Source organism: Syngnathus typhle, linkage group LG4, assembly GCF_033458585.1.
Source record: "Syngnathus typhle isolate RoL2023-S1 ecotype Sweden linkage group LG4, RoL_Styp_1.0, whole genome shotgun sequence".
Taxonomy (NCBI): domain Eukaryota; kingdom Metazoa; phylum Chordata; class Actinopteri; order Syngnathiformes; family Syngnathidae; genus Syngnathus; species Syngnathus typhle.
In genome coordinates this window covers 5,359,707-5,503,885 of record NC_083741.1, presented here as the reverse complement: position 1 = coordinate 5,503,885, position 144,179 = coordinate 5,359,707, and the positions used below count along the sequence as shown (strand labels likewise).

At 45.1% G+C, this 144,179-nt stretch overlaps 1 protein-coding gene across 4 annotated transcripts; it reads left to right on the top strand.

Annotated features, from left to right (window-relative positions):
• The first annotated feature begins 31,946 nt into the window (after positions 1-31,946).
• Positions 31,947-139,126, top strand: ccdc102a (coiled-coil domain containing 102A). 4 transcript variants are annotated; one of them, XR_009714099.1, is made up of 10 exons: positions 31,947-32,073; positions 48,305-48,754; positions 53,483-53,854; positions 68,179-68,426; positions 78,175-78,283; positions 86,481-86,597; positions 109,289-109,498; positions 115,688-115,858; positions 127,397-127,797; positions 127,869-128,748. XR_009714099.1 is itself a non-coding variant. In XM_061275703.1 (10 exons), the coding sequence occupies exons 2-10, from the start codon at positions 48,404-48,406 to the stop codon at positions 135,287-135,289; spliced, it is 1,818 nt and encodes a 605-aa protein (XP_061131687.1). In that variant the 5' UTR covers positions 31,947-32,073; positions 48,305-48,403; the 3' UTR covers positions 135,290-139,126. The 4 variants fall into 4 exon arrangements, 3 of the variants coding, with proteins under 3 accessions (XP_061131687.1, XP_061131689.1, XP_061131688.1); XM_061275703.1 differs by lacking the exons at positions 127,397-127,797; positions 127,869-128,748 and adding exons at positions 129,320-129,423; positions 135,154-139,126; XM_061275705.1 differs by lacking the exons at positions 115,688-115,858; positions 127,397-127,797; positions 127,869-128,748 and adding exons at positions 129,320-129,423; positions 135,154-139,126.
• The last annotated feature ends 5,053 nt before the right edge of the window (positions 139,127-144,179 follow it).

Here is a 144,179-nt window from a genome sequence, read left to right as displayed (position 1 = left end):
CCCCCGGGGCCTTGCCACCGAGGAGTTTTTTAACTACCCCAGTGACTTCGACCCCAGAGATTGGAGAGTCCGCCTCAGAGTCCCCAGGCCCTGCTCCCATAATGGAAGGCGTGTAGGTGGAATTGAGGAGGTCTTCGAAGTATTGTCCCCACCGACACACGACGTCCCGAGTCGAGGTCAGCAGCACGCCATCTCCACTGTAAACAGTGTTGACGTTGCACTGCTTCCCCCTCCTGAGACGCCGGATGGTGGACCAGAATTTCCTCGAAGCCGTCCGGAAGTCATTCTCCATGGCCTCGCCAAACTCCTCCCACGCCCGGGTTTTTGCCTCAGCAACCGCAGAAGCCGCGTTCCGCTTGGCCATCCGGTACCTGTCAGCTGCCTCCGGAGTCCCGCAGGCCAAAACGGCCCGATAGGACTCCTTCTTCGGCTTGACGGCATCCCTTACCGCCGGTGTCCACCAGCGGGTTCGGGGATTGCCACCACGACAGGAACCAATGACCTTACAGCCACAGCTCCGGTCAGCCGCCTCAACAATGGAGGCGAGGAACAAGGTCCACTCGGACTCAATGTCCCCCGCCTCCCCCGGGACGTGGGAAAAGCTCTGCCGGAGGTGGGAGTTGAAGCTCTTCCTGACAGGGGATTCCGCCAGACGTTCCCAGCAGACCCTCACAGAGCGTTTGGGTCTGCCAGGTCGGACCGGCATCTTCCCCCACCATCATAGCCAACCCACCACCAGGTGGTGATCAGTTGACAGCTCCGCCCCTCTCTTCGCCCGAGTTTCCAAAACATGCGGCCGCAAATCCGATGACACGACTACAAAGTCGATCATCGAACTGCGGCCTAGGGTGTCCTGGTGCCAAGTGCACACATGGACACCCTTATGTTTGAACATGGTGTTCATTATAGAAAATCCGTGTCGAGCACAGAAGTCCAACAATAGAACACTGCTCGGGTTCAGATCGGGGGGGCCGTTCCTCCCAATCACGCCCTTCCAGGTCTCACTGTCATTGCCCACGTGAGCATTGAAGTCACCCAGTAGAACGATGGAGTCCCCAGAAGGAGCGCTCTCCAGCACTTCCTCCAGGGACTCCAAGAAGGGTGGGTACTCTGAGCTGCCGTTTGGTGCTTAGACACAAACGACAGTCAGGACCCGTCCCCCCACCCGAAGGCGGAGGGAGGCTACCCTCTCGTTCACCGGGGTGAACCCCAATGTGCAAGCGCCCAGCCGGGGGGCAATAAGTATACCCACACCTCTTCGACGCCTCTCACCGTGGGCAACTCCAGAGCGGAAGAGAGGGCTTGTACCGGAACCCAAACTGTGCGTGGAGGCAAGTCCGACTATATCTAGTCGGAACTTTTCTGCCTCGCACACCAGCTCGGGCTCCTTTCCAGCCAGAGGTGATATTCCATGACCCGAGAGCCAGCTTCTGCAGCCGGGGATCAGACCGCCAAGGTCCCTGCCTTTGGCCGTCGCCCAGCTCGCACTGCACCCGACCGCTTTGGCCCCTCCCACAGGTGGTGAGCCCATGGGAAGGGGGACCCACGTTTCCTTTTCGGGTTGTGCCCGGCCGGGCGCCATGGGCGAAGGCCCGGCCACCAGACGCTTGCCTTCGAGCCCCGCCTCCAGGCCTGGCTCCAGAGGGGGACCCCGGTGACCCGCGTCCGGGCGAGGGAAAACGAGATCCATATATTTTGTTCGTCATAAGGGGCTCGTGTTCGCCGTGCTTTGTTTGGCCCCTCACCTAGGACCCGTTTGCCATGGGTGACCCTACCAGGGGCATGAAGCCCCAGACAACATGGCTCCTAGGATCATAGGGGCACCCAAACCCCTCCACCAAGATAAGGTGACGACTCACGGAGGGGCATAAGCAGCAGTGTCCATGAAAAAGATGTCGCTTGGATGGCAGCATATGCTGCTCCAAAATTTGTATGTAATCTGTACTTTTCGGCATTTATGTTGCCTTCACAGAAATGTAAGTCACCCATGCCATGGGAACTAATGCACCCCGGAGGACACGACGTCTAGCGTTTCCAAAAACAATTTGAAAAGTGGACTCATCCGACCACAAGACACTTTTCCATTGTGAATCAGTCCATTTTACACGAGCTCGGGCCCAGAGAACCCGGCGGCATTTCTGGATGTTGTTCATAAACGGCTTTTGCTTTGCATGGTAGAGTTTTAACTCGCACTTACTGATATAGTGACGAACTGTATTTACTGACAGTGGTTTTCGGAAGTTTTTCTGAGCCCATTTGGTGATATCCTTTACACACTCATGTCGTTTTTTTAAGGCAGTGCCATCTGAGGGATCACGGTAATTCAGTCTTGGTTTCCGGCCGTGGCGCTTACGTGCAGTTATTTCAACTATTTTCTCACGCAGTTGTGGAAGAAGTGGTGAACCTCGCCCCATCCTTGCTTGTGAATGACTGAGTATATTTGAGGAGGCTCCTTTTATACCCAATCATGGTACCCACTTGCTCACAATTAGCCTGATCACATGTGGGATGTTCCAAATAGATGTTGGATGAGCTTTTCTCAGCTTTCTCAGTATTTTTTGCCACCTGTCCCAACTTCTACTGGACGTGTTGCAGCCATGAAATTCTAAGTTAATTATTATTTGTCAAAAAACAATTAAGTTTATCAGTTTGGACATTAAATATGTTGTCTTTGTAGTGTATTAAATTGAATATGGGTTGAGAGGGATTTTCAAATCGTTGTATTTTGTTTTTATTTCCATTTTACACAATTCCCCAACTTCACCCGAATCCGGTTTGTAGCTTACAGTGGAGTCTGGCGCCGTGACCCCACACATAGTCAACCACCTGCGGCAGCTGAGGAGAGGCCCTCACATAACGCCTGCAGACCATCAGTGAATGGGGAACATGAGGAAAAGTGTACATTTTACACCATTCCCCAACTTCAAACGAATCTGGTTTGTAAGATTCAAGATTCAAGAGTTGTTTTATTCGCCATGTTTGAGCGTGCCAAACAAGGAATTTGACTTTGGTAAATCACACCCTCTGTTCAACATTTAGGTGACTAACAACACTCAGGACATGTGAAAAATGGCAAATATTCTCAAACATCCCCTGATCTTCAACTCCCATTAGGGCGAGGAAAAACTCAAAATTCCAGCTAGGAGAAATGAGAAACCTTGAGAAGAGACCACAGATGGGAAGGTCCCTTATCCAGGATGACCAGGCTGCAATGGATGCAGAGAGGACACATAGTACAAACAGTGTAGACTGTTAGGGTGGTGCTCACTCTAACTTATTTTGCAAGAACCACACTGGAGACAAGTTAGTCGTTTTAGGCACCTGCAGGTGGAGAGTTCATTCGTCGCTGTAAACACAGCGATGGTCGAATGAGATCTGACTCAGGCCTCATCAGGTGAATATTTATTGAGAGAAACAGACTGGGGTTGAAAGTGGGGGTGTGGGAACACAGGATGGGGTGAAGCCGCTTCCCTGCTGATCAAAGCATAGCAGGGAAGCCTTTTACGACGTTGTGTAAACAAGGCAACTTTGATTGCTTCCTCTGCAGCTATTCAATCAGCTGAAAAGATCTTAGCACTTTGGTCTACTACTTTTGTTAAGACAGGACAAGATAGGTAAATTATTACAGATTACATTCCAACATAATCATACGATGAAGATATTCTGCAAACCCTAACATAGACAAATTCAAAAAAGGTGTGGAGAGCAGGATGTTATTGCACAGTAATGACTCTGAGACTCTAAGAGTGGTGTGAGTTCATCAGAGCAACAGCCTGGGGGAAGAAGCTGTCTGTGTCTGCTGGTTTTGGCGTACCGAGCTCTATAACGCCGTCCGGAGGGGAGTAGTTCAACAGACAGCAACCTGGGTGAGAAGGGTCTGTAGAGATGCTCCTTGCACGTTTACTGGTCCTGGACAGGTACAAGTCTTGGATAGATGGGAGGTTGATTCCAATTATCTTTTCTGCAGTCCTGAAGAAATACAATGACAGCAATAACTTCCAGTGTAGATGAGGTTTTTCCTCAATACTCCAGTCCAAATTTTGTGCGTAACTGAAAAACTTGCGGCCTGATTAAATGCAGGAAGAATTACACGGTCCCTCTGCCTTAGGCGACCAGAATGTCATCAATAACAACAGTTAAAGATAAAAATCGCTCGTGATTGTTCAGCCGTTGGGGGCTTGGCCCGCCCACTGGTGGAGGGTGAGCACAATTCTCACCCCCTTCGCAGCTCTGCCCTGTCCGGGGAGAACTTGGAAATATCTGCTGCGTGGTCGTTGTCTTCAGTGGCTCAGGGTGGACTACCTGGCCACCAAGGGGGAAGAGGATTATTCTGCCTCTGTTTGAACTGGGGGCGGGGACGCTGTCAATGGCGGATCTGGTTCCTTGCAGGAACCCTTCACTGGGGCGCACTGGGACAGATGATACCACGTACCTCCTTTGCCGGCCAGCCGGACGGCATGTGAGATGTGCTCCACCAATTTCTAGGGTCCAGTCCACGCAGGCTCCGTCCCCCTCCTTCTTGGGACCTTCAGCCAGAACGTTGGGGTGATCTGGACCTTGGTCTTTGCTTCCGTATCCGCAGTAGTTTGCTAAGCAAATCCCTATCTGGATCCGCCACCGAAAGAACAGCACCACGTCCGGAAAAACAGCAAAAAACAGCACATTTTCTGCAACCTTTGCATTAGTCATTTGAGATGTTTCTTCTGCGCCTCTCATCACTGTTTTGGTTGCCCTGGTTACAGAGGCGTTGCCACACTAAAGGGAGGGAAGATTGTGTCTGTAGCACAATTAGCTAAGGAATGTAGTGTGGTGTGAATTAGCACTTCATTGGCGGCCCGTGACCCCCGCAGAATCTTCCTCAACCAGCTTCCTCAACCAGCTGTTCTTCTCTCATGGTTGGCTGACTCGTCCTCGAGTGTGATCAGATACAGTTTTTTTCCATGTATAATGCGCCCCCGTGTATAATACGCACCCTAAAAATGGCATGTCAATGCTGGAAAAAAGCCTGTACCCATGTATAATACGCACCCCAATTATTATTTTTTTTAAGTCCCAATGATCGTCACACATGCATCTGGGTGTGGGGAAATTTGTCCTCTGCATTTGACCCATCCCCGTGTGATTTGGATCCATCCCCTGGGGGAGAGGGGAGCAGTGAGCAGCAGCGGCCCCGCGCTCGGGAATAATTTGGTGATCTAACCCCCCAATTGCAACCCTTAATGCTGAGTGCCAAGCAGGGAGGCAATGGGTCCCATTTTTATAGTCTTTTGTATGGTCTTAACTAGGCTGGATGTATTTTTTTTGTTGGCGTTGATTTCTCCGACTGCCCGTAAAGGCACCACCGCGATCAGTTTGGTTCAAATGAAAAGTCCGGACATGTGAAAAAGGCGGCTCTGTATGGAAGAGAAGTTGAAGAGGAATAAAAACACCCTTGGAAAACAAAACTTGCCCCTCGTCGTGACTCGGAGCCGCACCAAATGTTTCGGATTTGTGTAGGGTACATTGTGACAGCAAACGAGCAGGTGATCGAGCAAGCGTCTGATACGAGAGCATTGCGTTCGTATGGAGCGTGTTTGAAGTGAACAGCAGAGACGAAAGGAACAAGGCAAAGTGTCGTGAAATAAAATATTACCTGTAATACGCATTTTGTTATTTGCTGATTGTATTAAACTATCACATTCATTGTCAGTGGAGATTAAAAAACAAACAATATTTGACAATACCACAGGTTTCTGTTCCTGTCTTTGGTAATGTCACCCTGTCTTTTTGTTCCACGTCTTTGTCGGTCAGTCCTGTTGTTGGTTTTGTTAGAGAGTTATGTTAGTTTACCAAGTCTGTGTTTTGAGTTCCTCCAATGAACCCTGGTCCAAGCTGCACTTGGTCGCCCTGCTCCTTTCCACATTCCAAGATTTTCTTCAAAAATTGTTGTACCATGATTTTCTTAAAAAAAAATAATAATAAATAAATTGTACCCATGTATAATACGCACCGCAGATTTTATGACAATAAATTAGTTAAATTTTGCGTATTATACATGGAAAAAAACGGTAACTTGAATTGCCGCTTTCCTGTGGAACAATGCAACTAAACCTAGACTTTATCTCCTTAGTAAATTAACACACAATAATAATAAGTAACTTGTCCTAAAGTTGTCGGATCACAAGTATGAGCACAAATGTTTCCACCAAAAAGGATAAATGTTGCGACATCATCATTCGGAAACACACAGATCTGGGAAAAAGTCTGTAAACTCAAGTGCAAAAATTGCATCATCATCATCGTTATCATCAACATGCTGGCGTTCAGACATTAGGCATACCCGGGCCATCTTGTCTTCCATGGGCGATATTGCTGTAGTGATGAGACGGTTAAACAGAGCACGGAGACATGGAATACAACAACATCCACACATCACACTTGTTGTGCTCTTTCATCCTCGTGTTGAGGGATTGGAAGAAAGATTGCAATCGCCTTCGTCAGGCTCCCATCAGGGGCGGTGTCATTCTGGATGAAGGTGCAGCATTGTTCCCTGAACATTGCGCAGACCCTTCCTTTCCCAGACAACATAACAAGAGCATGTCAGTTCTGGATTGACATTAGAGAAGGCGTGGCTAGCGGTTCGTGCACTGCCTCAAGTCCCACTTGTGTCCGTTTGCCCAATTTCTGAATGTTGCAATGGATGTTATTTATCATGTCAACGTTCTTGTTCATCGTACACCAGCAGCAAATGGAGGACTCCCATCCCGCTGCAATTTGGTCAATTAATTCTTATTAATCAGGAACTCCTCTGGGGACTCTAATTGCATCAATTTCAGATCATCGTCGCCTCTCAAATTTAAAGACATTATGCCACCATTGTGCCACAACGCCTCATCAGCAAACTTGACGCGCTGGGCCTCAGTACCTACCTCTGCAACTGGCTGCTGGACTTCCTCTGTCAGAGGCCACAGGTAGTACGTGTTGGCGACAAAATCTCCGCCAGCATCACGCTGAGCACGGGGGCCCCCCAAGGCTGCGTGCTCAGTCCGCTGCTCTTCACCCTCCTGACGCATGACTGCACTGCAACCTACACGACAACCGTATCGTGAAGTTTGCTGACGACACGACTCTGGTGGGTCTCATCACCAAGGGAGACGAGACTCAATACAGGCTGGAGGTTGACCTTCTGACCACGTGGTGCAGGGACAACAACCTCCTGCTGAACGTCGACAAGACCAAGGAGATTGTTGTGGACTTCCGGAAGGGTCACACCCAACACCTGCCGCTGACCATCGACGGTGCTGTGGTGGAGAGAGTGAGCAGCGCCAAGTTCCTGAGGGTGCACATCAGTGAGGATCTCTCCTGGTCCACCAACACCGCATCACTGGCAAAGAAAGCCCAGCGCCGCCTGTACTTCCTGCGGAATCTCAGGCGAGCGAGCGCTCCTCCGGCCGTCATGACTGCATTTTACCGTGGCACCATTGAGAGCGTCCTCTCCAGCTGTATTGCTGTTTGGGGTGGCGGCTGCACTGACTACAACTTGAAGGCCCTGCAGCGCATAGTGAACACGGCTGGTAAGATTGCTGGTGCTTCGCTCCCCTCCTTGAAGGACATTTACACCTCCCGTCTCACCCGCAAGGCGACCACGATTGTGAGTGATGTGAGTCACCCCGCTCACTCTTTGTTCGAGCTTCTGCCCTCTGGGAAGAGGTACAGAAGCCTGCGCTCCCGCACCACCAGACTCTCAAAGAGCTTCATACTCCAGGCTGTTAGGATCCTGAACTCGCTCCCCCGTTCTGCGTAGCGTCCTGTACTTTTACTGTCTGTACTGTCTGTATGCACACTGGCTCTTATTTGTTGTGTTATCTGTTTATTTATTATTTATTATTACTCTTATTATTTATTGTTTGTGCCTTTTGTTTATGATGTTTTTTACTTTTGCGCTATGCTTGCTGGCTCCGTTTTGCTCCTCTTATCTATTGTGTTATCTGTTTATTTATTATTTATTCATCACTCTTACTATTGATTGTTTAAATTTTTGCCTTCTTGTTCTTATATTGTGTCGCGTACTTGTATGTCCATCGTGTTATGTGTCTCGTCACCGTGGGATAGAGAAAAACGTAATTTCGGTCTCTTTGTGTGTTGTGACATGTGGAGAGATTGACAATAAAGCTGACTTTGACTTTGACTTTTTGTTTTTTCCAGCTTTTTCCCAGATCTTGCCATGTCGTACATATAACATTTTGGTTGACTACATTCTCTAAAAGCAATGGTTTCTTTTCTCCATTTTTTTTCCCCCTCAACGGATATTATATAGAACAGTCTGTCGCACATTTCACAATCGGTAGACGTGACAGATTTCACACAATCTTTTATCAATGGCAACGGTACAACATAAAGAATCGGTCGTAAACCCATACACATGACATTCATTATTTTTTCTGTCTTTGCAGCTTGTTTTGCCATTAGCAATCAATTGTTTCTTTTACCAGTTACTCGTATAGTCACCTAAAACAAACTATCCACATTCATTTTAGAGATATTGATTCCATTCTTTAACATCTACAGCGGTTGTTGACAAAGTATTATTTCTTTACACAACGTTTTTGCCACTGTTAAAGCATTCAGTGTTTATTTTGAAGCCAATTCAATCCATTTTGAGAATGCATCTAATATGACCAGGGGGCCTGAATTTCCCCACCCCTGGGGATCAATAAATATTCAATCAATCAATCAATCAATAACCCTGTGGATTGAGTTTAGCACATGGTAAACAAGCTACAATTATTTTTTTATAAATGTCTTGAATATGAATCAAATTCATATGTTGTATAAAGCTGACTGAACGCCCTTTCATCCCCCCTGTTGAGCCAGGTGTCAACGCCACGTGACAACACCATGGCTCAATACAGCTGCCCATTTGTATCGGTTCATATGTACACGCAGATAATATTGCTGCCCATTTGTATCGGAATTTTTCCTTTCTCAATCCACCAATCGAAAAAAAAAATCAACAAAATAACTGCCGGTGAAGTAATATAATGGTTAATTGTTGTAGTTTTCTTAGCATTTAACTTACTCAAAATCACTCTTTCTTCAAAGTCACTCTACTAATTTTCCATAGTTTCCACAATGATCAACACACAAAAAAACTGCTGGCAAATTAATCAAAATCTTTTCTTTGTTATTAAATTTGAAGAACTCAATCTCTCAGATTCAGCTCGCATATAGAAGTTTGTATAATCTTATAACACAACCAATCAATTAGTTATATTAAATGTAGCATTGCAAGGTCTTAAATTCACAATTTTGATTCTTCCAATTCCTGAAAGCATGTTCTGTCGTTTTGTACTTGACATGCACTAGTGTGGATCAGTTTCTGCTCGCAAACAGATTTCTCTCTTTTCCTCTCATTTTCATCTTTCAAAATCGTTTCTGTTCGGCGGTGCAAATTGGATAGACCACAGTCTAGCAAATTTCTTTACACTAAAAGTTTAGCCAATTTTCATCATTTTAACACACATGCCCGGCTCGCGCGCGCGTAAGATAGATCCCAGCACCATTGATTCGTCACAGGCTGGCCATTTCCTGTGGTCGATCATGAGCTGGTCCCTCCCACGCACACGAGGACAGCACATTCTAATTTTTCATTTATCTTCTAGAAGCAAGTTGCATTTATTTACCACCTGATTTGCAAATTTTAACTGTAGTGTGCACACAATTTGATCTCTGGTCATTTGTCATTGGGCATACAACAGCATTGTCATACTTGTATGGACAGGAGCTCTAATAATAAAAAAAATTTCTAATAATCTGACAATGACATGTTCTGCTGTCATATGGACATCTGTTACTTCTTTCTCTGTATGAGCATGAGGGGTCAAAGTGGAGGAAGCTTGTCATGCTGTAAATGTGACTTTTCCTCTGCCCCGTCCCCCACCCTTTGATCGGTATTGTTTTGCAAAACTACACCTTCTTGCCAAGTGTCCTCGTTTCCCACAGTTCCAACAGTTGTCAGAATCTGATGAGGGTGTTGAACTATATGGCGGCCTGCGACCTTGCTGGCCTCTACCTCTTCCTCCGGCCCGCTGGGACCCATGGAAGAAGACTGTTGTATCTTCATCTAGGTCATCATCATTATCATTGTCTAGATGAAATACATCAGAACTTTTGCCTCTTTTGATCACTTTTTCAGCATGTCTGGCCCATTGCACAGTTGTTGTCACACTTGCAAAATCTATTTCCACCAAATGTTTCCTCACCCAATTGCCTATTTCAGGGCGGAAATTAGTAAGGAGCGCATTTTTAAGCTGTTGCTGATAAGCACTCTCAGCTGCATCATTGAACGGGATGCCACTATGCACCCTGAATTCTTTTTCAAATCTTAACCGAAAATCATCAGTATCTTCCCCAGGCTTCTGTTTAATTCCTGCCAAATGACCATAATTTGCTCGTTTCCGAAATATAGTTTGCACTCTTTGCACAAGATCATTCCATTGTGCTGCATACTCCCCTACCAATTGATTTCCCTCAACGGGATATGGAAAGGGCCCTTGATTATTTCTTCCTGTATAATGTCCCCTAACCTTTGCCCAGTCTTTTCCCAAAGAAGACATTGCAGCTTCTCCTGCTTCATGCCCATTCAGTCTATAGGAATGTATGATTCCAGCCATGTCTTCTGCCCATTTATCTGGGTCTTCAGCAACAGGGGTAACCCCTTCAACTGCTTTTCTTGCGTCTTCCAAAGTCCATGGCCGAAAAACATACGTATGTGGAGGGTGGCTTTCCCCTACAATACGGTTTGGCACCTGTATCCTTGGGCACACATCAACATTGTCCAAATTTTGGGAAAATCTAGCAGCAGTGGTCAAACTTCTCGTTTGTACAGGACTTCTAGTAATGTGACCCTGACTTTTTTTCTGTTATATGGGGGAGGCTGCAGGTCTGTTAAACTTGGATACCGTTTTTTTCCGTGTATAGTGCGCCCCCATGTATAGTACGCACCCCTAAAAATGGCATGCTGATGCTGGAAAAAAGCTTGTACCCATGTATAATACGCACCCAATTTTTATGAATTTTTAAAAAAAAAAAAAATTTTTTTTTTTTTTTTTTTTAAGTCCCAATGATCGTCACACACGCAGGGAGGCAATGGGTCCCATTTTTATAGTCTTTGGTATAGTCTTAACTAGGCTGGATGTAATTTTTTTTGTTGGCGTTGATTTCTCCGACTGCCCGTAAACGCACCACCGCGCTCCGTGCGCACACGGGAAAGAGGCGGCTCTGTATGGGAGAGACGTTGAAGAGGAATAAAAACACCCTTGGAAACCAAAACTTGCCCCTCGTCGTGACTCGGAGCCGCAACAAATGTTTCGGATTTGTGTAGGGTACATTGTGACAGACAGCAAACTAGCAGGTGATCGAGCGAGCGTCTGATACAAGAGCATTGCGGTCGTATGGAGCGTGTTTGAAGTGAACAGCAGAGACAAAAGGAACAAGGCAAAGTGTTGTGAAATAAAATATTACCTGTAATACGGATTTAGGTAGAGAACTGAACTCTCACTCTTTATATAGCTGTCGTGTCTTGCGCATCCGTTCTGCGCATCTGTAATGGCGGCCTCCGTATGATATCCGGTTAGCGTGTGTGTGCGTGTGCGTGTGTGCGAGAGCGAGAGAGAGCGAGAGAGAGAGCGCAAGAGAGAACGCTCAACCGTAGCACGCCGCCGACCGCCCAACTGCACCGCGCTGGTAGCATTATTGTGACAGAGCCGTCGCTGAAATTTAGAAGATATTTTTAAAGTCCTGATGTACTTTCTAAAATTTAAGTGGACCTCAGTGCGCACTGCGCAGGGAGCTTAATTTGGTGCGGTCGCGCAACCGCAGCGCGCCGGGCGCTCACTGTCGCATTGCTTAAAGAGCGCCTTTGTGTTTTAGGATGAACAGCAGAGACCAAAGGAACAAGGCAAAGTGTTGTGAAATAAAATTTTACCTGTAATACGCATTTTGTTATTTTCTGATTGAAACTGCTAATTAAACTGTGAATTGAAACTAATAGGAAGAAAACAACTCTCGCTCTTAATATAGCTGATGTGTCTTGCGCATCCGTTCTGCGCATCTGTAATGGCGGCCTCCGTATGACGTCCGGTCCGCAATGGAGATTAAAAAACAAACAATATTTGACAATAACACACCATCAAGGATTGCACCATCGCATCAAACGATGTGTCGTCAATTATGAATTTTACTAAGTGTGTTGGACAGGATGGCTGAATGCGATGCGCAAGACAACAAACAAGAAGAAAGGTGATTTCAAGTTTTATTTCGGGGGAGATTTGTCATGTCTCGTCCCCAGTTTTGCTATGTGTCTAGGTTGCCATAGTTTCTGTTCGCGTCGCCCCTCTCTTCCTGTGTCACCTCAATCGATGTAACGTGTTTTGTATTTAAGTCCTGTCTGCCCCTCGCTCACCGTTGGATCATTGCATGTGTTACTGTCATTCTGTTCCTGTCTTTGGTAATGTCACCCTGTCTTTTTGTTCCACGACTTTGTCGGTCAGTCCTGTTGTTGGTTTTGTTGTACCATGACTTTCTTTAAAAAAAAAAAAAAAAATTTAAAAAAAAAAATTTAATTTTTTTTTTCTTTGTACCCATGTATAATACGCACCCCAGATTTTAGGACAATAAATTAGGTAAATTTTGCGCACTATACACGGAAAAAAACGGTACAAGTTTTGCACACGAGCGGAAGATCCCTCTTGCTCCTCTTGAGGCTGCACTTCCAGCTGCACTTCCAGCTGCGCCTGCGCACTGTGGCCTCATTGTCTTCCGGCCTGACAAACATAGCAGCCTCATCACTTTTCAACTTTCTATCTTTTGTCTTTTGGATTTGTTCTCTTCTCTCTTGTGAAGCTTTCAACCACAGTCTAGCACAATTCAACTCTCTCTCTTTTCTTTTCTTTTTCAGTCCCTTTGTTTTCCTATCTACACTCTCCTCCAAAACATCAACCACTATCTTCCACACTTCAACTTTCAACTTTCCTTCTACTCCATACTTTTTCTTCCACTTTGGCATGTATTGCATAAAATTAAGAAATTTACTCGGCATGTACTTCTCATCTCCTTCAAGAGCTAGAGATTTACCGGTTTTATTTCCCATCTTAATTTGGTATTTTAGGTTTACACCAAATATTTTTTTTTTTTGAGGATCCTCGATGCAGGTTTAAATTGACCTTCCACCAAATTCTCTTTGCAGTCAATTTATCCTACCAGTCGCACTCTCAACCACACAAACACCAGCGCTTTTTATTTTTTAGGCCTATCCAGGACGGGTGTAAAACCCTACCAAACAGCTTGGAAAAATGGACAAAAAGAAAAGAACATACGCCCTTCTTCAATTAGGAAAAAGAAACTCTGTTTTTTCTTAGCCCGTTCCTTCCACTGGGACTAAAATCCCAGCTGTTTCATAGCTTGGAAAAACCAAAGCCGTATCTCATAGCCCGGACAAACCAAAGCCGTATCTCATAGCTCGGACAAACCAAAGCTGTATCTCATAGCTAGGACAAACCAAAGCTGTATCTCATAGCTAGGACAAACCAAAGCTGTATCTCATAGCTCAGACAAACCAAAGCTGTATCTCATAGCTCGGACAAACCAAAGCCATACCAGCGCTTTCTTTTTATGGGCTTTAACTTACTTGTCCCCTGGTTCGTTGCACTGCCGGATCCCGTCAATCCACCTCTGTCAGACGAAGGCAGACCTAAGATGCTGGCCCAGCGTAGAAATTCTCTTCTTTCTTTTCCAGATCCTCCTAAAGTACGCTGGCTTGTCGACAATGAAGCACGTCCTGTTCCGTCAGCCAGATGACGGGTATGAGGGATCCGGGTCTCGGCACCAAAATGTTAGGGTGGCTCTAACTTATTTTCCAAGAACCACACTGGAGACAAGTCAGTCGTTTTAGGCACCTGCAGGTATAGAGTTCCTTCGTCGCTGTAAGCACAGCGATGGTGGAATGAGATCTGACTCAGGCCTCATCAGGTGGATATTTATTGAGAGAAACAGACTGGGGTTGAAAGTGGGGGTGTGGGAACACAGGATGGGGTGAAGCCGCTTCCCTGCTGATCAAACCATAGGAGGGAAGCCTTTTACGACGTTGTGTAAACAAGGCAACTTTGATTGCTTCCTCTGCAGCTATTCAATCAGCTGAAAAGATCTTAGCACTTTGGTCTACTACTTTTGTTAAGACAGGACAAGTTAGGTAAATTATTACAGGTTACATTCCAACATGATCATACGATGAAGATATTCTGCAAACCCTAACATAGACAAATTCAAAAAAGGTGTGGAGAGCAGGATGTTATTGCACAGTAATAACTCTGAGACTCTAAGTCAAAGTCAAAGTCAGCTTTATTGTCAATCTCTCCACATGTCACAACACACAAAGAGACCGAAATTACGTTTTTCTCTATCCCACGGTGACGAGACACATAACACGATAGACATGCATGTACGCGACACAATATAAAAACAAGAAGGCAAAAATTCTACCAATCAATAGTAAGAGTGATGAATAAATAATAAATAAACAGATAACACAATAAATAACGGAGCCAGCAAGCATAGCGCAAAAGTAAAAAACATCATAAACAAAAAGGCACAAACAATAAATAAGAGTAATAACAAATAATAAATAATAAGAGCCAGTGTGCATTCAGACAGTCCAGACAGTAAAAGTACAGGACGCTACGCAGAACGGGGGAGCGAGTTCAGGATCCTAACAGCCTGGAGCATGAAGCTGTTTGAGAGTCTGGAGGTGCGGGAGCGCAGGCTTCTGTACCTCTTCCCAGAGGGCAGAAGCTCGAACAAAGAGTGAGCGGGGTGACTCGCATCACTCACAATCGTGGTCGCCTTGCGGGTGAGATGGGAGGTGTAAATGTCCTTCAAGGAGGGGAGCGAAGCACCAGCAATCTTACCAGCAGTGTTCACTATGCGCTGCAGGGCCTTCAAGTTGTAGTCAGTGCAGCCGCCACCCCAAACAGCAATACAGCTGGAGAGGACGCTCTCAATGGTGCCGCGGTAAAATGCAGTCATGACAGCCGGAGGAGCGCTCGCTCGCCTAAGTTTCCGCAGGAAGTACAGGCGGCGCTGGGCTTTCTTTGCCAGTGATGCGGTGTTGGCGGACCAGGAGAGATCCTCACTGATGTGCACCCCCAGGAACTTGGCGCTGCTCACTCGCTCCACCACAGCACCGTCGATGGTCAGCGGCAGGTGTTGGGTGTGACCCTTCCGGAAGTCCACAACAATCTCCTTGGTCTTGTCGACGTTCAGCAGGAGGTTGTTGTCCCTGCACCACGTGGTCAGAAGGTCAACCTCCAGCCTGTATTGAGTCTCGTCTCCCTTGGTGATGAGACCCACCAGAGTCGTGTCGTCAGCAAACTTCACGATACGGTTGTCGCTGTAGGTTGTAGTGCAGTCATGCGTCAGGAGGGTGAAGAGCAGCGGACTGAGCACGCAGCCTTGGGGGGCCCCCGTGCTCAGCGTGATGCTGGCGGAGATTTTGTCGCCAACACGTACTACCTGTGGCCTCTGACAGAGGAAGTCCAGTAGCCAGTTGCAGAGGTAGGTACTGAGGCCCAGCGCGTCAAGTTTGCTGATGAGGCGTTGTGGCACAATGGTGTTGAAGGCAGAACTGAAGTCCACAAACAGCAATCTCACATACGAGTCCCTCCTCTCCAGGTGGGTGAGGGCCGAGTGGAGGGCAGAGCAGATGGCATCCTCCGAAGACCGCTTGGCACGGTACGCAAACTGGAAGGGGTCAATGGTGGGCGGGAGAACGGACCGGATGTGCTCCATGACAAGCCGCTCAAAGCACTTCATGATGATGGGCGTAAGTGCCACGGGGCGGTAGTCATTGAAGCAGGACGGAGCGTGTTTCTTCGGCACAGGTACGATGGTGGCAGCTTTGAAACACGACGGGACGATGGCCTGCTGCAGGGAAGTGTTAAAGATGTCCGTGAAGACATCCGTCAGCTCACCAGCGCAGTCCTTCAGCGCCCGACCCGGGATGTTGTCAGGGCCCGCCGCCTTACGGATGTTGATGGCGGCAAGCGCCCTCCTCACGCTGTCGGCGGAGAGGCACAGGGGCAGCTCGTGTGAAGGGGGAGTGGCCTTCAGCGGGCAAGTGCTGTTCTGAGCGTCGAAGCGAGCAAAGAAGCGGTTGAGGTCATTGAGCAGACGGACGTCGCCTTCACAGCTCTGCGGCGCGGGCTTGTAATCCGTGATGGTCTGAATGCCCTGCCAGAGGCTCCGTGCGTCCCCGCTGTCCTTGAAGTGGGCGGTAATTTTGCACGAGAACGCCCTCTTTGCTTCTTTGATGCCCCGGGACAGGTCGGCCCTCGCAGTCCTCAAGCCAGCCTCATCCCCTGCTCTAAAGGCCTTGTCCCTGGCCCTCAGCAGCCTGAAGACAGCCCCTGTCAGCCATGGCTTCCGATTAGCCCGAGTGACGATGGATTTCGAGAGAGTCACATCATCAATACACTTCCTGATGTAGGAGGAAACAGAGTCAGTATACTCCTCAATGTCTGTCCGATCGTCGCAAGTGGCAGCCCTCCTAAACATGTTCCAGTCAGTGATGTGAGTTCATCAGAGCAACAGCCTGGGAGGAGAAGCTGTCTGTGTCTGCTGGTTTTGGCGTACCGAGCTCTATAACGCCGTCCGGAGGGGAGTAGTTCAAACAGACAGCAACCTGGGTGAGAAGGGTCTGTAGAGATGCTCCTTGCACGTTTCCTGGTCCTGGACAGGTACAAGTCTTGGATAGATGGGAGGTTGATTCCAATTATCTTTTCTGCAGTCCTGATGGTCCATTGCAGTCTGTGCTTGTCGTTTGGAGGCCGATCCAAACCAGACAGTGATGGAGGTGCAGAGGACAGACTGGATGATGGCAGTGTAGAAGGTCTTCAGAAGCTCTCGCGGCAGGTTGAACTTCTTGAGCTGTCTCAGGAAGTACAGCCTCTGCTGGGCCTTCTTCCGGACAGAGTCTATGTGGCCGGTCCATTTCAGGTCCCGAGAGATTGTGGTTCCCAGGAACTTGAAAGTGTCTGTGGAGAGAATAGTATTACTGCGGTTAGTGAGGGGTAAAAGTGGTGAAGGGTCACGCCTGAAGTCCACTGTCATCTCCACGGTCTTGAGCGGGTTCAGTTCCAGGTGTTTTTGGCTGCACCAATGGACCAGCCGCTCCACCTCCTGTCTGTACGCAGTCTCATCACCGTCCTAAATCAGTCCGATGAGAGTGGTGTCGTCTGCATAGTTCAGGAGCTTCACAGGAGAGTCACCTGAGGAGAAATCGTTGGTGTAGAGAGGGAAGAGCAGTGGGGAGAGGACGCACCCCTGAGGGGCTCCAGTATTGGTGGTCTGGGTGTCAGATGTGATGCCCCCCAGCCTCACACGCTGTCTCCTGTTGGTCAGGAAGCTGGTGATCCACTGACAGGTGGAGGCAGGCACCGCAAGCTGGATGAGTTTCTGTTGGAGGATGTCAGGAGCGATGGTGTTGAACGCCGAGCTGAAGTCCACGAACAGGATCCTGGCGTACGTTCCTGGGGTGTCCAGGATGTAGTGCAGTCCCATGTTGACCGCATCATCCACGGACCTGTTTGCCCGGTAGGCAAACTGGAGGGGGTCAAGCAGGGGGCCCGTGACATCCTTCAGGTGGTTCAGCACTACCCTCTCGAAAGATTTCATGACCACAGATGTCAGTGCGACAGGTATATAGTCATTCAAAACTTTGATGGCGGGCTTCTTGGCCACTGGAACAATGGTGGAGCTCTTGAAGCACGAGGGCACCTCACACAGCTCCAAAGAACGGTTGAAGATCCGTGCAAAGGTGGGCGCCAGCTGCTCAGCGCAGACTTTCAAGCAGGAAGGTGACATGCCGTCTGGGCCCAGCACTTTTTTTTTCAAAACAAAAGCTAGGCGATTTGTGCTCTTTTCTCTTTCCGACCCCAACCCCCCCACCCACGTTTTAGGGAGGGTGCTCGGTGACGAACAAACCAAAAGTTGGTCTATCTATGGATTCGACATCAACATAGGGGACGAGATTAGATCACCACCCCGCAGGCACGACCCTGATGACTGAGGGCGTCTTCCTGCAGCTCTTCATTTCACTATGGATTATAGATTCTTACTTCTTTTTTGTATTGTTTTATATTGTGTGTTCAATGTTGCCCACTCCGTATTCTCTTATCTGCGGTCACTTCTCAAACACTTTGAAGCCGAGCTGAAAGACAAGCGATTGTCCAAATGCTCAATGAATGCTAGTAGCCCATCAGTACGGAGCATGAAGAGTGGTCAGTACCTGCCTCCAAGGCCAGCATTGACCATCATCTCTCTAAACATAGAAGGACTCTCTTCAACTAAAGAAGAACTTGTTGCAAAACTCTTCAGAGAGCATCAATGTGACATTCTCTGACTAGAAGAAACCCACCGTGGACCTAAACACCACCGGCCTCGTGTGGAAGGAATGACCACCCTCATAGAAAGACCACATGAGAAACACGGAAGCATCATGCTAGCAAAAAATGGGACAATCATCGAATCGACATCAAAAAGCGATGAAAATGACATTGAGGTCCTAACTACTGAGCTAAAAGGAATTACCATCACCTCAGTGTACAAACCACCTCCTAAACCTTTTGCCATGCCAGAACTACCATAATTTGGAAAACCGAAGATTGGGACTGGAGACTTCAACAGTCACAGTACACAATGGGGATACGCTAAAAACAACGAAGATGGAGATGCAGTGGAAACATGGGCTGAAAGCAACCAGCTTAATCTGATCCACGATGCCAAACAGCCAAAGTCCTTCAACAGTGGGCGTTGGAAAGCAAGCTATAACCCTGATATCGTCTTTGTCAGTCACAACATCAGTGGACTGAGCAAGAAGCTGGTGCTGGAGCCACTGCCAAAAACCCAACACCGTCCCATTGGCATTACAGTCAATACTGCAATCACCCCAGCCACAGTTCCATTCAGGAGAAGATTCAACTTTGGGAAGGCGAGGTTTCCAAGAAGACCTGGAAAGTATGATTGCCCATCTCCCAGCGGACCCCAAGAACTATGACATCTTCACCAAGCCCGTGCACCAGACAGCTCCGAAGAACATCCCAAGAGGCTGCCGCACACGATACATACCTGGACTTGATGCTCCAAGCAGCAAACTATATGAGCAATACCAAAAGCTATATTAATCCGGCCCCTTTGCTGAAAGTACCACCGAAGTAGACCTCCCTATCAGAATGTCGCCAACAGAAATGGCAAGATCTACTGGAGACAATTGATATGGCGAAAAACAGCAATAAGGCACGGAGCCCAATCCGAAGAATCAGCAACGATCCGTCAACTCCAACACAGCAACATTACAGTACCACCGCCAACCAAGTTGCACATCAGCTGCAGTTCAATGGGAAATCCACCACCGAACAGCCAAGACCAAAGGTAGAAAGACTTCAGTACTCCCAAACAACTGGACTGACTGAGCCATTCTCCCTTGATGAGCTCAATCTCAGCATCAATGCTCTAAAGCAGGGGTGGGCAAACTTTTTGACTTGCGGGCCAAATTGGGTTCTAAATTTTGACCGGGGCACCGAAACCAGGAGCAGATGGATGTAGTGTTTGTGTGAAGTAATATAAATGACATGTAAAGGTCATTGCATAAAAGGTTTTTACTTTTAGTAGATACTAAAGCATGGATATTAAAAAAGCTTTTTGAAAACAAATGCATTTATTAACAGCATTAAAAAAACATTTCACCAAAAAACTATTATCAGTGATTCTTATTAAATATGACACTGTTATGATGATTAACATTTTCCATCACTTCAGCGCCTGCAGGTCAGATTTATGAAATATGTTTATCTAATGAGGCGAAATCACATCCAACAGCAAACATTCTGACCAAATACAGTACATCACCTTGAAGAATCAGTGAAAGAATACATCTAAATAAAGTAATAAAGAAATCAATAGTATTGTTGGGTTCCCTTTTTTGCTAGTGCATCATAGTCTGGAGTAAAATTTGTTGTGGTAATTCTTAGGATAGAGCCGAGGTGTCGGTCCGTTAACCTAGATCTGTGACGGGCTTTGTTGACGTTCATGTGGCTCAACGTATTCTCACACACGTAGGTCGAGCCAAGTTGTCCACTCTTTTTTAACATTCGGCACTCAGTGTCCACCTTTCTTTTCTTCAGGCCACTCATTTTAACGGAAGGATTCCAGGGGAAGGTTTGTGGGTGGCATTAGCGTAAAACTGAAAACTCAGCGCGCAAATTACGAGAATATTGACGTCACAGCCTACGCTCAAAATTCGGCACTGATAGATGAAATTACGACGTACTACTGAGTACGCACACACACTTGTGAGTGTGCACCGAGCTTTCTGACACGGCTCCCGGGAGTAAATGCACGGGCGGGCGCTTCCCCATCTACTGGGGAAACATAGTAATTGCAGGGAAAATGACCCCTAAAAAAAATTAATAATACAATTTATCCAGGTTTGGCGGGCCGGATTAAACGGGCCGTAGTTTGCCCATGTTTGCTCTAAAGACTGGCAAAGCCATTGGCCTGGACAACATATTCTCGGAAGAGATCAAACACTTTGGACCTCTGACGTGCAAATGGATCCTCGAGCTGATGAAGAACTGCATGCTGACTAGAAAAATCCCAAAGATCAGGAGAAAAACTCAAATTATTGCTCTCCTCAAACCAGGTAAAGATCCAGCACATGCAAAGAGCTTCTGCCCAATCTCCCTGCTATGCCACCCATATAAGCTGTTCGAGCGACTGATCTTCAACAGGCTGGCCCCAGTTGTTGAACCAGCCATCGTCCTCCAAAAAGCTGGATTCCGACCAGGCAAATCTACAAGCCAACTTCTGAATCTCACTCAACATATTGAAGATGGGTTTCAGAAAAGACTGGTAACAGGAGCCGTCTTTGTTGATCTTTCTGCCGCATATGACGCTGTGAACCACCGCCTTCTCCTTCACCACCGCGACAACAAAAGAACGACCTACCCCAAGGTAGTGTGCTGGCTACACTGCTGTATAACATCTACACCATTGACTAGCCAATGGACCAGAACACAGAGCGTTTCATCTACGCAGACGACCTCTGTATAACATCACAAGAGACTACGTTTGAAGCTGTAGAAACAAACCTCACCTCAGCCCTAGATGACCTACTCCTCTACTACACGCAAACCCTACGAAGACTCAAGTCTGCTCATTCCATCTCAGGAACTGGGAAACAAACCGACCTCTTAGCATCGAATGGTCTGGAACACTACTTGAGAACTGCACCAACCCCGTCTACCTTGGTGTAACCCTGGACCGCACCCTCTCCTACAGGGAACATATCAAGAACATCAAACTGAAAGTCAGCTCCCGAAACAACATCCTGCAGAAGCTGGCTAACTCAAAGTGGGGAGCCACAGCACATAAATTAAGATGCACTGCTCTGGCCCTGTGCTATTCCTCTGCGGAGTATGCATGTCCTGTTTGGGAGAGATCAACCCACGCCAAGAAACTGGACTCAGCGTTGAACAACACCTGCCGCTTGATAACTGGTTGCTTAAAGCCTACCAACGTGAACAATCTGCATCTCCTCGCTGGCATCACTCCTCCAGATGTGAGAAGGGAGGTCACCAGCCGAATAGAGAGGACAAAATCTTCCAGCGATGAACGCCACATCCTTCTTGGATGCGAACCTCAGGCCCAACAACTGAAGTCAAGGAGAATCTTCCTCAGCCATGTCGAGCCCCTCACAACATCTCAGGAAGAAACAAGACTCTAGCTATGGACAACAAAACTTGAGAATGACCCCCCTCTCATTGACATGGGAATTCCCCCTTCTGAAGATCTCCCACCCGGCTCAAAAGCACTATGGGTCCGGTGGAAGACACTCAACCGCCTGAGAACAGGAACAGGCAGATCAAAAGCTGCTACGGCCAGATGGGGCTACAAAACCAGCCCAACCCTCTGTGAATGTGGAAAAGAGGACCATACCATGCAGCACTGCCTTGTCTGCCCTCTAGAACCCTTGCAGCTTAAAAGATCTCGCTGAATTCAATGACAACGCAAAAGACTGTGTAAAGACACGGGAAACTGTCATCTGACTAGCACTTCAAAGACAAGAAAAGAAGACTTCTCAAGGTTTCTCATCTTTCCTCAGTTGGTGTTTTGAGGTTTCCCTTGCTTTCCTGGGAGTCAAGATCGGCTGATGTTAAGAACAATTGTCAACTCTGGCCATGTGAAGCTGTTTGAGACATATTTCTGATTAAGGGATATATAAATAAATTTGACTTGACGAAACACTGCTTTTGAATCTATCGTATTTTTCAGGGTACAAGTCGGACCTTTTTTCATAGTTTGGGTGGGGGTGCGATTTATACTCAGGAGTGACTTATATGTGAAATTTGTAACACATTAGAATTCTTTTTTCGTCACATTTCGTCACACACATTCACACCGTCATTACCGTCATTGTGAAGTAGATTCACTTCACATGTTATTTTCAGACTAAACCGGATGAGGTCGCTCTAGGCCTGCTTTGATAAATTCACCATTGGCTGTAACTCATCAACTGAGAAGGGCTTTTTTTTTTTTTGTCACTCACACACATTCACACCGTCATTATCATCATTGTGAAGTAGCGTTTTTTTCCGTGTATAATGCGCAAAGTTTAACTAATTTATTGTCCTAAATTCTGGGGTGCGCATTATACATGGGTACAAATTTTTTTAATTTTTTATTTTATTTTTTTTTAATTTTTTTTTTAAGACAGTCATGGTACAACAAAACCAACAACAGGACTGACCGACAAAGACGTGGAACAAAAAGACAGGGTGACATTACCAAAGACAGGAACAGAAACCAAACAGACATCATGACAGTAACACATGCAATGATCCGACGGTGAGCGAGGGGCAGACAGGACTTACCGTTTTTTTCCGTGTATAGTGCGCCCCCATGTATAGTACGCACCCCTAAAAATGGCATGCTGATGCTGGAAAAAAGCTTGTACCCATGTATAATTATTATTATGAATTTTTAAAAAAAAAAAATTTTTTTTTTTTTTTTTTTTAAGTCCCAATGATCGTCACACACGCAGGGAGGCAATGGGTCCCATTTTTATAGTCTTTGGTATGGTCTTAACTAGGCTGGATGTAATTTTTTTTGTTGGCGTTGATTTCTCCGACTGCCCATAAACGCACCACCGCGCTCCGTGCGCACACGGGAAAGAGGCGGCTCTGTATGGGAGAGACGTTGAAGAGGAATAAAAACACCCTTGGAAACCAAAACTTGCCCCTCTTCGTGACTCGGAGCCGCAACAAATGTTTCGGATTTGTGTAGGGTACATTGTGACAGACAGCAAACTAGCAGGTGATCGAGCGAGCGTCTGATACAAGAGCATTGCGGTCGTATGGAGCGTGTTTGAAGTGAACAGCAGAGACAAAAGGAACAAGGCAAAGTGTTGTGAAATAAAATATTACCTGTAATACGGATTTAGGTAGAGAACTGAACTCTCACTCTTTATATAGCTGACGTGTCTTGCGCATCCGTTCTGCGCATCTGTAATGGCGGCCTCCGTATGATATCCGGTTTGCGTGTGTGCGCGTGTGCGAGAGCGAGAGAGAGCGAGAGAGAGAGCGCGAGAGAGAACGCTCAACCGTAGCACGCCGCCGACCGCCCAACTGCACCGCGCTGGTAGCATTATTGTGACAGAGCCGTCGCTGAAATTTAGAAGATAAAGTCCTGATGTACTTTCTAAAATTTAAGTGGACCTCAGTGCGCACTGCGCAGGGAGCTTAATTTGGTGCGGTCGCGCAACCGCAGCGCGCCGGGGGCTCACTGTCGCATTGCTTAAAGAGCGCCTTTGTGTTTTAGGATGAACAGCAGAGACCAAAGGAACAAGGCAAAGTGTTGTGAAATAAAATTTTACCTGTAATACGCATTTTGTTATTTGCTGATTGAAACTGCTAATTAAACTGTGAATTGAAACTAATAGGAAGAAAACAACTCTCGCTCTTAATATAGCTGATGTGTCTTGCGCATCCGTTCTGCGCATCTGTAATGGCGGCCTCCGTATGACGTCCGGTCCGCAATGGAGATTAAAAAACAAACAATATTTGACAATAACACACCATCAAGGATTGCACCATCGCATCAAACGATGTGTCATCAATTATGAATTTTACTAAGTGTGTTGGACAGGATGGCTGAATGTGATGCGCGATTGACAACAAACAAGAAGAAAGGTGATTTCAAGTTTTATTTCGGGGGAGATTTGTCATGTCTCGTCCCCAGTTTTGCTATGTGTCTAGGTTGCCATAGTTTCTGTTCGCGTCGCCCCTCTCTTCCTGTGTCACCTCAATCGATGTAACGTGTTTTGTATTTAAGTCCTGTCTGCCCCTCGCTCACCGTTGGATCATTGCATGTGTTACTGTCATTCTGTTCCTGTCTTTGGTAATGTCACCCTGTCTTTTTGTTCCACGACTTTGTCGGTCAGTCCTGTTGTTGGTTTTGTTGTACCATGACTTTCTTTAAAAAAAAATTAAATAAATAAAATTTAAAAAAAAAAAAAAAAAATTTTTTTTTTCTTTGTACCCATGTATAATACGCACCCCAGATTTTAGGACAATAAATTAGGTAAATTTTGCGCACTATACACAGAAAAAAACGGTAAGTGGTGTATCTCAACCAGCCTACGTGGGGCTATCATCCAGTTTGGGGTCAATGGGTCACATGACCTGGGAGCTAATGAGCTAAAACGCTCTTATTTACAGTGATATAAATTAATTTTGATAAAAATAAACATTGGAATGAAATTTCAAAAGGTGTATCTCAACCAGGCTGTGTGGGACTATCATCCAACAATGTTTGGGTCAAAAGATCACATAACCTAGGCACTATTGAGCTAAAATGCTAATACTTACAGTAATAAATTCATTAAAAATAATTAAAGCATTTGAATAAAATTCCAAGAGGTGTATCTCAACAATTTGCAATATACAAAAACAGACTTACCTCTACACCACCACCAACACCAGTTGGAATGCACACAAATTGTCATGCACACACAGAGACAACACACACACACAACCATACATTCTCAAACATGAACGAAAATCTATATTGAAGTGTGTTAGTGTTGTGTGCTGTTTGCACAAGGTACAGGTCCACTTTCCTGCCCTTGCTTTTTTTTATTTGGCGTCCGCTCATAGTGTGACAGATTGGACTGAGCAGCCAAGTGTAGAGCGACACAGACTATCAGAATCAGAATCACCTTTATTGGCCAAATTCGTGCATGCCAAACAAGGAATTTGACTCCGGTTGATCCCTGCCGCTGGACAACATTTAAGTGACCAATAACATTTAAGTGGCAAGAACAGGATATTATTGCCCAGTGATGTCTCTGAGACTCTATGAGTGGTGTGAGTTCATCAGAGCGACAGCCTGGGGAAAGAAGCTGTGTCTGTGTCTGCTGGTTTTGGCGTACAGCGCTCTGTAATACCGTCCGGAGGGGAGTAGTTCGAACACACTGTGACCTGGGTGAGAAGGGTCTGTAGACGGTTGGGGAAGGGGAGTTGAAGTGCTGGAGCTCTAGCTGGATCGAGGCGATGATCAGCTCGAGGTGTGGCCGTCGACTGGAATCAACGGCTTTGCGGCGGAACACTCTCCATGCCGTGCTGGGATGCAGATGGGCAGGAGTCGACCTGGTGGAGAGAGCAGCAAAGCAAGTGCGTAGCAGGCCGGGCCCTTGCAATGATCGTGGTCAGGGACAGGCAGAGAGTCAGGACGGGCGGCGATCAGAACGTGATCGTAAATGGGCAGTCGGCCAGGACGGGCGGCAGAGGCAAGGCTAGATGGGTCAGTGACGGAAGTCAGACAGCCAGAGCACAGTGAGGTAGCGAGTGGCATCACGGGGGAGACTGACCATGAAGTAACGGGCTCGCGGGGTTTAAATAGGATGCCTAACAAGCAGCTGGCAGGTGTGGGTGATTGAGTTGATTGGCGTGGCTGTGAGTGCATGGCTACTGGAAAGTTACCGATGGCCAGGCGTCTGACACATATAATGCACTGTTCGTGAAACCACCTTTCAGAGCTGCCACACTGGGGTTGTAAAATGGAACAGGCTCAGACAAAATCTTTATCTAATCTGAAGATGAATGTAAGTGTCAACAGATAATCATTGCTGGTTGTAGCCAGCATAACGTGTGCTACAACGGTAACTATTCTGATTCATCAAAAATTTGTAAATCCACAAATTATACTCTCACAATTGGTAATTGGTGGCCCTTCCAGGTGGTTTCGAAGCATATCACATTGCTTAACTGCTGTCAGGGTCGAACACTGAAAGCAAACCAAAGTCAAGTCAAGTCAAGTCAAGTTTATTTGTATAGCCCCAAATCACAAGCAGTCTCAAAGGGCTTCACATAGACAGAAATTGACAATTATTCTCAAAGCATCCCCTGATCTTAAGCTCCCAAAAGGGCAAGGAAAAACTTAAAAACCCCTAGCAGGGGAAAATGAGAAACCTTGAGAAGGGACCACAGATGGAAGGATCCCCCTTTCAGGATCACCAGGTTGAAATGGATGCAGAGAGGGCACAAATGATACAACATGAAAATCAATTAAATAAAAAGTGGATGTCCATGTCACAGCAGAGGGCTGCCGAAGGAGCCCTCAATTGTCCTGGCAGTGCTCTTCGAGGAGGTTGAGCTGCAGTTCCCCTTTCCTGAATTGGCCCACGAGAATCCAGATAGCCGCTGTCAGCATGGGTGCCACCTAACCACCTCCCCGGCCGGGGAGGGGGGAGGGAGGGGGTGGAGAGGGAGAGAAAACAAACTCCAGCCGAATCGGCCACTACAAGTTAGTTAAAGGCCATGTCATAGAAATGTGTCTTTAAACGTGTCTTAAATGTTTCTACTGAGGTAGCAGTCCTAATATCCATTGGTAGGGCATTCCAAAGCTCTGGAGCCCGAATAGAAAATGCTCTAGAGCCTGCAGACATTTTCTTAGCCCTCGGTGTCGCTAAAAGGGTAGCGTTTTGCGAACGAAGGTTACGAGACGGAACATAAGGAACAACTAGTGTCTGTTATTACAAATATATGAACACTTTATCACCAAATATGATGCTCTCCCATTATGCAGCTCTTCAAAAGATTTACTGTGTGGTGTGCAAGGACTGGAGTCGGAGGCGGAGTGATAAATGACGGTGCCAACGGCAGTTGTTTTAATGACATTTATAACTTGCTTTTCTCAACCACGGGCCGACTCTTTTCCCTTCGAGATCCTAACACACACTCCTCAAACCGGAAACTCCCACACGTATAAACCATCCCACCGGAACTCGGCAACGTGAACTTAGGTTCCGGGTGAATTATGTCAACCCACTACACATGCCCCCCCAGAATTCACCCATAGTGAAAATCCCCGCGCCGGAAAGGAACGACAGCCCGACCACAGCGGGTGTAGGTGGCAGGGGCTGGCAGGGGGTCAAGGGTAGGGGGCGCCGCCGGAAAGACCGCTGGGCTGGACGGTCGCGTTGTCGGTCGGGCAGGGGGGAGTTCGGTCAGGTCGGAGGGGCGAGGCGCTGGGGGGCGTCCGCGGCGTGGGGCCTGCGCCAATTCCAATGTCCGGGAAACATCCACGTGGGCAGGCTTAATCCTATCAACCGAGATAGTCTCAGGCCTACCGCCGATGTCCACGACCATGCTCTTACTCCCGTGCTGCAAGACCTTAAAAGGCCCGTCGTAAGGCGGACGCAACGGCCCGCGGTGGGCGTCGTGGCGGATGAACACAAAACCCGTCGAGCGTAGGTTGGTGGGCACCCGGGAAACAGGGGTGCAGTGCCGTGACGTGGGGACAGGTGCGAATGTCCCGGCAACTTCCAGCAGGGAGGACCGCTGCCCGGCCGCCGACCAAGGCGTCGTGGCGTCTGGAATGAAGTCCCCAGGAACTTAGTACCTGGCCGTAGACGAGCTCAGCAGACGAGGACTGCAAGTCCTCCTTAGGGGCCGTCCTGAGGCCCAGCATGACCCAGGGAAGTCTGTCCACCCAGTTGCCATCCACCAGACTGGCGCGTAGAGCAGCCTTCATGGAGCGGTGGAACCGCTCGCACAGCCCGTTAGCCTGGGGGTGATAAGCGGTGGTGCGGTGCAGCTTGACGCCCAAGCCTCCAGCAACCACATTCCAGATCTCGGAAGTAGACTGTGCACCCCGGTCCGAGGAGAGGTCTGAAGGTGTTCCAAAGCGCGCGGCCCATGTGCCAATAAACGCCCGGGCCACGTCAGCAGCCGAGGTTGAGGAGAGGGGGACGGCCTCAGGCCAACGGGTCGTCCTGTCCACCATGGTGAGGAGGTAGGTGAAACCATGGGAAGGGGGGAGCGGGCCCACAAGGTCGATGTTGACGTGGTCGAACCTCCTCTCGGGGACAGTGAACGGCTCCAACGGGGCCTTGGTATGGCGGTGCACCTTCGCACGCTGACAAGCCACACACGAGTCGACCCAGGCCCGCACGTCCCTCTTCAGCCCTTTCCAGACGAACTTCTGAGCCACCAGCCTCACGGACGCTTTTCTTCCAGGACGGGACAGGCCGTGTATCGCCTCAAAGACAGCCCGCTGCCAGCCGGCAGGGACAAGTGGTCTAGGTTGGCCGGTGGAGAGGTCGCACCACAGCCTGACTCCTGAGTCGCCAACCGCGACCACCTCCAGACGCAGCCCAGTGTCAGAGTCTCTGAGCGACTGGATCCCAGGATCTGAGGCTTGGTCAGCACTCATACTTGAGTAGTCGAGCCCCAGCTGAACCGTGTGGACGACCGCTCTAGAGAGGCAATCGGCGACCACGTTGGACTTGCCGGCGATGTGTCGGATATCTGTGGTGTACTCAGAGATAAATGACAGCTGACGCTGCTGGCGGGCGGACCACGGCTCAGCCACCTTGGACATAGAGAACGTGAGGGGCTTGTGGTCGACGAAAACCGTAAACTCACGGCCTTCCAGGATGGAGCGGAAATGGCGGATCGCCAACCAGACGCCGAGTAGCTCCCTGTCGAATGTGCTGTATTTGCGCTCCCTAGGGACCAGCTGGCGGCTGAAAAAGGCGAGCGGTTGCCAGGCGCCACCAACCCACTGCTCAAATACAGCACCAACTGCGTAGTCAGATGCGTCGGTTGTGAGGGTGACCGGGGCTCCAGGCGACGGGTGGACCAACAAGGTGGCCTGGCACAGCGCAGCCTTAGTATCCTCGAAAGCTTTGATCCTCTCGGGGGTCCAGTCGATGTCCTGGTTGGGGGTCTTACCCTTAAGGGCCTCATACAGTGGGTGCATAATGTGGGCCGCCCGGCGTATGAATCGGTGGTAGAACGTAACCATCCCAAGGAACTCCCGGAGCCCCCGGGCCGAACGTGGGCGGGGAAAAGCGGAGACTGCTTCCACCTTTGTCGGGAGGGGGGTGGCCCCATTACTGCCGATGAGATGCCCAAGAAACTGGATCGACGGCACCCCGAAGACGCACTTCGCCGGGTTAATGATCAGGCCATGCTGGTCGAGCCTTGTGAAAAGGGCCTGCAGGTGTGCCGCATGCTCCTCCTCCGAGGAGCTGGCGACGAGGACATCGTCCAAGTAGACGAAGATGAAAGGCGTGTCCCTAAGCGCAGAGTCCATCAACCGCTGGAAGGACTGGGCCGCGTTTTTCAGGCTGAAGGGCATCCTAAGAAACTCGAAAAGCCCGAAAGGAGTCACCACCGCCGTTTTAGGGATGTCAGCAAGGTGCACCGGGACTTGGTGATAGCCCCGCACTAGGTCCACTTTGGAGAACAGGCGCTTCCCCGCTAGATGTATCGAAAAGTCCTGAACATGGGGGACCGGGTAGCGGTCGGGCGTGGTGGCATCATTGAGGCGGCGGTAGTCGCCACACGGGCGCCAACCACCGTCCGGCTTAGGCACCATGTGGAGTGGGGAGGCCCACGGGCTGTCAGAGCTGCGAACAATACCAAGGCGTTCCATGTTGGCGAACTCGGCCCGAGCAATTGTCAGTCTCTCCGGGTTGAGCCGTCGGGCCCTAGCGTAGATGGGGGGCCCTTTGGTCTCGATGTGGTGCTCGACCCCATGTTTAGCTGTGGTGGCGGCAAAAGTGGGCCGTGTAAGGCTGGGGAACTCTCCGAGGAGTTTCTGGTACATGTCGCCCTCGGAGAGCGAACTGGAGAGACTCACATAACTCCCCTCATCGCGGACACATGCGAAGGAGGAGAAGGTTAACGCGTCCACCAGGCGGCCGTTCTTAACATCCACGAGTAGTCCGTGGGCGCACAAAAAATCTGCGCCAAGCAGGGGGAAGGAGATGTCGGCAGTGACAAAGTCCCATGTGAAACGCTGACCCCCGAAACATACGTCCACAGTCCTTGTGCCATACGTCCTGATGGGGGTGTCGTTGGCGGATGTTAAGGGCGGGCCGTGCAACCCTCCAGCGGCGTCGTCCACTGTCGCCGGCAGGACGCTTCTCTGGGCGCCGGTGTCACAGAGGAATCTGCGACCAGAGAGGGAGTCCTCAACGAACAGCAGCCGGTTCTTTTTGCCTGCGGTCACGGCCACTACTGAGCGCAGGCCTTGGCGTTTCCCGTCGTGTCGAAGTTGCAAGGGGAGCGGCACCTTTTAGCCTTGGCGCCAAAACGTGCATGGAAGTAGCACAAACCTGTGTTGGTGCGGCTGTCAGTTGCAGCGCGTCCTCTGCCAGGGGAAACGCCAGCGCTCGGGGACGTGTAGCTGCGTGTTGGGGCTAGCACACCAGGGGCGAAACGCTGGGTGGCCAAGTAGAAACGGTCCGCTTCCTCCGAAAGAGCACGCGGCTCCGTAATGGTCGTATTTGCGAGGGCCGTTTGGACGTGCGGCGGCATATGTCGCAGAAACAGTTCAATGAAAAGAAAATTCGGCTCTTCCCCACCCAGCAGGTTTAACATCATCTCCATGTGTTCAGAGGGTTTGCTGTCCCCCATGCCTTGAATAGCAAGCAGGCGCCGGGCCCGTTCGGATCGCGACAGTTCAAAAATCCTGAGGAGATAAGCCCTGAGCCCTGCATATTTATCCTGGGCCGGAGGGGAAGTGATGAAACTTACGGCTCTGGCCGCGGTGGAGCTTCCGAGTGCCGAGACAACGTGGTAGTAGCATGTGGCGTCATCCGTAATTCCCCGGAGGGCGAACTGAGCCTCCCCCTGTGCGAACCACGTTGCTGCAGAAGTCTCCCAAAACCCAGGCAGCCTAAGGACGGCGGAATGCGCCATGCCGTCTCGCTCGGTGTTCTGTTCAGTCCCGGAATCCTCAGCGGGACTGATGTCAGGGTCACCAGTGTGGTGTGCAAGGACTGGAGTCGGAGGCGGAGTGATAAATGACGGTGCCAACGGCAGTTGTTTTAATGACATTTATAACTTGCTTCTCTCAACCACGGGCCGACTCTTTTCCCTTCGAGATCCTAACACACACTCCTCAAACCGGAAACTCCCACACGTATAAACCATCCCACCGGAACTCGGCAACGTGAACTTAGGTTCCGGGTGAATTATGTCAACCCACTACAACTGTTTATTTTAATCTTCAACTATTTTTAATGCATTTAACTGCACGATTATGATACCTCATTGAGGATAATATTAAGTAATAAGTTATTTTCTTCTGTTGTGAATTTGAACCGCTACACTACAGCTTCTTGTGAAGTGCCTATGTTTTTATCATTTTAAAAATTAAGTTCTATCAAAAGAGTTCACGAAACAAATTGTAATTCGGACGAACACCTAAGTTGCATCAAAAGAATACACTAGATATTAGGGTTTAAATTAGGAAGAAATATTAACTTTACCGATAGTACTAATGTGCATGGCATGTGTGAACGTGTTTTGACCTAGTGTCGTTGTGGTAGTTAGCCTCCAAAACGGCAGACCTTCTGCGCATACGCGCCTCAGATCGCGCAGTGGTCACATATAGCGTCTTGACAAAGGAAAACAAGCACTCGGATATTTTACCGAAATCAAATACACCCCTCTAGAAGAAAGACTATTGGTACGTTGCTCTATGTATCGTTAGTAGTTTGCATGAGCCCCATTTCTTTCTGACTCACTGGTGTCAAATGACTAAAAGTATCATTCGAACTGTTGGATTTGATCCTCAATTTAGGATGCGCGCTATCCGCGCCTCACGGCAAAAGCCATAGCCAATCACCTGTTATCCAATTCACTCACTGCGTGCTCGTTTTCTTTCTTCAGTTTTAGGAAAAGACTAAGACACCGAAACAAAGTTAGGTTGGTTGAGTTCAATCGCAATTCTTGTTAAGAAAGCTCTGTTTTCAGGATAAATACAACACAGCGCTGGGCCTTTCGTGCGACAATGCTCAAGAGCAGAAAGTCTCCATTGAGATGTGGCAACTTTCAAGGTTCTTTGATCAGTTTATATTCAGTTGCACATGCCGGTGTGGGCCAAGTTTGATAGGTGATGAGTCCAGGAGGGGTGGGGCAAGTTCGCAGGAGAGTTTGATTCCATGGGAGTGGGTGCTGGTTCGGTGAGAGCTGGTTCTGTGGGGGTGGGTGCTGATTATGGGCGATTCGATGTGTGGGGGCTGTTGTTTTCCATCCCGTCTTTTGGCCTTGGTGATCACCCTTGGCCGCTGCAGGTTTTACCTCCAAGTGTCCTTCCTGTAAACATTTTCCTGCATTCTTGCACAAACATCCACTTCACCCACTGTCGCACACCGTCCATTCATCATCCTTCCACTTTTGTCCTTTTGTACGGAATTATGTGAAATTTTGGGTGTGACATCAATTCGTTAATGTTCTTACTCACCACTTACCATGCATTTGTTTGTTTGTTCTTTTGACACTCCATGTACTTGCTTACTTCGTCACATTCTTAGTTTAATCATGCTTCCAACCATATCTTTTCATTGTTAGGCAAAACATTTCCTTCTTTCCAGAACATTCAGTAGTAATCCAAGGCAGGCGTCTAGCATTAGGCAAAACACGATGTCACATCAAGCATTAATCAAAACACAAGCTATACCGTATTGGCCCGAATATAAGACGACCCTGATTATAAAACGACCCTCTCGCTTTCAAGACTCAAGATTGAAAAAAAGACTTTTTGAACATCAAATTAAATTTTTATACAGAAAATAATTAGAGTACATCTGAAACAAATGATTACAACAATATATTTGACAGAAAAGGCATGTTATTTTGCCTCATACAAATCATTCAGTAATTGTCTATCACATCTTAATATCTGAACATTTAAATATGTAAACTAAAGTGCAATCACATTTGTAAATGAATGGCTTCTGGTTTTTGAAATGTAAATAAACAAATCCACTGTGATAAAACAACAAAATTGCAATAACTGCATTGACCATCAAAGTGAAGTCTAACTGTAACTGTAGTCCTGAAACAAATCTGAATAAGGAAAAACATTGCAATAAAATAATGCTTGGGTAGCACGTCCGCCTCACAGTTAGGAGGGTGCGGGTTCGATTCCACCTCCGGCCCTCCCTGTGTGGAGTTTGCATGTTCTCCCCGGGCCCGCGTGGGTTTTCTCCGGGCACTCCGGTTTCCTCCCACATCCCAAAAAAAAACATGCTTGGTAGGCCGATTGAACACTCCAAATTGTCCCTAGGTGTGAGTGCGAGTGCAAATGGTTGTTTGTCTCTGTGTGCCCTGCGATTGGCTGGCAACCGGTTCAGGGTGTCCCCCGCCTACTGCCCGATGACGGCTGGGATAGGCTCCAGCACGCCCGCGACCCCAGTGGGGACTAAGCGGTACAGAAAATGGATGGATGGATGTTTTAAACATGAGAGTAGCTGAGATTTGTCATGTCAGAACATTACTCCTCACAAACATCCCCTGCCTCGCTGTTCTCAGTGCCACTGTCCTCACTCCCATCCTCTGGCTCTGCTGGCTCATCCCATAGCACGTCATCCTCACTGCCGTCCAGGGCAGTTGATATGCAACATTTTTTAAACCCTTGGATGTTGTTCTTTGGGGAAACTGCATCCCATGCGTGGAAGATCCACTCACAGCACAAACGTACCGGAGGCTTCTGAATCTTTCCTTTAGGTGTGAGTGCGTGATCACCAGAAAGAAGCCACTCTGTGTATTTCTTTCGCAGATTGTCTTTGAATGGTTTGTTGACCACAACATCCAACACTTGCAGCTGACTTGTCATTCCCCCCGGAATGATCACCAAGTCACATTTATTTCAAATGCACAGAAATACATATCAGATCATGAAGTAATAAAAAAAACCTTTGTCATTACCACATATGAAAAATGCGTAGTTATGTCTCCTTTATTGATTAGGTGTGTAGGTATAATTATATGCTTAAAATGTTTCTTTTATTGATTTAAAATGGGAATATACTTGTCTGCCTATGTACTTTATTCAATGAGGTTTGAGCATATCTGTTTTTGTAGCTAGGCAGGACTTTTTGTTTTTTGACCCCATTCCTTCAGAACTATCGTTTTTTTAGGACATGATTGCGGTAAGAATAGGTCAATATTCTGTTTAATCGGGCGATCAAGGCATCCCCGGGACTGTCTTTATTTTTATGGTGCTAATTTGTGGATATGATATTTTGCCAATTTGAAGAGGTAACTCGTACTGGTGTTCGACATTTTGATACAGTTTTTTTAAAGCACACGCGTGAGGAAAGAAAACTTTTTGCAAGACTCGAACTCGGGGAGATCATTCGGTTACAGTACACTGCGGTCAAGCCGGCCACCTCTCGAAACCCAGCCGCCGCTAAATTCGTTCATACTTGCCATAAAAAAAGAACTTGGAAATAATTTTACTATAGTATGTATCTGGGCTCTGGACTCGGTCGGATTTTTGCTACGAGTCCGAGTCCGGCCTCATGACCACGAGTCCGAGTCCGGCTGTCCATTTTTTCTATTACCGTTTTTTTCCGTGTATAGTGCGCAAAATTTTACTAATTTATTGTCCTAAAATCCGGGGTGCGCATTATACATGGGTACAAAAAAAAAAAAAAAAAATTTTTTTATTTTTTATTTTTTTTTTTTTTTTAAGTCCCAATGATCGTCACACACGCAGGGAGGCAATGGGTCCCATTTTTATAGTCTTTGGTATGGTCTTAACTAGGCTGGATGTAATTTTTTTTGTTGGCGTTGATTTCTCCGACTGCCCGTAAACGCACCACCGCGCTTCGTGCGCGCACGGGACAGCAAACGAGCAGGTGATCGAGCAAGCGTCTGATACGAGAGCATTGCGGTCGCATGGAGCGTGTTTGAAGTGAACAGCAGAGAAGAAAGGCAAAGTGTTGTGAAATAAAATGCACAGAACGGATGCGCAAGACACGTCAGCTATATAAAGAGCGAGAGTTGTTTTCTTCCTATTAGTTTCAATTCACAGTTTAATTAGCAGTTTCAATCAGCAAATAACAAAATGCGTATTACAGGTAATATTTTATTTCACAACACTTTGCCTTGTTCCTTTGGTCTCTGCTGTTCATCCTAAAACACAAAGGCGCTCTTTAAGCAATGCGACAGTGAGCGCCCGGCGCGCTGCACCAAATTAAGCTCCCTGCGCAGTGCGCACTGAGGTCCACTTAAATTTTAGAAAGTACATCAGGACTTTAAAAATATCTTCTAAATTTCAGCGACGGCTCTGTCACAATAATCGACCAGCCCGGTGCAGTTGGGCGGTCGGCGGCGCGCTACGGTTGAGCGTTCTCTCGCACGCTCTCTCTCTCGCTCTCTCTCGCTCTCGCACACACGCAAACCGGATATCATACGGAGGCCGCCATTACAGATGCGCAGAACGGATGAGCAAGACACGTCAGCTATATAAAGAGCGAGAGTTCAGTTCTCTACCTAAATCCGTATTACAGGTAATATTTTATTTCACAACACTTTGCCTTGTTCCTTTCTTCTCTGCTGTTCACTTCAAACACGCTCCATGCGCACGGAGCGCGGTGGTGCGTTTACGGGCAGTCGGAGAAATCAACGCCAACAAAAAAAATTACATCCAGCCTAGTTAAGACCATACCAAAGACTATAAAAATGGGACCCATTGCCTCCCTGCGTGTGTGACGATCATTGGGACTTAAAAAAAAAAAAAAAATAAATAAATTTTTTTTTAAAGAAAATTCATAAAAATTGGGTGCGTATTATACATGGGTACAAGCTTTTTTCCAGCATCAGCATGCCATTTTTAGGGGTGCGTACTATACATGGGGGCGCACTATACACGGAAAAAAACGGTAATTCATGTGACTGCTTAGTCTTTATTCAAAGTCAAAGTCAAAGTCTGCTTTATTGTCAACGTCTTCACATGCCGAGACATACAAAGAGATCGAAATTACGTTTTCTCTATCCCACGGTGACAAGACATATTACACGATAGACATACAAGTAAACGACGCAATATAAAAAACAAGAAGGCACAAACAATAAATAATAAGAGTAATAATAAATAATAAATAAACAGATAACACAACAAATAAGAGCCAGTGTGCATACAGACAGTAAAAGTACAGGACGCTACGCAGAACGGGGAAGCGAGTTCAGGATCCTAACAGCCTGGAGTATGAAGCTGTTTGAGAGTCTGGTGGTGCGGGAGCGCAGGCTTCTGTACCTCTTCCCAGTGGGCAGAAGCTCGAACAAACAGTGAGCGGGGTGACTCACATCACTCACAATCGTGGTCGCCTTGCGGGTGAGATGGGAGGTGTAAATGTATATGTTTTGCATTTTTACTTCCTGAAACCATGAATGTGATTGCTCTAAGAAACAATGACTTCTTTATCTGTTGTTGAAACATTGTTAATGCTCTCCGATTCTGTAGATCTGAAAAGTATTCTGTGTTGCCAGCTGTGTATACTCAAAATAAATGACAGAGCAAGCCCCTGGTCTCTCCTTGGTTTGGGAGCAGAAAAGTCCAAAATAGCATCTGCACTTTTGGAATAAGAAATTGAAAACCTTATGAAAACCTTTACTTATGAGCCACGTCGACCTTATAAATGATTTAAAAACAAGAAGCCCAAAGTAACCGATGATACGTGGACCTGGCAACCGTGGCTGCACGGACATATGTACCTACAGTTACAACAGTACAAGAGCGGCCCGAGCACAACAGCAATTAGACATGACCTTGTGGAGTGAGGGCTTTTCGCCAGTTTGGACATACACATACACGGTGGCCTGTAAATGCACCCGTATAAAAGAAAGTACCGAAATCCATTGAGGCATATTGTCCCGTGCAGAGCGGACTAAACAGTTCAACATTTTGCTGTGTACCGTGTTACACCACAAATTTTTAAGGTGACATATCATGGTTATAAATCCTTCCTTTCTACATTTTTCTCATTCAGTTGTGGTCTATATAAAGTGGAACAGCAAAGCTTTTGTCTGAATTCCCTGTCATAGCATCACAGTCCCCTCTTTTTCCCATGTTCTGAGGAGCAGCTCAGAGCAAGCCGTTTTGGTCCGGACTCTTTAAATGCAAATGAGATACTTCACACCCCGCTAGCTCCAGGCCGCAAGATGTGTGCCTCTCTTTCCGGTCGGACATATTTGTAGGTGTTCGCAGAAATACAGTTTACTTGCGACACACACTTTTTGGTTATTAAAAAACAATACCGTAATTTTCCATGTATAATACGCCCCCATGCATAATACGCACCCTAAAAATGGCATGTCGATGCTGGAAAAAAGCCTGTACCCATGTATAATACGCACCCAAATTTTGACTCTTAAGTCCGTAAACGTAAAATTATTTCAGAAAAAAGATCATCTTTGGGAACAACCGGATGTTATTCTGCCGGTCAGTATCACTGCGCATGCGCTAGCAAACTCGATAGCGAAGAAATGTTTCGGATTTGTGTAGGGTACATTGTGTCAGCAAACGAGCAGGTGATCGAGCAAGCGTCTGATACGCGAGCATTGTGTTCGTATGGAGCGTGTTTGAAGTGAACAGCAGAGAAGAAAGGAACAAGGCAAAGTGTTGTGAAATAAAATATTACTTGTAATACGCATTTTGTTATTTGCTGATTGAAACTGCTAATTAAACTGTGAATTGAAACTAATAGGTAGAGAACTGAACTCTCGCTCTTTATATAGCTGACGTGTCTTGCGCATCCGTTCTGCGCATACTGTCATGGTGGCCTCCGTATGATAGCCGGTCTGCAATGGAGATTAGAAAACAAACAATATTTGACAATAACACACCATCAAGGATTGCACCATCGCATCAAACGATGTGTCGTCAATTATGAATTTTACTGACTAAGTGTGTTGGGCAGGATGGCTGAATGCGATGCGCGATTGACGTGTCTTGCGCATCCGTTCTGCGCATACTGTCATGGCGGCCTCCGTATGATATCCGGTCTGCGATGGAGATTAAAAAACAAACAATATTTGACAATAACACACCATCAAGGATTGCACCATCGCATCAAACGATGTATTGTCAATTATGAATTTTACTGACTAAGTGTGTCGGGCAGGATGGCTGAATGCGATGCGCGATTGACAACAAGAAGAAAGGTGATTTCAAGTTTTATTTCAAGGGAGATTTTCTTCAAAAATTGTTGTACCCATGCATAATGCGCACCCCAGATTTTAGGACAATAAATTTAAATTTTGCGCATTATGCATGGAAAATCACGGTAATAAAAAGATAATGCTGGCGCGAGTGTTAGTGAGAAGCTAATGAATGACTTTACATATTATTGTGTTCCTCAAAAATAAAACAGCACCTTCGATGCAATTAATTTGATAGAATAACTTAAAATGCATACACAAGAAGTGAAAACATAGTGCACACAGCGCTAAAATCAGCAGAAAGACAAATGCTAATGCTATGAAAACGAGGGCATTATAGACATGCAATAATATGTGAAATACAGTTTATTATGTTTCTGTCATCTCAAATTTATCGCTTTACCATGTCCCTAATTTCCATAGATCGAAGGACCTGGAAAACACTCTCTCTGCAGAGATGCTAGGGCCTAGTATGTCGAGAAAACGATGGGCTATACCAGGGGTGGGCAAACTTTTTGACTCGCGGGCCGAACTGGGTTCTAAATTTGGACCGGAGGGCCGAACCAGGAGCAGATGTACGTAGTGTTTGTGTGAAGTAATATAAGCGACCTGTAAAGGTAAAAAAATAATAATAATTCACTAAAAAACTGCTATCAGTAATTCTCATAAAATACGACACTGTTATTATGAATAACAGTCTCCATCACTTCAGTGCCTGCAGGTCAGATTAATGAAAGATGTTTATCTCATGAGATCACATAAAACGGCAAACATTCTGACCAAATATATCATCTTGAAGAATCGGTGAAAGCATACACCCAAATAAAGTAATCAAAACGGCAATACGGTGAGGGGTATCTGAAAATCAGAGCAGAGTTTTAACTCGCAAACACCTGGTAACAGAGGTGAGGAAACGGGAAACACTTCCTTAAAGTAAGCCTTAAGAACTTTACAGGTTAAGATTAGTCGCAAACAGGTGGTGCATCAGTGTCCTTGAGCATCCAGCATTGTTTGAAAATGAGAATGGTCGCTAGTTTCAATCCCTGCTATGTGTACAAATCATATTCAAAATGCCTCCCCTTCATATTCAGTGGGAACAGTGTTGTTGGTCTCCCTTTTTTGCTAGTGCGTCATAGTCTGGAGTAAAATTTGTTGTGGCAATTCTAAGGAGAGATCCGAGGTGTTGGTCCGTTTACCTCGATCTGTGACGGGTTGATGTTGACGTTCATGTGGCTGAACGTCACGTCGCGTACGTCGAGCCAAATTGGCCACTCTCTTTTAAACACTCGGCACTGTGTCCACCTTGCTTTTCTTTGGGCGACTCGTTTTAATGGAAGGATTCCAGAGGAAGGTTTGTGGGTGGCTTTAGCGCAAAACTGCATCGGAAAGCTCAGCGCGCGAATTCCAAGAATGCTGTTGTCACAGCCCACGCTCTAAATTCGGGACTGATACAAATAGAGCGCGAGTGCGCCATGTCCGTACTACTGAGTACGTACACGCACTTGTGAGTGTGCACCGAGCTTTCTGACACGGGTTCCGGTAGTAAATGCGCAGGCGAGCGCTTCCCCATCTACTGGGGAAACGCGGTCATTGCAGGCAATACGACCAAAAAAAATGTTTAATACAATTTATTCAGGTTTGGCGGGCCGGATTAAACGGTCCCGTGGGCCGGATGTGGCCCGCGGGCCGTAGTTTGCCCACCCCTGGGCTATACCATCCATCCATCCATTTTCTGTACCGCTTAGTCCCCACGGGGGTCGCGGGTGTGCTGGAGCCTATCCCAGCCGTCATCGAGCAGTAGGTGGGGGACACCCTGAACCAATTGCCATCTCAACCCAAATTCAACGTTGATTTAATATCTTTAACTATCTGGGAGTTGGACTTGTAGTACTTGTAGTAGTAGTATTTGTAGTACTTTTAGTAGTAGTACTAGTAGTAGTAGTAGTAGTAGCGCTTGTAGTAGTAATAGTACTTGTAGTAGTAGTAGTACTTGTAGTCATAGTACTTTTAGTATTTGTAGTAGTAGTAGTAGTACTTGTAGTCATAGTACTTTTAGTATTTGTAGTAGTAGTACTTTTAGTAGTAGCAGTAATGTAGTAATTGTAGTATTTGTTGGTACTTGTAGTACTTGCAGTAGTGTAGTTGTAGTAGTAGTAGTGGTACTTTTAATAGTAGTAGTGTTTGTGGTAGTACATGTACTTGCAGTAGTAGGAGTTGTTGTAGTAACCGAATCAAAATGTAACCTTAGGGTACCGTTACACCCATACGCCGGGGAACCTGTGTGGTGAACCACAAAGGCAAGGCATTCATCCTGTATCTTTAAAGGAGGGGACTGGGTATAAATGGATGAAGGATTTAACAGAGATGAAAGACCTGAAAGGGCTTGCTGCTTCCTCTGTAAACAATCTGTTTCATGTGCAGCTTGGACTGCATATTTATTGGACCAGCAGTGTGTTTATATTTTACATTGTCAACTCTGTTTTTCTGTTTGTCTTCCTCTTTTTAAACGTCATGAGCTGTTTGACAACTGACAACTGATTTTCCCCAGAGGGGACAATAAAGTTTTCAATCAATCAATCAATCAATCAATCAATCAATCAATCAATCAATCAATCAATCAATAAAAAGCGACATGAAAAGCTTTTGAACCCTTGTCTTATTTTTTGCATTTCCACAGACTCATTTTGTTTTTTATGGATTCATTTTGAAAACAAATTATTAAAACATGCTAAGGGTCTAGGTCGGGGAGGATATCCTGCCCCAAGTGGAGGTGTTAAAGTGTCTTGCAGTCTTGTTCTCAAGTAAGGGAAGGATGGAGCGGGAGCTCGATAGCAAGATCGACACAGTGTGCAGTAATGCGGACTCTGTATCATTCAGACATAGTGTAGCGAAGGATGAGCTGGAAGGCGAATAATAATAATAATAACAATAGATCGGTTTTATATAGCGCTTTTCTAAACACTCAAAGCCGCTTTACATGCACAGACACGCACACACACACATTCACACACATTCACACACATTCACACACATTCACACACATTCACACACATACACACACATTCATACACACACACACACACACACACACACACACACACACACACACACACACACACACAAGGAGTTAGGGGTTATATGCAGAGTTGAAGAGGTGGGTCTTGAGATGGTGTTTGAAGGAATGCAGGGAGTCAGCATTACGGATGGTCAGGGGGAGAGAGTTCCAGAGAGTGGGGGCAGCAATGGCAAAGGCGCTATCCCCAATGGTCCAGTATTTGGTCGTGGTAAAGGGGGTAAGCAAGTTGGCGTCAGCAGAGCGGAGTCGGCGGGTGGGGTTATAGCGGTGCAGGAGTTCAGATAGGTAGGTGGGGGCAAGGTTGTTTAAGGCCTTATAGGTGGTGACAAGGATCTTGAAATGTATGTGCTGTTTTATGGGGAGGATATCCTGCCCCAAGTGGAGGTGTTAAAGTGTCTTGCAGTCTTGTTCTCAAGTAAGGCAAGGATGGAGCGGCAGCTCGATAGCAAGATCGACACAGTGTGCAGTAATGCGGACTCTGTATCATTCAGACATAGTGTAGCGAAGGATGAGCTGGAAGGCGAAGCTTTCGAATTATTGGTTAATCTATGTACATGCCGACCCTCACATATGGTCACGACTCGCAGCTCGAAAAAACAAGATCCCGCATACAATTGACCGCAGTTTCGTCCTCGGTGTCCGGGCTACCCCTAAGAAATAAGGTGAGAAGTTCAGTCATCATTGTCGAGCTACTGCTCCTTCGGATTAAAAGGAGCCAGATGAGGTGGCCCGGGAATCTTTTTAGAATGTCTTTTGGAAGCCTCCCTGGTAAGGTTTTCCCGGTATGTCCTACTATAACAATAATAATAATAGATCGGTTTTATATAGCGCTTTTCTAAACACTCAAAGCCGCTTTACACGCACAGACACGCACACACACACACACACACACGCACACATTCACACACATTCACACACACACACGCACACACACACACACACACACACACACACACACACACACACACACACACACACACACACACACACACACACACACACAAGGAGTTAGGGGTTATATGCAGAGTTGAAGAGGTGGGTCTTGAGATGGTGTTTGAAGGAATGCAGGGAGTCAGCATTACGGATGGTCAGGGGGAGAGAGTTCCAGAGAGTGGGGGCAGCAATGGCAAAGGCGCTATCCCCAATGGTCTAGTATTTGGTCGTGGTAAAGGGGGTAAGCAAGTTGGCGTCAGCAGAGCGGAGTCGGCGGGTGGGGTTATAGCGGTGCAGGAGTTCAGATAGGTAGGTGGGGGCAAGGTTGTTTAGCGCCTTATAGGTGGTGACAAGGATCTTGAAATGTATGTGCTGTTTTATGGGGAGCCAGTGAAGATGACGGAGGACAGAGGTGATGTGCTGTCTGCTGGGTGAGCGGTTGAGCAGTCGGGCAGCAGAGTTTTGAACATATTGCAGTTTGTGAAGGACAGTTGAGGGGAGGCCGTACAGGATGCTGTTGCAGTAATCCGGTCTGGAGGTAATAAATGCATGAACTAATGTTTCTGCTATTGGGGTGGAAAGAAAGGGACATAGGCGTGCAATATTTTGTAGATGGAAGAAGGATGTTTTGGTGAGGTGGTTGATATGTGGTTTGAAGGAGAGTGTGGGATCCATATAAAGTAGGGGTGTAACGATTCATTGATACACATCGATTAATCGATATAATGCTCTACGATTTATTGGCATCGATGCTAAAGGTAAACATCGATTTATATCGCCGTGTTTGACCTCGGACATTAGACGCGACTTTATTTTGAAATCCAGTTCATTGTTGCTTGCTTCCTCTTTTTCGGGAGCAGTGCGCGCGTGTTGTGTTGTGAGCAGAGCACGCACGTGAAAGGGGAGTCGACAACTAGTACGCAGCTCCTGGAATGGTGCTATGGCTAGTGTCCAAAAAGACGAGGAAATTTGCTCACCTTTAGGCTTCAAGTCATTCGTTTGGAAGCACTTTGGATTCCAAAGAAAAGATGGCTCAACGGACAAGACACGTGCAGTTTGTAAATCCTGCCATGCGGTGATCAAATATTCAGGGACCACAAATCTCGCCGCACATTTAAAGAAAAAACACGACATCAAAGTTCAGTACCTTGTTGATTTTGCGTATGAATTGTTATAAATCAGGATATTGTTCTATATTTTTCATTTAAAAAAAAAAAATCGATCGTAGAGCACTATATCGTGATATATCGTGAATGAATCGCAGCAGGCTTTAAGATATCGGCAAATATCGTATCATAGTTCTTTGTATCAATATGATATCGTATCGTGACAAAACCCGCGATTTACACCCCTAATATAAAGTCCAAGATTTCTGACTAGAGGGGAGGGAGTGACAGAGTGGCCGTCAATGCAGAGTGTGAAGTTGTGGGAGGTGGGGAGGCTGGATTTAGGACCAAAGATGATGAATTCCGTTTTGTTACGGTTTAGTTTGAGAAAGTTTTGAGTTATCCAGCCTTTAATGTCTGTGAGGCAGCGAGTGAGGGTGGAGAGAATGGCAGGGGAGAGGGTTTTGGTAGAGATGTAGAGTTGAGTATCATCAGCGTAACAGTGGAAATTGAAACCATGGCGGCGGATGATGTGACCAATGGGAAGCATGTACAGAGTGAAAAGAATGGGGCCCAGAACTGATCCTTGAGGGACACCGTGTGCAACAGGGGTGGTGTGGGATTTGTGTTGCTCAATGGTGATGTAGTGAAATCTGTCAGACAGGTAGGATTTGAACCAGGAGAGGGCGGTGTTGGTGATGCCCATGGATTCTAGGCGGTTGAGAAGAATGGAATGGTTTACTGTACCGAAGGCAGCACTGAGGTCAAGGAGGAGAAGGATAGTAGGGGTGTAACGATTCATCGATACACATCGATTAATCGATATAATGCTCTACGATTTATTGGCAGCGATGCTAAACGTAAACATCGATTTATATCGCCGTGTTTGACCTCGGACATTGGATGCGACTTCATTTTGAAATCCAGTTCATTGTTGCTTGCTTCCTCTTTCCGGGAGCAGTGCGCGGCGTTGTTGTGTTGTGAGCAGAGCAGGCACGTGAAAGGGGAGTCGACAACTAGTACGCGGCTCCTGGGCTGGTGCTATGGCTAGTGTCCAAAAAGACGAGGAAATTTGCTCCCTTTTAGGCTTCGAGTCATTCGTTTGAAAGCACTTTGGATTCCAGAGAAAAGATGGCTCAACGGACAAGACACGTGCAGTTTGTAAATCCTGCCATGCGGTGATCAAATATTTCGGGAGCACAAATCTCGCCGCACATTTAAAGAAAAAACACGACATCAAAGTTCAGTGTTAAAATAAGCACTTTGTATACTACAATTCTCTTGTAATTTCCTAAATAAAGAGTTTGCAGTACCTTGTTGATTTTGCGTATGAATTGTTATAAATCAGGATATTGTTCTATATTTTTTATTTAAAAAAAAAAAATCGATCGTAGAGCACTATATCGTGATATATCGTGAATGAATCGCAGCAGGCTTTAAGATATCGGCAAATATCGTATCGTAGTTCTTTGTATTGATATGATATCGTATCGTGACAAAACCCGCGATTTACACCCCTAAAGGATAGTCAAGTCTTAAGCTCAGGGGATAGTGAGAAAACCAGAGTCAGAGGAAAGCAGGAGATCGTTAGTGACTTTAACTAGGGCCGTTTCAGTGCTGTGGTGTGTATGGAAACCAGATTGGAATGGTTCATACGGGTTATTTTAAAGGAGGTGGGTCTTGAGTTGAGATGTGACGGCTCTTACCAGTAGTTTTGATAGAAATGTGAGATTAGAGATGGGTCTGTAGTTGTTGGGGTCCTCAGGGTCAAGGCCTGTTTTTTGAGGAGAGGACTGATGGCTGCAAGCTTAAGAGGTGAGGGGACTGTGCCAGAGGTGAGGGAGGAATTGATGTCTATGATGAGTGGGGCAATGGGGGTGAGCCAGTCTTTAACTAGTTGGGATGGCATGGGGTCCAGGGGGGAGTTAGAGGATTTCATGGTGGAGAGTATTTGGGAGAGGTCAGCAGAAGTTATGCGGTAAAAAGTTGATAGCCGGGGGACGGATGATGAAAAGAATGTGGGTTCAGGTTGTGGGGTACTAGAGGGGGCGGATAAGAGCTGGTGGTAGATGTTTTCTATTTTTGAGTTGAAAAATGACAAAAGAGTGTCGCATTTCTCTGGGGTGAATGATGACGAAGTATTGTCGTGAGGTTTGAGGAGTTTGTTTATGGTCGAAAACAGGGAGCGTGGGTTTGAAGAACCAGAGTGGAAGATACTAGAGTAGTAAGATGAGCGGGTTTGTTACGGGCTGATTTGTAGTGATGCATAAGGTCTTTGTAGGCGAGGGCATGGACTGTGAGACCGGTTTTCTTGCATAATCGTTATACCTGTCGAAGTTGTTTCTTACGTTTATGGAGTTCCGGGTTGAACCAGGGTGCGGAGTGAGTAAAGGTGACTGTTTTAATTTTCAAAGGATCCACTGTGTTGAAGAAGGTAGACATAATGTTGTTGTAAGTGTTGACAAGGTCCGTGAGCGTTGGGTTTTCCGGGGGGGGGGGTTGATATGCAGGTGGAGAGAGTGTCTAAGCTGATGGCCTGCGAAAGATGATTGTGCGGTTTTGTTTTGAATCGAGGGTGGGGGTGTCAATGTCAAATAAGATGGCTAGGTAGTCAGATATGGTGAGGTCAAAGCTAGAAATGTTGTGGATGTGGAGGCCAGTGCTGCAGACCAGGTCTAGGGTGTGTCCATGCTTGTGGGTAGGGAAGGTAATGGGTTGAGTGAAGCCGGAGCAGTTGAGTAAATCCAGGAAGTCCATAGAATGTTTACACTCAGCGGAATCAATGTGCAGGTTAAAATCACCAAGAAGCAGAAGGGATGATGAAACAAAGAAAAGTGCAGTGATGAATTCTGAGAGGTCAGATAGGACAGATGGGTTTGGTTTGGGGGGGTAAATAATAACCATAATGAGGGGTTTAAGTCCTGGAAGTTTAAAACCCAGATGTTCGAATGATGGGGCAGAGGGGAGGGACAGAGCGCGGGGTTTGAGGTTTTAATTAAAAATGGCAGTGATGCCATCCCCTCTGCCCTCAATGCGTGGGCTGTCCAAGTAAGAGTATCCTGAAGGGGTGGTTTGATTTAGTGAGAAATAGTCCAGGGGTTTTTGCCATTTTTCATTTAGGCAGAGCAGATCAAGTTTGTTGTCTATGATGAATTCGTTGAGGATAAGGCTTTTATTGTTGAGGGAACGTGTGTTGAAGCGGGCGATTTTCAGGGTCTTTTGTTTTAAAGCCGTTGGGGAGGTGGTTGGGATTGTCAGGAGTTTGAAAAGGTTTGCAGAGGACGTGTTCTGATGACGTGGGTTGGTGTGAGCTGCGGTCAGTCCAAATAGTTGGAATACAGTTTTCAGTATTTGAAGTGTAAATAAATTTTTGGCAAGATCCGCGGTAGATGTAGGGGGGTCGGCGTAGAAGGGCAAGGTCTTGGAGTGCGCTAAACAACTCCCCGGAAGGAGGAAGCGCGGAAACGAGTCAGCGAAGCTCGGCGGGTGTGTAATGGAGTACCATGACGGACGTGGAGAAGTGGCGGACCCTGGAGATGAGTAGAGGCGTTAGCCTCAGCCGAAATGGTGAGACGCACGAGCGGCGACGGCGTTGGCGTTGTCCTCGACGGTGGCGTGCAGGGCAAAGCCCTGCGGGCAGGAAGCCGCAGCAGCGCCGGCCGCCAATGCAGGGCCGCCAAGAAGCCCACCATGTCTAGGTCGCGTTGATGGCTCCCACGCCAAGCCTCACGGCACCAACAAGTCCAGCCAGCACACAGCAGACACAGATCACGCCAAGGTTTTTGAAACTGTAACCTCGGTATTTCGGCAGGTTTGAGATCAAGGTAGAAATCAGTCGGAGTCGAAGTCGGAGCAGCGAGAAGCGGCAGCCAAGTGTGCCCGCGTCCTCACGCATTCTCATTAGCATAAGCTTGTTTGGGATGACACCACAAGGACAACCTAGGAGACACTGGAGAAACAATTTGTCTCCCGGTCTTGGCAACGCCTCAGGATCACCCAGGACGTGGTGGATGAAGTGGCTAGTGAGCGGAAAGGCTTAGTTGCTGCCTCTTCAAACTAACCTCGGATAAGTGGGAGAGAATGAGATGAGATTAATGTAAAATTAAAAATTATTGCAGCTCTGACGATAATATCGGGGATAATAAATAATGCCCACCCCTACCCCTGAACCGATCTGACCACCTGAAATACATCAGGTACCAACATCAATTCTGGCAGAGCCACCCGAACATGGCTGGTGCCACCACCCTTAAAAACCCTAACCCAATAAATGTTGCATTAAAGTCCCAATGATCGTCACACACACATCTGGGTGTGGTGAAATTTGTCCTCTGCATTTAACCCATCCCCGTGTGATTTTAATCCATCCCCTGGGGGAGAGGGGAGCAGTGAGCAGCAGCGGTGCCGCGCTCGGGAATTAGTTGGTGATCTAACCCCCCAATTCCAACCATTAATGCTGAGTGCCAAGCAGGGAGGCAATGGGTCCCATTTTTATAGTCTTTGGTATGACCCGGCCGGGGTTTGAACCCACAACCTTCCAGTCTCAGGGCGGACACTCTACCACTCCGCCACTGAGCTGGTACTTAGAAGTCACTTAACCAATTGTTCCTAAATTGTTGTGTTTTTGTGTTTAGGTTCCTGAGTGACTGAAGAGGTGATGACGTCTTGTTGTATTTCACTATCAAATACAGCCTCTCCCTACCCCTTCTTCCTGTAAACTTAAAACACTGACCATGAACCACTCTCCACATCTGTCTGAGGGAAGCAAGACAACAGTAGGTGATCTACTGTGCAGTCGGCGCATGGATTCAGACAGGGACATTCATTCCCCTGAAAGTGTTGCCCAAACCCCAAGCCCCAATGGAGAAATCCTGAGCTCCAGTACCCCACCGCTGCTTTCACCTGGGCTAGGAGGCCTGGGAGCATTGGCCATCATTGGTGAGGTTCCTGGGGCAGACTGGGAGAGCAGAGAAGAGCTGAGACTCAGAGAGCTCGAGGAAGCCCGAGCCAGAGCAGCTCAGATGGAGAAAACCATGCGGTGGTGGTCAGACTGCACTGCAAACTGGAGAGAAAAATGGAGCAAGGTACATTGACTAAATGCTATTTTATAAACATGCATTTTATAGCCTTATCTAAATGTCTAAATTACAAAGGGTCATTCTGTGTCATTTCATCAGATCCTGTAAAAATTGTAGTACAAAGACAGAAAAAAATATGTTGTCTCTATCATCAATATTTTTCTCACAGTACTCCGAAAAGCCATTTTTAAATAGCAATATATGGAAAACTGCCTTACCTGTCGACTTTAAATTTTCCACAGTCGGTAATAGCTTCTAGACATGGAATGGCAGGTGTGTAGGTCATTGACCAATATACCCTTGTATGGTAGGTACCGTATTTTTCGGACTATGACTCGCTGTGGAGTACAAGTCGCACCGGCCATAAAATGCGTAATGAAGAAAACATATACATATACTGTCGCACCGGAGTACAAGTTGCATTTTTGGGGTAACTTTATTTGATAAAATGCAACACCAATGTTGCATGTTATAGTTATTTGCATAACTGTCAATGTTACGTCAGGCCCGTTCTCAGCTCTTTGTTTGTGTTTATGTCACGTTAGCATACCGTATCGTTTAGCCTGTTGTTGCTCGTTCATGTCTGTTCTTGGTGTTGGATTTTGTCGAATAAATTTCCCCCAAAATGCAATTTATACTCCGGAGCGACTTATATATGTTTTTTTTTTCACTTTATTGTGCATTTTATGGCTAATGCGACGTATAATCCGGAGCGACTTTTAGTCCGAAAAAGACTATTTAACATTGATGTTCCATTTGCACATGAATGTATAAATGTGAGCAAAGGAGGGAGGCAAGGGTTAATAATGATACTCTGTGGTGGAAAGGCTTGGGTCCCACGCATGAGCGTGACCGGAGGTCACGTTCATCCGGTCGAGGACCGGGCAAATGTAACGTTAACAGTGATGCCACTTGGTGGAGTACTGCGGATGACTCATGAGCCTAACCCAGAGGTCACCTCATATGGTTAAGGTTGGAGATGCAGCTGCAGTCTATTCTAGAATCAGTCCTGGGAAACACAGGTATATGACGTAATGGAAAAACTGGTACGTGACAAAGCTGGCGTAGCACCCGCATACGGAGGCCTATAAAGAGGTCATCCTGACAAAGACAGGGCTTCTACCCGCTGCTCGCATCTCGCTCGCTGGGTCGCGTTGCCCCTCAGGGCTTTTTATATGTACTTTTCGAAAAAAAAAAAAAGTTTCTTTATTTTATTTGCATTTTATTAAACCTACAAACCTATTAAACCTACAAATGTGTCAATTTCATTTTGCCAGACCCTGTACTTAGATTACCTGTAATAATGCCTAAACACCCCTGTCTTACGCAGCTGAATGGACTCTTCCATTCAACCCAAGGAGGCATGTGCATGCTCCGACGTGGCTTCCACCTATCGTCAATACACCTGTATTTAGCACTTGTGTTAATGACGCAAAAGACAATGTTTTAAAGAAAAAGCGTGGTACGTATGGATGTATTTTTCACCCGTTGACAAGGGAACAGCATGCTGCAGCTTGTGTGACGCGACAGTGCCTCAGAGTAGCAACACAAGTAATCTTTTTAAATACCTCACATCCTAAAGAAATACCTTGGAACTGTCACGACATCTGTTCCTGCAGAAAGGTTGTTCTCTAAAGCTGGTGAAGTTAGCTAAAACTGGACGTTGAGCTCCGGATGGTTAGTTTGGCACTAGGTGGCAAAATTCCCCTCGAGATTCCTTTACTTCTCCTCATTGTTGTCCCCGATACACCCCACAATGGTGGTTTCATCCGCATCCGCAACACCAACCTCTCAAAGGATTTCATGACCACAGATGTCAGGGCGACGGGTCTGTAATCATTCAGTCCTGTGATGGTGGGCTTCTTGGCCACCAGTACGATGGTGGAGCTTTTGAAGCACAAGGGCACCTCACACAACTCCAGGGAACGCTTGAAAATCCATGTAAAGGTGGGTGTTCAGCAGAGACTTTCAGGCAGGAGGGGGAAACACCGTCTGGTGCCTTCCTGACTTTCTTTCTCCAGAACATCTGACACGCCTCCTCCTCGCGGATCTGAAGTGCGGGCGCGGGTTCCGAAAGAGAGAGAGTAGGTGTTATCGGTGATGGCGGTGTGAACAGGGGGGTTGTGGGGGGAGGTGTGGATGTTAACTGTGATGCAGGAGATCCTATTGTGCGGTTGAACCGTTCAACCCTCCAGTAAAACCTGTTTAGCTGGTTTGCAAGCCTGTGGTTCTCTGGATGGTTTCCTTAAGACGGCCTTCCCACACTGATTAGGGATCAAGGCTGGCAGAGAGGTGTCACTCCAAGCTCTGCCCATAGCTTCTCTTAGCTTTCCTGATCTCTCTGTTCAGTGTGTCCTTGGCCTGCCTGAACAGGTCACGGTCCCCACTCTGTAGGCATGCTCCTTGGCTTTGCGCAGCATCCTGAGGTTTGGTGTAAACCAGGGTTTGTTATTGTCATCTGGGGGGGTCTGGAATCCATCTCGGGCCATGGTAAAGGGGTTGATCGGAAACCAGCTGGTGGGGACAAGGGCTGGGCGGAGGAACTCAATCTGTTCTTCAACAGATTTGATTCCACCTCCCCCCGCCCCTTCACCCCTCTCCTTCCCCGGCCTGTCCCCCCCCCCCCCCTCCGCACCTCAGCCTGTCCCCCCCCCCCTCCGCACCAAAGCTTGCCACATTCAACACTCCAGCCCCCCGCCAGCTCACCAACCCCCTCCCCCCCAAAGACACTCTTCACTCTTCACTCCACCACCCCAGTCTTCCAACACCCCCCTCTCCTTTACAGTTCTTTAGGTGAGGCGTCACCTCAGAAAGATCGAGGCAGGGAAGGCCCCGGGCCCAGACGGCATCTGTCCGAGACTGCTCAGGGACTGTGCGGACCAGCTGTGTGGCGTGGTCATGTCCCTGTTCAACCTGAGCCTGAGCCTGAAGAAAGTTCCAGCCCTGTGGAAGACCTCCTGCGTGGTCCCATCCTGAACTTGCCGCGCCCCAAGGAGCCTAACTACTTCAGGCCTATTGTCTTGACTTCCCACCTGATGAAGACTATGGAGAGGATTATCCTGGGTCACCTGCGTTCACTGGTGGAAGCACAGCTGGACCCCCTGCAGTTTGCTTACCGGCCTGGTGTTGGGGTGGAAGATCCAGTGATTTATTTACTGCACAGATCATTGCTTTACCTAGAGGACATCGGGAGCACTGGGAGGATCATGTTCTTCGATTTCTCCAGCGTTTTTAACACCATCCAGCCGTCACTGCTCAGGGTGACCGACAGGCAGTATGTGAGGTTACATCGCTGTGAGTCTGACGTGGTGCTCTGCAGCACAGGTGCCCCCAGGGTACAGTGCTCTCTCCTTTCCTTTTCACCCTCTTACACTTCAGACTTTATCCACGACACCGCACACTGCCACATCCAGATGTTCTCAGACGACACGGCCATTGTTGGATATGTTTCGGATGGGAACGATCTAGAATACAGGACGGTCATCAAGGACTTTGTCAGCTGGTGTGAGCTCAACCAGCTTCAGCTGAACATCAGCAAGATGAAGGAGATGATTGCAAGCTTCGGGAGGACAGCACCCCACTTCACTCCGGTGAACATCCAGGGATCGGACATTGAGGTAGTGGAGAACTTGCATGCAGTTTCTCACACGTGAGATTAATAAAGTTCCTCTTATCTTATCTTATCTTATCTTAACTACAAATTCCTGGGTGTTCGTCTTAACAACAAACTGGACTGGACTGATCACACCCATGCCCTGTACAACAAGGGCCAGAGTCGCCTCCACCTGCTGAAGAGACTAAATTAGATGGTCAGTAGAGCGAGCTCTGTCCTGAGTTGTCCCCTGGACTCCATTGAGGTTGTGGGTGAGAGGAGGACATTAATTAAGCTGAAATCCATCATGGGCAACACCTCTCACCCCCTCTGTGACATTGTGCGGTCCCTGAGCTGCTCCTTTAGCAGCAGACTATTACACTCACGGTGTAGGAAGGAAAGATTCCACAGGTCCTTTATTCCCACTGCTGTCAGACTCTACAATATGTGTGGTGCAAATTGTGTTTCGTCTCTACCGCTACTAGTGGCACTTGTCTTTGTCCTTGTCTGTTATTTATCCTTTTTTAAATTTGGCACTTGAATTCTTGCACTCTTGTACGCTGCTGTGACAAGTAAATTTCCCCGCTGTGGGATGAATAAAGTTCTATCTATCTATCTATCTATCTATCTATCTATCTATCTATCTATCTATCTATCTATCTATCTATCTATCTATCTATCTATCTATCTATCTATCTATCTATCTATCTATCTATCTATCTATCTATCTATCTATCCATCCATCCATCCATCCATCCATCCATCCATCCATCCATCCATCCATCTATCCATCTATCCATCTATCCATCCATCCTTCCTTCCTTCCTTCCTTCCTTCCTTCCTTCCTTCCTTCCTTCCTTCCTTCCTTCCTTCCTTCCTTCCTTCCTTCCTTCCTTCCTTCCTTCCTTCCTTCCTTCCTTCCTTCCTTCCTTCCTGTCTGTCTGTCTGTCTGTCTGTCTGTCTGTCTGTCTGTCTGTCTGTCTGTCTGTCTGTCTGTCTGTCTGTCTGTCTGTCTGTCTGTCTGTCTTTCTTTTCATGGCACTGTAACCTGGGTCTGCTTTTGTAGTTGAATACAATTGATTAATTTGTGGGCTGAAAATGCACAAAAGATTTAAGGTGATTTGAAAACTGTTTCCTCCAAGGTTCGCGCAGAGCGTAACCGTGCACGTGAGGAAGTTCGCCAGCTGAGACAGAAGCTGGATACTCTGACCAAGGAGCTGAGCAGTGCTCGACGGGAGCGTCAGGAATTTCTATCAGAGAATGAGATGCTACGAAAGGATGGGGTACAGCTTTACAGTGATTTTACACCTCTTCCAGTCATAAGTTGTGCCTCCAACCCTGCACACCACCACTGTATTTTTTCTGCCTCTTTCTGTCCATCCATTGTAACCTCCACATCTTCAACGCAAGTTCATTCTGATTGCAACGTAGATATATTAAGTGAGCAGTTACCTGCATCTCCAGAGCCTGAACCGGTGAGGGATATGAACGCACAGAAAACAGGTCAGCAAAAGGTGAGAATACGCTGTGTATTTTAATATTTTATTTATTTTACATTGTATAAACGACATCAGTATATAGCTCATGACACAATCGCAATTTTATTGAACGTTACATTGAATACATTTGGGTTTTTCTTTGGTAGTTTTTTCAAATGTATTATCATTGTGGTTTATTTTATGAGTTGGATTTCTTTTATTTCCCTCAAGGATCACATTTTAGTTAATCCAAAAGTACGAATATTCGTCCGAGTTACTGACCGCCTCTAAGAAATTAATTCTGAAGGAATCAATTTAATCTTTTCAGGACGCCAATCCCTCTAAAGTCATGCGACGCTCGTGTAGAGTAATCTGTTGAGACACGGTGTCAGAATGACCACGCCCTTTTTGTGGTGGCGGCTATCTTCCTTTGAATTGTTGCACTCGGATCTCGGCCGTGTCTTTGTTAAAACCGCGGTGATTTGTTTATTTACACTAGCGCGCTCCCGCACTAGGTGAGTCTTAAATTAACTATTTTGAACCAGATCCGACACTTCCTGATGTCAAGGATAAAAGCTGTCTTCACTTTAAAAAGAACTGAACGGTTTGCAGTATGACTATGATAGAGAAACAAAAAAGATTTAAAGCTTAAAAGATGCAAATAATCACTACCGTTTTTTTCCATGTATAATGCGCCCCCATGTATAATACGCACCCTAAAAATGGCATGTTGATGCTGGAAAAAAGCCTGTACCCATGTATAATACGCACCCAAACTTTGACTCCTACTTAAGTCCGTGAACATAAAATTATTTCAGGAAAAAGATCATCTTTGGGAACAACCGGATGTTATTCTGCCGGTCAGTATCACTGCGCATGCGCTAGCATACTCAATAGCGAAGAAATGTTTCGGATTTGTGTAGGGTACATTGTGACAGCAAACGAGCAGGTGATCTAGCAAGCGTTTGATACGAGAGCATTGTGTTCGTATGGAGCGTGTTTGAAGTGAACAGCAGAGAAGGGATTTTTTTTTTGTACCCATGTATAATGCGCACCCCAGATTTTAGGACAATGAATTAGTTAAATTTTGCGCATTATACATGGAAAAAAACGGTAATCGAAATTACATGGTTATGAAGTAGAAATTGAATGAATAAGCAAGTAAAAGACTTACAAGTCTCGTTTGTTCAAACAAACAACCATAATTCCACTCACCAATCCCAATAGAGCAAAAATTATTCAGTCTCGTAGTTCTCTCGATTGCAAAACTCTCAAATAGTAAAAAAGGGTAAGAGGTATCAAATGCTGTTTGGTGGAAAAAGTCGAGAGATCACTTCACCTTGGTCCAAAAATCCGAATTCTGTTTAAAAAGATAGTTCGGCCTTGAGGAGGGAGAGGACTACGCCTTAATAATGGCCTCTCCCTTTCTGCTGCACCGAGGTCCTCCCTCCTCGACTATCCCAAAGCTTAAAACTCTACAAAGTCCAATTCGAAGACACTAGAGATTCATTTTAGTAAATTTTGATCTAATCTCAAAAAGAATGAAAAATCTATCTTCGTCTAATCGGCATTCTTGGCCCACAGGCAGCCCGCAGGGGCAAAGCCCTGACGGAGAGAGCGAGCCCTGTTCTCGTTCGGAAGGAACCTTTTATAGGCTGTACGTAGTAGGTTGTACGCCAGCTTGGTCACATACCAGATTTTCTACTAGGTCCTATACCTGTCTTTCTTTCCATGGCTCATTCTAAAATAGACTGCAGCCCCATCCTCGACCGGATGAGGTGACCTCCGGGTCAGGCTCATGCGTGGGATCACAGTCTTCCACTGCCTCCTCTTTGTCTTTGCTTGCATGCATACATTCATGTGTGTACATTAGTGGTGTCCAAACTACGGCCCGCGGGCCAACTGCGGTCCAGTTCAATTGAATGTGGCCCGCACAACAGCTTGAGCACTTCTCAGTTTCCACACTAGATGGAGCCCGCCACACAAAGCGCTTGACGTCTGATTAGCAAGGGTTAGAGAAGCGAACACGCAGTGTTTGATTTGACGTCATCAATGTTAAATACATGTTGGATATTGATTAAACATTGGAACAATAAAACATGTTTTCATAATAGTCAACTTAGCACATAATCGTAACTATGATCATAGGTTCCCCTTATTAGCAGATTAAAATACTCAAGCAGTTTCAAAGTATTTTATAGCAAAACAAAATAATATATAATAATTCAAAATTGTGTGACGCTATGCGTAATTCAGACAGGTCGTGTCCTCCCAATTGATAATTTAATTTATTAGATTTATTAGTTCCCATCAGATTACCCCATTTGTCAAGTCAATCTAACTTTGGCACCATCAAATTTGGAACTGCAATAGAGGTTGACTATATCAACCAGTCACCCTCCCTCTACCAGTTTAACAATAGTTAATTTTGAGGAACTAACTTCGAAGTGTCCCCTACTCGGGGCCCAATAGGTATTCTCACGTCAAGCTTTGTCACCATCTTCTGGTGGGAATTGGAATTCAAATAAATACTATCGTTTGGGCAAAGAAAACAGCATTAGGACCCTCTAAAATGGCATAGACAAAGACAAAGTTGTTTTGTGTGGCTTCCACTCCTCAGACGTAATATACAGGCATTATATGTAGACCCGATTAACCAATCAGAGGACATTGTTTTACGGTGATCGGGGCGGTAAACCAATCAGAGGACTGTACGTAACACGTTGAGTATGTACCTCCGCCGCCATTGATAAATAAATACTATCCTTTGTGCAAAGAAAACGGCATTAGGACCTTCTAAAATGACATAGACAGCAAGACATGCTTACGAAGCACAATTAGAGCTTTCTGGAAAGCTCGTGACAATAACGAGAAGGAACTTCGCCTGTTTAATGGCGAACTTGCCCAACTGTTTCTTTTGGATACAGAAGATGAGGACTTGCACCGATTTGCGTATGAATATCGATTAACAATGATGTGAGTACATAGAGTACATGGTTAAACAGTAGAATAAAGTACAACCGAACTCAATCTTGCTCCCGTGACTTTTTTTAAAAAACATTTTAAGTCATGGCATGCATGCCCCCTATAATGCGGTGCGCCCTATGTGTGGATTATATACAAAATAGACCTCACAATTGCGTTTTAACCCAAAGTGCCTTATGGTGCAGAAAATACGGTACATAAAACTTCTCAGAAGGTAAGACCAATTTTACGTAACTTAATCATTCCCTGGGTGAGCGAGTTTCTTTATTGTGCGAGAAAAAAAGGCTCCTTACGACCCTGTATAGGATGTAACCTTCCCAAATTGTTACCCCCTCCTTCTCATGTCATCCGTGTTTTATCTGTTGTGTGTTTTAAGATCTTCACCAAAGTAGATATTCGCAATGTATACAATTTCAATAGAATTAGGGAGAAGGGATGAATAGAAAACAGTATAATACCCCTTGCGCCACTACAAATATCCAGTCATGCCATTCGACTCACTAATGCTTCTGGGGTTTTGCAAATCATGATTAAAGTTGTGTTGGGAGACTTAGTAGACCAGTTCGTGTATGTTTATCTAGATAACATTCTTATAAATTCATTAGACTTTGCCACGCATCAAATCCATGTTTCCAATGTTCTTCAGAGACTGCTCGAAAACAAACTGCATGTCAAAAGTGAGAAGATTGATTATAATGACAATACCATCTCCTTCCTGGGGTTCGTCAAAGCGCCTGGAAAGAAAGAAAGAAAGAAAGAAAGAAAGAAAGAAAGAAAGAAAGAAAGAAAGAAAGAAAGAAAGAAAGAAAGAAAGAAAGAAAGAAAGAAAGAAAGAAAGGTTTGCAGATGGATCCAGAAAAAACTGTGGCAGTGAATAAATGGCCCACACCCAATACCTGCAAGAAGGTTCAGCTGTTTCTTGGGTTTGCTAACTTCTGCAGGTGCTTCATCTGGGGTTTCAGCGCAAGACCTGCCTTGCTATATGCACTCACCTTTCCTCTGGTGCATTTTAGCTGCTTCCCAGAGACGGAGGCTGCATTCTGGACCCTCGAGCAACGCTTTGTCAAAGCGCCGATCCTCACAATGCTAATCCGAAAGTGTCAAATTGTAGTCAAAGTGGATGCTTCCAATGAGAGGAATGGGGCTGTCCTAGCTCATTGTGCCTAAAAGAATGGAAAGATGCACCCCTGTGCCTTACAGTCATGTCGGCTGTCAAAAGCAGAGCAGAATTACGATTTCAAGAACAGAGAATGTCTTGCGGTCAAACTTTCCGTGGAGGCATAGAGACACTGGCTTGAGGGGCGGAGCATCCATTTGTGGTCTGGACTGACCACAACAACTCGATTACATATGCAAAGCCAAAGGACTCAATCCATACCAGATCAGGTGGGCTCTGTTTTAACTTTTCCATCACAAAACGGGTTCTTGCAACATCAAGCCTGACGTCCGGTTTCATCTCTACGACCCTGAGCTCAACGAGCTGAGGTAACCACCCGGAGGGTAACGGCCAGACTAAGCATCTCTAGCAGGAGCTAGAGACCGCATTCCGGTGCCTACTTTCCCAGAATCTTTTCTCATGGAGTAAACCTCTGGTCTGGGTGGGGTTTTCCACAATTCACAGCCAATTTCTGCCACAGGTTTCACCCTTTGCAAATGTGTGTTTGGCTACGATCCTCCCTTCTTTGTTAATCAGGAGTCAGAAACCTTGGTCCCCTGTCCCATGCTCTGATCCATCTGGACAGCCACCCGGCATGTACTAGAACGAGTGACAGGATGAAGAGAGCTGCGGATAGGAGGAGACCTGCTCCACCAGTCCAGACACAGAAGATTTTCTCCAAAAATCTACACCTGAAAGTCAGAAGTTGGCACCATGGTTTGTGGGCCCGTTTCCCATTTCTGAGCTCATCAGCTGCCTTGGTCTCTTCGTGTACATCCTACAGTCCACCTTAGCCTTGGACGGGTCAGCGGTCGGCAACAGCCGCATTGCATCACATGACTGACGCATTGGGTTGTGCATTACCTCTGCGAGCGGTCTGCAACAAATAACACACACAGAAATTGTTGCTGCACATAGAAAGCCACACATCATGTGGCGCATTGGGTAGCACGTCCGCCTCACAGTTAGGAGGGTGCGGGTTCGATTCCACCTCCGGCCCTCCCTGTGTGGAGTTTGCATGTTCTCCCCCGGCCCGTGTTGGTTTTCTCCGGGCACTCCGGTTTCCTCCCACATCCCCAAAACATGCTTGGTAGGCCGATTGAAGACAAAAAATTGTCCCTAGGTGTGAGTGCGAGTGCAAATGGTTGTTTGTCTCTGTGTGCCCTGCGATTGGCTGGCAACCAGTTCAGGGTGTCCCCCGCCTACTGCCCGATGACGGCTGGGATAGACTCCAGAACGCCCGCGACCCCTGTGGGGACTAAGCGATGGATGGATGTTAGGCAGGATGGCTCAATGCGCTGCGCGATTGACAACAAACAAGAAGAAAGGTGATTTCAAGTTTTATTTCGAGGGAGATTTTCTTCAAAAATTGTTGTACCCATGTATAATACGCACCCAAGGTTTTTATTACAATAAATTAGTTAAATTTCGCGCATTATACATGGAAAAAAACGGTAGTCGCATTTTGGGGGAAATTTATTCGATAAAATCCAAGACCAAGAACAGACATGAATGAGCAACAACAGGCTAAACGATACGGTATGCTAACGTGACATAAACACAAACGAGACGCTGAGAATGGGCCTGATGTAACAATAACAGTTATTCAAATAACTATAACATAAATAACACCTTTATCAAACCATCTGTGTCACTCAAAATCATTAAAGCCATCGATCGAGTTGGTCCTCCTTTATGTAATCAAGTTCGATGTCAGCGGCGCGTTGCAGTTCAAATTTTTCTACAGGCCCATACATAAACTATGAATGAAATAACAATAATATTAACCACAATTTTATCGAATCATCCGTGTCACTCCAAATCAATAAATCCATCAGAATCTTCGTCTTCCGTGTCACTTGAAAAAAAACAGGAAAAAAAAAACCCACAGCTGTTGACGCCGGAAAGACTACGTGTGCCGCGGACGTCAGACTAGCTATATCAAATAAATGTAATATAAACAACAATTTTATCGAACCATCCGTGTCACTCCAAATCAATAATTCATCAGAATCTTCGTCTTCCGTGTCACTTACAAAAAAAAAAAACAACACAGCTGTTGACACCGGAACTACGTGCGCCGCTGACGTCAGACTAGATATATCAAATAAATGTAATATAAACAACAATTCTAACGAACCATCCGTGTCACTCCAACTCATTAAATCCACTGGAATATTCATCCTCTGTGCCAAAAACCCCCAGAAAAAACCCCAGCTGTCGATTCCGGACCTAGGTGCGCTGCTGACGACAGCCTCGTTGTCAGTTGGCAGCTCCAATTATTCCACAGATCTACGTATATAACTATATTGTGGCGTTACCAAAGTACCAGGCAAGATGTGGGTTTGGTAACCGGCTCTTTATTTCACAAATGAGCCAACACACGCAAGCGCCCTGGATCGCTCTTATGTCTAAAATGTTTATTAGCGCGGCGGGAAGATACGACCATAAGAATTTGATAGTTAATATTCGGCAAACATGTAATATTATCTGGAACAGTCACCGTTCCATCAACGAGACCGGTCAGGGTGTAGTGATTGGATTTGTCTACTACCTCAGTAGAAAATGTGTCAATGTATACTGTAGCACTATTCAAACTGTGACACTCTAGTCTACACAAGGAGCTACGTATGTGCATGCTGGGAATCTAGCCTAACGCTAGTTAACTTTAACTTAACAAACTCCAAACCCATCCTAACAGGTGGCCTAGTCACCTGTGACCCGGCCTGCTCTGGTGACCTGTCATGAATGGCTCAAACAGTAATCTTTATTCCTTGACAGAGTGAAGGCGCTTTCACGGTTAGGATGAAGGCCGTCCTTCCTCAGCAGGTCAGGGCGGCCCCAGAAGGAGGACCAGTTATCTATAAAATACAGTCTCTGCTTCTTACAGAAACCATCCATCCATCGATTAAGGGAGACTAATCTACAAAACATCTCATCAGTGCCTCTCCCAGGCAGGGGTCCAGAGACAAATACTCGATGCCGACTCATCTTTCTGGCGAGCTCACAAGTCCTCGCTATGTTTTTCTTTGTGATCTCTGATTGCCTCATCCTAACATCATTGGAGCCAACATGTATCACTATATCCGAGTAGCTAGTGTTGTTGGACCTACGCTGTTGACTAGACCTATTGCGAGCCAACTCCCTAAGATTAGCTTTTATGTCAGGTGCTCTGCCTTCAGGGATACACATTACCGTGGCTGGATTTGTAAGCGTGATGTTTCGGGTAATGGAGTCACCTATGACCAAAGTGCGAGAGCCTGTAGACCAAGATGGCTTGGGACGGCTATGCGTTTTAACTGGCTCATCGCAGTTAGCAAACCGCTTGGGGCTAATGCTAACTGGGCTATCGGGCTGACTACAGCCCGCATCTGTGTCCGCCACATCTACGGTTATCGCACTGTTCTGCTCTCGCTGGCGGATACGTCCCTTTAGCAGAGACAATCTCTCTAAGAGAAAGGTGCAGTTGGTGCACGAAGCCGTACAAACCTCTTGATCCGCAGCCATACTCAGATCCATCCCGTTGACAATGCGCTTCTTTTAACACAGGTTTGGCGCGCTTCCTTGACAGGCGATACTGCTGCTGTTTCGGTCACGTGACTTTCTTAAAGCGATGCACGCACCGACACGGGGCTTCGCTCTATAAGCTCTAAACATGCGCCGACACATCGGTGTTGGGCGACCCATCACTACTGTATAGGACAGGGGTGGGCAAACTACGGCCCACGGGCCACATCCGGCCCACGGGTTACCTGAATAACCCTGAATACCCTGAATAAATTGTATTATTAAACATTATTTTTGGTCATTTTACCTGCAATGACTGCGTTTCCCCAGTAGATGGGGAACCGCTCGCCTGCACATTTACTACTGGAAGCCGTGTCAGAAAGCTCAGTGCACACTCTCAAGTGCGTGTACGTATTCAGTAGTACGGACATGGTGTACTCGCGCTCTATTTGTATCAGTCCCGAATTTAGAGCGTGGGCTGTGACGACAGCATTCTTGTAATTTGCGCGCTGAGCTTTCAGATACAGTTTTACGCTAAAGCCACCCACAAACCTTCCCCTGGAATCCTTCTATTAAAATGAGTCGCCCAAGGAAAAGCAAGGTGGACACAGTGCCGAGTGTTTAAAAAAAGAGTGGCCAATTTGGCTCAACGTACATGACGTGACGTTCAGCCACATGAACATCAACATCAACCCGTCACAGATCGAGGTAAACGGACCACCACCTTGGATCTCTCCTAAGAATTGCCACACCAAATTTTACTCCAGACTATGACGCACTAGCAAAAAAGGGAGACCAACAACACTGTTCCCACTGAAAATGAAGGGGAGGCTCTCAAGTTTGTTGTAAAAAAATGCCTTTTGAATATGATTTGTACACATAGCAGGGATTGAAACTAGCGACCATTCTCATTTTCAAACAATGCAGGATGCTCAAGGACATTGATGCACCACCTGTTTGCGACTAATCTTAACCTGTAAAGTTCTTAAGGCTTACCGTTTTTTTCCGTGTATAATGCGCCCCCATGAATAATACGCACCCTAAAAATGGCATGTTGATGCTGGAAAAAAGCCTGTACCCATGTATAATACGCACCCAATTATTATTATTATTATTTTCCCAATGATCGTCACACACGCAGGGAGGCAATGGGTCCCATTTTTAGTCTTTAGTTTTTAGTCTTTGGTATGGTCTTAACTAGGCTGGATGTATTTTTTTTGTTGGCGTTGATTTCTCCGACTGCCCGTAAAGGCACCACCGCGATCAGTGCGGACATGTGAAAAAGGCGTGCGGACATGTGAAAAAGGCGGCTCTGTATGGGAGAGACGTTGAAGAGGAATAAAAACACCCTTGGAAACCAAAACTTGCCCCTCGTCGTGACTCGGAGCCGCAACAAATGTTTCGGATTTGTGTAGGGTACATTGTGATAGCAAACGAGCAGGTGATCGAGCAAGCGTCTGATACGAGAGCATTGTGTTCGTATGGAGCGTGTTTGAAGTGAACAGCAGAGAAGAAAGGAACAAGGCAAAGTATTGTGAAATAAAATATTACCTGTAATACGCATTTTGTTATTTGCTGATTGAAACTGCTAATTAAACTGTGAATTGAAACTAATAGGGAGAGAACTGAAGTCTTTCTCTTTATATAGCTGACGTGTCTTGCGCATCCGTTCTGCGCATCTGTAATGGCGGCCTCCGTATGATATCCGGTTTGCGATGGAGATTAAAAAACAAACAATATTTGACAATAACACACCATCAAGGATTGCACCATCGCATCAAACCATGTGTCGTCAATTATGAATTTTACTGACTGTTGGGCAGGATGGCTGAATGCGATGCGCGATTGACAACAAACAAGAAGAAAGGTGATTTCAAGCAAGATTTGTCATGTCTCGTCCCCAGTTTTGCTATGTGTCTAGGTTGCCATAGTTTCTGTTCGCACCCCCCCTCCCTTCCTGTGTCACCTCAATCAATGTAACGTGTTTTGTATTTAAGTCCTGTCTGCCCCTCGCTCACCGTCGGATCATTGCATGTGTTACTGTCATGATGTCTGTTTGGTTTCTGTTCCTGTCTTAGGTAATGTCACCCTGTCTTTTTGTTCCACGTCTTTGTCGGTCAGTCCTGTTGTTGGTTTTGTTTTACCATGATTTTCTTAAGAAGAAAAAAAAAAAAATTTTTTACCATGTATAATGCATACCCCAGATTTTAGGACAATAAATTAGTTAAATTTTGCGCATTATACACGGAAAAAAACGGTACTTTAAGGAAGTGTTTCCCGTTTCCTCACTTCTGTTACCAGGTGTTTGTGAGTTAAAACTGCTCTGATTTTCAGATACTCCTCACTGTGTTGCCGTTTTGATTACTTTATTTGGATGTATGCTTTCACCGATTCTTCAAGATGATATATTTGGTCAGAATGTTTGCCGTTTGATGTGATCTCATAAGATAAACATCTTTCATTAATCTGACCTGCAGGCACTGAAGTGATGGAGACTGTTATTCATAATAACAGTGTCATATTTTATGAGAATCACTGATAGCAGTTTTTTTGTGAATTATTATTATTATTTTAATGCTGTTAATAAATGCATTTGTTTTCAAAAAACTTGTTTGGAATATCCATGCTTTACTACCTACTAAAGGCCAAAATCTTTTATGCAATGACCTTTACAGGTCGCTTATATTACTTCACACAAACACTACGTCCATCTGCTCCTGGTTCGGCCCTCCGGTCCAAATTTAGAACCCAGTTCGGCCCGCGAGTCAAAATGTTTGCCCACCCCTGGTATAGGATGTACATGTTTTACATTAATGTTAATTAAAATGGGAATTCATCGTACTTGGAGCTTGGGAAAACATTTACCTAACTTTGAGTTACTTTGAGAAAAAATGTTTTCGCGGTTGAGCAAATAGTACAATTGAATACATTTCAAAACCAAAAATAAACGTCTATTTTCAATAACAATATAAAGTACCGTATTTTCTGCACTATTAGGCGCACCTAAAAACTTACATTTTACTCAAAAAAACACAGTGCGCCTTATAATGCAGAGCGCCTTATATATGGATCAATTGATGAATTTGTTGATCCATACTGGTTCTACACAGTGCTCTGCCAAAATGTTTCAGTACGTTTTAGTACGACTAGTATATAACAAGGTCGCATCGCTTCCCAACATTACGGCAACTGTAGTCAGGGGGCGTCACCGAATAGCTGTTGTACCCGTGAAGCTATTTCATTTCAAAATAGGCTACTCTGTTAATGTTTCGAGTAAATTTACGGATTGATATGGAAGGGAAACATAGGTAAGCAGTACCAATGTGTTAGATCGAACTTTAGTCAGTTCCGATCATTTTATAGGAGATCGTTTGAGAAACGCGATTGTTTACACTTTGCTGAGGCTCATAGGGGTCTGCGAGCTGAGGGTCATGGGAGTTTGCGGGTGGCTAATGCTATAATAATAGCTGCTATACGCATAAGGCTATTTCATGTCATAATAGGCTGCTCTGTTAATGTTTTGAGTAAATTTACGGATTGATATGGAAGGGAAACATAGGTAAGCAGTACCAGTGTTAGTTCGAACTTTAGTCAGTTCTGATCATTTTATAGGAGATTGTTTGAGTAACGCGATTGTTTACAGAGGGCTCATAGGTTATTGGCTAGTGGATGCATACCGCAACCCTAGTCAACCTCAGTTTGTTGCAGTATAGCTTCTATTTTATGCGCCTTTTAATCCGGTGCGCCCTATATATGAAATAATTTCTAAAATAAAAAATTCATTGAGGGTGCGCCTTATAATCTAGTGCGCCTTTTGGTGCGGAAAATACGGTATTCTTTAAATACAATTATATTCATCACCTCAGTGGTATTCATTTTTCACACAGCCACTCACGGAAACAAAATAATAATTAAATTGAACTGCAGGTTAGCAAGAGCTCAGGATTTCAGAATTGCGCGCTGGCACTCATCGGAAATGTGGTCAATGTCAGGCAAATTACTAGCGCCTTTGACAATATGGGCCTTAAAATGGTTTTCGAATTTTTCTATATCTTCAAAAGACAAGCTGCAGATCTCTTATCAAATCCCCCCAAAATTCACTGTCGTCACCAAAGCAAAGTCAGAGGCCAACTCTTGTCAAACTTTATTCAGAGAAATTGGCGTAATCCACATACTCTATTTAAAACTATTGATTCTCCACTTAAACACCATCAAGCTATTTGAACAAGGGCTCTTTACACTCAATCCCTCTGTCCATGTTCCTTGTTCCTTAAAATCCTTTTAAGCTTCCATGATACTTTTAGAGGATGTGGTTTACCAGATGAAGCCATCCTGCTCTCCTTATGACTTTGGTCTTCCTCATTTATTTAAGGAGGTTCTTGAGTATTGTGGAATCAGTTTTGGCTATTATAAAGAGCAGTCTTTTGTCTGATGCAGTCCCACAACATTTTTAATGTGCAACCACTGCTTAAGAAATCTGGCCTTGATCAAGGTGTGCTGTCTATTTTTTGATCCCGGTCCAGGCTGCCTTTTATTTCTAAAATTTTGGAAACAGTGGTACACACAGTTAAAATCTTTCTTGGATGAACACAATGTCACAATACTTTTCCAATCAGGTTTCAGGTTGATGCGTAATACAGAAACAGCCCTGTTACGAGTTTTTAATGATACCCAATCAACCATTTCCTGAACCACTTTATTCCCAGGAGGGTTGAGGGTGTGCTGGATTCTATCCCAGCAGTCTTTGGGCAGTAGGCAGAGGACACCCTGACTCATTGGTTGCCAGCCAATTGCAGAGCACACAAACGAATGATTTACGGACATTTTGGATTGTTCAATTGGCCAACAATGCATGTCTGGAATGTAGGAGGAAACTGGAGTACCCAGAGGAAACTGACGCAGGCATGGGGAGAACATGCAAACTCCACACAGGAAGGCGGACCCGGAATCGAACCCACAACCTCTGCACTGTGAGGCCGATGTGCTAACCTGTGTAAATATTTAGTCGATCGGAATTAATTGAGAATAGTAAAAGTTAAAAAACTAATACAGTGACCAACAGATAGCAGCATTGGGACAACCATATATCATGTAATTTGGAAACTGATGAAGGTGGCTGATTGTACCAAACTTGATCGTTACAAGCATCATGGATTGAGCAAAGCGTTTGTCACATTAATTCTACTGCAAAGGCTAGCTCTAAAATTGAATATTATACCTATTGCACGTGATCTGGTCCAGTATCAGCCGATCAGACTCATCAGTATTACATATTTGCCAACTTTGCCGATTTAGGCGGGAGATTCACGATTTTCAACCCTGTCTTCCGCCTGCCCCCGATCTGTCATTTCTCCTGCTAATCTCCCGATATTACGGTGAACAGTTTACATTGTGGGCAATGTGTCACAACATGGCTCTTCCTTGCTGCGCAGCCACCCGAAGCGTTTCCATCCGTGCGACCTGCTCGCCACGAAGGCTCCCCTCCCCTGCTTGTGTATCCAGCGGCTGGCACAAGCAGGTGGGCTCTACCCAAATGGCTGATATTGGTCTACATCAACGACAGTACTAAAAGTGCTGTTGCAATGAAATGCGTGGGATCGGGTAGCCTCCCGCGAGTGGGTGTATAAAATACGTCAAGACTGTATTGAAACAAACTTAACGATCAGGGCACTCAAAAAGAACATTTAAAATCAAACGAGAATGAAGAAAATAACCGGGAGATGGATGTGACTGTTTAATGTTGCATAAAACTTCTGCTGTCTCATGTTTACTTTATTAGCTAAAATTGAACTGCACATCAGCAGAGAGACAGTTGTGTCTTATCTGTTTACACAGACAGATGTTATGTTCCATTATTAGCCATGCTGCAAGATGACACTTTCTCCTCTCAGCAGAATAATGCATTTGCTGTCAAATACTACAATTGATACCAAACAAAAATTTTCTGTTAGCTTGGTATGTCCAAACTATGAATTTTCAAAAATAATTTCTCTATAGCCTGTTACTGTGTGGTCCACAGACTGGTATCAGGTCTTGGTCTGGTGGTTGCAGACCGGTTAGTAGAGGCCGAAACCCCGTTGAAAAAATTATACCTATTCTTCACAACCCAAAGTTGGCAAGTATGTATAATATAAGGCAAGAAACCGGTTGTCCCTGCGGCCAAGGAAACTGTGGGCCGATACGCTGCTGAAAAGAAATCTACCTATTTTTCATGCTGATTAAAAAGCTCATAGCTGATCCTTGGTGTAATCCCACCTTCTGATGTGAAATGTGCTATAGAAATAAATTTGTATTAGCTGGTGACCAGTTCAGTGTGTGCCCTGCCTACTGCTCGAAGTCAGCTGGCATAAGCTTCAGCACGCCTGCGACTCTTGTAAGTATAAGCGGTTCAGATAATGGATAGATGCATTGCATTGTATTGTATTGTGTTGTGTAAGGACAGAATCCGCCCTCAAAAAATATTTTATTGCTTTTTAATTATTGCTCACAACAATAGTAGAAACCATTTTGAAAATTTCTTGATCAATTTAAACAGGGGTATGCAAAATTATAATATTCACTCCATTCACTGATTCTTTCATAGTTCAGGACTCTGTTGTCAAAAGTAACATTATTGTGACTGAGTATATGGCTGAATTTTTGTGAAATCCTATTTCAAATTAAATTTTGATCAATTTTATTTGGCTTTCTTTGCTGTTGTTTGTACCTGCAGGAAATGGGGCTCCCGCAGTCTCTGCTGCATTTAAGAAGTCCAACAGGCGACAATCAAGGGCCTTGGTACTATCAGAGTACCCATGGTGGCATTAATTCTTGTGGCACACACTCACCTAGTCTGAGTCGGCAAGAACGCAACAGGCATCTGTGGGGAGATATAAGCATCACAGAAGATGAGTTAAGCAAACTCCATGCCTTACAGCTTCGTCTGGACGAGTCACAGAAAATTCTGTCGAAGGAGAGAGAGTATGTCACACACTTCTATATTCTTCAATAACATACACCAAAAATGTGATTCCATATGGAGAAGGAAAAAAAAATAAAACTATGAATAAATAATGAGTGGTTTCAATTTCTATCTTGAACATCTTTAGATGAAACGCCCACAGTTTTAAGAGAAACCGATAACACCTTTCAGAGGTGTTATTTAAAATGTGACTATTATACAAGACCAGAAAATAGGGCCAACTTTGAAAGAAAATTCACAATGGTGGACTTCTTGTTAGATTTAACATATCGCCCCAAGAGACTTTTTTGTAGGTTGTGGTTGGAAATGCCACTAACCTTTTGACTATCTTGCTGAAATCTACAAACCGGGGCTTGTTTGTTAATGCATTCACAATAAACTAATAAAATATAGATGTAGTCCAACATTTTAAAATTCCTTTCAAATTGGGCATAGTTTTCGCCTTTGATAGAGGTCACTTAATAAAGAACTCTTCCGCGAGGTTCCATCAGTTTGTCTTAAAACTGTTGGTACTTCATCTGAAGATAGTCAAGCTAAAAAATATATCCATCTATTCATCCATCCATTATCTGAACCACTTATTCTCAGAAGGGTCGTGTTCGTGCTAGAGCCTATCCCAGCTGCAATTGACCAAAGCTTTCTATATCGTCCAAACCTGATACCACAGCCACACTCTGCTAAAAAACAACAACAACAAAAAGAACTCGTTCAGTTTATTTGCCCGCTTCATCGTCCCGTCAACGGTCCTATACTTTGTGCTGTGGCCTGTTATGGTCCACACACTGTCCCAGACAGCCCTCATGTCATTTTCCTTCAACTTCTGTTCCATTTTTCTCCTGTAGATGTCTTTGGCTACCCTCACACAGTGTTTCACCTCATGCTGTGCTGCCTTCATGGCACATGCTCTTTGCATCATCCAACATTCAACACACAAAACTAAAATTGCTATGTTTAGCAATGTAAAGATTAAGTAACCATCCATCCATCCATCCATCCATCCATCCATCCATCCATCCATCCATCCATCCATCCATCCATCCATCCATCCATCCATCCATCCATCCATCCATCCATCCATCCATCCATCCATCCATCCATCCATCCATCCATCCATCCATCCATCCATCCATCCATTCCACCCAGCCACCCACCCACCCACCCATCCATCCATCCATCCATCCATCCATCCATCCATCCATCCATCTTCTTCCGCTTATCCGGGGTCGGGTTGCGGGGGCAGCAGCTTCAGGAGGGACTCCCAGACTTCCCTCTCCCCAGCCACTTCATCCAGCTCATCCCGGGGCATCCCAAGGCATTCCCAGGCCAGCTGAGAGACACAGTCTCTCCAGCGCGCCCTGGGTCGTCCCCGGGGTCTCCTACCGGTGGGACATGCCCGGAACACCTCCCCACGGAGGCGTCCAGGAGGCATCCTGATGAGATGCCCGAGCCACCTCATGTGGCTCCTCTCAACGTGGAGGAGTAGCGACTCTACTCCGAGTCTCTCCCGGATGACCGAGCTTCTCACCCTATCTCTAAGGGAGAACCCGGACATCCTGCGGAGAAAACTCATTTCGGCCGCTTGTATCCGGGATCTCGTTCTTTCGGTCATGACCCATAGCTCGTGACCATAGGTGAGGGTAGGAGCGTAAATTGACCGGTAAATTGAGAGCGTTGCCTTTTGGCTCAGCTCTCTCTTTACCACGACGGACCGGTCCAGAGTCCGCATTACTGCCGATGCTGCACCGATCCATCCGAGATCACGGCCTGAAGAAGCCAACAGCACCACGTTGTCTGCAAAAAGCAGAGACACGATGCTGAGGTCCCCAAACCGGACCCCCTCAACGCCTCAGCTGCGCCTAGAAATTCTGTCCATAAAAATTATGAACAGAATCGGTGACAAAAGGCAGCCTTGGCGGAGTCCAACCCTCACTGGGAACGAATCCGACTTACTGCCGGAAATGCGGACCAAACTCTGGCATCGGTGATACAGGGACCGAACCGCCCTTATCAGTTGGCTCGGTACCCCGTACTCCCAAAGCACCCCCCACAGAACCTCCCGAGGGACACGGTCGAACGCCTTCTCGAAGTCCACAAAACACATGTACTGGTTGGGCGAACTCCCATGCACCCTCGAGGATCCTGCTGAGGGTGAGGAGCTGGTCCACTGTTCCACGGCCAGGACGAAAGCCACACTGTTCCTCCTGAATTCGAGGTTCGACCTCCAGACGTACCCTCCTCTCCAGCACCCCTGAATAGACCTTACCAGGGAGGCTGAGGAGTGTAATTCCCCTGTAATTGGAACACACCCTCCGGTCCCCCTTCTTAAAGAGGGGAATCACCACTCCAGTCTGCCAATCCAGAGCCACTGTCCCCGATGTCCACGCAATGTTGTAGAGGCATGTCAGCCATGACAGCCCCACAACATCCAGAGCCCTTAAGAACTCCGGGCGGATCTCATCCACCCCCGGGGCCTTGCCACAGACGAGTTTTTTAACTACCTCAGTGACTTTGACCCCAGAGATTGGAGAGTCCGCTTCAGAGTCCACAGGCCCTGCTTCCACAATGGAAGGCGTGTAGGTGGAATTGAGGAGGTCTTCAAAGTATTCTCCCCACCGCGTCCGGGCAAGGGAAAACGAGATCCATTTATGTTGTTCATCATAAGGGGCTAATGTGAGCCGTGCTTTTTCTGGCCCCTCACCTAGGACCCGTTTGCCATGGGTGACTCTACCAGGGGCATGAAGCCCCAGACAACATGGCTCCTAGGATCATAGGGGCACGCAAACCCCTCCACCACGATAAGGTGACGACTCACGGAGGGGTGTATATATTTGTATTTATATATATACAAATATATATATATATATATATATATATATATATATATATATATATATATATATATATATATATATATATATAGTACGTATATATATATATATATATATATATATATATATATATATATATATATATATATATATATATATATATATATATAGTACGTATATATATATATATATATATACACTGCTCAAAAAAATGAAAGGAACAGTTTTTTATCAGGTTATGGCATGAATTCAATTAGACTTTTCTGATAAGGTTTTGGTCAGGTACATGGCAGAGGGGGTTGTTAATCAGTTTCAGCTGCATTGGTATTGATGGAATTAACAACAAGTGCACTATAGGGGCAACAACGAGATGGTCCCCAAAACAGGACTGAGTTTGCAGTTGGAGGCCATTTCAAGTTCCTCCCTCTTGATCTTTTTTAACTGTCTTTCCACAAGTGTTGGCTTTAGCTAGAGTCATTATCACGACTGGGAGCATGAGGTGATTTCTTAACCCTCCTGAAGTTGCGCAGATTGTCCAACTCCTCCAGGATGGCACATCCATGCGTGCTGTTGCAAGAAGATTTGATGTGTCTCCCAGTACAATCTCCAGAGCATGGAGATTCCAGGAGACAGGCAGTTACTCTGGGAGAGCTGGACAGGGCCGTAGACGGTCCTCATTCCATCAGCAGGACCGATATCTGCTGCTTTGTGCTAGGAGGAACAGGTTGAGCACTGCCCGAGCCCTACAGAATGACCTCCAGCAAGCTACTGGTGTGAATGTCTCTGCCCAAACAGTCAGAAACAGATTTCACGAGGGTGGCCTCAGGGCACGACGTCCTGTAGTGTTTCCTGTGCTCATTGCTCAGCACCGTGGAGCTTGATTGGCATTTGCCATAGAACACCAGACTTGGCAAGTCCGCCACTGGCGCCCTGTGCTTTTCACAGATGAGAGCAGGTTTACCCTGAGCACCTGTGATAGACGTGAAAGGGTCTGGAGAAGCCAAGGAGAGCGCTATGCTGCCTGCAACATCATTCAGCATGACCGGTTTGGTGGTGGGTCAGTGATGTTCTGGGGAGGCATTTCCATAGAGGGACGAACAGACCTCTACAGGCTAGAGAACGGCAGTCTGACTGCCATTAGGTATCGGGATGAAATCCTTGCACCCATGGTCAGACCCTACGCTGGTGCAGTAGGTCCTGGGTTCCTCCTGATCCACAGCAATGCTCGGCCTGTTGTGGCAAGAGTATGCAGACAGTATCTGGAGGATAAAGGAATTGACACAATTGAATGGCCCTCACGATCACCTGATCTAAACCCGATAGAATACCTCTGGGACATAATGTTTCGGTCCATCATACGCCGCCAGGATGCTCCTCAGACTTTACGGGAGCTCACTGATGCTCTTAGACCAGGGGTGGGCAAACTACGGCCCGCGGGCCACATCCGGCCCACGGGACCGTTTAATCCGGCCCGCCAACCCTGAACAAATTGTATTATTAAACTTTTTTTTTTTGGTCAATTTGCCTGCAATGACTGCGTTTCCCCAGTAGATGGGGAAGTGCTCGCCTGCGCATTTACTACCGGAAGCCGTGTCAGAAAGCTCGGTGCACACTCACAAGTGCGTGTACGTGTACATGGCGCACTCTCGCTCTATTTGTATCAGTCCCAAATTTAGAGCGTGGGCTGTGACGAAAGCATTCTTGTAATTTGCGCGCTGAGGTTTCAGATGCAGTTTTGCGCTAAAGCCACCCACAAACCTTCCCCTGGAATCCTTCCATTAAAATGAGTCGCCCAAGGAAAAAAGCAAGGTGGACACCGAGCATGCCGAGTGTTTAAAAGAGAGTGGCCAATTTGGCTCGATGTACGCGACGTGACGTTCAGCCACATGAACGTCAACATCAACCCGTCACAGATCGAGGTAAACGGACCAACACCTCAGATCTCTCCTAAGAATTGCCACAACAAATTTTACTCCAGACTATGACGCACTAGCAAAAAATCACTGATAGCAGTTTTTTAGTGAATTATTATTATTTTTTTTAATGCTGTTAATAAATGCATTTGTTTTCAAAAAACTTATTTGGAATATCCATGCTTTACTACCTACTAAAGGCCAAAATCTTTTATGCAATGACCTTTACAGGTCCCTTATATTACTTCACACAAACACTACGTCCATCTGCTCCTGGTTCGGCCCTCCGGTCCAAATTTAGAACCCAGTTCGGCCCGCGGGTCAAAAAGTTTGCCCACCCCTGCCTTAGACAGATCTGGGAGGACATCGCACAAGACACCATCCGTCATCTCATTAGGAGCATGCCGCGACGTTGTCAAGCATGTGGGGGCCACACAAGATATTGAAAATAATTTTGAGTTGCAGAAATTGAATTTAGACAAAAAGGATGAGCCTGCCATATAATTTTTTCACTTTGATTTTTGGGGTATCTGTATTCTGAGCCCTCTGTAGGCTGAAAACTTTTATTTCCATCAAAAGATGTGGCATCCTTTTGTTCCTGAGACATTAAACTGTCCATATCAGTACAGATATCCCCCAAAAAAATTTCATCCTTGAAATCTGATATGTTTTCAAAGTGTTCCTTTAATTTTTATGAGCAGTGTGTATATATACCGTTTTTTTCCATGTATAATACGCCCCCATGTATAATACGCACCCTAAAAATGGCATGTCGGTGCTGGAAAAAAGCCTGTACCCATGTATAATACGCACCCAAATTTTGACTCCTACTTAAGTCCGTAAATGTAAAATTATTTCAGAAAAAATATCATCTTTGGGAACAACCGGATGTTATTCTGCCGGTCAGTATCACTGCGCATACAGTAGCAAACTCGATAGCGAAGAAATACGTGAGACTCTCAACGGGATCACCAATATTTGAGTGATGTTCCAGTTATTTATCACAATTATTTATTATTATAATAATAATATATATAATTATTATTTATTTATTATTCACAATTGTCATTGTTCTTGTTTCCCTCCTTATAATCCTTTTCCAGTAGGCTTGTAGACATCGCTGTCTGCAGCTCTTTCTCTCATCAATTTCCCTGTGAAAACCACAAAGCAAGCAGGCTGAGAAACTGAACGAAGTGATACATCACCGACACAGCACAACCAGTACCACAACCTGTATGGTTGTGGAGATGGATTTTATCCCAGTATATTTTCTTAGGATTAGATTTTTTATACTCAGAATGACTCATTCAAATCAGAAAAGTGAGCTTACCTTTGTACGTTCATCAGTTCACACTGTGGGCCTGCATCTGCCAGATGACTGGTTCAGCTGAGCTTGGCGTACAAATGTAGTATTTGCTGAGCTTTGAGAGTTTTTCTGCTCGCATTTGGCCTTGCAAGCTATCGTACTTGTCTTTGCGGCGGGATTCATAGTGTCACCGCAGATTGTATTCTTTAAATACCGCTGCCGCCTCTTGACATGAGACAGACAGCCTTCTCTTTGCATTGAACAAAAAAATAATCATTTGTCCACTGCAGGTTAAATGCCCTGCATTCTGAATAAATTTTTCTCTGACCTAATCTTTTCGCTATTATTCCGTTCTCTCTTTGAGAGGGGCGGGTTTAAGATTTTTTTCTGGGGGTTGCCAGATAGGGGCACAGATCGCAGAAGGGTGGAACAGAATGTCACGTTATATGCGTGTATGAAATACAATGTATGGCAAAATGATCTGAAACATTTGTAGGTTTAATAAAATGCAAATAAATTAAAGAAAAACAAGTTTTTTTTTCTTTTCGAAAAGTACATATAATGGCATTTTGTTTCGTTTTGTTTCGTTTTATTTTCATTTACCGTATTGTCCCGAATATAAGACGACCCCAATTATAAGACTTATATATTTTATAAGTCTTTTTCAAGACTCAAGTTTGAAAAAACACTTTTTGAACACCAAATCTAAACAGAAAATAATTACATCTGAAACAAATGATTATAACAATATATTCGAGAGAAAAATTTAGAAAAGAAAAAAAAACGTTATTTTGCCTCATTCAAATCATGCAAAAACTGTCTATCACATCTTAATATCTGAACATTTAAATATGTAAACTAAAGTGCAATCACATTTGTAAATGAATGGCTTCTGGTTTTTGAAATGTAAATAAACCAATCTACTGTGATAAAACAACAAAATTGCAATAACTGCATTAACCATGAAAGTGAAGTTTAACTGTAGTCTTGAAACAAATCTGAAAAAGGAAAAACATTGCGATAAAATAATGCAATCTGCTACTGCTATTGTTGGGGAGCCTGAGGACTGTATAGGGGGTTGGCTTGGATGGTTATGCTCTTTTCGCCCCCGGGTGTCGGTCAGAACACAGGAGGGAAGACGTGGTTCAGTTTTGATTGCTTTACTGAATTATTGGAAACAAATAAAGAAAAATAAATAACCATAAATAAAATACACTCAGCAACACACCAAACATAAGTCATCGATCAAGACAACAAGATACATTTGCTGGCGACCGTTAGTCGCCGTGCCGCTGCGTAACGGCTATTCGTACGATGCGAGGAAAACTTAAAGGAGCGCGCCGGACCTGTCAATCAAACGGCGCGCACACGAAGCAAACCGCGATCGGACAAACGGCACAACAGTGGACAGTTGTAACAATGTAATGTATATACTCACTTTGTGTCAAAGACGCGCACAATCACAGCAACATACTCAGTCAATACCAGCAACCTTGAATTTTCCGCTGCGCACATGTGAAAATCGGTATAATGTCTAGACCCCAAATATAAAACGACCCCCACTTTTTCAGTCTTATTTCAATGCAAAAAACATCGTCTTATATTCGGGCCAAAACGGCAGTTTTCGAATAATGTTATTTTGGTCTTACCGCTGCCACATTTTCTGGAGTTCTGGTGGTGCGAGGTCAGTCGGTTGATTTTCGTTTCAATGCTGATCCACTGGCTCTGAAGTTAGTAACCCATTATAAGATCGTGTTTTGATCAGGTACGGGATCATGTCTACGAAGTCTGAAGTGCAAACGGAACGCTCGTTGTGTTGCAGTTAGATTCGTTCTTGTTCACTTACCCTGATGGCTAGGGCCAAGCGAAGGAAGCGCACGCTGTTGGTTCTGGGTGGCACCGAGTGTACGGGTCGTTTGACTTGTTTGGGCGGTCCTGACTGTGGTCTGCAGTCCTGAAGGCTCTGAAAGCCTGACTGGGGGGTGCACGCTGAGCCACGGGCAGAAGGTTCCAGGTGGCATTGAGTGGACGGGCAGGAACCCATGCCGCGTTTTGAGCTTGAGTCATCGTCATCATATGAGTGGGCGACCGTGGCGGAGCAGGCGGCCGCGGCGGCAGCGTGTCCAATGGAGTGAATGCGCAGCCGGCAAAGGTGCGCTGCATCCATCCTCGGCAAAGGAGAGAAATTAATCTGTCGGCCACACATCGTGGCAGGTGGACATTACGTCTGGGTCACCAATGTGGCAGAAGCCCTTGCTATTTATTTATTTTTGTTCTTTTATGCTGCCCCTAGTTCCGTCTCATGATAACAGTAAGCGGAAGAGCATTACATGAGACGAGAGGAGATCACTGGTCACCAGCTTGCATGCTCCACTGCATTGATCAGAAGAGCTGTTTTACAGTGATGTGACACGATTTAAACATCTCGTGATTGATTTCATTACGGTGGAGTTGATTTATTTAACACAGTTGTCATAGACCACGCTCCTCTTTGATGTCAGCCATGCCCTATTGGGGCCTGCTTGCTGGCAAAGTGTTTTTGACACCATCCCAACCCTTTCTCACTAAGGTCTGAAGGGTTTCAGTAAGCTGAATGGGGCCAAGTTCTTCTGAATGGGCCTCAGGATGAGCATTAGAACATAGGCTGGCTCCTCTGCATGGCATGTCAGTTCACCAAAATACGTTATACCAGAGCCCCGTTGGCAACTTTATTATTGTCCCAGGGATGATCGGCCAGTGAATTCACCGGCACTCAATTTTTGGTGCATTTTTAATAATGGGACGGCAAATTCTAACAATGCCCTGTGTTTATGAACGATCAGAGTGAACTAGTCCGCAATCAGAGCGTATTTCAAAACATGTCTTTACATATAAGACTTAGATGTGCGTCTAAGCGAGGGCGGTACTGTCATTTAAACTTTAAATATCAAGAACAAAACCCTAAACATTAGTAGTTTTACTATAATTATAGTAGTTATACATTGCTTTCATTGTTTTCTGAGCTTTAGTGAGACACTTGGGTTGAGCCATGGCTAATTTTGCCGCCTCTGTGCCACAGGTCCGGAAAACAAATCGTCTCTACAAACGCCTGCTTAGTGCTTAGGGGTACGCGGATTGACTGATTGATTTAGTTTAGTTTAGTTTTAGTTTTAGTTTATTGTTTAGCACATATTATATCAATAACTGTGCAAGGAGGGAGACGAAGCCTAGGGCTTGTAAAGAGCTCCACTCCTTGATTGACTGATTGATTGATTGGTTGATTGATTGATTGATTGATTGATTGATTGATTGATTGATTGATTGATTGATTGATTGACCCCCCATTTGATAACTATTGCACTAGATAGCTAAAAACCCAAGGGGTTAGATAAGTTTTTGCACGTGTTATATTATTTTGCAATCTGTAGAACGGATGGCAATTTCTCTTTTTTTGCGGTTGGCCACATTCCTCAAAGGAATTTTTGAGTCTGAAACCATTGAAACCAATTCATTTCATTGTATTATTACATATAAAAAATAAAAGTCAAGGATGATAGTTTATTCAACTTTGTTCAAATTATTGGAAAAAATGTATCATTTTTTGCAAATTCTCAACTTTGTTTATTACACGATAATTTAAAATTTTAGACCAGATTTTAGCTGTTGACACAATTTCCTGTCACGGGCTGCATAATCACCTATATGTTTTTGTAATTCACAGAGACAAGCTTGAATTGAGTAAGACTATTGAGAAGCTGGAGACAGAGCTCAGTCAGTGGAAACTTAAATACGAGGACCTGAGCAAGAGTAAACAGGAAATCCTTAAACAGGTAAGACACGTGGTTTAGTGTTCTAGCGATTAAATGTATTGCTCACAATCAAAGCTTTTACATGTCCCAAAACATGTCCTAAAAGACATTACTTAAATGTAAGAATGTACAATACCGTTTTTTCCGTGTATAAAGCGCAAAATTTAACAAATTTATTGTCCTAAAATCTGGGGTGCGCATTACACATGGGTACAACAATTTTTAAATTTTTAAAAAAAAAATTTTTTTTTTTAAAGAAAGTCATGGTACAACAAAACCAACAACAGGACTGACCAACAAAGTCGTGGAACAAAAATACAGGGTGACATTACCAAAGACAGGAACAGAAACCAAACAGACATCATGACAGTAACACATGCAACGATCCGACGGTGAGCGAGGGGCAGACAAGACTTAAATACAAAACACGTTACATCGATTGAGGTGACACAGGAAGAGAGGGGCGACGCGAACAGAAACTATGGCAACTTAGACACATAGCAAAACTGGGGACGAGACATGACAAATCTCCCTCGAAATAAAACTTGAAATCACCTTTCTTCTTGTTTGTTGTCAATCGCGCATCGGATTCAGCCATCCTGCCCAACACACTTACTCAGTAAAATTCATAATTGACGACACATCGTTTGATGCGATGGTGCAATCCTTGATGGTGTGTTATTGTCAAATATTGTTTGTTTTTAAATCTTCATCGCGAACCGGACGTCATACGGAGGCAGTATAACTGCGCATGCGCACTATGGATCCCATGCGCAGAACGGATGTGCAAGACACGTCAGCTATATAAAGAGCGAGAGTTGTTTTCTTCCTATTAGTTTCAATTCACAGTTTAATTAGCAGTAGCAATCAGCAAATAACAAAATGCGTATTACAGGTAATATTTTATTTCACAACACTTTGCCTTGTTCCTTTCGTCTCTGCTGTTCACTTCAAACACGCTCCATACGAACACAATGCTCTGGTATCAGACAAGGCTTGCTCGATCACCTGCTAGTTTGCTGTCTGTCACAATGTACCCTACACAAATCCGAAATTTGTTGCGGCTCTGAGTCATGACGAGGGGCAAGTTTTGGTTTCCAAGGGTGTTTTTATTCCTCTTCAACGTCTCTTCCATACAGAGCCGCCTTTTTCACGTCCGCACGCCTTTTTCACATGTGCGCACAGATCGCGGTGGTGCCTTTACGGGCACTCGGAGAAATCAACGCCAACAAAAAAATACATCCAGCCTATTTAAGACCATACCAAAGACAATAAAAATGGGACCCATTGCCTCCCTGCATGTGTGACGATCATTGGGACTTAAAAAAAAAAAAAAAAAATTTAAAAAAAAATTGTTTTTTTTTTTTTTTAATTGGGTGCGTATTATACATGGGTACAGGCTTTTTTCCAGCATCAACATGCCATTTTTAGGGTGCGCATTATACATGGGGGCGCATTATACACGGACAAAAACGGTAACTGTTTTTTTCTATCAATACCGATATTCGATATTTTCCTGCTTCACCAAACTGATAGCAATTTCCAATTCATTTTTGATAAGAGAAGAAAAAGACAGCTCAATTGACAATAACAGACATCATTCTTTATTTCAGAAAATAGTCTGGTTTTAGATATAACCCAGGCGTGGGCCAACAAAAAATGTAATTGAATAATGAAAGATATTGGAATAATACATATTTGGACGGAACTGAATCCTTCGACCAAGGACTATCCCTATTATTCTAATGCACACAGGGCCTATTTGAAGATTGACTAACGTTTTATTTTCGATAAAGATTTAAATAGGGTAGTTGAGTTTGACATTAGTATCATGGATCTCTAGGATCACATCTGAAAATAAATTTAGATCAGGGTAGAAGAGAGACCTTGTGGAGGCTTGACAGTGATATATTGAATCAAATGATGGAACAAATTAAGAAGGACATCGTTGAATATATAGAACTCAACGACAATGGGGAGACTTGCCCTCCAATATTGTGGGACACTTGCAAGGCGGTAATTGGTGTCACGTACCGGCGCCACCTGTGACAGGACCACGCCCCCGTATCAGCGGAATCGCCGCCACCTGCCACAGGCTCAGGGACAGCGCTATATCAATGCCGCCAGCGCAGACCCGAGTGTCCGTCTGTCGCATGATATTGCTTCGCTCTCCGGTCCACGACAAACTAGCGTCCATGAAGAATCGAAGATACCGCAGAACAGCTTGTTCTTCCCAGCCTGATCGCCAATCCAGCGCTAGCTCCAGCTACTCCCACCTTACCCCCCGCCCGCAATAAAGTCTCTATAACTACGCACTTGGCTGTACTGTCCAATCCCTTACAGTACAGACGGACCAACACTATGCAGCCAGCGAACAAAGAGACGGCATTCGCCCGACTGGAGCGAGCCGAGACCGCCATTAGCAGCTTATCCGCCGACATCCGGAACCTGATCAAGGTGGCCCAACGGCAACAGCAACAGCAGCAGGCCCAAGCCCTCCAGAGTTTGTCGGTGGCTGCGCCCCTGACTGTCACGGCACCCCCACCCGTCGACCGAGGCCAGGAGGCTCGTGGACGTTCCGGATCCCCGCCTCGGCAACATCGAAAAATTCAGCGGAAATCCCAAACACGTGAGGGCGTTCGTGACTAACTGCCGTATAATGTTTGGTCTCCAGCCTGTCACGTTTGCATCGGAGGCTGCCAAAGTCGGGTTCGCCCTAACCCACCTCACGGACAAGGCGACGCTGTGGGGGCTGGCCGAATACGAGAGGGGGGCCCCGGCTTGTGACGCGTTTGACGCATTCGCGGAGGAGTTGCTCTGCCTGTTCGACCTGGGCTCTGCCGCCGAAGACGCCGCCGAGAAACTGGTGACGCTGCGTCAAGGTAGCCGATCGGTCGCAGATTACGCCCTCAAATTCCAGACCCTGGCCGGCAGCAGCGGGTGGAACGAGCCGGCGCTCGTCAGCCCGTTCCTCAACGGTCTCGCGGAGTACATGAAGGACGAGCTAGTTTCCCGCGATCGGCCGCAAACCCTGAAGGACGCGATGAACTTGGCGGCCCGAGTAGACCGGCGGATCCGGACGTGGCGGCGCGATCGGGAGCGGAGGTCCCTGCGAAACCCGCCAACCGCACCACCCGCCGAGCCCATGGATCTGGGAGGGGGGTCATCGAGTGACGGGGTGCCCGTCAGGAGGCCGGGGCTCACGCGGCGTGAGGGGATCCGCGTGAGCTCGACCAGCACAGGCTCTCCCAGTCCCGTTACAGGCACGTGTGCAGCTCGCGGCGCGCGACCGGAACGTGGCTGCCCCGGTGGATTCCGGGGCGGAGGGTAAGCTCATGGACAGTTGCCTGGCACGCCAGTGGGGGATTAACTTCCTGCCTCTGAGCCCGCCCATTCCCGCACGCACCATCGATGGCCGTCTGATCGGCGAGGTGGCCTTCGTGACAGAGCCAGTCAAGGTACTGCTCTCCGGCAATCACCACAAGACCATCCAATTTTTTCTTCTTCCCCTCCCAGGACAGCAGCTCATCCTGGGGCACCCTTGGCTGCGGCAGCACAACCCGGTACTGGACTGGGAGGTGGGGGTGGTTCGGCAGTGGAGCGAACGCTGCCATCGGACGTGCCTGAGGGCGGCCACCAGCCCGCTCGGTGGAGCCCCGCCCAGGTACAGCCCCGACATCTCCACCGTACCGGCGGTTTATCACGAACTCAAAGAGGTTTTTAGTAAGGCCAGGGCCACCTCCCTTCCTCCCCACCCGTCTTACGATTGCGCCATCGACCTGCTGCCCAAGGGACGCGTCTACTCCCTGTCCGCTCCTGAGCACCGGGCCATGGAGGAATACATCTGGGAGTCCCTGGCGGCCGGCATTATACGGCCGTCCTCATCACTTGCGGGAGCGGGGTTCTTCTTCGTGGAGAAGAAGGAGGGCACGCTCCGCCAATGCATCGACTACCGGGGAATAAACGCAATAACCGTTAAGAACCGATACCCCCTGCCTCTCTGTCTTCCGCCTTCGAGTGCCTTCAGGGTGCCACCGTCTTCACTAAGCTGGATCTTCGCAACGCCTACCACCTGATCCGCATCCGGGAGGGAGACGAGTGTAAGACGGCTTTCTACACCCCGAGCGGCCACTACGAGTACTTGGTGGTTCCGTTTGGGCCCACCAATGCCCCAGCGGTTTTCCCAGTCCTTAATAAATGACGTGCTACGAGACATGCTGGACAAGTTCGTGTTCGTTTATTTGGACGACATCCTCATCTTCTCCTGCTCGCTCACTGAACACATCAAGCATGTTCGGACGGTGCTACGCCGCCTCCTGGAAAATTCGCTCTACGTGAAGGCAGAGAAGTGCGAGTTCCACGCCTCCTCTGTCAAGTTCCTCGGCTACGTGGTGCGCGAGGGCTCCGTCGAGATGGACCCAGAGAAAGTGCAAGCGGTTACGTCATGGCCTGTCCCCGAGACACGCAAGCGGCTGCAAAAACTCTTAGGGTTCGCGAACTTCTATCGCCGTTTCATCCGTGGGTACAGCACGGTGGCCGCGCCCCTCACCGCCCTCACCAGCCCCGCCTCCCCGTACAAATGGACGGAACAGGCAGAACAGGGTTTTCAGGAGCTCAAGAGGAGGTTCACGTCCGCTCCCATCCTCCGAGTCCCCGATCCTGACCGGCAGTTCGTGGTCGAGGTGGACGCCTCGAACGTGGGTGTTGGGGCGGTGCTGTCCCAACGCAGCTGCCAGGACGATCGCCTCCACCCGCGCCTTTTTTTCTCGCCGCTTGTCGGCCTCGGAGCGGAACTATGACATCGGCAACCGGGAGCTCCTCGCCATCATGTTGGCCTTGGAGGAGTGGCGGCATTGGCTGGAGGGCGCCACCACGCCGTTCATCGTCTGGACTGACCACCGCAACCTGGAGTACCTGAGATCGGCCAAGAGGCTGAACGCGAGGCAAGCACGGTGGGCTCTGTTCTTTGACCGGTTTGAGTTCTCTCTCTCTCCGTTAGGCCGGGTTCCCGCAACGCGAAGGCGGATGCCCTGTCGCGTTCGTTTCCTGGCGGGGAGGAGGGACGGGGTCCGCCTCCCACTATTCTCCTGAGCTCGGTGCGGGTGGCGGCGCTGTCATGGGAGATTGAACGCCAAGTGGAAGCCGCATCACGCGATCAACCCGGCCCCAGCAACTGCCCGGAAGGTCGCCTGTTCGTCCCTGAGGGCCTGCGCTCGTCCGTGCTGCAATGGGCACACGACTCACACCTGGCCTGTCATCCCGGAGCTGCACGCACGAGGTACGTGGTGGCACAGTGTTTCTGGTGGCCCACCTGGCAAATGGACACCAGCGATTACGTCAGAGCCTGCTCAATATGTAACCGCTGTAAGACCTCTACTCGTCCTTTGGCCGGGCTACTCCAACCCTTGCCGATTCCCCGGCGTCCCTGGTCTCACCTATCCATCGACTTTGTCACGGGCCTTCCCCCCTCGGAGGGGAACACAGTGGTCCTCACGGTGGTGGACCGGTTCAGCAAAATGACGCACTTCATTCCTCTGCCTAAGCTTCCGTCCGCGAAGCAGACTGCGTCCATTATGGTGCGGGAGGTGTTTCGTCACCACGGCCTCCCACAGGACATCGTGTCGGACCTTGGCCCGCAGTTCGCGTCCACCTTCTGAGCGGAGTTCTGCCGACTCCTCGGCGCTACGGCCAGCCTCTCGTTGGGGTTTCACCCTCAGTCAAATGGTCAAGCGGAGCGTCTGAACCAGGAGCTGGACAGGTCCCTGCGATGCATGGCCGCCGGGGACCAGCGTGGGTGGGTCCAACAGCTTCCTTGGGTGGAGTACGCCCACAATTCCCTCCCCAGCTCGGCTACGGGACTGTCGCCCTTCCACTGCGTCTTCGGGTACCAGCCACCCTTGTTCGCCCACCAGAAACGTGACACGGCGTGCCCGTCGGCCCAGGCTTGTGTCCGCCGTTGTCGTCGTGCCTGGGCGAGGGCCCGGACCGCTCTTCTCCGCTCTGTTTCAGGCTACGGCCGCCAGGCAAACAAGCGCCGGTCGCCAGCTCCGGAGTACAGAGTGGGCCAGCGGGTGTGGCTCTCGACGCAGGATTTGCCGCAGCGAACGGAATCCCGCAAGCTGGCGCCGCGCTTTGTTGGACCGTTTCCCATCCAGAAGGTGATCAGCCCGTCCGCCGTCTGTCTCCTCCTTCCGGAGTCCATGAAGGTACACCCCACGTTCCACGTGTCCCGTGTGCCGTCTTTGAGAGCGCATTGGCGCCGCCGCCCGTGCCGCCACCGCCGCCCCAGCTCGTTGAGGGGGGCCCGGCTTACGCCGTCCGTTCCCTGCTCCGATCGCGGCGGCGCGGTCGTGGCTTCCAATACCTGGTGGATTGGGAGGGCTATGACGACGCCCACCGCTCCTGGGTCCCGAGCTGCTGGATCATCGACCGTTCGCTCATCACGGAGTTCCATCGCTGTCACTCTGGCCCCCGGCGCGGACGGCCGAGGGCGGTTGAGGGGCTCAGGGGTAAGGGCCCGAGGCGGCCTTGTCCGCCGGTGCCGGAGTCTTCTGCCCCCGCGTCCGTCGATCCTGCGTCCGACGAGGAATCGGACGTTTCGACGGAGTACGGCGGGTCCTTTGGTCTTGTTTGTGTTTTAGTGCTCTGGGGACGTCGGGAGCCGTCCCTTGTGGAGGGGGTTCTGTCACGTACCGGCGCCACCTGTGACACGACCACGCCCCCCTATCAGCGGAATCACCGCCACCTGCCACAGGCTCAGGGACAGCGCTATATCAACGCCGCCAGCGCAGACCCGAGTGTCCGTCTGTCGCATGATATTGCTTTGCTCTCCGGTCCACGACAAACTAGCGTCCATGAAGAATCGAAGATACCGCAGAACAGCTTGTTCTTCCCAGTCTGATTGCCGATCTAGCGTCAGCTCCAGCTACCCCCCACCTTAGCCCCCGCCCGCAATAAAGTCTCTATCGCTACGCACTTGGCTGTACTGTCCAATCCCTTACAATTAGAGGCAAACTAATAAGATATGGAACTTACTTAAAGAAGAGTAGTCAAGAGGAGTTGGATAGGTTACAAAAGGAACTCACACTCTTTGAACAAAAGCACAAAGGCATGAATGACCCCATGATTAGAGGATGAATCATTGATAAAAAGAACCAATTAAATGAGATCTGTCATAGAAACATGCAAAGTAAATTAATTTTCACGAACCAAGATATTATGAAAGAGGAGGGAAAACTGGTAAACTTAGTATACAGACTAAAGAAACAGCAAGAAGAGAACACCATTTACAAAGTAGAAGACCCAACCTCAAACGTAATGCAATATAAATTTAATGTAACACAAAATTGCTTTGAGCAATAGTATCAGAAGTTATATACCCAACCACAAACATCAAGGAATGGAATGAAAGTATTTTTGAAGGAAAGAAACTTGCCCAGGTTGACTGACGAGCAGAAGAAAAGTCTTATACTACAATACTACAAGTTGATACGCTAAATTAACTATATATCAAATAACTATAACATAAATAAGTTTATCAAGCAATCCGTGTCACTCCAAATCATTAAATCCATCGAAATCTCCGTCCTCTGTGTCAATCTCTGTCCTCTGTGTTATAAACAACTCCTGACTCCGGAAGTCAGTGAATGGATTCAGACTCATTGTCAGTTGCGGCTCCAATTATTCCACAGGCCGAGTGCGACTTCATGTGGTTTGATAACATATGAAATAATATGTGAAGTGATCAACTATACTAGTAAATAAGTAATGTGTTGATGATCAAGTAATAATGTGTTAATAGTTTCACATATAAATCGCTCCTGATTATAAGTCGTACTCCCGGCCAAACTATAAAAAAGACTGCCATTTATATTCCGGAAAATAGTCCGGATATATAGTTATATAGGCCTGTGGAATAATTGGAACCGCAACTGACGACAAGTCTGACGTCAGTGCTGCATTTACTTCCCGAGTCAGCGGAGTTGTTTATGATTTAGAGTGACACAGATGGTTCGATAAACTTATTTATGTCCCTCTCTCTGTCTGTTTCCATCTCTCTCTCTCGCTCTCTGTCTCTCTCACGCTCTCTCAATGTACAGTATTATTACATCTTTAAATGGTAATTTTCTAATTGAAATTTCATCTTGATTTAACTGTTTACCGTTTTAATGTTAATACCATAATTATGATTTTCATCATTCTCTTCCATTTATACCAGCTGAATCTGTTGAGGGAAAAGCATCAAGATGAACTTGGTCGAATATCTGAAGACCTGGAGGATGAACTCGGAGCTCGTACCACTATGTACAAGAAACTAGCCGAATTACGAACTGAGGTAACCGAGGTATCTTTTTTCCCCAGTTGGTAAACACTGTTAGATGCACATGGTTTGGACATAGAAGGTACTAGATTGGGGAATATGGTATTCTTCCTTAGGTACTTTTCCAAGAATATACCAAGCCAATCAATGGTTGGCCAATATGTTAAACAACTGCCACGTTGGCCGGCAACTGGCACATTAGGACAGTTAGGGTGTATTCAGACCTGACTGTTTTGTCCGCTTTGAACGGACCAGGGTTCGATTGTAATGCTGGTCCGGACCTTTTGTGCAGGTGTGAATACACGCAAACAAATCCTGGTGCGAATTAAAGAAACGGACCGAGACCCACTTTTTCGAGTGGTCTCGGTTTGGTTCCAAGTGAACTCTGGTGCGGTTCGCTTCAGGTCTGAATACAAACAGCGTAGATCCGAACCAACAGCACAAATATGCAGAGCAGGAACGCAACGCGTAGGACTCAGCCAGTGGATGTTCTGAAGGACTAGGGGGATAATGATGATAATGATGATGATAGAACTTTATTTATCCCACAGCAGGGAAATTTACTTGTCACAGCAGCGTACAAGAGTGCAAGAATACAAGAGACAAGTGCTAAATAGGAAAATGGATAAATAACAGACAAGGACAAAGACAAGTGCCACTAGTAGCAGTAGAGACGAAACACAATTTTATCAGGCGCCACACATGTTGTAGAATCTGACAGCAGTGGGAATGAAGGACCTGCGGAATCTTTCCTTCCTACACTGCGGGTGTAATAGTCTGCTGCTAATGGAGCTGCTCAGGGACCGCACAATGTCATGGAGGGGGTGAGAGGTGTTGTCCATGATGGATTTCAGCTTAATCAACGTCCTTCTCTCACCCACAACCTCAATGGAGTTCAGGGGACAGCCCAGGACAGAGCTTGCTCTCCTGACCATCTAATTTAGTCTCCCCCTGTCCCGGCCCGTACTGCCCCCACCCCAGCAGACCACAGCGTAGAGGATTGCTGAGGCCACCACAGAGTCATAGAAGGTCCTGAGGAGAGCCCACACCGAAGGACCTCAGTCTGCTCAGGAGGTGGAGGCGACTCTGGCCCTTCTTGTACACGGCATGGGTGTGATCAGCCCAGTCCAGTTTGTTGTTAAGGCGAACACCCAGGAATTTGTAGTTCTCCACTACCTCATTGTCCGATCCCTGGATGTTCACCGGAGTGAAGTGGAGTGCTGTCCTCCCGAAGCTCACATTCATCTTCTTCGTCTTGCTGGTGTTCAGATGAAGCTGGTTGAGCTCACACTAGCCGACAAAGTCCTTGATGACCGTCCTGTATTCCAGATCGTTCCCCATCCGAAACATCAAAAGTCGAAAAGTCAAAGTCTGCTTTATTGTCAATTGCTTCACATGCCAAGAAACGAAGTAATCGAAATTACGTTCCCACTATCCCACGGTGACAAGACATAGTACACAATATACGTACATACAAGTAAACAACACAAAAAGTAAAAACAAGGAGGCACAAACAATGAATAAATAAATAAGAGCGATGAATAAATAATAAATAAATAACATAATAAATAAGATGAGCAAAAATGGAGCAAGTGTGCATACAGCAGACAGTCAGAATATAGCGCAAAAGTACAGGACGCTACGCAGAAGGGGGAAGAGAGTTCAGGATCCTAACAGCCTGGAGTATGAAGCTGTTGGTGAGTCTGGTGGTGCAGGAGCGCAGAATCCTGTACCTCTTCCCAGAGGGCAGAAGATCAAACAAAGAGTGAGCGGGGTGACTCACATCACTCACAATCGTGGTCGCCTTGCGGGTGAGATGGGAGGTGTAAATGTCCTTCAGGGAGGGGAGTGAAGCACCAATAATCTTACCAGCCGTGTTCACTATGCGCTGCAGGGCCTTCATGTCATATTCAGTGCAGCTACCACCCCAAACAGCGATACAACTGGAGAGGACACTCTCAATGGTGCCACGGTAGAATGTAGTCATGATGGCCGGAGGAGCACTTGTACGCCTGAGTTTCCGCAGGAAGTACAGGCGGCCCTGGGCCTTCATCGACAGTGATGCGGTGTTGGTGAACCAGGAGAGATCCTCACTGATGTGCACCCCCAGGGACCTGGTGCTGCTCACTCTCTCCACCACAGCACCATCGGTGGTTAGCGGCAGGTGTTGGGTGGGACCCTTCCGGAAGTCAACAACAATCTCCTTGGTCTTGCTGACGTTCAGCAGGAGGTTGTTGTCCCTGCACCACGTGGTCAGAAGGTCAACCTCCAAACTGTATTGAGTCTCGTCGCCCTTGGAGATGAGACCCACCAGAGTCGTGTCGTCAACTGAGGCCCAGCTTGGCGAGTTTGCAGATGAGCCGTTGTGGCACAATGGTGTTGAAGACAGAACTGAAGTCCACAAACAGCAATCTCACATGCGAGTCCCTTCTCTCCAGGTGGGTGAGGGGCGAGTGGCGGGCAGAGCAGATGGCATCCTCAGAGGACCGTTTGGCTCGGTACACACACTGGAAGGGGTCTATGGTGGGGGGGGGGGGGGAGAATGGATCTGATGTGCTCCATGACAAGCCGCTCAAAGCACTTCATGATGACGGGCCTCAGTGCCACGGAGCGGTAGTCATTGAAGCAGGACGGAGCAGGTTTCTTTGGCACAGGTACGATGGTGGCAGCCTTGAAAGACGAAGGGACGATGGCCTGCTGCAGGGAAATTTTAAAGATGTCCGTGAAGACACCCGTCAGCTCCCCACCGCAGTCCTTCAGCGCTCGACCTGGGATGTTGTCAGGGCCCGCCGCCTTACGGGTGTTGATAGCGCCAAGCGCCCTCCTCACGCTATCGGCAGAGAGGCACAGGGGCTGCTCGTGTGGAGGGGTCTTCAGCGGGCAAGTGCTGTTCTGAGCGTCGAAGCGAGCAAAGAAGCGGTTAAGATCGTTGAGCAGACGGATGTCCGAAATGTACAGGGTGAAAAGGAAAGGAGAGCTCACCGTACCCTGGGGGACACCTGTGCTGCAGCCCACCACGTCAAACTCACAGCGATGTAACCTCACATACTGCGGCTCGTTGGTCAGGAAGTCTGTTGTCCATGCAGCCAGGCGCTGGTCCACACCCGCCTTCTCCATCTTCACCATGAGCAGTGACGGCTGGACGGTGTTAAAAGCGCTGGAGAAATCGAAGAACATGATCCTCCCAGTGCTCCCGATGTCCTCCAGGTGATGCAGTGATCTCGACCGTAAATAAATCACGGCATTGTCCACCCCAACAACAGGCCGGTAAGCAAACTACAGGGGGTCCAGCTGCGCTCCCACCAGTGAATGCAGGTGACCCAGGATGATCCTCTCCATAGTCTTCATCAGGTGGGAAGTCAAGGCAATAGGTCTGAAGTGGTTAAGCTCCTTGGGGCGCGGCACCTTCAGTACAGGGACCACGCAGGAGGTCTTCAACAGTGCTGGAACTTTGTTCAGGCTCAGGTAGAACAGGTACATGACCACGCCACTCAGCTGGTCCGCACAGTCCCTGAGGAGTCTCGGACAGATGCCGTCTGGGGCCTTCCCTGCCTTGATCTTTCTGAGGTGACTCCTCACCTAAAGAACTGTAAACGAGAGGGGGGTGTTGGAAGACTGGGGTGGTGAAGTGCAGACTGAAAAGTGTCTTCGGGGGGGTGAGAGGGGGTAAGTGAGCTGGCGTGGGGGCTGGAGTGTTGAAGGTGGCAGGCTCAGGTGCGAAGGGGGGGAGCAGGCTGGGGAAGGAGAGGGGTGAAGGCGTGGGGGGAAGGCGGAATCAAATCTGTTGAAGAACAGATTGAGTTCATCCGCCCAGTCCTTGATCCCACCAGTTGGTTTCCGATTAACCCCTTTACCATGGCCTGAGATGGATTGCAGACCCCTCTAGATGTTCTTGCCGTTGTTAAGCTCCATTTGCTTCTCCAGCCTCCTCCCCGTAATTCTCCTCCCCCTTCCTGATCTTCAGCCGGAGTTCCTTCTGGACTCTACGCAGCTCCACCACATCCACCGAACTAAATGCTCTCTTCTTCTCATTAAGCAGAGCCTTTATCTCGGCACCCAGGGTTTGTTGTTGGGAAAACACCGGACCAACTTGGAGGGCACAGTGGTGTCCACACAGAAATTAATGTAGTCCGTAATGCAGTGAATCACGCTGTCAATGTCACTGCCATGGGGGCTACAGAGAGCTTCCCAGTCTGTATTCTCAAAGCAGTCTGTGAGCCTGGCAGGAGATTCCTCAGACCACAACATCACAGACCTCCTCTCAGGTGGACGCTGTTTCACCACCGGGGTGTAGTCTGCGACCAGATGGACGTGGTTGTGATCCAAGCGACCAAGTGTGTGTGTGTGTGTGGGGGGGGGTTAGGTGTATGCATCCTTGATATTAGCATACAACAGGTCCATAGTTCTATTGTTTCTGGTGTGGCAATTGACATATTGCATAAGGGTGGGGAGGGAAGAGGCCAGGGAAGCATGATTGAAGTCCCCGGAGATGAGGAGGAGGGACTGGGGATGCTGAGTTTGAAGCTAAGAAACGATAGTGTGGATCCGGTTCGTAGCGGTAGCAGCAACAGCCGAGGGAGGGATGTACATAGTTATAGCAATAACGTGAAAACTCCCTCGGGAGGTAGTATCGTCGCATGCTAACCACCAACAGCTTCAAGTCACTGGAGTAGAGCTGCTCCTTAACACTGAAGTGTCCGGGATGGCACCATCTATCGTTCACAAACACAGCGAGTCCCCCTCCTCTCCTCTTACCGCTCTCCGTAGCTCTCCTGTCAGCCCGCACCACTTACCGTTTTTTTCCGTGTATAGTGCGCATTATTTTACTAATTTATTGTCCTAAAATCTGGGGTGCGTATTATACATGGGTACAAAGAAAAAAAAATTTTTTTTTTTTTTTTTTAATTTTTTTTTTTTTTTTTTTTTTTTAAATAAAGTCATGGTACAACAAAACCAACAGCAGGACTGACCGACAAAGTCGTGGAACAAAAAGACAGGGTGACATTACCAAAGACAGGAACAGAATGACAGTAACACATGCAATGATCCAACGGTGAGCGAGGGGCAGACAGGACTTAAATACAAAACACGTTACATCGATTGAGGTGACACAGGAAGAGCGGGGTGACACGAACAGAAACTATGGCAACCTAGACACATAGCAAAACTGGGGACGAGACATGACAAATCTCCCCCGAAATAAAACTCACCTTTCTTCTTGTTTGTTGTCAATCGCGCATCGCATTCAGCCATCCTGCCCAACACACTTAGTAAAATTCATAATTGACGACACATCGTTTGATGCGATGGTGCAATCCTCGATGGTGTGTTATTGTCAAATATTGTTTGTTTTTTAATCTCCATCGCGGACCGGACGTCATACGGAGGCCGCCATTACAGATGCGCAGAACGGTTGCGCAAGACACGTCAGCTATATAAAGAGCGAGAGTTCAGTTCTCCACCTATTAGTTTCAATTCACAGTTTAATTAGCAGTTTCAATCAGCAAATAACAAAATGCGTATTACAGGTAATATTTTATTTCACAACACTTTGCCTTGTTCCTTTCGTCTCTGCTGTTCATTTCAAACACGCTCCATACGACCGCAATGCTCTTGTATCAGACGCTCGCTCGATCACCTGCTAGTTTGCCGAATCCGAAACATTTGTTGCGGCTCCGAGTCACGACGAGGGGCAAGTTTTGGTTTCCAAGGGTGTTTTTATTCCTCTTCAACGTCTCTCCCATACAGAGCCGCCGTGTGCGCACGGAGCGCGGTGGTGCGTTTAGGGGCAGTCGGAGAAATCAACGCCAACAAAAAAAATGACATCCAGCCTAGTTAAGACCATACCAAAGACTTTAAAAATGGGACCCATTGCCTCCCTGCGTGTGTGACGATCTTTGGGACTTAAAAAAAAAAAAAAAAAAAAAAAAAAATTAAAAAAAATTCATAAAAATTGGGTGCGTATTATACATGGGTACAAGCTTTTTTCCAGCATCAGCATGCCATTGTTAGGGGTGCGTACTATACATGGGGGCGCACTATACATGGAAAAAAACGGTAAAATCCATCCAGGGAGAAGTGTGAGTCGGGCGAGACATCATTCAGCCACCTCTCCATGAAGCACATGAGACTGCATTTGCGATATTCCCTCTGCATCCGGGCTAGCGCCGTGAGCTCTTCCATCTTGCTTTGAAGAGATCTCACGTTCCCCATGATGAAAGACGGCAAGCACGATTTAAACCGTCTCTTCCGCTGCCTGCACTTTACTCCCGCTCGGCATCTTCTTCTCCGTGGCTGTATCTCCTTGGGGGTCTCCGGCCGCTCCGCGCAAGGAAGGGGTGTGTCGCCCTAGGCTAACAGCTGATCGCGGGTGTAGACAATGGAGCCGAATATGGATGGATCACCCGACGCCGCACCAAAACGTTCCAAAAGCAGTAAGGAACAAACTACGAATGTTACAATGTGAACATCCATAGCCGCACACTAGCCTGATCAACTACGTGAGAAGGAGAAATCAACAAAAAACTCACTAGAAAACAGAAAAACACTAAAAGAAGGGAAGAAACGTCAGAGCTGCTGTAACAGGCTGCCACTCAAGCGGCACCATCAAAGGAAAAAAAAAAAAAGTGGTTACATTTGTGCATTTTCAGTCCAGGCAGCAAAGTTAAGAATTGTATTTATTTATCGTATTTTTCGGACTATAAGTCATTTTTTTTTCATAGTTTGGGTGACGGGGCGTCTTATACTCAGGAGCGACTTCTTTGTGTAATTATTCACAATTTTTTACTTGATCATTAACACATTACTTACTTACTAGTATAGTTGATCACTAGTTGATGTTATTTTTACCGTAATTTTCCATGTAAAATACACCCCCATGTATAATACGCACCCTAAAAATGGCATGTCGATCCTGGAAAAAAGCCTGTACCCATGTATAATACGCACCCAAACTTTGACTCTTAAGTCCGTAAACGTAAAATTATTTCAGAAAAAAGATCATCTTTGGGAACAACCGGATGTTATTCTGCCGGTCAGTATCATCACTGCGCATGCAGTAGCAAACTCGATAGCGAAGAAATATGTGAGACTCTCAACGGGATCGCCAATATTTGAGTGATGTTCCAGTTATTTATTATCTTTCTGTGTGTTCACAATTGTCATGGTGATGTTTCTGGTGATTTCTTAACTATCCTGGATGTATTTTTTTTGTTGGCATTGATTTCTCCGACTGCCCAGAAAGGCACCACCGCGATCAGTTAGGTTAAAATGAAAAGAGAGGAAAGTGACGTGCGGACATGTGAAAAAGGCGGCTCTGTATGGGAGAGAAGTTGAAGAGGAATAAAAACACCCTTGGAAACTAAAACTTGCCCCTCGTCGTGACTCGGAGCCGCAACAAATGTTTCGGATTTGTGTAGGGTACATTGTGACAGCAAACGAGCAGGTGATCGAGCAAGCGTCTGATACGAGAGCATTGTGTTCGTATTTGCGTTGTTTGAAGTGAACAGCAGTGAAGAAAGGAACACGGCAAAGTGTTGTGAAATAAAATATTACCTGTAATACGCATTTAGGTAGAGAACTGAACTCTCGCTCTTTATATAGCTGACGTGTCTTGCGCATTCGTTCTGCGCATACTGTCATGGCGGCCTCCGTATGATATCCGGTCTGCGATGGAGATCAAAAAACAAACAATATTGACAATAACACACCATCAAGGATTGCACCATCGCATCAAACGATTTGTTGTCAATTATGAGTTTTACTGACTAAGTGTGTTGGGCAGGATGGCTGAATGCGATGCACGATTGACAACAAACAAGAAGAAAGGTGATTTCAAGTTTTATTTCGAGGAAGATTTTCTTCAAAAATTGTTGTACCCATGTATAATGCGCACCCCAGATTTTAGGACAATAAATGAGTTAAATTTTGCGCATTATACATGGAAAAAGACGGTACTTTACAACGCATGAGGGTGCACTATGGCTGTGGAATAATTGGAGCCTCACTGACAATGACTTCCATTCACTGACTTCTGGAGTCAGGAGATTTAATGATTTGGAGTGACACAGATGGTTCGATAAACTTGTTATTTATGTTTTAGTTATTTGATATATATAGTTTATTTAGTGTAGCAACATCTATGTTGATAGACTTCAGTAGTTTCCGATTGTCTTGCAAGGTTGTAAAGGAGGGGAACGGGAAGAGCGATCCAGGGCCCTTGCTTGGAGTATATACATATGTTGAGCTCTTGTTTTGTAGAATGAAGAGCCGGTTACCAAACCCACGTCTTGCCTGGTACTTTGGTAACACTACAATATAGTTAGATACGTAGATCTGTGGAATAATTGGAGCCGCAACTGACGACAAGTCTGACGTCAGCAGCGCATGGAGTTCCCGAGTCAACAGCTGTTTTTTTTTTTTTTTTTAAGTGACACAGAGGACGAAGATTTTGATGGATCTAATGATTTGGAGTGACACGGATGGTTTGATAAAATTGTTGTTTATATTATAGTTTGATATATAGTTTATATATAGTTATATGGGCCAGTGGAATAAGTTGAATTGCAACTGACGTCAGCGGCGCACCGCACACACTCCTGGGGTTAGAAGCGCCAGTGTTTGCACAAAGGATTCCAATGGATTTATTGATTTGGAGTTACACGGATGGTTCGATAAAATTGTTGTTTATATTATTGTTACTTGATATATAGTTTATATCTCGTTATATGGGCCTGTGGAATAATTTGAACTGCAACTGATGACGAGTCCGACGTCAGCGGCGTGCTGCACACGCGCTGTGTTTACACAAAGGATGAAGAATTCGATGGATTTAATGATTTGGAGTGACACAGATGGTTTGATAAACGTGTTCTTTATGTTAGTTATTTTAAAGACTGTTAATGTTAATGTAACGTTAGCATACCGTATCGTTTAGCCTGTTGTTGCTGGGTCATGTTAGAGTGATGCTCATTCTAACTTATTTTGCAAGAACCACACGGGAGACAGTATGCCCTTTAAGCACTTGCAAGTGGAGAGGTCATTCGTTGCTGTGCATACAGCGATGATCGAACCAAGTCTGACTCAGGCCTCTTGCAAGAGCATATTTATTGAGAGAAACAGGGTGGGGGTGAGAGTGGACAGGATGGGGGTAAACCCCTGGCCTCTGCTCAAATCATAGCAGGGGGTGTTTTACAATGTCGTGTAAACAGAACAACTTTGATTGCTTCCTCTGCAGCTGGTCAATCAGTTCAAAGGATCTCAGCACTTTGTTATACTACTTTGTTAAGACAAGACACGTTTGGTTGATTATTGCAGGTTACATTCCGACATAAGCATAGGATCAAACTAATCTATCAACCCTAACAGTTCATGTCTGTTCTTGGTGTTGGATTTTGTCAAATAAATTTCCCCCAAAATGCGACTTACGTAAACTCCGGTGCGACTTATACCGTTTTTTTCCGTGTATAGTGCGCCCCCATGTATAGTACGCACCCCTAAAAATGGCATGCTGATGCTGGAAAAAAGCTTGTACCCATGTATAATACGCACCCAATTATTATGATTTTTTTTAAATTTTATTTTTATTTTATTTATTTTTTTTTTAAGTCCCAATGATCGTCACACACGCAGGGAGGCAATGGGTCCCATTTTTATAGTCTTTGGTATGGTCTTAACTAGGCTGGATGTAATTTTTTTTGTTGGCGTTGATTTCTCCGACTGGCCGTAAACGCACCACCGCGCACGGGAAAGAGGCGGCTCTGTATGGGAGAGACGTTGACGAGGAATAAAAACACCCTTGGAAACCAAAACTTGCCCCTCGTCGTGACTCGGAGCCCCAACAAATGTTTCGGATTTGTGTAGGGTACATTGTGACAGACAGCAAACTAGCAGGTGCGAGCGTCTGATACAAGAGCATTGCGGTCGTATGGAGCGTGTTTGAAGTGAACAGCAGAGACGAAAGGAACAAGGCAAAGTGTTGTGAAATAAAATATTACCTGTAATACGCATTTTGTTATTTGCTGATTGAAACTGCTAATTAAACTGTGAATTGAAACTAATAGGTGGAGAACTGAACTCTCGCTCTTTATATAGCTGACGTGTCTTGCGCAACCGTTCTGCGCATCTGTAATGGCGGCCTCCGTATGACGTCCGGTCCGCGATGGAGATTAAAAAACAAACAATATTTGACAATAACACACATCAAGGATTGCACCATCGCATCAAACGATGTGTCGTCAATTATGAATTTTACTAAGTGTGTTGGGCAGGATGGCTGAATGCGATGCGCGATTGACAACAAACAAGAAGAAAGGTGAGTTTTATTTCGGGGGAGATTTGTTATGTCTCGTCCCCAGTTTTGCTATGTGTCTAGGTTGCCATAGTTTCTGTTCGCGTCGCCCCTCTCTTCCTGTGTCACCTCAATCGATGTAACGTGTTTTGTATTTAAGTCCTGTCTGCCCCTCGCTCACCGTTGGATCATTGCATGTGTTACTGTCATTCTGTTCCTGTCTTTGGTAATGTCACCCTGTCTTTTTGTTCCACGACTTTGTCGGTCAGTCCTGTTGTTGGTTTTGTTGTACCATGACTTTCTTTAAAAAAAAAAAAAAAAAAAATAAAAAAAAAAACAAATTAAATTTTTTTTTCTTTGTACCCATGTATAATACGCACCCCAGATTTTAGGACAGTAAATTAGTTAAATTTTGCGCACTATACACGGAAAAAAACGGTATATGTTTTTTTCCCCTTTATGGTGCATTTTATGTCTAATGCGACTTGTACTCCGGAGCGGGTTTTAGTCCGAAAAATACAGTCTTTTTCAAGATGACGGCGAGGCAGCGCAGTTATGAATTTCATTTATTCATATTTCAAGATAAATGCGCACATGTAGTTCTCCAGTTTGATATTATTTTTCTTGCTTTTCTATTGCGATTGCCAAAATCTTGCACCGCAGAACAACTGTATAGCCAGGACGGAAATTAAAATAGAATTAAGAAAGGCAATCATACATAGCCAGCAGGACCACTGTAATGCGCACACCGTATACAAATAGATGAAACAAAATATAGGACACATCCATCCTATCATGGATATTATAGAATCATCGATAGTCAGAAGTTTAATACAATAACAGAAAGTGTCAAATCAAATTTTATGACAGTAAAATTCACCAGTTGTTCATCAGTCGTTACAACAGATGACATCATCCGATTTTCAGTTTACAGCAAACAAATCAGGCACCATAGTGCTCACTGCAGTCGGTAGGGAAAACATTTTAAAAGTATGCAGTTTCTGTGGTAGAATTAAACGCAAAGTGGTCATGCTGAGAATTATGGGTGCATAATAGTCAATATAGTCAATTGGTGAAAACTAAAAATGGGTGGGGGGTGTACTCACAGCCCTAACTCATACCAGGAGAGGAGAGAGATCATGAAGAAGAATCTCAGCTTCTTCAGGACATCTGACAAACTTCGATTTCCCTTCCACCATCACACTCAGTGTACAGGGATACATGAGAGTATCTGAAGTCGGCAGCAAGGAGCTTCTTTTTAACGGTATCAAATTGAACCGTTTTTGAAAGAGCGCAAATCAGGGAATACGTAGACCCGAGCCCCTGTATAGATAAGATCTCCTCTCTCCCTGACCAGCTGCAGAATCTTCATCTTATCTTGGTAGTGAAGGAACTTTACCAGGATGGTACGACATGTAACGATATTGCAATAGATCAGGAAAACTGCTAACTCAAAACAGCAATATGGCTGTTATTGGAAGTCCAATCATATAGATCCTAAAACACAAAGAAAAGGAATGCGACAGTGAGCGCCCGGCGCGCTGCGGTTGCGCAATCGGACCAAATTAAGCTCCCTGCGCACTGAGGTCCATTTAAATTTTGGAATGTACATCAGGACTTTAAAAATATTATCTAAATTTCAGCGATGGCTCTGTCACAATAATGCGACCAGCGCGGTGCAGTTGCGCGGTTAGCGGTGCGCTACTGTTGCGCGTTCGGCGGTGCGCTGCAGTTGTGCGATCGGACAAAAATGCGCAAATGAAAAAATGCTTATAAAAAGTGGTTTTTTTTTTGTTTTGGAATGGGTAAAATTTTTTTCCATTGTTTGTAATGGGAAAAATACATTCGGAATTCGACCGATTCACTTCTCGAACTGCCTTCTGGAACGGATTGTGGTCGAAAACCGAGGTTTGACTCTACTGTCAAGATGAAGAAAGTGTCCGATCAGGACTTTATATTGTGGGACTCCGGACTCAGCTAATTTGTACCATCTGCCCAGTCGGGAACCCAGCTTTGGCAGTTATTGAGGCAAAAACGTAGGCATGGGAGGGGTTCTGTGACGTTATGGAAAACGACTTCCGGACGCTTCGAGAAAATGTGAAAATAAAAGAATATACAGAAAATAAATAAAGGGCCTGTAAATCATGCAATTGTAATTTAGTGTTAGTGTTTAGCTTATAAGTGTCTTGAATTGTCATGTTCAAGATTTATAATATAACAACTTGAGCGACAACCTTTGTGTCATGCGGTCATATGTGGGCACAGAGGACGAGAATGTACCAGGCATGGGCAATTATCAATTTCAGCATTTTGTTACAGGTATGACGATGGCGCCGCCCTGTGTGCAGCCTGTAGCAACAGCTCTCCCCTCTTTCCCCCCTTTTTCACTTTTATTTATTATTTCTAGTTTTCTTTCTAAGTTTTTCTCTCTACTAGGGGGAACCTTGTGCGAGCCTGCACATGTTAAACCTAGTTCGGGAGCTTTTTTGGCCGTAGTCCTTCTTTTTTCGTTACTTTTTCAACCGGCACGTGGTGGTGCATTCAGTGGAGTCGCCGCGAGTCTCATTGTTTACAGCCGAGACCAGCTGCTTGCCGCACGACCCGGATCCTTCTACTTCGCCACGAAACCTAAGGTTCCGGAGGAACTAAGAAGACGGAGGAGAGGCTGTAGAGGATCGGGAAAGAGGAAAAAGCAGCCGTGTTTACCGTCCGTTGTAACGGGAAATGTCCGCTCGCTACACGGGAAGATGGATGAGCTCGCGGCCCTGACACGATTCAACGGACTTTACAGGGACGCGAGTCTGCTGTGTTTTTCTGAATCGTGGCTGACTGACACCATCCCGGACTCCGCTGTTTCTCTACCCGGGTTTAGACTGGAGAGAGCGGATAGGAGTGCAGCTCAGAGCGGTAAGACGAGAGGCGGTGGAATCGCGGTTTACATAAATGAAGCGTGGTGCAAGCAGTCCCATGTTTACGTCAGAGAGAAACACTGCTCCGAGGACATCGAGTTTCTGACTATAAGCATGAGACCTTACTACCTCCCGAGGGAATTTGGACATATTATTCTGGTGTGTGTCTACATTCCCCCGTCTGCAAATGCGGCGCGCGCGCGTGACGTCATTCACAGCGCCGTGTGCAAGCTGCAGACAGACCATCCACGGGCCTTCATTGCAATTACCGGTGATTTCAATCATGCCTCTCTGTCTTCCACGCTGCCCACCTTCACTCAGTACGTAAACTGTGCTACCAGGGACAATAAGATACTGGACCACTTCTATTGCAATGCTGAGGGAGCATTCACAGCCTCTGCCCTCCCCCCACTGGGCCGTTCAGACCACAACCTGGTACTACTCACCTCCCAATACTCACCCAAGGTGAGAAGAGACCCCCCCGCAGGTAAAGGAAGTGAGGGTTTGGAGCGAGGAAGCCATCGAGCATCTGAGAAGCTGCCTTCAGTCTACCGACTGGGAAGTTTTCTACAGTGATCATGGCGAGGACATCGACGCCCTCACTGACTGCATCACGGACTATATTAACTTCTGCGTTGAGAGCACAATACCTTCTAAGAGGGTGCGTTGCTACTCAAATAACCACCCCTGGATGACCCCGCATCTGAAAGCCCTTATCAACAAGAAGTGGTGGGCTTTTAGACGCGGGGACAGAGAGGAGCAGAAGAGGCTGCAGCATCTGCTCCAGAGGACGATCCGCGAAGCAAAGCGGGACTTCGCTAGGAAGGTGGAGGAGGAACTCGCACAGAGGAACGTGCGGGATGTGTGGCGTGGCCTGAGGACTATGTCTGGTTCTGGACGGAGAGCGTGTGGCAGCATTAACGGGGATCAACGCTGGGCGGATGAGCTTAACCAGCACTTCAACCGTTTTGGCCTGTCCCCACTCCCTCTCACCCCCCTGCCCGCTGCCCCCCCAGCCTCCCATTGCCTGGATACCTGGATCCACCCCCCCGCCTGCCTCATGGACAATCAACCCACTCCCCCCTGCTTCATGGCCACTTAACACCCTCCCGCCCACCACATGGACAATCACTCATCTCCCCCAATGACTCACCACGGCCTTCAACCTCATCTCAGCCCCCTCCCCTCTCCTTCACTCCTGCTCAGGTGAGGAGAGAGCTGGGGAGGCTGAAACAGAGAAAGGCCCCGGGTCCGGATGGCATCTCCCCCAGGCTGCTACGGACATGTGCTGATGATCTCTGCCATGTTCTATGCCACCTCCTCAACCTGAGCCTCAGCCTGGCGAAGGTGCCTAGCGCATGGAAGACATCCTCCATCGTCCCAGTTCCCAAAACACCGCACGCCAAGGAACCGGCCCACTTCAGACCCGTCGCCCTCACTTCCCACATCATGAAGGTGATGGAACGCCTGGTCCTCAGCCACCTCCGCTCCGTGGTGAGCCCCACTCTGGATCCGCTGCAGTTTGCCTACAAGATCGGCATTGGGGTGGAAGACGCCGTCATCTACCTGCTGCAGCGGACGCTCACCCACCTGGAGTCCGCCGGCAGCGCTGTGAGGGTCATGTTCTTTGACTTCTCCAGTGCCTTCAACACCATCTCGCCGGCCCTGCTACGAGTGAAGCTGCTAGACACTGGAGTGGACCATCACCTCACTGACTGGACCATTGACTACCTCACTAACCGGCCCCAGTACGTGCAACTGCATGGCTGCCGATCAGAGGTGGTAGTCTGCAGCACTGGAGCACCTCAGGGCACAGTCCTGTCCCCATTTCTTTTCACTCTGTACACCTCGGACTTCACGCATAACACTGACATCTGTCATCTCCAGAAGTTCTCCGATGACTCAACTATAGTTGGCTGTATGTCTAAGGGGGGCGAGCTGGAGTACCTGTCGGCCATCAGCGCCTTTGTGGACTGGTGTGAGCACAATCACCTATGCTTGAACACCAGTAAGACGAAGGAGCTGGTGATTGACTTTAGGAGAGGAGCACCTCCCCACTCACCGGTGAACATCCAGGGTCAGGACATTGAGGTCGTGGACAGTTTCAGGTACCTGGGTGTTCACCTCAACAATAAACTGAACTGGACGGATCACATGAACGCCGTCTACAAGAAGGGACAGAGCCGCCTCCATCTCCTGAGGAGACTCAGCTCCTTTGGAGTGAGCAGGCCTCTGCTAAAAACCTTCTATGACTCAGTGGTAGCCTCTGCTATCCTCTACGCTGTGGTCTGTTGGGCTCCGAGCAGCACAGAGAGGGATAGGAAGAGGCTCAACAAACTGGTTAAGAGGGCCAGCTCTGTGGTGGGCTGCCCTCTAGACACTGTTGAGGAGGTGGGCGAGAGGAGGGTGCTAGCCAGGCTAGCATCCATCAGGAACAACCCCTCTCACCCACTGCATCTGACCTTGGAGAACTTGAGCAGCTCCTTCAGTCAGAGACTCAGACTCCCCCCGTGTAAGAAGGAACGCTACCGCAGCTCCTTCATCCCCACCGCAATCAGGCTGTACAATGACAACCTGTAAACACATCCTTCTGTGCAATACTTTCCCCATAACGTGCAATTCTTCCAATGTGCAATATCCTCTGCCACACAATGCCTAGATCTATTTCACTTCCATAACCCGTGCACTATTTCTTTTATTTCTTTTATTAGCATTACTAAACTCATACACTTCATACACTTTACGACACTTTACCACTACTTTTTTATCTTCTTCTTTTTGTAAATATTCATAGCTTATATTTTTAGTTTTACTACAATTGTTGTTATTTTTCCATATTTTTTTCTTTTTATATTGTATTCTATTTTTTATGCCGGAGGACTACGGTCCAGAAGTCTCTTTTTGCACCTTTATCCCCCTACTTGTACCTTCCTGTAAATCGGGCTGTTACATGCAGTTTCTCACACGTGAGATTAATAAAGTTCCTCTTATCTTATCTTATCTTAGTACAATCCACATTAAATCTTACCTCGTATGGAGTTGATCTCAAATGACGTCACGTTCGCTCATAAATATTCAGCGGATGCATTATGTCCGACTGACCGTGCAACTACAGCTGCACGCATCATTTTGGATTAGGACGACGTATCAGGGGAGAAATTGTATTGACACGGTTTTATTGCCAAACATAGTCTGGAACAACTCAAATGTCGGCTGACATGCAGAGGCCTCAAAGTCAGCGGGAAGAAAGCCGTTTTGGTTTTGCTATAGCTCTCTCACTCCGGTAAGGTCCTGCTAGGTAACTTCGTGTTGCTGACTTTCCTGAAAATTAATCGACAAACATAGTGTGGCACAACTTAAACGTTGCCTGACATGCAGAGACCTTAAAAACAGCGTAAAGAAAGCCGTTTTAGTCAATAGGTAAGCGTTATTGTCTGATATCTCTCTCACTCAGGTGAGGTCCTGCAAGCTAACCAAGCTAACCTCGTGTTGCTAACTTTCATGAAAATTAATCAACATAGTGTGGAACAACTTAAACGTTGGCTGATTTCCACCGAAAAAATGCAGAGAGCATATACGTATGTGTGTTTGGTGACATTATTTACTGTAAATCCCTGCCGTTTACAAGCTTCTACCCAGCAAAAGCATTTCTCACGGCTCATCCACGGCTTTAGAAAAGATACGAAGAAAACTCCCCTCATATGATCCCGGTCAGCATATCGCGAGTCACTACGGCAGACACCAAAGCAGCAGTGTTTGGTTGTAGCCATGATAGGTTAATGTTCACTCTGATAAAAAAAATAGCGAATTGGTCTTTTGCGCTCCAGCTGTTCACTACCTGTTCGGCTCTTGTGTTTGTTTGACCATGGCGCATGCGCAGTTCACTGTTCGCTGTTCTAAAAATAGTAACTTTGGGGTAATTGTGACAAGCCCCATAAAATGTGCGCTGCAAACATGAGCATTGTTGATGATACTTGCAGTCCAATCCTTTCACCTGAAGAGAGAGCAACATATTCTGTTAGGTTAGACAAACTCATATACCGTAATTTTCGGACTAAAAGTCGCTCCGGAATATAGGTCGCATTAGCCATAAAATGCACAATAACGTGAAAAAAACATTTATAAGTCGCTCCGGAGCATAAGTCGCATTTTGGGGTGAAATTTATTCGACAAAATCCAACAGCAAGAACAGACATGAACGAGCAACAACAGACTAAACGATAGGTATGCTAACGTGACATAAACACAAATGAAGAGCTAAGAATGGGCCTGACGTAACATTCAGAGTTATTGAAAAAATTTATTACATAAATAACACGTTTATAAAACCATCTGTGTCACTCCAATTCATTAAATCCATTGATCGTCCTTTGTCAACAATGGGTGCACTTCAAAATATTCCACAGGCCCATATAACGATATATAAATTAGGTATCAAATAACTATTATTTAAGAAATAATATTAACAAACCATCTGTGCACTCTAAATCATTAAATCCATAGATCCAATTCCTCGTCCTTTGTCAACAACGCCGCGCGTGCGCCCTGACGTCAGCCTCGTCGTTATTCCACGGATCTAGTATATGTATAACTATATTGTAGCGTTAACAAAGTACAAGGAAAGACGTGGGTTTGGTAAACGGCTCTTTATTTAACAAAACAAATTTCCAGGCGTGTGGCGGCATGGACTTCCAGCCACGGAGGTGGAAGAGAGATCCATAGAATAGGACCGGGCGTGCGTAAAAACCATGACCGAGCCCCATCCACCGTCCCCGAACACCCACCCGGCCGAGCACCGGCCCCCGACTTCTATCCACGGAGGTGAAAGAGAGCTCCGTAGAGTAGGACCGGGCGTGCGTAAAAGCCATAATAGTTTTCCAAACCTTCTGTGTCACTCCAAATCCTTAAATTCTTCAAACTCTTCGTCCTCCGTGTCACTTAAAAACAAAGCCGCTAATGATGCCGGTAGTACGTGGGGCCCTTCGTCATCTCGAGATTAATCTTTGTCCTTTTTGTAAACAACCGCCGCACCGCGCCGCGCTGCTGACGTCACTTGAAATTCAAATTACAGTAATAGTCAAAGTCAAAGTCTGCTTTATTGTCAACGTCTTCACATGCCGAGACATACAAAGAGATTACGTTTTCTCTATCCCACGGTGACAAGACATATTACACGATAGACATACAAGTAAACGACGCAAAATAAAAAAACAAGAAGGCACAAACAATAAATAATAAGAGTAATAATAAATAATAAATAAACAGATAACACAACAAATAAGAGCCAGTGTGCATACAGACAGTAAAAGTACAGGACGCTACGCAGAACGGGGGAGCGAGTTCAGGATCCTAACAGCCTGGAGTATGAAGCTGTTTGAGAGTCTGGTGGTGCGGGAGCGCAGGCTTCTGTACCTCTTCCCAGAGGGCAGAAGCTCGAACAAAGAGTGAGCGGGGTGACTCACATCACTCACAATCGTGGTCGCCTTGCGGGTGAGATGGGAGGTGTAAATGTCCTTCAAGGAGGGGAGCGAAGCACCAGCAATCTTACCAGCCGTGTTCACTATGCGCTGCAGGGCCTTCAAGTTGTAGTCAGTGCAGCCGCCACCCCAAACAGCAATACAGCTGGAGAGGACGCTCTCAATGGTGCCGCGGTAAAATGTAGTCATGACGGCCGGAGGAGCGCTCGCTCGCCTGAGTTTCCGCAGGAAGTACAGGCGGCGCTGGGCTTTCTTTGCCAGTGATGCGGTGTTGGTGGACCAGGAGAGATCCTCACTGATGTGCACCCCCAGGAACTTGGCGCTGCTCACTCTCTCCACCACAGCACCATCGATGGTCAGCGGCAGGTGTTGGGTGTGATCCTTCCGGAAGTCCACAACAATCTCCTTGGTCTTGTCAACGTTCAGCAGGAGGTTGTTGTCCCTGCACCACGTGGTCAGAAGGTCAACCTCCAGCCTGTATTGAGTCTCGTCTCCCTTGGTGATGAGACCCACCAGAGTCGTGTCGTCAGCAAACTTCACTACGTATACGGTTGTCGCTGTAGGTTGCAGTGCAGTCATGCGTCAGGAAGGTGAAGAGCACGCAGCCTTGGGGGGCCCCCGTGCTCAGCGTGATGCTGGCGGAGATTTTGTCGCCAACACGTACTACCTGTGGCCTCTGACAGAGGAAGTCCAGTAGCCAGTTGCAGAGGTAGGTACTGAGGCCCAGCGCGTCAAGTTTGCTGATGAGGCGTTGTGGCACAATGGTGTTGAAGGCAGAACTGAAGTCCACAAACAGCAATCTCACATACGAGTCCCTTCTCCTCAGGTGGGTGAGGGCCGAGTGGAGGGCAGAGCAGATGGCATCCTCAGAGGACTGTTTGGCTCGGTACGCAAACTGGAAGGGGTTAATGGTGGGGGGAAGAACGGATCAGATGTGCTCCATGACAAGCCGCTCAAAGCACTTCATGATGATGGGCGTAAGTCATTGAAGCAGGACGGAGCGGGTTTCTTCGGCACAGGTACGATGGTGGCAGCTTTGAAACACGACGGGACGATGGCCTGCTGCAGGGAAGTGTTAAAGATGTCTGTGAAGACATCCGTCAGCTCACCAGCGCAGTCCTTCAGCGCTCGACCCGGGATGTTGTCAGGGCCCGCCGCCTTACGGATGTTGATAGCGGCAAGCGCCCTCCTCACGCTGTCGGCGGAGAGGCACAGGGGCAGCTCGTGTGAAGGGGGAGTGGCCTTCAGCGGGCAAGTGCTGTTCTGAGCGTCGAAGCGAGCAAAGAAGCGGTTGAGGTCATTGAGCAGACGGACGTCGCCTTCACAGCTCTGCGGCGCGGGCTTGTAATCCGTGATGGTCTGAATGCCCTGCCAAAGGCTCCGTGCGGGCCTGCTGTCCTTGAAGTGGGCGGTAATTTTGCACGAGAACGCCCTCTTTGCATCTTTGATGCCCCGGGACAGGTCAGCCCTCGCAGTCCTCAAGCCAGCCTCATCCCCCGCTCTAAAGGCTTTGTCCCTGGCCCTCAGCAGCCTGAAGACAGCACCTGTCAGCCATGGCTTCCGGTTAGCCCGAGTGACGATGGATTTTGAGAGAGTCACATCATCAATGCACTTCCTGATGTAGGAGGAAACAGAGTCAGTATACTCCTCAAAGTCTGTCCGATCGTCGCAAGTGGCACCCCTCCTAAACATGTCCCAGTCAGTAGAGCCAAAGCAGTCACGCAGTGCATCAGAGGTACGCTCAGGCCACACCCGTACCTGTTTGCGAACTGGCCTGGACGCTCTCACCATTTGTCTGTATGCGGGCAAAAGCATAACAGTGATATGGTCAGAAATTCCAAGATGGGGGAGGGGGGCGGGTTTGAAAGCTCCTTTATGCGAAGAGTAGACCAGGTCCAGGAAGCTGTCGCCACGCGTAGGAAAATTAACATGCTGGTGAAGCCTCGGAAAAACAGACTTCAGGTTAGCATGATTAAAATCCCCAGCGAAGATGGTGAAACCGTCAGGGTGCGCTGTCTCTTGTTCACTGACAGCCTGGTACAGTTCACTAAGAGCCGCGATCCTGTCGCCTTCGATGTTGGAAGGCGGGATGTAAACCGCGACTAGCAGAATCGCGGTAAATTCCCTTGGCAGGTAAAAAGGATGGCACTTAATGATCACGAACTCCGCCAGTGGCGAGCAGTGCTTGCATGCCACTACAGAGTCCCGGCACCATTCGTCACGGATGTAGACGCATATTCCACCTCCACAAGATTTCCCCCCTTGTACAATGGCCCGGTCCGCCCGATAGCACGCTAGCCGCTCCAGATGTACGGCAGAGTCCGGAATGTTGACAGTCAACCGAGTCTCAGTGAACACGAGCACACAGCAGTCCCGCACTGTCCGGTTTGTAGATCGCAGCAAGCGAATGTAACCCATTTTGTTGTCCAGCGATCGAACATTCGCCAGAAGAATGGAAGGCACGGCCGGGCGAGCAGGGTTGGCCGCCGGGCGAGCAGGGTTGGCCGCCAGCCTGGCTCGGACGCCCCCGCGTTTGCCCCTCTTCAGCCTCCTCGCACACCGCTTTCGACGCTTCCCAACCGGGGGAGGAATAGCAGACGAGCCTGGCGACGCTTCAGGACGTAGCAGTCCGAGCTCCTTTAATTTTCCCGCATCAAAGTCCAGAACTCGACAAAACTCGCTTCGGCCGATGTCAAGCAGAACCTGCCTGCCGTACTTGTAGCACGACTCAGTACGACGAGACGAACAAAAAAAACTGCCGGACAAACACTCATTAGACGGACAAAACACCGTTTGGGCGGGACAAAGAGAGGTCGCTGCGTATGCACGCGCCGCCATCTTGAAAACCTTGAATACCTTGCTACATCGCGGTTCGTTTATCGCGGTTTCACTTATATATATATATTTTTATTTTTGAAAAAAAAAACACATAAGTCGCTCCTTATTATAAGTCGCCCCCCCACCCAAACTATGAAAAAAAACGCGATTTATCGTCCGAAAATTACGGTACTTGTTCATGTTCAAATGTGTAAATCCTCTTATTATTTTATATAAACATGACTGCTCAATCAAGAGCACGGTTACAGCACACAACTGTGTAGCCCTCCAATACACAAAGGCACAGATGGCTGACACAACACATATACACACACAGGGCGGTAACTCTCCAATACACATTGTCATAATAATAAAAGAGTTCTAAAAACATATTTACAGTATGTACACTTGTACCTTGTTATAAAAAACAAACTATAATAATAAAAGTTGTTCTAAAAACATATTTACAGTATGTGTTAAGAATTTTCCATGTTATTTATGTTATTCAGCCGTGCTTTGATTTGAGGTACGGTGATTTATTTTGAAAGCCGTTTTCAGGCGATACCACTTCCTGTTTTACGTTCGTATACATATGTCGGTTACAGTGGTACAGGAGTCATTGACGATGTAAGTGGGTCTCCTAGCAAGAGAAATGAACGATCACGTGTCTAACCTTAAGGACAATGTAGTATTGCTCCGAATTATTGTTTCAATTCCTTTAGAGGTCCGTTTTAGCGCGTTAGCACGATCGCGAATTAGCATCTTTCTGCTAACTCAGCCTGCCCAGTACTTCTTGTTAACATGTTACACGCACACATGTATAATATTTATACTTTCAATATTTATACATTTTCTGTATGTTATTTATACTATGAATGTATTATTTACACGTTTGAAACAATTATTTATTGCTCTAATAATAAAATATGCACTTCAATGGTTTCATATACATTTATTGACACACAAGAAATGTACAGATGAAAAAAAAGAAAAAAAAACTACCAATGAGAGGGTGACCGTACTTCGGAGATTTCACTTATCGCGGGTGGTTTTTGGAACCAATAATCCGCGATAAACGAAGGATTACTCTGTGTGTGTGTGTGTGTGTGTGCGTGTGTGTGCGTGTGTGTGTGTGTGTGTGTGTGTGTATATATATATATATATATATGTGTTATTTAAATAATTTTAAATAAGTAAAATATATGTGGCTGTCAGATGGAGAGGTTGCAGTTGGAGAATGCAGCAGAATGGGGTCGTAGAGAACGTTTGGAGACAGAGAAACTGGCCCTGGAGAGGGACAACAAGAAGCTCAAGGCTCAAACTGAAGACTTGGAAGAACAAATTGCGAAGAAACGCCACCAGGCTGCAACAGCGATCGACACCGACATCAAGGGCATCCAGACTGACTTGTTTGAGAAAAACAAGGTAAACAATGGAAGTATACACATTTCTTAATAATGTATGATTATGATCAGTATTGGGACAAACGACTTTAGAAGTAACGGTAGTGATCGGAGAATTGCATTGACATCTCATTCGGAATATTGTCTCACAAGTGTCTGAGGCCTTGGAAAAACGCTGACCTCTTGTGGACAAGTTTTACTATTGCAAATGAGTACACAACCCATGATTTTGGAACCGAAAACAATATTTGCCATAAAAAATTAAACAAATTTCAAAAGTTGCCAAAATCACCACTAACGCCACACAATACTCCTCTCAACCCAATAAATATTGCTGCATCTTTTTTACTGTAGCGGGTAGTAAGGGGCGTGCCTCTGAGCAATGCGTACGTGACTGAGTTCAAGTGTAGGAGGTGGCAGCCGGCCACGTGCACCAACCAGTGCAGAAGGAGTTGGTACACGTGACAATATCACATGTTTTTTCTTTTATTTACTGTAAAGGTACAATACATGCACAAAACATTGTGGGAATGGTTATTAGGGGAATGGGAAAGATTTATGTAGCATAAAGTATTGGGGGGGGGTTAAAAAGCTTTAATATTCTGTACTGGACCACAATGCAACAGGAGATTGCGTGATGTCCTCCGAGTTAGTGTACAGTAGTAATTCTGAAGGTGGACACTTTGCATTGCTTGGCAAGGAAAAACACTCTTCTAATTGACTTGCAATGCATCAATGAAATTTCAATACAATAGTGTTTAAATTTCTAAATAATACGTACATATACTGTTTCGTTTTTCGTGGGTTGTTGTGGGACGCATCTCCTGCGATAAACGAGAGATCGCTGTACACTTACATTTTCATTAATTTATATATTTTTTAGAATATTATTACCTTTTCACAAACACCTTATGATGATGGACTTACCGTTTTTTTATCGTTTATTTATTGTCCTAAAATCTGGGGTGCGCATTATACATGGGTCCAATTTTTTTATTTTTATTTTTATTTTTTATTTATTTATTTATTTTTTTTTTTAAGAAAATCATGGTAGAACAATTTTTGAAGAAAATCTTGTCACGGATGGATTGTGGAAAGGAGCGGTGCAAAATTTGGGTGCGTATAGGTACAGGCTTTTTTCGACATGCCATTTTTAGGGTGCGTATTATACATGTGGGCGCATTATATATGGGAAAAAACGGTAGTTTTCCCTTTCACAAACCCCTTATGATGATAAATGGACTTACCGTTTTTTTCCGTGTATAATGCGCGAAATTTAACTAGTTTATTGTCCTAAAATCTGGGGTGCGCATTATACATGGGTACAACAATTTTTGAAGAAAATCTTCCTCGAAATAAAACTTTTTTTTTTAATTTTTTTTTTTTTAAATTTTTTTTTTAAGAAAATCATGGTACAACAAAACCAACAACAGGACTGACCGACAAAGACGTGGAACAAAAAGACAGGGTGACATTACCAAAGACAGGAACAGAAACCAAACAGACATCATGACAGTAACACATGCAATGATCCGACGGTGAGCGAGGGGCAGACAGGACTTAAATACAAAACACGTTACATTGATTGAGGTGACACAGGAAGGGAGGGGCGACGCGAACAGAAACTATGGCAACCTAGACACATAGCAAAACTGGGGACGAGACATGACAAATCTCCCTCGAAATAAAACTTGAAATCAACTTTCTTCTTGTTTGTTGTCAATCGCGCATCGCATTCAGCCATCCTGCCCAACACACTTAGTCAGTAAAATTCATAATTGACGACACATGGTTTGATGCGATGGTGCAATCCTTGATGGTGTGTTATTGTCAAATATTGTTTGTTTTTTAATCTCCATCGCGGACCGGACGTCATACGGAGGCAGTATCACTGCGCATGCGCACTATGAATCCGATGCGCAGAACGGATGCGCAAGACACATCAGCTATATAAAGAGCAAGAGTTCAGTTTTCTTCCTATTAGTTTCAATTCACAGTTTAATTAGCAGTTTCAATCAGCAAATGAAAAAATGCGTATTACAGGTAATATTTTATTTCACAACACTTTGCCTTGTTTCTTTCGTCTCTGCTGTTCACTTCAAACACGCTCCATACGAACGCAATGCTCACATATCAGACACTTGCTCGATCACCTGCTCGTTTGCTGTCACAATGTACCCTACACAAATCCGAAACATTTGTTGCGGCTCTGAGTCACGACGAGGGGCAAGTTTTGGTTTCCAAGGGTGTTTTTATTCCTCTTCAACGTCTCTCCCATACAGAGCCGCCTTTTTCACGTCCGCACGCCTTTTTCACATGTGCGCACAGATCGCGGTGGTGCCTTTACGGGCACTCGGAGAAATCAACGCCAACAAAAAAAATACATCCAGCCTATTTAAGACCATACCAAAGACTATAAAAATGGGACCCATTGCCTCCCTGCGTGTGTGATGATCATTGGGACTTAAAAACAAAAAAAATAATGATAATAAATTTGGGGGCGTATTGTACATGGGTACAGGCTTTTTTCCAGCATCAACATGCCATTTTTAGGGTGCGTATTATACATGGGGGCGCATTATACATAGAAAAAAACGGTATATATATATATATATATATATATATATATATATATATATATATATATATATATATATATATATATATATATATATATATATATAAAGGTATATATACTATATACCGTTTTTTTCCATGTATAATGCGCAAAATTTAACTAATTTATTGTCCTCAAATCTGCGGTGCGCATTATACATGGGTACAAAAAAAAAAAACATTTTTTTTTTTTTAAATTTTATTATTTATTTTATCCGGATATCATACGGAGGCCGCCATTACAGATGCGCTCTGCTGTTCACTTCAAACACGCTCCATACGAACACAATGCTCTCGTATCAGACGCTTGCTCGATCACCTGCTTGTTTGCTGTCACAATGTACCCTACACAAATCCAAAACATTTCTTCGCTATCGAGTTTGCTAGCGCATGCGCAGTGATACTGACCGGCAGAATAACATCCGGTTGTTCCCAAAGATGATCTTTTTTCTGAAATAATTTTACGTTTACAGACTTAAGTAGGAGTTAAAATTTGGGTGCGTATTATACATGGGTACAGCCTTTTTTCCAGCATCAACATGCCATTTTTAGGGTGCGTATTATACATGGGGGCGTATTATACATGGAAAAAAACGGTATATATATATTCTACTTAAAATTATATAAACATTTTAAGTATAAAAGTGCTATAAAAGTGAAAGCCCTTTTCCCATTTACTACATAGGTGACTTAATGTCATTAAAGAAATTCAGCGTTTGATAGACTGTATTTGCCTAGAAGGGATGCATGATGGCTGACCATCCAGAAACCCTTTAGTACAGGGGTGGGCAAACCTTTTGACTTGCAGGCCGAATTGGGTTCTAAATTTTGACCGAGGGGCCAAACTCTTCTTATTTATTGTTTGTGCCTTCTTGTTTTTATATTGTGTCGTTTACTTGTATGTCTATCGGGTAATATGTCTCGTCACCGTGTGATAGAGAAAACGTAATTTCGGTTTCCTTGTGTGTCTTGACATGTGAAGAGATTGACAATAAAGCTGACTTTGACTTTGACTTTGAAACCAAGAGCAGCTGGATGTCGTGTTTGTGTGAAGTAATATAAACAACATGTAAAGGTCATTGCATAAAAGGTTTTGGCTGTTAGTAGGTAGTAAAACATGGATATTCAATAAAGCTTTTTGAAAACAAATGCATTTATTAATAGCATTAAAAAAATAGATTTCACAAAAAAACTACCGTTTTTTTCCGTGTATAGTGCGCCCCCATGTATAGTACGCACCCCTAAAAATGGCATGCTGATGCTGGAAAAAAGCTTGTACCCATGTATAATACGCACCCAATTTTTATGAATTTTTTAAAAATGTTTTTAATTTATTTTTTTTTTTTTAAGTCCCAATGATCGTCACACACGCAGGGAGGCAATGGGTCCCATTTTTATAGTCTTTGGTATGGTCTTAACTAGGCTGGATGTAATTTTTTTTGTTGGCGTTGATTTCTCCGACTGCCCGTAAACGCACCACCGCGCACGGGAAAGAGGCGGCTCTGTATGGGAGAGACGTTGAAGAGGAATAAAAACACCCTTGGAAACCAAAACTTGCCCCTCGTCGTGACTCGGAGCCGCAACAAATGTTTCGGATTTGTGTAGGGTACATTGTGACAGACAGCAAACTAGCAGGTGATCGAGCGAGCGTCTGATACAAGAGCATTGCGGTCGTATGGAGCGTGTTTGAAGTGAACAGCAGAGACGAAAGGAACAAGGCAAAGTGTTGTGAAATAAAATACTACCTGTAATACGCATTTTGTTATTTGCTGATTGAAACTGCTAATTAAACTGTGAATTGAAACTAATAGGTGGAGAACTGAACTCTCGCTCTTTATATAGCTGACGTGTCTTGCGCAACCGTTCTGCGCATCTGTAATGGCGGCCTCCGTATGACGTCCGGTCCGCGATGGAGATTAAAAAACAAACAATATTTGACAATAACACACCATCAAGGATTGCACCATCGCATCAAACGATGTGTCGTCAATTATGAATTTTACTAAGTGTGTTGGGCAGGATGGCTGAATGCGATGCGCGATTGACAACAAACAAGAAGAAAGGTGAGTTTTATTTCGGGGGAGATTTGTCATGTCTCGTCCCCAGTTTTGCTGTGTCTAGGTTGCCATAGTTTCTGTTCGCGTCGCCCTACTCTTCCTGTGTCACCTCAATCGATGTAACGTGTTTTGTATTTAAGTCCTGTCTGCCCCTCGCTCACCGTTGGATCATTGCATGTGTTACTGTCATTCTGTTCCTGTCTTTGGTAATGTCACCCTGTCTTTTTGTTCCACGACTTTGTCGGTCAGTCCTGTTGTTGGTTTTGTTGTACCATGACTTAGTTTAAAAAAAAAAAAAAAAAAAATTAAAATTTTTTTTCTTTGTACCCATGTATAATACGCACCCCAGATTTTAGGACAATAAATTAGTTAAATTTTGCGCACTATACACGGAAAAAACGGTATCAATGATTCTAATTAAATACGACACTGTTATTATGAATAACAATTTCCATCACTTCAGTGCCTGTAGGTCAGATTTAATAAAAGATGATAGTGAAGATAATGAAAGATGTTTATCTTATGAGGCGAAATCACATCAAACGGCAAACATTCCGACCAAATACAGCATCTTGAAGAATCAGTGAAAAAATACATCGAAATAACGTAATAAAGAAATCAAAACGGCAACACGGTGACGGATATCTGAAAATCAGAGCAGAGCTTTAACTCACAAACACCTGGTGACAGAGGTGAGGAAACGGGAAACACTTCCTTAAAGGCGGAAAGAACTTTAAAAGCTAAGATTAGTCGCAAACAGGTGGTGTGTCAATGTCCTTGAGCATCCTGCATTGTTTGAAAATGAGAATGGTCGCTAGGTTCAACCCCTGCTATTTGTACAAATTATTTTGAAAATGTTTTTTTACAACAAACTATAGAAACTCCCCTTAATTTTCAGTGGGAACAGTGTTGTTGGTCTCCTTTTTTGTGAGTGCATCATAGTCTGGAGTAAATTTTGTTGTGGCAATTCTTAGTATACAGCCGAGGTGTTGGTCTGTTAACCTAGATCTGTGATGGGCTTTGTTGATGTTCATGTGGCTGAACGTCTGCTCACATACGTAGTTCGAGCCAAATAATTGTCCACTCTTTTTTTAAACAATCAGCACTCAGTGTCCACCTTTCTTTTCCTTGGGCCACTCATTTTAATGGAAGGATTCCAGGGGAAGGTTTGTGGGTGGCTTTGGCGTAAAACTGTATCTAAAAGCTCAGCGCGCGAATTTCGAGAATGCTGACGTTACAGCCCACACTCGAAATGAAATCTCGGCACTGATAGAAATAGAGCGCGGCGTGCGCCGGGTCCGTACTACTGAGCAACTTGTGAGTGTGCACTGAGCTTTCTGACACAGCTTTCGGGAGTAAATGTGTGGGCGAGTGTTTCTCCATCTACTGGGGAAACGCAGTCATTGCAGGGAAAATGACAAAAAAAAGGTTAATAATACAATTTATTCAGGTTTGGCGGGCCGGATTGCCCATGTCTGCTTTAGTAGATGCTCTATTAAGTCATTAGCCTCACTTTTGGTTCGTTTATGTGTATTCAGGAGTTGTCTGATCTTCGGCACATTTATGCTAAGCTGAAGAAGCAATTCCAGGACAAGACAGCAGAGCTAGCCCACGCAAACAGGAGGGTGGAGGGCCATGAAGCTGAAGTAAAAAAACTGAGACTGCGGGTTGAAGAGTTAAAGAAAGGATTAGGACAGGCTGAAGATGAGGTAAGAACTAAATCTTTGTTATGTTTTGTTTGAATGTTAAGATTGCAGAACAGCGACTTTAATAATTGTGTTATGCCCAATTACAAATCTCTGACCTCAGTCTACTTCACCAATGCATATGACTAGGGCTTGACATAAATGTTGTTACTCATCAACCACTTTTGACTAGTGGCTTCCAAGAGTTACTAGCCATTCAGGATTATACATACTTCGATTTACGAACGCTTATACCGTAATTTTCGGACTATAAATCGCTCCGGAGTATAAATCGCATTTTGGGGGGCAATTTATTCGACAAAATCCAACACCAAGAACAGACATGAACGAACAACAACAGGCTAAACGATACGCTATGCTAACGTGACAAACACAAACAAGGAGCTGAGAACGGGCCTGACGTAACATTCGGTTATTTAAAAAAAACTATTACATAAATAACACGTTTATAAAACCATCTGTGTCACTCCAATTCATTAAATCCATCGATCGTCCTTTGTCAACAATGCCGTGTGCCGCGCCGTAGTTCAAATTATTCCACAAGCCCATACAAGGATATATAAACTATATTTTAAATAACTATCACATAAACAACAATATTAACAAACCATTTGTGTCACTTCAAATCATTAAATCCATCGATCAAATTCCTCGTCTTTTATCGCTCGTCCTTTGTCAACAATGCCGTGTGCCGCGCCGCAGTTCAAATTATTCCGCAGGCCCATACAGCGATATATAAACTATATTTTAAATAACTATCACATAAACAACAATATTATCAAACCATTTGTGTCACTCCAAATCATTAAATCCATCGATCAAATTGCTCGTCCTTTATGTCATCCTGGTGACAGAGGACAAGTCCAGAGGATATGGCGCTTTAAAGTGTTAATTACTTTCTTTGATTTTTCTCTCTATTTTTCATGTTTTGAATATTTTCAAGATAAAGATATCAAAGCATGTGAAGTGATCAACTATACTAAAAATAATGTGAAGTGGTCAACTATACTTGTAAGCAGGGCTGTGGACTCGGTTCGGACTCGCGGACTCGGACTCGGTCGGACTCGGTCATTTTTGCCGGACTCGGACTCGGACTCAGTGCTGATTTTGACCGAGTCCACCGAGTCCGACAATAAAAAAAAAAAGAGGCAAGACGCAGCCAGAGAGTGTCACGTTACAGTCAGCGCGGTAGGAGTTGTAAGAAGCAGTAAAAACTCCACCAAAGTCGCCGTAATGACCCGTGATATATGTTATATCCTTACTATTTTCCAGGTTCTTAGATAGCAAGAATAGGTCGGACAACGACGTGAATGATAACTGCTTTATTCCTTACTCACAGTGCGTTCACAGGGCGTACCACAACAACACAGAATGCGCCCATCCCACTTCCGGGGTTTTTCTACTACGGAATTTGAGTTAGCCCAAAATACACAACATCTCTTCCCCTCTTACAATGAACGTGCTATATGCACCTATAACTTGACATCTTCAAGATCTATCAGTAACTACCATTAAACAAATATCATATATGGTCCAGACAATTATGACAATAATATTCCTATGAAACCTTAACTTTGGGTGAGTTTGGACTACGTCAAATTATACCGAATTATAGCGAAAAACCGATGTCGTGCGGCGTCGTACGGCGTCAGCACTATGTTGTTTTCAATAAAAACATGAAGAACTCACGTTTGCGTCAGTCAATTTTAATTTTTATAAAGGATTATTCTCATTTGATGTCTTTAAATTCATCCGCGTTCTGCCATTGAAGCGGGGTGCATTCAAAAACCAGTCGTACAGACGGAAACGTTTTGTGATCAAATCTTTCATAACGAGAATGATTTGAGTGAATTGATTTGAATGAATAATTGAGACAAAATTTCATTTCTGAAGGCTCCTTTTGTCCCAAGCAAAGTGACAGATGGTGGGGAGGGGGGATAAAAATTGTAAAATCAATTCACTCAAATCATTCTCGTTATGAAAGATTTGATCACAAAACGTGTGTGGCTTTTTCTTAAATGAACACGTTTGACATTGCTATCGTGTCAGCTTTTAATTATATTGCGCTGTCATGTTAAAGCAAATCAATAAATGCAACAATATTAATTTGCTTTGAAAATACCTGAGTAATAAAATAAAATGGATGGATGGATGAATGATGATCACAATTAAGTAGAAAGTCTCCTTTGTAATATATACTCCTTGTAGCCTGTACCCAAAAAGAGGAGTTTCTTTGCATCGATGTTTATGCAAAGAGCTCACGTAATTATATTGTTGCGTTTTGGTGAAGTGAATGAGTGTTCCGTCTGTACGACTGGTCTTTGAATGCACCCCGCTTCAATGGCAGAACGCGGATGGCATCAAATGAGAATAATCCTTTATAAAAATTAAAATTGACTGACGCAAACGTGAGTTCATGTTTTTATTGAAAACAACATAGTGCTGACGCCGTACGACATGGGTTTTTTGCTTTCCAAATAAGGGGTCGTCACTAATTATTTGTGTTTAGATAAATGTCTGAGCTATAAGGGTGTAATTAATGATTAAAACTTGAAAGTATCTGTTTATTGTATTCGTTTATATGTTTAATAAAGACAAAGCCATCACAAAACTGTTGTAATTATTTAGATTTTGATCTAAATTAGCCTTGAATAAAGACTAAGCAGTCACATGAATTAACAGAAAAAATGGACAGCCGGACTCGGACTCGGACTCATGGCCAAGAGGCCGGACTCGGACTCGGTGCAAAAATCCGACCGAGTCCACAGCCCTGCTTGTAAGTGATGTGTTAATGATCAAGTAGAAATTTGTGAAAAAAAACATATACCGTTTTTTTCCGTGTATAGTGCGCGAAATTTACCTAATTTATTGTCCTAAAATCTGGGGTGCGTATTATACATGGGTATGGGGATGTATTTTTTCACTGATTCTTCAAGATGCTGTATTTGGTCGGAATGTTTGCCGTTTGATGTGATTTCGCCTCATAAGATAAACATCTTTCATTATCTTCACTATCATCTTTTATTAAATCTGACCTACAGGCACTGAAGTGATGGAAATTGTTATTCATAATAACAGTGTCGTATTTAATTAGAATCATTGATACCGTTTTTTTCCGTGTATAGTGCGCAAAATCTAACTAATTTATTGTCCTAAAATCTGGGGTGCGTATTATACATGGGTACAAAGAAAAAAAAATATATATATATATTTTTTTTTTAAAGAAAGTCATGGTACAACAAAACCAACAACAGGACTGACCGACAAAGTCGTGGAACAAAAAGACAGGGTGACATTACCAAAGACAGGAACAGAATGACAGTAACACATGCAATGATCCAACGGTGAGCGAGGGGCAGACAGGACTTAAATACAAAACACGTTACATTGATTGAGGTGACACAGGAAGGCAGGGGCGACGCGAACAGAAACTATGGCAACCTAGACACATAGCAAAACTGGGGACGAGACATGACAAATCTCCCTCGAAATAAAACTTGAAATCAACTTTCTTCTTGTTTGTTGTCAATCGCGCATCGCATTCAGCCATCCTGCCCAACACACTTAGTCAGTAAAATTCATAATTGACGACACATGGTTTGATGCGATGGTGCAATCCTTGATGGTGTGTTATTGTCAAATATTGTTTGTTTTTTAATCTCCATCGCGGACCGGACGTCATACGGAGGCAGTATCACTGCGCATGCGCACTATGAATCCGATGCGCAGAACGGATGCGCAAGACACGTCAGCTATATAAAGAGCAAGAGTTCAGTTTTCTTCCTATTAGTTTCAATTCACAGTTTAATTAGCAGTTTCAATCAGCAAATAGAAAAATGCGTATTACAGGTAATATTTTATTTCAAAACACTTTGCCTTGTTTCTTTCGTCTCTGCTGTTCACTTCAAACACGCTCCATACGAACGCACTCGATTGAAGTGACACAGGAAGAGAGGGGCGACGCGAACAGAAACTATGGCAACCTAGACACATAGCAAAACTGGGGACGAGACGTGACAAATCTCCCCCGAAATAAAACTCACCTTTCTTCTTGTTTGTTGTCAATCGCGCATCGCATTCAGCCATCCTGGCCAACACACTTAGTCAGTAAAATACATAATTGACGACACATCGTTTGATGCGATGGTGCAATCCTTGAGGGTGTGTTATTGTCAAATATTGTTTGTTTTTTAATCTCCATCGCAAACCGGATATCATACGGAGACCCCCATTACAGATGCGCAGAACAGATGCGCAAGACACGTCAGCTATATTAAGAGCGAGAGTTGTTTTCTTCCTATTAGTTTCAATTCACAGTTTAATTAGCAGTTTCAATCAGCAAATAACAAAATGCGTATTACAGGTAAAATTTTATTTCACAACACTGCTGTTCATCCTAAAACACAAAGGCGCTCTTTAAGCAATGCGACAGTGAGCGCCCGGCGCGCTGCGGTTGCGCGACCGCACCAAATTAAGCTCCCTGCGCAGTGCGCACTGAGGTCCACTTAAATTTTAGAAAGTACATCAGGACTTTAAAAATATCTTCTAAATTTCAGCGACGGCTCTGTCACAATAATGCTACCAGCGCGGTGCAGTTGGGCGGTCGGCGGCGTGCTACGGTTGAGAGTTCTCTCTCGCGCTCTCTCTCTTGCTCTCTCTCGCTCTCGCACACACGCGCACACACGCACACGCGCACACACGCAAACCGGATATCATACGGAGGCCGCCATTACAGATGCGCAGAACGGATGCGCAAGACACGTCAGCTATATAAAGAGTGAGAGTTCAGTTCTCTACCTAAATCCGTATTACAGGTAATATTTTATTTCACAACACTTTGCCTTGTTCCTTTCGTCTCTGCTGTTCACTTCAAACACGCTCCATGCGACCGCAATGCTCTCGTATCAGACGCTTGCTCGATCACCTGCTCGTTTGCTGTCCCGTGCGCGCACGGAGCGCGGTGGTGCGTTTACGGGCAGTCGGAGAAATCAACGCCAACAAAAGAAATTACATCCAGCCTAGTTAAGACCATACCAAAGACTATAAAAATGGGACCCATTGCCTCCCTGCGTGTGTGACGATCATTGGGACTTTAAAAAAATAAAATAAAAAATTCATAAAAATTGGGTGCATATTATACATGGGTACAGGCTTTTTTCCAGCATCAACATGCCATTTTTAGGGTGCGTATTATACATGGGGGCGCATTATACACGGAAAAAAACGGTAATTAAAAAATAATAATTATATAGGTTTATTACAACGCGACTTATAGTCCGAAAATTACGGTATTTACAAACATTTCAAGATACGAACTGGAGCCTCACGATGTTTTTGCATCTACTTACGAACCAATTTCTGACTTCCGAACCAACGCACCCGCCAACCGCCCCCCCCCCCCCTCTCCCTGCCTTGTCTCCCTTGCTCTGCTATACCCTGTTCGTCTCGGCGCGTTACCAGTGTAGAAAATAAGTACCGTAATTTCTGGACTAGAAGCCTCACTTGATTATAAGCCTCGCCAGCAAAGATTTGGGGAAAATCTTGTTTTTTTTACCATAGATAAGCCTCACTGTACTAAAAGCCGCATGTGCCCGCAAGTTATTTACAAAGGCAAGGCAAGGCAAGTTTATTTGTATAGCACTTTTCAGCAAGAAGGCAATCCAAAGTGCTTCACACAAGACATGAAAGGCATCAGAGAAAACAAAAACATTAAGAGCATCAAGGCACAGTTAAAAAACATTAAAAACAGTTGATTAAAATTAAAATCAGTAAAAATAAAAATAAAACGGGAACAGAGGTACAGTGCAGTATAAGTTAAGGTAAAATTAGCAATAGGCAGCAGCAAACAAAGAAGTCTTCCAGTTCTGTCTTAAATACATTGAGAGTTGCAGCAGACCTGCCTGTCTCTGGAAGTTTGTTCCAAATATTTGGAGCATAGAAGCTGAACGCTGCTTCTCCCTGTTTAGTTCTGACTCTGAGAACAGAGAGCAGACCTTGTCCAGACGATCTGAGAGATCTGGATGGTTTGTAAGGGATCAGCAGGTCAGAAATATACTTGGTCCCTAGACCATTCAGAACCTTAGAAACCAGTAAAAGTATTTTAAAATTAATTATTTGGCAGACAGGAAGCCAGTGTAAGGACCTCAGAACTGGAGTGACATGAGCTACCGTATTTTTCGGACTAAAAGTCGCTCCGGAATATACGTCGCATTAGCCATAAAATGCACAATAAAGTGAAAAGAAACATATATAAGTCGCTCCGGAGTATAAGTCGCATTTTAGGGGAAATTTATTCGACAAAATCCAACACCAAGAACAGACATGAACGGGCAACAGCAGGCTAAACGATACGGTATGCTAACGTGACATAAACACAAACGAAGAGGTGAGAATGGGCCTGACGTAACATTGACAGTTATCCAAATAACTATAACAAATAACACATTTATCAAAAGATCTGTGTCACTCCAAATCATTAAATCCATCGATCGTCCTTTATGTCAACAATGCCGGGTGCGCGCCGCTGACGGCGGTTGCACTTGAAGTTATTCCATAGGCCCATATAACGATATATAAATTATATATCAAATAACTATTATATAAGCAATAATATTATCAAACCATCTGTGTCACTCCAAATCATTAAATCCATTGATTGTCCTTTATGTCAACAATGCCGGGTGCGCGCCGCTGATGGCGGTTGCACTTCAAATTATTCCACAGGCCCATATAACGATATATACTGTATTTATTCTAATTATCGCCCATATGACATAAATAAAAAACATTGATACCTCTATCGCCCATGCTGCTAAAAATTCCCCCCAAAACTTACATTTTCCTCCACGACCGCATGATGAAGTCATTGCGCAAGTTTAAATATGACTGATTTGACAGCATGTCGAATGTCCCTTTTAAATAGTTTTTCTCCATAAACTATGATACAATGACACTCGTCACTCCGCCACAATAGCCTCACACAATTACGTTATTGGGGCGTGCGCTCAAACAAGACGATCGCGATAACATGATGTGCGCAACATGTGATGTGACCGGACGACGAGCCGCAGAGTTCAAAACGAGCAAAAAGTAGCGGCTTATAGTGCGTAAATTATGATAGTTTAGTCAAGTATGTCTCCAAAGATCGATATGAAACACAAAATCATAAAGGAGCATGGCAAAAGCATCGTGACGGCGTACAGCTGTTGTGCCAAAGTAGGTATCCCCTATTGCAAACTGGTTCCAGAAAGTTGCAGTTGTGGTATCATCTCTTGATCTTCACAATGGTCAGCTAGCAGATGTTTACGCTCCCGGTTGGAGCACAACTCAAGCTTACAGCAAGCACAGGCAGAATTATCAGTTCTAAGTCGGCACGTCAAATTAATCAAAAGACCAAATAAGTTGTCAACCCTATCATTCCCCTTATGTTTATCATATGATTCTTTTTCCCTAAGTACTAGCAAGAAACAGAGTATCAATGTATTCATCACTTGGTAGGTAACAAATTTGATAGTGGAATCATTAAGTTCCTGTAATGCATGTTTGTTTACACAGCATCCTCACAGTCATCACAAACTTATCACATTTGACATGCCTAATGTGTTTATACCGTTGTCAAGGCAGAGCCTACAGACCTTGTTTCAGCAGACTTGGAACATGGTATAACACAGGTTGCAAATTAACAAAACAATACCAGTACAAGAAACACAGGAGTTACAAATTGTAACAAATGTTAACAGCCATTGCCACCAGATGCCAGAGGTTAACGATGAGAAGAAATCCCACTGTTGTGGAACTCTATTTTCTGAGAGGGAGAAGTTGCCAGCGCATCACCTCTCTATGTGCAACTAACTGTGTTAGCGGTGTGTGTTGTTTGGTACTCTTGTATTGCTTGTCCTGTCATTATCTCTCTTCTGCTCCTTCAGAAGGCAACAAAGGGCCGCTCGCTTTGGTGTAGGTCGCGTTATCCTCCATTTGTTGTGGGAGGGTTCCTTGATCCGCAATCACTCAATCACTCAGTGGTCAGGCCCTGCGACTTCACAGCTCCTAAACTGTTAGGGGAGTTATGGGGAGAAACAAATTTTACTCCAGACTAAGATGCACTAGCAAAGAAAAAGGAGACCAACAACACTGTTCCCACTGAAAATGAAGGGGAGTTTCTCTAGTTTGTTGTAAAAAAATAAATGCATTTTGAAAATAATTTGTACAAATACCAGGGTCTGAAACTAGCGACCATTCTCATTTTCAAACAATGCAGGATGCTCAAGGACATTGATACACCACCTGTTTGCGACTAATTGTAACTTTTAAAGTTCTAAGGAAGTGTTTCCCGTTTCCTTGTGAGTTAAAGCTCTGCTCTAATTTTCAGATATCCATCACCGTGTTGTCGTTTACATTTCATTATTACTTTATTTAGAGGTATTCGTTCACTGATTCTTCAAGATGATGTATTTGGTCAGAATGTTTGCCGTTTGATGTGATTTCGCCTCATAAGATAAACATCTTTTATAAATCAGACCTGCAGGCGCTGAAGTGATGGAAACTGTTATTCATAATAACAGTGTCGTATTTAATGAGAATCACTGATAGCAGCTTTTTGGTGAAATGTTTTTTTTCAATGCTGTTAATAAATGCATTTGTTTTCAACAGGGATGAGAATCTTCCGCGGATCCGCGGATTTCTGTGTTTTTTTCCGTCGGGAGTATCATTTTCGTGAATCGTGTATATCTGTTGAGAAAAGTGTTTTTATATGGGGGGGCGGCTGGCAGCAGTATTCCGACAACAGCCTCCTTTTTTTCGGCAGCATTTTGGCGCTACTTTCGTCACATTATTTGCCTACTCATTTGCTTAATTAGCAAAAGTTTTAGCCAGCATGGCAAGGATTTTAGAGAAAAAAAAAGGAAAATAGACAAGTCGAACGGGATCAGGAACTGCTTCAGATGGGCATGGCTCGAGAGCAGCAACATCTTACAACTCGGAACACAAAGACGCTCTTAAAGCAATGCGACAGTGAGCGCCCGGCGCGCTGCGGTTGCGCGATCGGACTAAATTAAGCTCCCTGCGCACTGAGGTCCACTTAAATTTTGGAAAATACATCAGGAGTTTAAAAATATTTTCTAAATTTCAGCGACGGCTCTGTCACAATAATGCAACCAGCGCAGTGCAGTTGCGCGTCTACGACGCGCTACGGTTCCGCGTTCGGCGGAGCGCTGCAGTTGCGCGATCGGACAAAAATGCGCAAATGAAAAAATGCTTAAAGTCTTGGAAGGGATTAAAAATGTTTCCATTATTTGTAATGGGTAAAATAGATTCGGTATTCGACCGATTCCCTTCTCGAACCGCCTTCTGGAACCGATTGTGGTCGAAAACCGAGGCTTGACTGTATTATATTCATCTTTCATTCATCATTTTTTTAACAAAACTGTTGAAATTGAGTGATGAAATTAATGGTTTTGGGATTGCTATACTGGCAAAATCCAGAAGTTTCCAGGGAGCTTTGCCCCCAATGGGGGCCTGTGGGCCCTGTGGCCACCCAATAATGGCCTGTGGCCCACTGCGGCCCTCATCGGAGGGGGGCTGCGGCCCCTGGCCCCCTGCGGCAAGTGGGGGGTGGGGCACAGCCCCCCCCCCCGTGGGACCCCCAGACCCCGGCTACTAAACAGTGTTTTTGTTTCATTTGCCGTTCTCATCCCCGGTTTTAAAAAAAAAAAACTTTATTGAATATCCATGCTTTACTATCGACTAAAGGCCAAAACAATTTATGCAATGACCTTTACATGTCATTTATATTACTTTTATATATTTTTCAGTTCCAGTGAAATGATTCATTTATATTTATTTTAGTTAGCTGGATTTAGGCCCATTATGTGGCTGTCTAAACTATGATAACCAACTTTACTGGAAAAAAAACCATACATTAATGCTGGAGATGACTAAATCTTATTTTCACCTCATTAAATCAGCTACCCGGATATTGTTGCCCTTGCTGACACACATCTGCTAATGCCCTCTGTCTCTGTGTCGGTGCTGCTGGGGGTCTGGTTTGGGGGATCCTCTTCCCTCCGTTTAGCTAGCCTTTGGGTGTATTTTTATGTGCTTTTACAAATTTGTGGTGTTGCCACAGTACTTGATTTCTTTTCTAGAAACATCACATTGTTGCTGTGGTTTTGTATACATATGTAAAAAAGCTCCAAACGGCGCTCCTCTTCCTCTCTGCCATCATGCAACCACCACGACTCAGAGTCTGCAGCGCTGCTGAACTAGAGCGCGCGCTGCGTGGAGAGGGCGCGCGCTGCGTTGAGAGGGTGCACGCGCACGGAGGGGGGCAGGGAAGTGACATTGACCTGCGTGAAGCTGGCCCCCCACCCCACGCAAAATTTAAGGACAATAGTCTGTTTCGTTAGTGCTTCGTTAGTGCTGGTTTGTGCCGTACATTTTTGTTTGTTTGTGCTGCAACGTTTTTTTAGAAGCATGATGGTTAATGCTATCAAACAGTGGCTGAAGGAATGCAGGTGCACCTGTTCCTAAAGAAGCCATGAAGGACTTGTCTTTGGCAATTCTTGGATGTCTAGTCAAGGTTTTTACCCCTCATCCTGATCTGAAGAGCTACATCAATGAGTGTGTTAAAATTTTACTTGGAAATCAACCTGGACATCTATCCCCATTTTTTGTCAGGGTAGATGTAGCACACTGCATTAAGATGATCTGCCGATGGGACTACCTGAAAAACAAAAGACCTCATTGGCGCTCATCATTAATTGTTGGATTAATTAAATGATTTCCAATGGACGATAGGTTTACCAGGTTTTTAGGTTGCAGCGAGCCTTTTTCACGTCTGATGTACCGTTTTTTTCCGTGTATAATGCGCGAAATTTAACTAATTTATTGTCCTAAAATCTGGGGTGCGCATTATACATGGGTACAATTTTTTTTAAAAAAAAATTTAAATTTTTTTTTTTTTTTTTTTAAGAAAATCATGGTACAACAAAACCAACAACAGGACTGACCGACAAAGACGTGGAACAAAAAGACAGGGTGACATTACCAAAGACAGGAACAGAAACCAAACAGACATCATGATCGTGGTGGTGCCTTTACGGGCAGTCGGAGAAATCAACGCCAACAAAAGAAATTACATCCAGCCTAGTTAAGACCATACCAAAGACTATAAAAATGGGACCCATTGCCTCCCATTGGGACTTTAAAAAAATAAAATAAAAAATTCATAAAAATTGGGTGCATATTATACATGGGTACAGGCTTTTTTCCAGCATCAACATGCCATTTTTAGGGTGCGTATTATACATGGGGGCGCATTATACACGGAAAAAAACGGTAATTAAAAAATAATAATTATATAGGTTTATTATAGAAGAAGGAAATTAACCAATGGGTATGAGAGCAACACATTTAGAGAAATATGTTCGTACTAAAAGGCATTTGCCGCAATGAAAACGGTAAGAAAGTTTTCTGTATGCTAGAAAGACAAGTTACGATAGTGTAACATGGAGCACATCCGATCCGTTCTCCCCCCCACCATAGACCCCTTCCAGTTTGCGTACCGTGCCAAACGGTCCTCTGAGGATGCCATCTGCTCTGCCCTCCACTCGGCCCTCACCCACCTGGAGAGAAGGGACTCGTATGTGAGATTGCTGTTTGTGGACTTCAGTTCTGCCTTCAACACCATTGTGCCACAACGTCTCATCAGCAAACTCGACAAGCTGGGCCTCAATACCTACCGCTGCAACTGGCTACTGGACTTCCTTTGTCAGAGGGCACAGGTGGTACGTGTTGGCGACAAAATCTCCGCCAGCATCACGCTGAGCACAGGGGCCCCCCAAGGCTGCGTGCTCAGTCCGCTGCTCTTCACCCTGCTGACGCATGACTGCACTGCAACCTACAGCGACAACCGCATTGTGAAGTTTGCTGACGACACGACTCTGGTGGGTCTCATCACCAAGGGAGACGAGACTCATTACAGGTTGGAGGTTGACCTTCTGACCACGTGGTGCAGGGACAACAACCTCCTGCTGAACTTCGACAAGACCAAGGAGATTGTTGTTGACTTCCGGAAGGGTCACACCCAACACCTGCCGCTGACCATTGACGGTGCTGTGGTGGAGAGAGTGAGCAGCGCCAGGTTCCTGGGGGTGCACATCAGTGAGGATCTCTCCTGGTCCACCAACACCACATCACTGGCAAAGACGGCCCAGCGCCGCCTGTACTTCCTGCGGAAACTCAGGCGAGCGAGCGCTCCTCCGGCCGTCATGACTACATTTTACCGCGGCACCATTGAGAGCATCCTCTCCAGCTGTATTGCTGTTTGGGGTGGTAGCTGCACTGACTACAACATGAAGGCCCTGCAGCGCATAGTGAACACGGCTGGTAAGATTATTGGTGCTTCACTCCCCTCCTTGAGAGACATTTACACCTCCCATCTCACCCGTAAGGCGACCACGATTGTGAGTGATGTGAGTCACCCCGCTCACTCTTTGTTTGATCTTCTGCCCTCTAGGAAGAGGTACAGGAGCCTGCGCTCCCGCACCACCAGACTCACCAACAGCTTCATACTCCAGGCTGTTAGGATCCTGAACTCTCTCCCCCTTTCTGCGTAGCGTCCTGTACTTTGCGCTATGCTTACTGTCTGCTGTATGCACACTGGCTCAATTTTTTTCCTCTTATTTATTGTGTTATTTGTTTATTATTTATTCATCACTCATATTATTCATTTATTATTTATTGTTTGTGCCTTCTCGTTTTTATTTTGTGTCGTCTACTTGTATGTCTATCGTGTACTATGTCTCGTCACCGTGGGATAGAGGAAACGGAATTTCGGTTTCTTTGTGTGTCTTGACATATGAAGGGATTGACAATAAAGCAGACTTTGACTTTGACTTTGATATTTACCTAAAGTTCGTCCTGCATCAGTGGGATTCCAGGAGCTTGAAAGACGCGACGAAATACTGTGACATCATCGCCTGAAATTAAATGTGTAATATCTTAACTGTAGCCGCACATGCAAATGTTTTTGCAGCACAAACGAAGCACAAACAAAAAGTACCATTTTGTATCCATTTGGCAATAAATGGGTGGCTTGGTGACATCATCGCTAGAAATTACATGTGCAATAGCTACAAAACTATTAACACAGAGGCTAGTGCTGTTCTACCTGGTCGTGGGCTTGAAGCCTGCTCAGATGAGTCAAAACGGTGTCTAAGACGAGAATAGCTATGAACGAGCCTATGCCCTGAGAATAAAATTGCCGTTAGTTTATTTAATAAGTATTTAATATGAAATATCTATTTTTTTAACAAGAAATATATATTTTTTCTGAGCTTTAGTAATCAAGTTAATAGGTTTGAGCATTATGTTTGAGCAGATACCTACAGAGTTGTTGACTGATAACCATATTTGTTTTGCTGTTACTTTTCTTTATACTCACCTGAATATGTGCATCTTTGTTAGCTGGATGAGTCCAATAACCAGACAAGAAAACTCCAGAGGTCTTTGGATGAACAAGTAGAGCAGACCGAGAACCTGCAGGTACAATTAGAACATTTACAATCCAGGTAAGAAACATGGAAGCACGCACACCCAAACACGCACACACTCACCCATCCACACACCCACACATAACCCACACAAGACATTTTATACATGGTGGGAAAATAACTGCTGTATTTTTCAGACTATAAGTCGCATTTTTTTTTCCATAATTTGGGTGGGGGGACGACTTATACTCAGGAGCAACTTATATGTGACTTTTTTTCACAAATTTATACTTGATCATTAACACTTTACTTACTAGTATAGTTGATCACTTCAGATGTTATTTTCACTTTAAACCGCATGAGTGCGCACTATTACTGTAGAATAATTGGAGCCTCATTGACAATGAGTTCCATTCACTGACTTCCGAAGTCGGGAGATTTAATGATTTGGAGTGACACAGATGGTTCGATAAACTTGTTATTTATTTTATAGTTATTTGATATATAGTTCATTTAGAGTAGCAACGTGTATGTTGTTAGACCAGTAGTTTCGTAGGTCCGGAATCGGCAGCTGTTTTTTTCTTCTTTTTTTTTGACACAGAGGATGAATATTCCGGTGGATTTATTGATTTGGAGTGACACGGATGGTTTGTTAAAATTGTTTATATTACATTTATTTGCTGTATCTAGTCTGTCAATCGTGCACTTATCTGATGTAAGTGACCGGCTCTGCGCTTAAAGGGTAAAATTCTGTACTTTAGCCCCTCTGCAGTAACGCAGTCTGTAGGGGAGACGAGAATTGATTTAAGCCGGTACGGAAAGAAGATTCGTTCCGAGTCTAACCGCTGTTCAGGTAACCAATCTATTGTTAGATTAATTTTGTCATTTCCGGACGCGAGTCCCGCTGAAATCAAAGAAACCCGAGGGTTGAGTAACTACTTTGTCGAGACCCAGGATCTCCTCGATCGCGGCCGTTTCAGCGGCTGTCCTTTCCTATTAAGATTGTTGCTTTTGTTATCCGGTCGGAATAGTTTAGCAGTCTTTGTTAAGACCGCGGGAACTCATTTTCACTAGCGTACACTCACACTAGCTGAGTTTAAGAACGGTTTTGAACCAGATTCTGACACTCCCTGATGTCAAAGATTAAAGCTGTCTTCATTTAAAAAAGAACTGAACGGTTTAAAGTATGACTATGATAGAGAAACAAAAGAGATTGAAAGCATAAAAGATAAAAATAATCATTAATCGAAATTAAATGATTATAAAGTAGAGATTTAATGAATAAGCAAGAAAGAGAATTACAAGTTTAAATTGTTCGAACAACTAACAATAATTTCCACTCACCATTCTCAATAGAGCAAAAATTATTCAGTCAAAACTCAAAAATATAGTAAAAAAGGGTAAGAGGCTAGAGGTCTAAAATGTTGTTTGGTGGAAAAGTCGAGTGATCAGTTCTCCTTGTTCCAAAATCCGAATTCTGTTTAAAAGAACAGGCTGGCCTAAAGAATGAAGATGACGACGCCCTAAAAATGGCTCCTCTCTCCTGCACCGAGGTCTGCATCTCCTAGCCTGTCTTTGATCTTAAAATTTGACCAAGTCCAATTTGAAGATAGTATAAATTCATTTTAACAGACCTCGGGTTAATCTCAGAAAGAATGAAATCTATCTTTGTCTAATCGTCGTTCTCGACCCACGGCAGTAGCCGCAGGGGCATAGCCCTGACGGGCAGAGCCCTCCGGGCGAGAGAGAGCGATGCTCTTTGTCCGAACGAACCTTTTATACCAGTCAAGTTCGTGGGTACTATGCCTGCTTGGTCACGTACCAGTTTTTTTCTATTATGTCATACATTGGCCTCAGATGACCCAAATGTTTCCAGAATAGACTGCACCTGCATCTCAGCCGGTCTCAACCGGATTCAACCAGATGAGGTGACCATGTTCTCACGGAAGTAACAATTTTCTCAGGGATGCTTCATCCTGTTTCCCACTCACAAATCTTGTCAACTGTCCGTCAACGTGACATTTGCAAACGTTTTCCCTCTGACTTGTGTTCCGTCAAACAGCATTTTGTTTAGGCTTGGTGGATGCACTTGAGGTCACGGTCATATGTAGAACCTCAGTCTTCCACCACTTAGTATCACCATTAACCCTTTCCCGCCTCCTTGTCTTCGCTCACATTCATACATTCATGTGTAAATGGAACATCAATATTACATACATGTTTGATACTGATCAACCATCGTGACAATACTAACACATACTTTCACAATAGTCAATTTACCACATAATCATAACTATGATCGTGGATTCTCTTAGTTAGCAGGTTAGAACACTCAAGCATCTTCAAAACGTATTTTAACAAGCTGGTGACCTCTAGGTCAAGCTCAAGCGTGGGATTGCAGTCTTCCACCCACGGTATCTCTGTCAGCCCCTTGTCCTTACTCAACTCTTAATACATTCGTGTGTAAATGAAACATCAGTACAATGATGCTGCTCAAGTTGTTACTAACTATACAATATAATAATAATAATAATAATAATAATAATAATAATAATAATACATTCAATTTATATAGCGCTTTTCAATAACCCAAAGACGCTTTACATGGAATAAGAAAAAAAAAGAGTGGACGGGGGGGGTGGGGTGGGGGGGAAGAGAGACAGTAGGTTATAGTTAACAGGACATCGGTCAGCAGTGCAAAGGGGATGGATGGAGGAGAAGGAGGGGCGGGAGCGGAGGTTGTTGAGGTTGCCAGTACGGGAGGTGGGGGTGACGGGGGGTTGGTAGTCCAAAAAGAGAAGATGGGTGAGCCATCAGAGAAATGCCGGACAGATGTAGCGGCGACGGCGAAGGATCTCAGCCTCGTGTGGAAGGAGCAGTGGACCAGGTGGTGATGCCAGTCGACCTCGGCTGCACCCGCTCGAACGGCAGGCCCCAACGCACCACGGCGGCACACAGCAGAGCCACGGTTGGCGAGCCCGCAGGGAGTGGAGCCCGTCCCACGCGGACGCCGGACGGAAGGCCAGAGAACCGGGCCAGAGCTGCCGTCGAGTCCGCAGCAGGCGGCCACAGGCTCCGAGTCGGGAGGCAGGAGGGTCTGGTGGTGGTTTTGTCCAGTTGGCTGTTGGCTAGCTGGCTAACGTAGTTGGTAGAGGAGACAGATAGGTGAGAGCGGAGCTGCGGGGAAGCGAGGTGGACGGAAGACAACACGAGAAAAATCAGAGAAGAGACGGGTGGACTGAAAACGGGAAAACGAAAAACAAGTAACGGACACGGTCCGGGACAGAAGCGGCAGTCAACAAATCTGACGCCAGCGTGCTCTAACCCGGAAGACAACAGACGGTGGGGGAGGGGATCACCTGTGCTCCACATGAAGTTTTTTGCTTTGTTTTGATGGTATCGTGGGTTCTCTTAGTTAGCAGGTTAGAACACTCAAGCATCTTCAAAACATATTTTAACAAGCTGGTGACCTCTAGGTCAAGCTCAAGCGTTTGTAAATATTGCAAAACAAAATAAAAGAAAGTATATTAGAGCTTACTCTAACTGTGATTAACATGTCTCATTCTCATTACCTAACGATGAGCATATTCAAACAGTTTCAGAGTATATTATAGCAAAACAAAATAATATAACATAATCCAAAATTGTGTGTTGCCGTGCTTCAGAACAAGTCTTCATCTAATCGATGACTTTTTAAACTATTAATTTACTATGTTAGGTCAATCTGACTTTGGCATCATCTTCTGGTGAGATTTGGAACGGGAAGGGAGGTTTACTGGTTCAACCAACAAATTCCTCTTTACCAATTTAACAATAGTTAATTTTGAAAAACTAACTTTTAAGTAACCCCTTCTTCAGGTCTTCCATGTCAAGCTTTGAAATTTGGAATTTCATCTTAGCCAATTCCTCTGGGCCAGATCCAATACACATTTTTTACCATCCTATCCACCATTTAACTCGACAAGTCTGATGTCCGCGGCACACATAGTCTTTCCGGCGTCAACAGCTGTGTTCAAGTGACACGGAAGACGAAGATTCTGATGGATTTATTGATTTGGAGTGACACGGATGGTTCGAAAACATTGTTTTTTATATTACATTTATTTGATATATCGAGTCTGACGTCCGTGGCGCACGTAGTCTTTCCGGCGTCAACAGCAGTGTTTTTTTTTTTTTTTTTTAATTTTTCAAGTGACACGGAAGACGAAGATTCTGATGCATTTATTGATTTGGAGTGACACGGATGGTTAGATAAAATTGTTTGTTTATATTACATTTATTTGATACATCTAGTCTGACGTTCGGCGTCAACAGCTGTGTGTTTTTTTTGTTTTGTTTGTCAAGTAGACAAAGATTCTGATGGATTTATTGATTTGGAGTGACATGGATGGTTCGATAAAGTTGTTGTTTATATTATTGTTATTTGACAGATAGTTTATATATTGTTATATGGGCCTGTGGAAAAATTTGAACTGCAATGCGCCGCGGACGTCGGATTTGTTTACATAAAGGAGGACCAACTCGATTGATGGTTTTAATGATTTGGAGTGACACAGATGGTTTGATAAAGGTCTTATGTATAAGCTTATATAACGGGGCCCAGACAGACGGACGGACGAACGCACAGACATACACTCATCATACACACATACACACTCGCAACCCAGCTAACTATGGAAATATGAATTTAAATATAGGTTTGTAAAGGATGGCTAAAAAGATGTTTTTTAAAATTGGAAATAGACGGAATGACCTTTAGGACTTCATCAATACTGTTCCAAATCTGAGGTCCTCTACTTGCCACACTGGTGCGCATACATCTGCGGTACTTCCCTAGGATCTGTGTTTTACCTCGCGTCTGATGGGAATGCTGGAGTCTAGTGATGGGGATCAGACTGCACAGTATGTGGTTTCTCTTGTTCGCAAGCTGAAACATGACATATGTATTTTGTAATTCAATCAGCTCAGGTAATCTTAATAACTCAAAATGGTGGAAGAGAGGGAGGGATGGAGAATTAAAGACCAAGACAGAGCCCTATTGACTTTCTTTTGTAGAGAGTGAAGTTTTTTATGGTGACTAGAGAAGGTGTTGCCCCATATAACATTGCAATAGTTGAGATGAAGTTCAAATAGAGTTTTATATAAAATCAGGAGAATTGACTGAGGAAGGAAATGTCTGACTTTGTAAAATAAACCCACATATTTTGATAATTTGGATACAAGGTGATCTATGTGACATTTAAAAGTCATCTATGAAGACCCCCAGGAATTTTGTAGCACTTGGACACACCAAACCTTCAGTTCTATGTGCAAAATGTTCTTTTTATACATATAAAATAATGTATCTAACTGGCCACACACCTTCCTAAAATTAAACTTTTGTCTTGTCCGTCTCTACAATAATTCTCCAAAAGTCTTGGGGATCATCAAGATCTGTCTTTGCAATAGTGAAACAAGCCGGTGGGTTGTTGTTGTATTTATTGCTTGATCTATTCATTTATTCATTCGTTTTTGTTTGTTTGTTTGTTTGTTTGTTTGTTTGTTTGTTTGTTTGTTTGTTTGTTTGTTTGTTTGTTTGTTTGTTTGTATGTTGTTTGTTTGTTTGTTTTGTTTGTTTGTTAGCATATGGTATTGCCTTGTAACTGGATTTGTGACCATTAACAGACTTGAATCACTCTGATGTTTTTCACTTTATAGCTTGAAATAATTTTCTCAGCTGGTTTTACTTCACTTTTTCTGTATATTAGGAAGGGTTTGTCAAATACTTATTTTCTTTAAATTTTCTTCCTTTCTTTTTCTGTCTCGTAGACTTCGACGACAGCATATAAGCCCAGGTCTTTTTGGGAGGATGAGATCAGCTCAGTTCACCCCTGATAATACAGATGGTCCAACCAGTGACATGGATGAGGAAGAGGAACAACTGCAGCTTGAGATCCATGGATGACAGAAACACACACACGCAGTGTCATTGCTGAGAGGAATATATATCTTCAAAAATGAGTCAATGTGCAAAATTGTTAGGCAAGTGTGTATTTTGACCATATGATCATTTTTATGGAATTTTCCAACTTCATGCTGTATAATCTTGAATGCTTACTCAATACAAGCATATCAAGTGATGTGTATTTATGTAATGAGCAATGTTAGGGCCTAAGGAGATTAACAGTGTGCATAATTATTAGGCAACTTGTTTTTCTCAGGAAAAATAGGGCAAAAAAAAAAGATTTATAAAGAAATTTAAATGACTCCAAAAAGTAAAAATTTGTAAAAAGTCTTTCAGGGGGTTGCGGCACTCTTGAAATTGCTAAACTATTGGGTGTGATTAAAAAATCAACAAAAATTCATTTGCAAGGGGTCGCACAAAACATGTTAAGGTAAAGCCTGGGTCAAGAAATATCAGAATATACATTTTTCAAAGATCTTATGACTGATGAGATGAGAGTGACTATTGACAGACCAGCTGAACCCATGGCTGGATCAGTATGGGCCACAGAGCTCCACTTCAAATAGGACACCAGTAAGGTGGAGGCGGTGTACTGGTATAGGCTGGTATTATTAAAGATGAGCTAATTATTATTAAAGATTAACTTAAAATTAACTCTAAAATTAAAATGAAAATTAATTAAAATTAACCTATTGCCAGTTTTTAGAAGACACTGTCTTCAAGCAGTGGTACAGAAGAGATCTGCATCTTTCAAGAAGACCACGATTTTTATGTAGGACAATACTCCATCGCATGCATCAAAGTACAGTAATCCCTCATTTTAGTTAGTGTTCATTATGTCTTCAGTACTTAGAGCCTTTTTTTATTTTTTGTTCAGACAAAATAATGTAGGTCTTACCTTAAAACTGTTTTCGACAGTTTCGGCGGCAACTTTCGCCTTCGTCAGGCAGTGTCACATGATGATGTGTGACAAGTCTTTTCAGCTGTTGTTACTATGAGGGCATGAACAGCCCACTTTAAATCACACCACAGATTTTCAATAATCTTCAGGTCTGGGGACTGAGATGGCCATTCCAGAACATTGTACTTGTTATTCTGGATGAATGCCATAGTAGAATTTGAGGAGTGTTTGAGGTCGTTGTCTTGTTGAGGTATCCAGCCCCTGCGCAACTTCAACTTTGTCACTGATTCTTGAACATTGTTTGCAAGAATCTGCTGTATCCATGCGACCTTCAACTTTAACAAGATTGTCAGTACCTACACTGGCCACACAGCCCCACAGCATGATGGAACCACCACCAAATTTTACTGTGGGTAGCAAGTGTTTGTCATGGAATGCTGTGTTCTTCTTCCTCCATGCATACCGCCCCTCATATATGTGTATATACTACATACATACACACGTACGTACGTACGTACGTACGTACGTACGTACGTACGTACGTACGTACGTACATACATACATACATACATACATACATACATACATACATACATACATACATACATACATACATACATACATACATACATACATACATACATACATACATACATACATACATACATACATACATACATACATACATACATACATACATACACATACATATGGATCTAGCTCCCACAGTCCAGAAAAATTAACATGTCAAGTTAATTTAAGACCCCCTAGGTGAATTTATGACCAAGACGGGGATACTGAAAATCGGTGACTAAATAGACATAAGGACAATATTTTCCAAAAAGACCTGTCGAACAAAACCAAAAGCAAAAGATTATCTAATTTCTATGATCTGTATTTGTTCTTTTCCATTTTGTTTCTCATCAATTTTGTTACATATATGTCGCAGTATATTTGTATCCAACTTTTCGCAGTGCCTTTCAATATATATTGCCTTAGAAAACATCATATTCATATGAACGTTTTCACATTTATTTTTTATATTTTATGACCTTACAAACTTGAATGTATTTTATTGATATTTTATGTGATCCAACAACACATTGTGAAGTGGATCCATTTTTTTTTCGAAAGGTCAAGTATGTATTTTTAAATCTGAAGTGTGAGGCGCATTTATATTCAATCAACTCGTACTTTGATGTTCCTAACTACAATCCAGTGCAATCAGTTGCCTTCAGAAGTCACCTAACTTGTAAATAGAGCATCATGAAGACCAACGAACTCACCTGACACGTCGCACTCCTATTAAACAAACAGCTAGTTCCGCTTTGTCCAACAAATCACCTTTTAAGTTGGAACAATACTTTTTTCTTCAAATGTTTTAAATGAAGCACGATCATTGTTAGAATGGGCCTCCTGGTCACACATCACTAGCTAGATAGCGTGAGCTATACTTTTGTCTTGTTGTGACCCTTCTCTGGCTTTCACTGGCCTTCCCTTTTCTGTGACAATCTTTGCACATATACTATATTAGTTGATTTCAGTCGAGACTGCAAGGTCGCACATCACACAGTCTTGTGGGTGGGCGGCCAAGAGTATAACAGTAGGAATCCTGGAGGTGGGGGTTAGACCTTCTTCCACAATCTCGCAGATAAGGCTCCACAGCTCTCTCTCGATCTTTCTGGCATCTATTAAATAGTTCAACAGAGAATATGCAGTCTTCTGGTTGTTACTATTAGAATAGCGAGAATTAAAGATAAAAGAACCGGAAAAATATATCAACAGCAACAGAGAAGACCTACATGCAGTGCAGATTTGACACATCTAACATGATGACCTTCTACACTGCCATCATCCAGTCTATCCTCTGAACCTCCATCCCTGTCTGGTTTGGATCAGCCACCTGAATGTTGTTAGTCATTTAAATGTTGTATAGAGGCTGAGATCAACCGGAGTCAAATTCCTTGTTTAGCATGCACAAACCTGGCCAACCAAGCTGATTCTGATTATGATTCTGATGTTGCATCTTAATCTGCGATACAGGTGTTTATGACATTCGCACTATATGAAAGAAACAGAAATTCAAAGTCAAAGTCAAAGTCTGCTTTATTGTCAATCCCTTCATATGTCAAGACACACAAAGAAACCGAAATTCCGTTTCCTCTATCCCACGGTGACGAGACATAGTACACGATAGACATACAAGTAGACGACACAAAATAAAAACAAGAAGGCACAAACAATAAATAATAAATAATAAATAAATAATGAGTGATGAATAAATAATAAACAAATAACACAATAAATAAGAGGACCAAAACTGAGCCAGTGTGCATACAGCAGACAGTAAGCATAGCGCAAAGTACAGGACGCTACGCAGAAAGGGGGAGAGAGTTCAGGATCCTAAATTATGTGACAGCTACAAAAATGTTGATAAAGAACTGTTTTGTACTATCCTTGCTAATAGGTGTTTTGAAATTGGAATATTCAATACAATATTGTGTAGCACTTTACTAGACTACAACTTTCGCAGGTGTTGCAGCAACAATTGTTACTTCTTTTCACCGATTCACGACGACGGTCCATTGGGCGCTGTTGGACTGGACTGCCCTTACACCTGTCTATGGACCCCGTGGAGGCTATTTTGTGTGTTTTGGGGTGTTCTCTGATATTGAGGGGTGCTGGTCGGCCGCTGTTACTTTTTTTCCTTTGTCTTTTTGCTTTGCTTTGCTTTGCTTTGCTTTGCTTTGCTTTGCTTTGATGGCTTTTATCTTTCGCACTTTCCGGCTTTCTGTGTGTCGCCGTTGTGTGGCAGCCTTATGAGAGCCTATTGAGTTGCGCTCACGCCATCTGTGTGTCTTTTGTATACCCGCTCTGTGGTATGGATACTGCAGGGGCCTTCCACCCCTGGGATCAATAAATGTTGAATCAATCAACAGGCTGAATAAGTGTACGGTATGCTACTATTACATGACACAAACAACAAACTGAGAACGTGCCTGACGTAACATAGTAAGAGTTATTCAGATAACTGTAGCATAAATAACAATAATAAGTTTACCAAATCATCCGTGTCACTCCAAATCACTAAATCCAATGAAATCTTGATCCTCAGTGTCACATTTAAACAACTCTGCTAACTCCGGAGGTGGGTGATGAGGCGCTTCCCCTTCTGAGTCGCTTACTATGACTCTTCAGTTCCAGTTCCAATTGTTCCAACTAGGGGTGTAACGATACATCGATACACATCGATTAATCGATATAATGCTCTACGATTTATTGCCATCGATGCTAAACGTAAACATCGATTTATATCGCCGTGTTTGACCGCGGATATTAGACGCGACTTTATTTTGAAATCCAGTTCATTGTTGCTTGCTTCCTCTTTCCGGGAGCAGGGAGCAGTGCACGGCGTTGCTGCATGTGAAAGGGGAGTCGACAACTAGTACGCTGCTCCTGGGCTGGTGCTATGGCTAGTGTCCAAAAAGACGAGGAAATTTGCTTCCCTTTAGGCTTCAAGTCATTCGTTTGGAAGCACTTTGGATTCCAAAGAAAAGATGGCTCAACCGACAAGACACGTGCAGTTTGTAAATCCTGCCATGCGGTGATCAAATATTCAGGGAGCACAAATCTCGCCGCACATTTAAAGAAAAAACACGACATCAAAGTTCAGTGTTAAAATAAGCACTTTGTATACTGCAATACTATTTTTTATTTAAAAAAAAAATATCGATCGTAGAGCACTATATCGCGATATATCGTGAATGAATCGCAGCAGGCTTTAAGATATCGGCAAATATCGTATCGTAGTTCTTTATATCGATATTATATCGTATCGTGACAAAACCCGCGATTTACACCCTTAGTTCCAACCAAGTTCCAATCTGAATCTTGACACACAGGCCTAGACTGCCCTCATGCGGTTTAATGTTAAAATAACATGTGAAATGATATGTTAATAATTTCACACATAAGTCGCTCCTGAGTATAAGTCGCACCTGCAGCTGGAGTTAGGATAAAAGGAAAATGCATATTCAATACTACAATTTATTGGAAACTTTTACTGATACATTTTTAGAACAACTTTAAAGGATGAAGAGCTTTAAGCAAGCTAATTGTCAAATTGGATGGATTAATTACTTTGAGAAAAGAGAATGCATTTGACAATTAGAAAATGTAATTTCTGGAAAAATTGCATATGAAGGCTAATAGGCTGAATGAAAACTTTTGGAATGCTATGTACGGAATAGGGGTGTAAATCGCGGGTTTTGTCACGATACGATATAATATCGATATAAAGAACTTCGATACGATATTTGCCGATATCTTAAATCCTGCTGCAATTCAATCACGATATATCGCGATATAGTGCTCTACGATCGATTTTTTTTTTTTAATAAAAAATAAAGAACAATATCCTGATTTATAACAATTCATACGCAAAATCAACAAGGTACTGCAAACTCTTTATTTAGGAAATGACAGGAGTATTGTAGTATACAAATTGCTTACTTTAAAACTTAACTTTGATGTCGTGTTTTTTTTTTAAATGTGCGGCTCCCTGAATATTTGATCACCGCATGGCAGGATTTACAAACTGCACGTGTCTTGTCCGTTGAGCCATCTTTTCTTTGGAATCCAAAGTGCTTCCAAACGAATGACTTGAAGCCTAAAGGGGAGCAAATTTCCTCGTCTTTTTGGACACTAGCCATAGCACCTGCCCAGGAGCCGCGTACTAGTTGTCGACTCCCCTTTCACGTGCCTGCTCTGCTCACAACACAACAACGCCGCGCGCACTGCTCCCGGAAAGAGGAAGCAAGCAACAATGAACTGGATTTCAAAATAAAGTCGCGTCTAATGTCCGAGGTCAAACACAGCGATATAAATCGATGTTTACGTTTAGCATCGATGCCAATTAATCGTAGAGCATTATATCGATTAATCGATGTGTATCGATGTATCGTTACACCCCTAGTACGGAATGATGTCAAGAGACATTGATTGACAGGAAGTATATTACAATAACTGGAATGAGCTGAACATTTTGAAATTGGAATGGTTCAAATCTATAAAAAGAATGTGGAAACTAGGTGAATATGTGAAAATTAGAAAATTAGTGAATTTAGTGCATGGGAAATGCAGTGAAATGGCTTTAATGATCTGATGAAGTTGAAAGTGGCGAGTAATAAAGTAATTGAGTAATACAGTAATTGAGCCAAAAATTAATCAATTAAAACAGTATCCGAGTACAATTGTTTGGGACCCTTCCGGTTTGTTTAAAGCTTTTCCGGTTTATTTTTAAGCATTTCCGGTTGGTCTTTTTGGTTCCTGTTAGGTATAAGATGAACAGTATACATTTGGAATGGGTTTAATGGGTCAAAAAAGTTAGAAATTAGATGGGAAAAACTAAAATTTGTAAAGTTTTGTGTGTATTTTAAGGGTGAAAATGTAGAGCTTTTGGTACGTGGCTATTTTGGGAATGTTGAAAATCCTCCCCAAGGTGAGCTGAATTTCAAATGTCACAATGTAAATGTGAATTGTTCAATGTGCCGTTGAGAATGAATAGTGAAATTTTGGCTGGAAATTTGGCAATTTTGGGAATACCATACATTTTTGGGATGGAAAAAATGGGAGCTTTAAATATTGACCTATACAATAAATAAATATATAAATTTGAATAAGTATAGTGTTAGGCTACGGATTTTTAGTTATTGATCTGACTCCAAATTATGATCAACACTTACCACAAAAGTTGTTATGTCCTAATCCACACACTGGTACACCTAACAATTTTGCGAGTTCGTTCTGTCAAAGAGAAGACCAGGAGATAAATTAGGCCGAATTTACCAATTGTTTAATCCTGACAAAGCAAGCTAATACAGGCGCCTGGGTCTTGGGTCCTTAAAACAAAAACTCGTGTGCCTTCTGTGACCATCAAAAGACAACACATTCTTCCGGGTTGCCCAGTTTTAAAGAAACACAATATGAATATTCAAGCATGCAAAATATTGTGTGGTGATTGGTCGATGGTCATCCGCTGCTCAGTGCAGGTGTCTGGTCTCAGTTGTGGGCGGTTGGGTCTGGAGCACAATGACGAGTTGTTATTCGCGTTCCTCACCGGCCTTGAGATGTCCTCCCTGTCTGGACATCCTGTTCCACAATACTTTGAAGAGAATAAGTTCATACAGTTGCCTGCACATTCCTTACCGCTCTTCATGCGACTACACGAGCACACTAGAAATTATATTGATATGATTATATATGTCTAACGCAGCCTTAATCAAATATGTTTGCAAAGTGCCGAAAGTACATTTCCCTTTAATAGCTATTATATGTATTTTTAATCATGTCAATGTATTAACAAATGTAAAAAATTATAGGTACAATATTACAAAAAATAAACATAGATTACAAAACTAGTAAATTGTAACATACATAATGGAAAAAAATAGATCATTTTCATGTAGGAAATTTTACATAAATAAAATAACCTACAAAAAAGGGGGGGCGTTCGAAATCCCTTTGTGCGTGTTCCCAACTGCTTCTGCAAATAAAGAAGGACTCAATAGTAGGGGTGTAACGATACATCGATACACATCGATTAATCGATATAATGCTCTACGATTTATTGGCATCGATGCTAAAGGTAAACATCGATTTATATCGCCGTGTTTGACCTCGGACATTAGACGCGACTTTATTTTGAAATCCAGTTCATTGTTGCTTGCTTCCTCTTTCCGGGAGCAGTGCGCCCGGCGTTGTTGTGTTGTGAGCAGAGCACGCACGTGAAAGGGGAGGCGACAACTAGTACGCGGCTCCTGGGCTGGTGCTATGGCTAGTGTCCAAAAAGACGAGGAAATTTGCTCCCCTTTAGGCTTCAAGTCATTCGTTTGGAAGCACTTTGGATTCCAAAGAAAAGATGGCTCAACGGACAAGACACGTGCAGTTTGTAAATCCTGCCATGCGGTGATCAAATATTCAGGGAGCACAAATCTCGCCGCACATTTAAAGAAAAAACACGACATCAAAGTTCATTGTTAAAGTAAGCAATTTGTATACTACAATACTCTTGTAATTTCCTAAATAAAGAGTTTGCAGTACCTTGTTGATTTTGCGTATGAATTGTTATAAATCAGGATATTGTTCTATATTTTTTATTTAAAAAAAAAAAATCGATCGTAGAGCACTATATCGCGATATATCGTGAATGAATCGCAGCAGGCTTTAAGATATCGGCAAATATCGTATCGTAGTTCTTTATATCGATATTATATCGTATCGTGACAACACCCGCGATTTACACCCCTACTCAATAGACATCAAGAACCACACATTGTAGAGTTTAGGATTAAAATTATGAATGAATTAAGTCTGATTATATTCAAGATTCAAGAGTTTCTATTCGCCATGTTTGAGCGTGCCAAACAAGGAATTTGACTTCGGTAAATCACAGCCTCTGTTCAACATTTAGGTGACTAACAACACTCAGGACATGTGAAAAATGGCAAATATTCTCAAACATCCCCTGATCTTAAACTCCCAAGAGGGCAAGGAAAACCTCAAAACTCCAGCTCGGGTAAATGAGAAACCTTGAGAAGACACCACAGATGAGAGGGTCCCCCTTCCAGGATGACCAGGCTGCAATGGATGCAGAGAGGACACATAGTACCAACAGTGTAGACAAATTCAAAAAAAGTGTGGAGAGCAGGATGTTATTGCACAGTAATGACTCTGAGACTCTAAGAATGGTGTGAGTTCATCAGAGCAACAGCCTGGGGGAAGAAGCTGTCTCTGTGTCTGCTGGTTTTGGCGTACCGAGCGCTATAACGCCGTCTGGAGGGGAGTAGTTCAAACAAACTGCAACCTGGGTGAGAAGGGTCTGTAGAGATGTTCCTTGCACGTTTCCTGGTCCTGGACAGGTACAAGTCTTGGATAGATGGGAGGTTGATTCCAATGATCTTTTCTGCAGTCCTGATTGTCCGTTGCAGT

What these genes read in the sequence shown, in the direction of transcription:
- ccdc102a (XM_061275703.1), top strand. Translation starts at nt 48,404, where the DNA reads ATGAACCACTCTCCACATCTGTCTGAGGGAAGCAAGACAACAGTAGGT. An exon ending in AACAGGAAATCCTTAAACAG is followed by an intron (nt 78,284 to 86,480) that starts GTAAGACACGTG and finishes CATTTATACCAG; the next exon opens with CTGAATCTGTTGAGGGAAAA. An exon ending in ACTTGTTTGAGAAAAACAAG is followed by an intron (nt 109,499 to 115,687) that starts GTAAACAATGGA and finishes ATGTGTATTCAG; the next exon opens with GAGTTGTCTGATCTTCGGCA.